This window comes from Rhinolophus sinicus, linkage group LG06 (assembly GCF_036562045.2).
Source record: "Rhinolophus sinicus isolate RSC01 linkage group LG06, ASM3656204v1, whole genome shotgun sequence".
NCBI lineage: Eukaryota > Metazoa > Chordata > Mammalia > Chiroptera > Rhinolophidae > Rhinolophus > Rhinolophus sinicus.
Window position 1 is genome coordinate 152,402,530 of NC_133756.1, and position 139,933 is coordinate 152,542,462.

General features: G+C 48.9%; 2 long non-coding RNA genes across 8 annotated transcripts; one reads left to right on the top strand and one right to left on the bottom strand.

The window, feature by feature from the left end:
* Positions 1-2,912: 2,912 nt before the first annotated feature.
* On the bottom strand, positions 2,913-5,564 carry LOC109455114 (uncharacterized). 2 transcript variants are annotated; one of them, XR_002138568.2, is made up of 3 exons: positions 5,269-5,564; positions 4,117-4,255; positions 2,913-3,796 (listed from the first exon to the last, which is right to left on the bottom strand). It is a non-coding gene; the product is annotated as an uncharacterized LOC109455114 (long non-coding RNA). The 2 variants fall into 2 exon arrangements; XR_012497581.1 differs by having other exon boundaries at positions 2,914-3,796; positions 5,309-5,560.
* Positions 5,565-5,624: 60 nt separating this feature from the next.
* Positions 5,625-74,997, top strand: LOC109455113 (uncharacterized). 6 transcript variants are annotated; one of them, XR_012497577.1, is made up of 6 exons: positions 5,625-5,775; positions 6,557-6,724; positions 8,131-8,231; positions 9,693-10,837; positions 51,723-51,810; positions 55,134-56,443. It is a non-coding gene; the product is annotated as an uncharacterized LOC109455113 (long non-coding RNA). The 6 variants fall into 6 exon arrangements; XR_012497580.1 differs by lacking the exons at positions 9,693-10,837; positions 55,134-56,443 and adding exons at positions 68,391-68,699; positions 74,414-74,997 and having other exon boundaries at positions 5,626-5,775; XR_012497576.1 differs by lacking the exons at positions 9,693-10,837; positions 55,134-56,443 and adding an exon at positions 68,391-74,997 and having other exon boundaries at positions 5,627-5,775.
* Positions 74,998-139,933: the final 64,936 nt, after the last annotated feature.

Below are 139,933 nucleotides of genomic sequence, written 5' to 3' on the forward strand. Positions count from 1 at the left end.
CACAGATGTTAGCTAGTGTTATTAAGGGACAGGGCCATATTGGAACCTAGGTCATTTGCCTCCAGAGCTCATTGTCAACCTCTCAACCTGTGCCTGTCCACTATGGTAGCCACCAGAGTGACGTGGCTGCTAAGCACTTGTCACATGGCGAGGGGGACTAACATTTAAATTGAAAAACTAAAACAAGGAAAATTTTAAAATATCGAAAGGGTCTGGGTTCTAGAATATACTGGATTAAATAAAATATACCACCAAAACGAAGTTAATTTCACTTGGATTGAATTACTTTTTTGTTTTATTTTGTTATGTTTTACTTTTCTTAACTGTGACTACTAGCAAAACTTAAATGCCCCTTGTGACTTGCATTATATGTTTATTGAACAATGCTGTTCTGAACATTGTAGTACTTTCTAGCAACACACAGGCCTCTCCTGCATGCCCCAGGTCCGCACAGAGCAGCTAAGCAGAATAAACAAGGCATCGATGCATCTTAATTTCAGTGAGACGGCCCAAATGCTTACCTTAAAAAATGTAACGGTAGCACCAACCACCAAGAAAAAAATTGGATTTTATTTCAATTATTTTGTTCATTAAAAGGCACAGTTAAGAGAGTGAAAGGCAAAATGACAGATTTGGAGAAGACACTTGCAATTCATATACCTGACAAAGGAATATTATTATATTGTTATATACCCAGAATGTATAACAAATCCCTGCTGATAAATCAAAAAGAAATAGAAATACAGCTCCCTAAAAAAAAAAAAAAGAAAAAAAAATGTGTAAAAGATTCGAACAGGCATTTTAAAAAGAGGATCTCCAAAGGACCAATAAACACGTGAAATGCAAATTTAAGAATAATGGCTACCGTGAATGTGACAAAATACCAAATGCGTCCAAAGATGTAGCCCTGAAATGCTCACATACTGCTGATGCGGTACAATTGGGTACAACCGCATTGGAGGATTTTTTTATTCTAATCTGTATTTTCTAATGTTCCTACCAAGAGCAAGTATGCTTCCCTCTCTCACCAGAAAAGCAGTAAAATTGACCTTTAACTTAAAAAGCCAGCATTTCAAAATATACAAAATAATGAGGCAGAGAGAAAAGGGCCCGGGGCCCTGCCACGCTGAAAAGAATTGTCAGCGGTTAATTGAGCAACAGGGAGACTGAAAGTACGGTGAGCTTCACAACTGACAAAACACAGGGCTGATCTGTTTAAAGTAGACCCCGCGGGCTCCTGGAAAACTGCAGGATGTTCTTTGAGGCCGGGAACCAGAGGGCCCCTGCCAGGGGCGTTGGTGAAAGCCGCGGGTAGTCTGCTGGGGACTTACTTTTACCTGAAGTCATGAAATAATTTTCTTTGGAAAGGAAAATGTGTCTGTAACAAATGCCGCACAGATTTCTGACAAATGAAAATTTGCAAAACTTTGCTCAGGCCTTTGATATCATGCTCTGCCCTAAATCTAAGAGTTAAAGGTTATTTTTGTCAGCATCTGTTTTTGAAGTTCCTCTGTACGTAGCCGTGCATGAGGCCCCACTGTAGCTCCTGATCAGGAAAACGGAAAGACGTATTCCTTTAACATAAAATTTGGGGTCCCAAGATCAGCTGTCTGTCCGCCTGTAAACCCACCAAGAACATCCTAAACCCAGTTGCTTCCAACATCCTCCACTCCATGGTTCTGCTCTCTGGGGAAATGCAAGTCCAGGGACTTTTATCCTGGGGTCCACAGAGCCCTAACACGTCCATGAGGAAATTCAGGGGGTCTGTGAACTTGCGGGGAAAAAATAAATTTATGTTCACTAACTTCTAACTGAAATTTAGCACTTCAGTTTGGAAAGTAGAACAAACCATAGTACTATTACCAGGCCTTGTTGTCATCAATATAAATCAGATATTTTTATATCATATTGTAGTTATTGCTGACATGTTGAAATAAAGTCTATGCTCATGCTCATTCAAAATTGGTTATTAAACCCACTGCTAGAACTTGTTATGTAAGGCATTAATAAAGAAGCATACATGACTCTCACAATTTCAAAAAATATTTTGATAAAAGTATTTCAATATAATTGTAATCTTATGTATTACAACCATTTAAAAGTATTATTCCGAGGTGCCCAGAGGCTTTGTCAGACTGCCCAAGGGCTCCCTGGCATGACACAGGTTAAGAATCCCTATCAGGGGTTTGCCTGGTGGCTCAGATGGTTGGAGCTCTGTGCTCCTAGCGCCGAGGGCTGCCGGTTCGATTCCCACATGGGCCAGTGGGCTCTCAACCACAAGGTTGCCGGTTCATCTCCTCGACTCCTGCAAGGGATGGTGGGCTGCGCCCCCTGCAACTAACAACTGGCAACTGGACCTAGAGCTGAGCTGCGCCCTCCATAACTAAGATTGAAGGGGCAACAATTTAACTTGGAAAAGTCCTGGAAGTATACACTGTTCCCCAATAAAGTCTTGTTCCCCTTCCCCAATAAAATCTTAAAAAAAAAAAAAAAAAAAGAATCCCTATCAGGACAAGGAGAGAAAGGGTTGTTTAGGACAGAAGAACCAAGTCAAAGGAGAAAGGCATGGCACAGGGGCTGGGTTTTGGTTCTGGCATAGGTATAGTTGGAGGTGGCAAGAAGCCCAACCCAAGTCAAGCCAGAGAGGTCCAGAAGAGCAAATAGCCTGGAAGGGTGCTGTTCACAGCAGCACCAGAAGACACAACCAAAGGAGCCCCATGCGGGAAAGCTCCCTGCCCTTGAAAGGAACTGGCTCACTTTTTGAAGCTTTGATTTTGACTTAGGTCACACCTGGTTCAATCCTGGCTTCGTCACTCATCTTGGGCAACTTAGCTAATCATGGTGAGCCTCAGTTTCTCCATCTGTAAAATGGTAATAATACTTGCCCCAACATTTTGTTAAAATTAAATAATTTATTCATAAATATGTTAAACAAAGAAAGCAAGTTACAGAATGATACTCTATTTATGAAAAATGTTAAGTACACAAAATAAGGTTACATGATTTTATAGATAACAACTTAGTAAAATAAAATCACGTCTGAGAACATCGAGTTCAATTTCCTAGTACTTACATCTCGGAAATGGAGGGAAAAAGGTTTGGAAAAATCCACAACAAATACATATGGCAAAAGTTAAGAGTGGATGAGGCTTAACAGTGGGTTCTTTTTAAAGCTTTATTTAAGTAAACTATAATAAACTGAACATTTAGAAATGTACAACTTGATACGTTTTGACATATGTATGTATATACTCATGAAACCATTATGACCCTCAAGATAATGAATACATCCATCACCCGCAAAAGATTCTTCCTGCCCCCTTTATAGTCTCTCCATCCTGTCTTTTCCCACCTCCATTCCTTGGTGATTGCTGATCTGATGTCTGTCACTTGATTAGTTTGAGTTTTCCAGAATTTTATATAATGGGAATCATACAGTGCACTCTGATTTTTGGAGGGGGGCGTCTATATCCCTTAGCATTTCTGGGTCACCAGCTTCTTCATGTCCAAGTCTGGGATATATGATGAAAAAAAATCCCAGGCAGCTTGTCACCGTGCTGCTCCTGGGGTCCCCATATTCCTAGTCATTGTGTCTCCTCTCCACTTCTCAGTCTTCTTACGTTTCTTTTTCACATAATGTCCAAGCTTTTTAGTTGTACTTTGTGGGAGAAGAAGGGGAAAGCACATGTACTCCATCTTCCTGGTGGCAGAATTCCTGATGTATTTTAAAAGCTGCCTCTGATTCCACTTTCACAAAGCACATTTCCTTATGAAATAGGGGCAGCATCCCAGTGTTCTTCAAAACAAATGGAAAACAAGTTTGTAGTGGGAGACAAAATGATCAGTAAGCTTTAGATCACCCCACTCCGCCTGCGAAAACATTACACCAGAGGCAAAAAGCTACCTCTTTTTACTAGAAATGCTTCAATAAAATGAGGTAATGTGAACACTGGTGATTTCACCCATTGCCCATACAGACCTCACATGTCTGGTTTCTACATGGCTAAAATCTGCTTGTTCTTCTTTGCCTTCCCCCCAACTACAACAATTATGCACACCTTCTCCATTGTCCACAAGTCTCTCAGAGACTCCATTCCCTTCCTTCAATTAACTCACCTCCTTTTTCCAAGCAGAATACACACCATGAGACAGGCAAGACCTCAACTTCCAGCACTCAAATTCCACTCATGTCTGCTATGGCCACTTTGTGTGAATAAGAAAGAAACACCCTTCCTTCGAGGCTCTTTACTATCATCTGCCAGGAAATAATCATGATTACTATTCAAAATTAAGATGACACTGCAGTCAGTAGTGCCCCCTGGATTTGTGAAATGCACAATCTGCTCAACAGCACAGATCCCACAAATCTACCTGTGCCTGCCCCCACCCCACCTTCCTTTCCCAGAGTTACTACCCGAGGTAAGCCCCTCCACCTGTGCTCTGCATACCCTCTCTCCTCCTGTCCTGCTTTCTTAAGAATCGTTCTCATAAACTACTCTTGGGCCACAGGTCAATTTGGTCACAGGCTGTTGAATATGCCAAATCCCTGGCTCCTACTCCTCAATAGTGAACAAGTTTATGCCTCTCCAATCTTAAAAAAAAATAATAATTAAGAAACGTCAACATCTTCCTTCCAGTATTCTTCTCATTTCTTCATAGGCAACTTCTTGAAAGGCCTATATTTGCTCATTTGTCCCCATTTTGTAACCATCACCCTCACATTTTCTTACATCACCCCAAGCTGCCTCCTCCCACCATCCCAAGGAACCTGTTCTAGCTAAATGCAATATTTGTTTAGACATGACATTTCTGTCTTCATCTCACTACTTTCTCAGGATTACTTGCCCAGTTGACTACCCTTACTTGAAGCACCTTCCCTTGCCTCCTGAAATACTATAGTCACCTGGTTTTCCTCCTAAGGCTACCTGCTCTTTTTCTTTTTCATGCTTCTGCTCTATTCCCACCCCCATGCACAAACCTAAGACACACACTTCTAGCTCTGGCCTCTGACCTAAGAGATCCCACCTGGCACATCCTGCTGAGCTTCTCCACTAGAGGGTCCCAAAGACTCAGCATGTCTAAAACCAAACTTCATACAAACCTGTTCTTCCTCCTTTCAGGATGTGTTCCCTTTCAGTACCTGGTACCCCAACAGTCACCCAGCTATCAGCCCAGGCCTGGCAGTCACACAGCTCTGCACACTTCACACACTCAGCCCACCACCGCCTACTTCCTTACTATCTCTTGAACCCTCCCTCTGCCGTTTACCATGCCACTCTCTAGCCCAAGTAACCCAAGTCCAACGAGCCTTGGAAGATGTCCTGAAACCAAATGGGCCCAGCTGCTTCGTGGGCCTCATGCTTCAAACTGCAGCAAACACGCCTTTAGGGTCCATGGCTAGGAAGTTTGAATGTCAGGAGAGAAAGCGCTCTGTGCAACGGGTTCTGGCACACAGCACAGTGCCTGGCACCTAGTGAGGTCAATAAATATTCATTAGAAACAGAGAGAGGAAAGGAGGGAGGGAGGTGCAGCTGGAGCTCAGTCTCAGGGCTGCAATATCAACCTGCCACACACAACATGGCGGCGACCTGGACCCACGCCCCATTTCCGTTTCCGGTTATGAGCTAGGTCACTTCCGCTCCGGTTGAGTTGGGGTCCCTTGGAAGTTAAGAACGTGGGTAGTCTCTGCTCCTTTCTTCTTTCGTATTCTTGTCTCTGCTCCAGCGCAACCTGGCAGCGTGGCTCCGAGGCTCCACCCGCAGCAGCGGCTTGTCGGTGAGAAGGGGACCGAGGGGAAGGGCCATCCGGGGTCTGAGGGGAGGGAGGAGAGGTGAGGGGCGAAGGCGGGAGGTGCCTGGGAAGCAGGTCAAATAAGTCTGTGCTGAAAACCCAGCCCAGAACGGGTTCTTATTGGGCTGTTGGAAGTGGCAGATACAATGTGTGGACAGAGAGTGATCTTAGTAGCCAGGACTTCATCGCCATAAAATGTACACGGGCCTCCGCAGCCCGAAAACCGTTTTCTTTCCCTTTAAGGTTTATTCATTAAATGTGCTTGGCCACCACCTGCGTGGACCGTCAGATAACCTATCCTTCTGTTTTGAGGCCATGTCCAGCATGAGAAGGAGTCTTTATTGGTTTTCATTGATAACAGGCACCAGTCTCCACTCCTCACCCTTTTATTGACGAGGCAGTGAAAACCCAAGTGGAGAAAGCACTGTTAAAAGGGCTGAAAAGGCTACAGGAGGCCAGAGTCATTGAGTTTGGTCTTTTAAATGAAGATCTCTTATACTGAAGGAACTTGAAAGATTTGGGCATCCTGAGAGCTGCTGTGGGACTTGAAAGCAGTAGAACCTTTGCCATAGATGATATGAAAGACGGTCACCGAATGAATACCCCTGGTTTGCAAAGCTAGTGAGCAACCACTTTGGCATTGGAACCAGCTGAAAACTTCTCCCTTCCTCAAACCAATTCTCACAGCCCCACGTCACTTTTGCTTAGTTGTTTTAAGTGATTTCTGGCCTGATTTCTTTCTTTCTTTCTTTTTTTATTCTTGCAGGTGCCGCAGAAGCACCCAGGGGTAGCTGAGAAAATCATGGGATCTTCTTATTGGTACAACTTTCATTATTGTTTGTGTTATAGTGCGAGGCAAGGGCGAACAGACATTTCTCAAATGCCCTACAACTTGACTTCTGGAAGTTAAAAGAGAAACAGGTTTGAACAATTGGTGAGTGTAACGGAAAAAGAACATTTCATTTGATCACAGGAACATAGCTTTTGTGCTAATAAAATGCTTTAAAAATTAGAGTGTGGTTTTTAGTAATTAGCATAATTTTTGTTATCAAGTGGTTCATAACCAACAGACTAATTAGGTACCCTACTCAGTCATTTATCTAAATGGAAAGTTCTGCTACATTGTGGGCATTGATTAAAGCTAATGGGGAAATGAGATTAAGATGAAAATCATAGAATTAAATTTTTAATTAGTTTGCCCCCTGAACAATTGCTTAGTGCTACTTATGCCTGTCCAGAAAGGCTGTGGCTCTACTACCAAACCTCTGAACATAAAATGTTTTACGAAAGACTGAATGTTGTATTCAGTTATCGTTCTCTTTATTTCTACTTAAAAAAGAATTGAAAAGGAAGGCAATGTTTGGGATCTCATCATCCTTTGCTGATACATATAAAGTATGAGCTGGGGGTTTTCATCAGGTCATTAATAAATATCTCAAACTTACCCCATCTGAAATAGAACTCTCCGTTTCCCACCTCCAACTTCTCCCAGCGTTCCTTATTTCAATCAGTGACATCACCACACGTCAGTGGGCTCAAGGCAGAAACCCAGGAGCAATCTTGAGTCCCTTTGGCTCATTCCCCACAGCTTGTCCATTAAGAATATCTATTAGCTTTTTCCAGACTCCACCTGCTATTCTCATCTCTCCCACCCTAACCCAGGCACCATCATCCCTTAGCTAGTTGACTGCAGCCCTCCTTAATCTGTTCTCCCTGCTTCTAATCTCATTATCAATTTCCACCCCCCCCAGTCCATTCTTCACACAACAGCCAAAATATTGTTTTAAAGCATAAGTTAGATTCTATATCCTTTCTATCTAGCACCACTAGTTTTCTTTCCATACCAATTACTGAGCGCTACAAGACCCTACGTGATCTGGATTCATCTGGGCCACTCTCTACTCCTCCACTCACTATAATCTGCCTGTCTTCAATCTGCCAAGTTTGGACCTGCTTAGGGCCCTTATACAAGTTATTCCCTTTGCCTGGAACCCTCTTCCCTTAGGTGTTTGCAGAGTTGGATCTCTTGTTTAGATCTAGATCTCTTGTTTACCTCCTCAGACAGGCCTTTCCTTCACTGTCCAAACTGAAGTAGCCTCCTGTTACACCCTGTCACATCTTCTTGATTCAGTTTTATCACAATCTTCCTCATTATTACTATTTTCTTGTATCTTTCTTCCTTTGTTTTTTGACTGTCTCCCCCCTATGACTATGTAAACTCCACAAAAGGAAAAATCGTATCTTTCTTGTGGGTTACTGGATGGTCTCCAATGCATGAGTGAATAAATACATGAATGAATGGCTTCCTTTGGCACCAAGGCTGTTACCCTCTTGTCTCAGGTACACCAAAACAGGAAGGCTGGGAAAGGTCAGGGGACCAATTACCATATAGAGTGGACCCTAAAACATGAGATGTGGTCAAGAACACAGAATGGAAAGAGGTAAGAGGAACATTGGGGAGAGTGGGCAAGGGGACAATGGAAGAAAATGGAAGTGAGATAGTATTAATCTCTACAGATACATTCTGGAAATCCTAAAACTTGCACAAGCATGTCCCAGCCTGAAAGATAGTGGCTCTCAACATTTGCTCTGTGTCTGAGTCTTACAGCACGTTTTCCTGGTAGAGATGCTTAGACTTTAGTGTCAAAAGAGTCTGATCCAGGGGTGGCCAGTTGGCTCAGTGGGTTAAAGCGTGCTGCGTATTTTTGTCTAAAAAGCACTTTGCCATATTATACCATCTAGTATTTCTATTGGTAACTCAGGAAAATGTCAAAAGCAAATTATGCTGCGGTGGGACAATGCCGAAGTGACTCCGCTTTCTTCTCTTACTCTAAGTGGGATTCGAGGGCATAGGGACTAAGGAGAGAAAGTGTATCATTGGTGCTCAGGTTTTAAACACAATGGAGCTTAGACTTGAACCCTTTCCTAAATCTTTCTCACCTCCATTTGGTCAGTCACATTCCTGGGGTTAAGCTTCTCTCTTCCATGTGTCCCTCAATTGGACCTTTGGTCAATCCTTTTCCCCTTGGAGGTGTCCCTTGACACTAAAAAAAACAAAACAAAACTGAATGACAAACTTTATTCAGATCCAGTCCCGTGTCCCCCATTGCATTTAATTTTCATGTCTCTTTAGACTCCAATCTGTGCCAGGCGCTCGTTATTTCCTTTTCTTCTATGACCTTGATACTTTCGAAGAATACTGGTCAGTTATTTTGTAGACCATCCCTTGATTTGGATTTGTCTGATGTTTTTTTCATGATTAGACTGGGGTTTTGAAGTTTCTGAAAGAAAACCATGGAAGTGATGTGTCCTCCTCAGCATACCATATTAAGGGGTCCGTAATGCCAATCTGTGTATCACTGGTGATGTTGACCTTCATCCCTTAGTGAAGGTGATGTCTGTCAGGGTGTTTTGCTGGGAAGTGGCAAATTCCATCTGTAATTACTATATTTTGGGAGGAGAGGCTGTGAGACTCCCTCAGCACTATTCGCAATTAGATTTTCCTTCTTTGTGAATGTTGGGATCGAGAGGGGGGTGGGCAGTGTGTTGCGTTCCTTTTCTATCCCAAGAACAGACAAGAGTTGGCTATGCTTGTGCTGCACGAAGTCAGAGCTGGCAGAAACGTTTGCCATTATAAAAAAGAACTCTGGCTACATATTAATATCCATACAGGAAAATGTGACATGGTACGTTTCTATTGTGGAGGTGGCAGGCGGTGTGAACATTGTGAATTGAACGGAGTTCTTTTTATCCATGAGTTCACGCAGCAAATGTTTCTCAGTAAGGGCTAACTTTATTCGCGTGTCTACAATTTGTCAGGCACTCTATTAGGGTCTACATCTTTTATTATCTCAGTTCATATGCGTAACATTTTGTAGTAGATTTTATTACTCATTTTACAGACAAGGATCCTGAGGCTTAAGGACGTCAAGGCAAGTGGCAGAACTGGGACTTGAAGCCAGGCCTGTCTAACTCAAAAGTGTGCGATTTCCACAGCACCAATCTTGTTCCCCTCCTGTGTGCCTCGCCCTGTGACCAGTGCTGAGGACATGGAAGTGGAAGACTCGTGAGCTCGTGCTACCATACGGGAGGCCTTAGGAAGGGGCACTGGGGCCTGGGGAAGAAGTTCTACTCAGGAGGGTCCTCTTTTATTTCTGAGGGGCAACGCCCCTCCCTTGAGAATCACTGAGATGGTTTTTCTTAGGGCTTGACTGCGTCAGGGTGGATTTGCCAGGTTGCCTTCAGCTACAAATAGTTAACCAGAGAAGGAAACTAATATCGATGGCATGCTTGCTCTGCTTGTTGGTCTGCCTTCATCCCAGGCACCCTAGGACGTGGGCATATTCTCTCTGCTTAGCTCATAAGGGGACTAAGGCTGAAAGAGGCGAAATAACCCCCCAATGTCACCGGTTAGTCAGTGGCTCACCAGGAGTGGAATCCCAGGTCCGACTGATTCTGAAGCCCCGTTTTCAGTACATCTTGATACGCCAGGGGGACAGACTCCACATCCTCACCACTCACAGGACTGTGTGCTGTTGTTATCTGCTTGTTTGCAGAAAGGGCGATTGTATTTGCATTCTGCCTGATGGACGCTGACAGCAGTTCATTTTAGCAAGCATATTTTGCTCAAACCAAAGGATCTTTGTGCAGCTTTTGCTTTTTAACTCCCGCCCCCACAGTCGATCCATGTCAACAGAAGGAAAGTGGACAGTGATGATTCTGAATCATTTGTGACATGTAAAATGCTACTGGATAAACAAGCACGCTTCCCGAAGTGATACGGCATATGGCAAGTCGGGTCCCTGCCCCCTGGCTTTTGATGACAGAGTTTAGTTCCTCCTAGAGTCAATGCTTAATAAATAGCATTTGATGTTGCTGCTAATAGTCTTTGGCCTTAATGTCACAGGGCATTTGCTGAACTGTCCACTGAAGGAGGGGACAGAAACGGTCCATCATGCTCCTGACTCTTCCGTTTGGACATCTCCCTAGACGCTCTTAGATCATGGTTCTTTCTGTGCTGTGTTCCTTTTGAAAATGCGACAGCAAGGTGAGTTAGCTGCATGCAGTGGTAGGGAAAGAAAAGGCAAACTGACTATTAGCAGGCCGAGGGCTCAGGATGGGGAGATCCGCTGTCACTCTGGTGTCTTCCAATTAGTCCATTTTGTCCCGACCATATGTGACGGAGGTTCAGTGATGACCTTGACCCTGCTACTGTTATTCTGGTGGAGGAGTGAGAAAGACTGATCAGGGAAGACTCTCGGAGTGAAGAGGAATGGGGCATAAGGAATCGGAAGATAGTACTGTTTTTCCCGTTTTAGTTTGGACTCCCCCAGACCCAGAGCCAAGGATTCAAGTGTAGGTCGTTTATGTGGAAGGTGCAGGAACCGTTGGTGGGGAATTGGGGAGCATGAGCTGGGCAGGGCAGAAGGCCAATGAAGGCCATGTTATCAAGCTGGCTGCTACTGTGGGGACTGGAACTTCATCCCACTGGTGAACCCTGGGAAATGGTATGGAGCACATATGTCCCCCCTGCCACCCGGAGGGGGGACCTGGGGTTTTTATACACCCACTTCTGAGCGTCAGTGATTGAGGACAGCTCCCAGGCTCCCAGGAGGGGTGCTGAGCACACAGAGTGGTTTCTGCAGCTTGGGAGAAAGCGCCCAGGCCAAGTGATGCAAATGTTGGCAGGTAGAGTCAACCAGTGTGCGCTGATGTGGTAAGGCCTGATGGGTGTGGGCTGGGTACCACCACCATCCACTACGCCGCTTAAAGCAAAACAAAACGAAATACCCGCTCTTCCCCCAGTGGCCCCCATATCATTATGTAGCACCAGCATTTACTCAGTTTCTTAAGCCAGAGACCTTGGAATTTTCCTTGACGCTTTTTTGCTCCTGCCTTACATTTAATCTATCTCCAAATCCTGTGACCTCTATCTGCAAAATATGTCTTGAATTCTACTTCTCACCATCTCCACCATCACCTTCCATTGGGTTCCTGCGCCAGCTTCCTAGCCCAAATTCTTATTTATATTCTTACCCTCCCCTTAGCCGTGTAGCCAGACTAATCATTTTAGATTACTTTACTCCCCATCTCAAAACCATCCAGAGGCTCCTTATTACTCTTAAAATAAAACCTGAAGTCCTTACCGTGTCTAAAAAGCCCTGCATGATCTAGCTGCTGGCTGCAGCCCTGACCTCAGTTTCCACCCACTCTCCTTGCTCACAGTGCTCTAGCCATTTTGGTTTTCTGGCTGTACTTCCTGCCTCAGGGCCTTTGCACTTGTTCTTTCAACATAGAACACTACTCTAGATAGTCATGCGGTGTAATCAGTTTTTTCAGGTCTCTGCTCCAATGTCACTTCCTTAGAGAGGACTTTTCTTAATTATCTAGGAAAGAACCTTCTGTCACTGTAGTCCCTTAGTCTGCTTTATTTATTTTTTCCATAGCAGAGATCATGACCTGGTTGATACTAGTTTGTTTTTATTTGTTGCTTATTCCTGCACTAGAATGTAAGTGCCATTGGTGGGAGGACTTTGATTCACTGCATTATCCCGGCTTCTTGAATAGCACCAACACATAGTAGGTATTCGGTAAATATTTGTTCAATGAGTGGATTAGTAACTTTACTGGTCCTGCTGAGAACACCCATCGGTCAAGAACTTTTAGACCAGACCAGAGAAATTGCAAGCCTTAGTTTGATAACTGCCTGGCTGCATTTTTTTCCCCTCAGAACTGCCCCTAGTGAAGAATACACCTTTAGCAGCATCAGTGGAAGGTCCTGGGGCTACTTCCAATATGTTCTTGACATCTATTGCAAATCTTAACTTGTTCATATTTCTTTTTGTTTGCCTTTCTGAGAACAGTAGAGGGAAATCAAGGTAATCAGTGTGTTGCAAGTTGTACCGTGGATGAACGCAAAGTGTAGTCTTGTTTTTAATAACTAGGATGCAAGGTTGGTCATTTCCCCAAGAGTGTGGCACCCAGTAGATGCATTCTAAATGTTGAGTGAATTGACAATGTCATCTATTTGATGTTACTAAGTTTTTCTTGTGTGCTTGTTGTTCTGCAGAAGGTATAGCATCATATGACCCACACTCTTAAAGACACCAAGAGTGAGGGATTTTCCCCATCACTCCCCCCAACCCAGAAAATCCCTCGCCTTATCTCCGGCCGTCTCTTCTCATGCATACCAATCCATCATCCTAAACATAGTCGAGTCAGTTCTATCTTTTGTGTGTCGTTTAAGACTATTTAATTTACTCCATTCTAAAAATCAATACAGGCTCATTTTAGAAAATTTATAAATTACAGCAAAATAGAAGAGTAAGAAAAGTAACACATGGTTCTACTACCCAGAAATAACCACTGTTAATATGTTGGTGTATTTCCTTCCAGTATTTTCTATGAATCTTTTTACATAGTTTTAATATACAATTTTATATCTTTCTTTTTAACTTAACATTGCACTATAAGCATTTATTCTTAATACTCAACATTTTGCTAATATTTTTTTAATAGCCGTGTACTATTACATGTCCCTGTTGTAGACCATTTAGCTTGTTTTCTGTTTTTCAAAATTATAAGTTATGCTGGGATAAACATTCTTTTATGTGTATTTTTGCTGGCTTTGCTGATTATTTCTTTAGGATAGAATCCTAGAAATAAAATAACTAATTCTAAAGGATACAAGTTCTTAATACATTTTTGTGAGATTTCATTTTGATTTCTAAAAGTGGGGATGTGACTTCCATACAAGCTCTAGAAAAGCAGATTGCCTCAAAGAATTGACTTCCAGTTTTGAAACGGTTCAGACTCAGAGTGTTTTAGCATTCTGTTCAAATGAGCACAGAAACGTCTGTAGCCTATCTCCTTCAGGTCTCATCCCTCTCTGATAAAATGCAGCAACAGCGTTATAAAAATCTTGCTTTGGTAAACAATGTCTTTTTGTGTTCTCAAGGATTACTTTCTTAAGTCTTTCTGGCAGGTATTGGGTTCATGCCTAGAATTATGTGTAAGATTTTTGCATGCCCGTTTGTTACGTCTTCAGGGTTTAGTTATGCTTGATGTTTTTTTCACTGCCAATCTGGACTTCTCCCGATTTCATGGCAGTGAAACCTGCTTTTCAAGTCGTTCTGCATCTTGCCTGACAGGTCAGAACTATCTTGTCAGGGACTGCTCTTGGGGACATCATATAAGTAAGGAGTTCTCTCCCCAAGCTGGACCAGCCTGGAAAGGACCGAGCCAATGATATTATATTAACCCCTTATACATGGAGGGAAACCTTGGCTTTCATAGATATGAGGGTCAGGCATGATATGATATGATATGATATCCAGAAGAGTCAAGGGACATAGGTTGGGTTTGGAGAGATATGGTGCAGTCATACTATGTGATCTCATGCCTGCCACGTTGTTGAACAGAATGAGTCCAACCTCTCTGTACTGACCTGAAACAATGTCCATGCTTTTGTGTTAATTCTAAATAGCAAGTTGTAGAGAAACATGAATGGTTTGATCCCATATGTGTAACAAAGGCAAAAATTGGGTTTAGGGGAATCTTTAATGTCGACACGAACCAAAAGAAATATGTGAAAGGACGCACATCAGACTGTTGGCAACTCTGGCTCACTCAGGAATGTGGGATTGGATTAGAGAAGAATGAGGAAACCTTTGCTTTCTACAACTCTGTTTATTGGATGACAAATTACAATGAGCACGTGTTACTTTTGTAACTGAAAAAAAGGAGGAAAGCTAATGAAAGAAAAAGTACTAGAGAGGAATGGAAGGAAGAGTGAGGTTTAGGAGCTAGTTTATAGGTAGGTCCTGGGCAGGGTTGGGTTCTCTCTCTCGGCAAGGCTGGTACTTTCTCCGTGGGAAGTACCAGCTTCCTAGAAGAGTGGGGCTGGGCTGGGCATGTCCTTCCCCTGGAAGCTGTTAGAAAAATCTAATGGGTTGGCATTCAGCTGTAATATCAACTTGGAAAGGCTTCCGGAAAAAATAAGCGGAATGATCCTGACGGAGTCAGGAGTTGCTGTCCTTCCTCTGAGGGCTTGAGAGAGGGTGTCCAGGAGCGGAGAGAAGAATGGACTTGGAAAGCTCCCGGATGGAAAAGATTGGTTCAGCCTCAGCGTCAGACTGCACTGCACCTTCTCATCTGGGGGACAGGTCCCAAGCCCTGAACTGGAGACAGTGCCCAAGGCTTTTATTAATCTTCTTCCCTTGGGAGCGAATGCTGAGGTGTGTGTCATTGAAGAGGGATGGCTCGGAAGCTACGCGACTTTCAAACACAGTTTGTTTTCTATTTGTGAATGAGGGTGTGTTTACACTGGAAGAATGATTTCGACAATAATGAGTGCTGCTAGAAATATAGAGGGATGATTGAATCTCAAAGTCTGTTAAAGACCGTTGACTTGGATCTTGCGGGATGACATTTTATTACAGACGCCACCTTGGCTCTTGGATTCAGTTTCTTCTCTTCCTTTCCTCCCTTTCTTCATGATCTTTCAAAAATTAGATGTTTTCCATTCCCCCAATCAGAAGTTGCAGAAAAGCCCCCGAGGAGAGTCAGGAGGCCTGAGAGGGGTACCTGGCGGGGGGGGCATCACATGGCAGTTCAGCACGGGCTCTGGAAGGCAGCCACTAACCGTGTGACCTCCAGCAAGTATCCTACCTCCTCCAAGCGTCAATCCCTTTACCTGCAAAGCCTCTAATGTTTACTTCTTAGTTGTTAGGGAGATGATGTAAGATACTGCCTAGCACAGTCCTAGCACTTTGTGGTAAGTGCCCAGTTCATTGTCATTGTCATCAACGAACTTTCGTCGTTCCCAGTTCTGCCACCAACTTGCTCTGTTTCCTCAGGCACATCAGTCCATTTCTGTGATCCCCTTGCTCCTCACATGCCAACAGAACGCTTGACAGTTAATAACACCAGCGAATCCCCAAAAAGGAACAAAAGTAATTGAACAGCAGTGACAGTAATCAAAATAACCCACCCCAATTCCTCTGTAGAAGATAACGTCGTCACACTGGGGCCCGCTGTCCCCAATAAGGGGACCTTTTCTTCAAAGAGGCTGGAATCTGCTCCACTGGGGCTGCTAAAATTGGCCTCGTTCTATAGTCTGATCTGCTAGCTACCTGTGTCCACACGCTCCTGAAACTGGCCAGCGGCCCTGGCAGTCACACCCTATAGGCCGCCAAATGGAAAGGCTTTTTCTTTTGAGCAAATAGCATCACACGTGTTGCCAATTGAAAAAATGGAAGCATTCACAGTGGCACGGCATCCAGCTTCTCTGGGGCCTTTAGAAACAATTTTGTGACCAGAGAATGGCAGGAGACAAAGGTCTTTCTATCTGATCTGCTCACCAGGCTGGCGTTGGATCATGGGGGGCCTGTGTATCCTTCTTTCCATGGTACCACATGGATAGTTATCGCTGTGTTTGTCTCCTCTCTTTGAATAGGACAAGGCAGGCGGGCAGGCAGGCAGAGGGATATATTTCAGCTGCCCTTGACTCTGTTTATAATCACAAACATGAAAGGAAGGGAAAGAGATTGAGTTTATAGGACTGGCTCTTTGTGTCGCCTAATTTATCTCTCTCAGGCAGCAGTGGGCTGAGCGGGTTTCCTTTTTTGTTTCCGATGTGGGAAACTGAAATATGAATGTATGTTGATGAGAGAATAAAGGAATTGAAAGAGGCATAAATCTTATCTTCTCACAACCCTAGAAGATCAGCTTCTTGTGAAGAAGGGGATTATACTTCTGTAATTAACTGCTTTGCAGCTCCTGGTGACAGCTCGGAGCTGAGTAATAGCACCCAGCAAAGGTGGATGAAAGGCGGGCGGGGGGTGCAATGGCTGATCCCGAACAATGGTCTCAGGGCTTGACACCCTTTCCGGTGCCCAGCTCTCAGGGAGTCAAGCCAGGAGATATCTGTCCCCTGTTTATCAACAGTCACAGCAGAGAAAATGGAATTCTGGAACAAATACCTCAAAGAGACCTGTTCCTCTGTAGGCTGGTCACTGCCATCGGGTCCCTTGAAGGTCCAAGCCAGGTTTTACACCCTTTGTGTTGCCTCCAGTGTCCGGTACCTGTTAGGTGCTATTGGAGATGACTGCCGATTACCAGCTGTGAGGTCTTGGGAAAGTTGCCTAATTGCTCTGACTTTCAGTGTTACGGTCTACTAAATGCAGCGGGGTCTTGTAGAATTCTTAAGAGGAAGAAATCAGATCATGAATATAAACAGATTGCTTATCCCAGCACATGGCAGGTGACTGATAAATGGTAGCTGTCACATCGTGGAATAGAAATGCATTGCAAATTCATAGCCACTTTATTAGTCAATGTTTCTGAGGCTAATCCTGCGTAGGCACCGTAGGTACCCACGGAAGTGCAGGAAACCTCTGAACACCCATGCCAGGCAGGCAGGAGTCTCCCCCCCATTGCACTGATGGTGAAACCGGCTCAGAGTGGACCAGTGACCTGCTCAAGGTAAGGGCTGTCGTGGAACCCGGAATCCAGGTCTTCTCTCCCTGTCCCTCCCCGTGTCCCTTTCCCCTCAGTACCAGGCTCCCGGGCGCTCAGCCTGCTTCTCTACATCTGCCCATGACTCTCTAGACGTGACGACCATGGGATCCAACCTTTGGGCCATCTTTGCTTCACTGTTCCCTCCTTGATACTATGTGCTGGCATTACTGAGTCCTAGAGATTCTTCTTCTGAGACGTTTCCAGAACTTCTCCCTTCTCAATCCTGCTGCCACTCACACTGGCCCAGAACCTCATCTCATGACAAGCAGGCTTCCTGCAGCAAGCTAGCTCCTGAGGGGTGTCTCGGGCTAGGTTCTCTTTCCATCACTCCCCACACCAGTGCCAGGTGAGCGGCCCCCACCCTCACTTTTCTGTCCTGTCCCACGAGGGAGCAGTAGCTACTCCCCACTGTGTAGCAAATCCGCTCCCCTTGCCTGACATTCCTGGGTCCCTTCAGCTGACCCACCCAAATCTGTCTCTTACTCCCACTCAGAACCCCTTCCTCCAGCTGAGCCTGCCTCAGTGTCTCTCAGGCAGGCACCCACAGCCACTCTGAGGCCTCCGTGGATTAGATCCTTGAGAAAGATGCAAATGCGTGATACAGGATCTACTCACCCACTCTACAGATGGAACCTGAGTGACTTCGCCAAGTCACACAGTGAATTGCTTTCAGCACCAAGCCTCAAACCCGGTCTTGTAGCTGAGAATTCAGTGCTCTTCCATGAGACAGAGACCACATGCCCTCAGTAACCACTGGCTGGGGAGTGGGGGTGGAGTTCATTTAGAACGCTTGGGTCCTGGACCTGTGCAGTGCACCAAAGGGGCAGTGTGAAAGCCTGCGGGGGGCCGAAGACTGAGTGAGGTGCTGGGGGCAGGGTGTGGTGGTGTTGGGTGTTGGAGATTGAGATTTAGGGGACTGTCATGGAAATCAGCAACTATAAGGCAGAGAAAAACATGGGGCTGAACACCAGTCCCAGCCACGTGCTGTGGGAACATAGTGGTTAACTTCTCTATTCTGATGGGAGATCAGATTCAGGAGGGCTTTGGGCAAGAAGGGGCCTGTGGCTTGGGTCTGAGGAACCAGAAGGATTATGCTCAGTGGCAGTCGGGGGCAAGGCATTCTGCATTGAGGGAGCAGCATGGACAGCGGTCGGGAGGTCAGACAGCCTGGGGTCTGTGGGGAGCAGCTCGGCTGGAAGCAAGGGAGCCTGGAAAAAGCACAGAAACCCAGATTTAAGTTCTGACTCTGCATCTCGTCTGACCAGCTTGGGTTTGGGGCAAGTTGCTTGATCTTACTGGATCTTAGTTTCCTTAGATGTGACACAGACATAATGATGATATTGCCTGTGTGCTGATGTTATTGTGAGGATGAACCAAAACAAAACAGTAAGGCACCAAATATAGGGCCTGGCACATAGTAGGTGCTCAACGAAATGGCCATCGTGTGCCCAACAAATGGGCAGTTTCTATTCCACAATGTAACGAGGTACCGTTGGATTACAGGGCAAGCAGGGGTCTGGGTGATGCTGGATGTTTTCTTTCGCCTTCCAATGGGCCCTTTCTCCTCCCAGGAGCTCACCAGCTGGCTGGGAGAGCTACTTGTCCACTCGTGGTTGCCAGAATGTTTGGAAATGACCAGAAAGATCTTGTGGTCCTGTCATCCTTGAGCCCTTTCCAGCCTGAACACAATTGGGGCCAGTGTTCCAGGTCTGGTACCATTTTCTGGCAGAGCCTGTGTTTGGGAGTGAGAGCTGTGTTAAGGTAGAAACACACACTGGAAACAGCTGCTGGCTTCTCTGCCTGGTAAACACTCAATAAATCCTGCCACTTTGGCCCTTGTGAGGGGACAGGGAGCCTAAGGCAGACCCTGCTCACTGCAGCCTGTGTGGGGCAGGGAGGGACCATTTTTTCAGGGAGTGTGCCGGCTTCCTCATGCTGGGCTGGAGGGGGGCGGGGAGGTAGAGGTCCCCCTTCTCTCTGGGCTTCTAGGTGTTTGAGGACTCAGCAGGTTCTTCCTGCCATTTACTGTCTGTGGGGCTTTGGGTCAGTTCCTCAGCCTCTTTGGATGGGCCCGATTCCAGCACGTCTCAGTGCGCCGTTCCTCCTGAGTGAGTTGTTGCCAAATTTATCACTGCACCAGAATCATTTGACTGGCGCTGATTAAAAATTCAGGTTCCTGGGCCCTGCCCCAGACTCACTGAGTGAGAACCTCTGAGGGCAGGGCCCCAGAAACTGCATTTTAATGAACTCTCCAGGTGATTCTGGTGTAGGAAGCCCAGGAACCATCACTTGAGAACCACTGTCTGAGTTCCAACAGGTTCCCTGGGAAACCAGGAGACAGAGTCAGTCAGAAGGTGGGCGCTGACCGGTGATGCCAACATACTTCTCCTCTTCATATGCGCATCTGCAGTTATGCTTTTTGACTTTGGCTTCAAAGCAGATGCTCTTGTATGTGTGTTTCCTTTATACCCTAGAATGTAAAGGCTGTAAAGAGTGATCTAAAGAATGATACCCCACCCCCCAGACTTAACCTCATTTCTGATCCATCCATCCATCCATCCATCCATCCATCCATCCATCCATCCGTCATCCATCCATGCATCATCCATCATTTTCTGAGTACCTGCCTGCTCTGTGCCTGGCTCTGGCTGAGTTTTGGAGACACAGGGAAGAATAGGTCCGGTCCGCGGCCAGAATTCACCATCTATTCAATTAGACACACAAATCGTCCTACTGTAGGAGCATCCGTTCGATGGTCGATGTCTCAAGTAGCCACAATGGTGATGCAAGGCAGATATGATGGACTCCACTGGCCTGGAGAAAGGGTCAGAGAGGACGTCCCACAGCGATTTGTGAGTGCAATGAAGAGTGAGTCGGAGTTTGCCAGATGGAGTGGGTGAGTGTGAGGGTGTGTAGGAAGGTAGGGAGCCCTGTGAACAAATCCCTTCACACCTGCTATGGGAGCACAGCCCTCTCCTCAGGCTCCCCGGAGCCCACGTTCTGATGCTCATTTGCAACTGAAACCTCTAAACTCGGCCTCATCTCCTGGCGTTTCTGAGTGAAAAGGAACCACTCCTTAGTATGTCTGCCAGCTCATCTCTCACACAGTAAAGTTATTAGGGAATTTACAGGTGACCAGCCATCCAACTCACAAGGCATGGATGCTTCAAGATCCTGGTCCTAGCTCTGCCTGCAACGCACTGTGCAAACGTGGACAGGTCTCTGAGCCTCAGTTTCCCCACCTCTAAGATGGAGGATAGGCTTCCATCTCTGCCAGTTTCTACCTGGAGCACGGCACTGATATCCTGGCTGCAATACACTTGTTAGCAACGATCCTTCTTTCCACCCCACGCTCGTCTGTCGAGCACATCAGCATACAACATCTCTCAGGTTCGGTGGATTTGCTTTGAGGTCCCAGTATTACTACCTGCCGCCCGGCAAGGGCGTTTTGCAAAGGAAAATGCAAGATGGAAGTTAGCCTGAAGGTGGCGCTGTGGTTCCAATTGCGGAGCTGCTTTCTGGAGCAGGTCTGTGTTTTCAGTGTCTGGAAACTGGGCAGAGTGGGTAGCAGGTTCTATTTCTTCTGGGGCTCTCACAATCCAGCAGTCCCTGCTCTTTTGCAGGAAGTAGCCAGGCCAGCCCACTCAGGCCTCCCTACCTCCTGGGCCCCTTCACACATCTTCAGAGCTCTTTGTTTCCCTTTGCAGCCTCCCTTCAGGAGAGGAGGAGGGAGAAAGCCTGCTGGGAATGGCACGTCGGGGAGCAGGAGTCTGTGCCCAGGTTTCCCCGGGGCCTTGTTTTCTGGTACTCATTGCAGGCAGGGGGGCACTGGGCATGGAGCTGCCAGGGAGTCTGACATAATATGTTGTGTTTGGGTCACAGCCTCCTTGAACCCCCACTCCCCACTGTGGACTCTGCACCGTGGTGATTCACTTGATATTTTGAAAGCACTCCATAGTCTTCCCGCTGCCTTCTTTCCATCCGTGTGGGATCAGTGTTCAGCTGAGCCATCTAATAAAGAAGCCAGGGGGAGAGGATGACAGGGGGCATGAAGAAGGAAAGAGGAAAGTGCTAACATTTATTAAATGCCCGCTGGGTCCCAAGCACTCCCACAATAACTAGCACAGCTAGCCTTAGACTTTGTTTTCAGCTGCAGAACCCCTCCCTCCATCCAAAATCACAGGCCAAACCCTGCCCCCAGGGCAGCTGGTGGGGACAGGTGGGGCCCTGTCCTCACTGCCCACACCTCATGCCCTTCCCAGCAGCCCCTTTGGTGCTTCCACACAACCTGGGTCTAGAGTACTGTACTCATCAATCCGTAGATCACTCTTAGAGAAAATATTATCCCCATTTTTCAAATACAAAAGCTGAAGCCCAGAGAGATTGGGGCGACTGGCCAGGATCACAGATTGATGAAGGGTAGAGAGCCAGGCTGTGGGCCAGGCATGATGGACACCAAAGCCCCCAGCTCTCCCTGGAAGACAGTGCGTGCTCTACTTTCTCAGGAGAGCAGGAAGGGACTGGGACAGATACACACGGACACCGCTGGTGCTGGATATCCGGTAAACTTCCTGCCAAGAAGGAACCCAGAGAGGACCGAACTGTGGAAGATAGGAAACACATGGAGAGTGGGTTCCGTGCCGCCCAGGAAATCCTTCGGCCTCCAGCTTGGCTGACTTCAGAAGACACCCACCAACCACGTGCTAGCAATTCAGACATGAGCTTTCCCAGCCATGATTAGACTTTGTTTTGTTCCAGGACAGCTGGGATTTCCGGCTGTAAAATATGAACTGGATCTCGGTTCCTACTTTGCAGGTAGAGGGGAGATGATTGAATAGCAGCTCCTGAAAGGCAAGGTGCTGAAAAAGTACCAAAAAAGGAAGTCATTTGTTTGCTTGGAATCTTGTGTCAGCATAGATTTGGAGTCAGAAATACTTGGGTTCAATGGTCATCTCTACTGGTTCGACCTGACTTCTCTGAGTCTCAGGTGCCGCCACTGTAAACTGGTGTCACAAACAGTCCCTATGTGACCGGGGACTGTAAGGATTAAGCAAGCTCTTGTGTGGGAACATCAAGCCTCGGGTGTGCAAAGGGAAAATGGCTGTCTCTCTGCTCTCCCAACTTTCCTCAAAGCCCGTTGAGTTTACGGCATGTGCTAAATGGGTGTGCTTCCAAGGGACACTCAGTGCATGAGTTATCACTTTCATGTGATCAACTGGCTGCAACTCTTTCTCATCTTATTCTGGGAGATGTGACATGTGGAGCCTCAGGATGGTGAACTGAGAGTCTCTGGGAGCTCAGGACAGTTGACTCCAAGGCCTTCATTTCAGAGATTGGCAAAGGGACTTGCCTCAGGTCCCCCACTGGGCTAGTGGCAGAGCTGGGAGTGGAACACATATCTGTTGACTCCCAGCTCACTGCTCTGTCATCCCAGGTTTAAAGGAAGGACCACAGGATGCTGTTTTGGTCCCTCTGCTCCAGACCTACATCTGAGGAGGACAGAGTGAGAGTTTCACCTAGCATGTCCTACTCTGTTCCAGGAACCCAGTCACATGGAGGTCATATATGGGAGTGGACGGGCCTCCATGATAGGACTGAGATCTCAGGAGCCAGGACCAGTCCTGTCATCACCCAGAGTCAGAGGTGGAGCAGGCTCCTTCCACAGGCATCAACGTATAAGGGGACAGTCCAACTTGGAGTTGGTCCTGTCCCTGCCTCTTCCTAGCTGGGTGGGGAATCGCTCTCTCTGAGCCTTTTTCCTTATCTGAGAACCGAAGAGAATAAAAGTACACATCTCAGGGGTTATTGTGAAAACTAACTAAGTTAGTGTAATAATAACCAGCACTTAATGAACATGTACTATATGCCAGGTTGAGTTCTAAACTGTATGTATTTGCTCTTTGAATCTTCATAACAACTTGTATTTTACTGCTGAGGAAACAGGCTCAGAATGGTTCAGCAGAGCCCAGGGACAGAGAATCGGAGAGGACAGTGCCAGAAAACGAGCCCAGGGCGACTGGCTCTGGAATCCCACGCTTAACCACTCTGCCCTGTGGCCTCTCAATTGAGGCAAAAGTCAGTGCTTAGCCCGTAGGTGCTCAAAAAGTGTCTGTCCCTCCCTCCCTCTCCTTTTCCTACTTTGTTAACTCATCCCCTTCTTGCCCCTCAAGAGTGGGTTCCAGAAACAGTGTGCTGTGGTTTCTCAGACACCGGAAGTGCCCCCAACTTGACCATTTTGCCTTAATTCATTTTTCTTCTCTGTTTTGTTTTAATGTTTTGTCCCTTAATCGAAGGCACGACTGAAGTGCCAATAAGGCACATCTCTCGCTCCTGTGCTCACGGGCATGAGGTGGGCACAGGGTCCGCCTCCGTGCCCAGCGCAGCTCCCAGCGCCAGTCAGCCAAGGGGCACGATTGTCGATTGCCTGGCTTCTAATTGCACATGTATATGCTAAGTCCCCAGCCCACGGGCCAGCTTTCTGACTGACCAATTTGGGACCAATTTGGGAGAAAATACGCCTTCTAGTTTGTGGGTTTCTGGCGACACTTGTTCAAGTTCCTGGTTGCTATAGAGATCTTGTCAACATATCCCAAATACTCTACTTCGCACCGAAACTTGTCTTCTCACCAGTCTCTGCACAGCCCCTTCTCAGGAAGCAGCAGGAAAGCCTAAGCCGCTGAGTCTTCCTGAGCCCTGACTCCCCTGAGGCCCTGGTTTCCTTCCAGCTACTTGCAGGCCTTGGGTCCACAGAGAATAAAAGGAAAAAGAGAAGAGCAGCTGTTTGAGTGGGACCTCGCTGCATGACGAATAAAAGCAAATCAGAACAATGGCCAAGCTATTTAGAATGTCCAGATTTATTTCTTTTTCCACTGGCCCCGAGGAAAGACAGTCTGCCCTGGGGACCTGGATCCCCTACTCTCATGATGGGAAGGGCAAGACCAGAGTCCCCAGTGGATTGGATGCTAAGGTCGGATCTCAGGTCTGCTTCTGAGCCTGCAATGCCAGCGTCTCTAGTGTGTTTATACAAATGGTTGGCAGAGCCCCCAAACTGCCCCCTGTCCTCCCCATCTCTGTTCGTTGAAACACTACCCATGCTTTAGGACCCCTCTCCAATGCCACCACTTCCTGAAAGACTTAGACTCAATCCCCTCTCTCTCGTAGCTCTCATTATAATATCGTCTCACTACCTTCTACCTGGCATTATGGCTGCTTATCTACCTGCTTTCATTCCAGAGATACTCATCGAGCTGTAATTACATGGCAGGCCCAGAGCTAGTCACTGGCAATGAGAAAGATACAGTTTCTGTTCTTAAAGAGCTCACATGCTCACAGTCTAGCAGAGATGGACAAGTCAGCACATAATGAAAACAGCATGGAGGAATGTGCAGACTGCCTTTGGTGCCAAGAGGTTGTGGCATCTGCCTGGGGTAGGGGGGTGAGGGGAGATCCAGTAAGACGTCCCAGAGGCAATGATGCCTACCTTATGTCTTAAAGGATGAGTTCTGCAGAAGGGCAAGGCGATAAGGAAGATGCAGTGTTTTAGGATAGTGGCAGGCACAGCATGTGCAAATCCAGTGAAGTGTGGGAAAGCAGTTCTCAGGGAGGGGTCCCCAAGGACCTTAGCTGGCTGGAGTGGGGGATGGTGGCGGGAGGTGGGATCTGGCAGGCCGGCACCTGTCAGATCACAGAGGGCCTGGTCAGCGCTGTCTAGCAGTTTGGGGTTTCCTTCGGAAGGCAAGGGAGGGCCGTGGACAGGTATTTAGGAGGCCTGGGACCTGATCAGATTTGTAATTTAACAAGACGACTTGGAAAGAGAACTAACTCTGGGTGGTGAACACACACTGTGATTGATAGATAGATGATGTGCTCGTCGTACACCTGGAACCTGTGTAGCTTTGCTAACCATTGTCACCCCAATACACTTAAGAAAGGAAGGAAGGAAGGAAGGAAGGAAGGAAGGAAGGAAGGAAGGAAGGAAGGAAGGAAGGAAGGAAGGAAGGAAGGAAGGAAGGAAGGAAGGGGGAACTGCTGAGGGAAAAGTGGATGATCGTGAAGCAGGGGACCAGGTGGGAGGCACTAGTGTGGGTCCAGGTGAGAGATGATGGCTTGGACTTGGTGGGGGCAGTGAGGGCGGAGAAGTGGGAGGATGTGAGACCTGCTGAGGAGGGAGGATGGGCAGGACACGGTTGACGGGGCAGGTGAGGGGGAGGGCAAGTCGGGGGTTTTCAGCACCGTTGGCCAAGAAGGGGTTCAGGTCTGGGGGGAAGGTTGAGGAAATGCTAGGTGCCTGTCTGAGGAGCGTGGGGGACACCCAGGTGCATCTAGCAGCTCTTCCCTCCTCTCCCCTGCTTCCCAGGCCTGCCTTCTCTGTGCGTCTTCCTCAGACCCACTGCCTACAACCTATGCCAAGGGCCTCGCCTGAAGTTGGGCCAATTATTTTTCACTCCCAGGTGCCAGAGACATTTGAAAACAGTCACCGGATCGATGTACCCCTGAATGTGTTCGAGTTGGACCCCAATGTGCCATGCCTCCCTGGGGTCTGTACTTCAAGGAGAAATCCAGGAGGAAAAGAACATAAAAGGTGGAATGCCAGGATTGGTAGGGGGTAGATTGAGCAAGAGTCCTTCTCTAGGGCCTGCGGGCACCCTTGCTGGGGCTGGTGGGCCACCAAGGCCTGGGGCCCTTCCTCCTGTGTCCTTTTCTGTTTGCCCCTAGTCCAGCTCTTCAGCCCTCAGGAGTGGACCATGCGCTCAACTGACCACTTTCGTGTTGAGTCAGCACTGCCAGTAACCAGACCCGAGGAAAGAGCTTTGTCCTTGCTGGGCCTGCTTCCATCAAATGGCAGGATTACACTCTTTCCCATCACCTGCACCCCCTGTCTTCCTCCTTCCATGCTGGTTAAGAACAAGGGCTTTGCAATCAGGCAGACCTGGGTGTGAATTTCAGTCCCGCCACTTTCTACCTGTATAAGTTACTTTAATGGTACCTTAGTTTCCTCATCTGTAACGTGGGCATAGCAATAGTGCCTACAGCGTGTTGTTATTATTATCGTCCATATGCAGTGAGGGGATGCCTGGGGTGCTCTTAGCTCAGTGCCTGGCACCCAGTAGATGCTCCAAAGCCTCTAAGGTTATGGCCATCGTGTCATCAGATGACCCTCCTTCCTCAGTTCTTCCCTGTCTTCCTCCTTCCCTCCCTGATAGTCTTTGCAAATACTCCCGATAGAAGCATCACTCTGTCTGGGCTGCCAGCTGTCCAGCCTGGAGGCAGAGGACTAGACTGAACGACCGCCTGGGTCTCTTTGGTCCAGGAGTCTGGGCTCTCAAAGGTTTGAGAACATTCTCCGTGAACCTTCCTCACCTTGATTCTCGTGGTGATTTGGGAGCTGGCATCCGTGCGTCTCTATCGCTATTTAGTTTTTCCGAGTTCTCTGGAGGCTCCCTTCCTCCACCCCCCCCACACCCCCACTTTCTGTATCTCCTCCTGTGTCCAGACAGGTTAAGGCCTGCACTGGCAATCAGCTGTCACAGCCCACCCGCTGGTTTCCCAATTGCCGAGTGTCTGGTTTGGTTCATTCTGCGTTTCCCGAGAATGTTCTGAGGAACTGGATGTACATCTCTCTGCCTGTCAGCACTCTGCGTTTCTGAAGCCGACTTCAGAGCAGAGGGAAATGGCTTTCGGCAGGATGAGCTTTTGTATTCTCTGTACCTCCTTTATGCCTCGTGGTTCCTGGTGCCCAGAGAGCTTGACTTCGTGTGATGCTTCTATTGATCACCTTGGTCCATCTTCCTTTGTATTGGTCGTGCTTCTCCAGAGAGACAGAACCAACTGTGTGTGTGTGTGTGTGTGTGTGTGTGTGTGTGTGTGTGTGTTTGTGTGTGTAATAGATTTATTTAAAAGAATTGGCTCACACATCCATGGAAGCTGACAAGTCCACAATCTGCAGGATGGACCAATAGGCTAGAGAGACCCAGAAAAAAGCCACGGCTGTAGTTCAAGTCCGAAGGATATCTGCTGCAGAATTCCCTCTTGCTTGTTGTGGGAGGTCAGTTTTTGGTTCTACGCAGGCCTTCAACTGATTGGATGAGGCCCACCCATGGTATGTAGAGCATTCTGCCCGAAGTCCACCAATTTAAATGTTAATATATTCTGAAAATACCTTCACAGAAACACCCAGAATGTTTGACCACATATCTGGGCACCATGGCCCAGCCAAGTTGACACGTGAAATTACCCATCACACCTATTATTGGCAAACATATCAGACCAATCTCCCAGGCCTCGGGGATGCTTCTCCCCACCCTGTATTCCAGGCCGGATGATATCAAGACTTGGTTCCCGTGTCCCCAGAGGATCATGATGGAATGGGACCCACCACCAGGCATAACCTCTGCCTCCGCATGTCAAGGCCTCCTGACTTGCAGCAGTTCGGGCCTGGCTCTGGGGCTGAGGGGTGAAGTGGAGGCATTGAGCATCTCTATAACAGGGATGGGGGAAGGGGTTGATGGGTGTTGCTGCCTCCCATGACCTCATAGATTTTCAAACATGGTTGTATATCAGAATCAACTTAAAATGTAGATTTTTTTTTCAGACCCCATTATCAAGGGAAATTCCTAACCCAAAAGATCAGGGCATCCGAATCTTTAGCAAGTAATTAATGTATTGGCCATAGAAAATTTCAGAATGAGAGTGGAGCTGAGAGCATTTCCTGAGGCCAGACTTTTTCCTCATCTCTCCAGGGTGAGGCACCTGGTCCAAGCCATAATGCCACACTGCCTCGCCTTTTTATCATCTCACTTGAATGACTCCTGTGATGAAGGCCTCACTCCCTCTGAGGGAGCCCCTTGTGTTTTAAGAGGAAAGATGCCTTCCTGTACCTTCCAGCTGCGGGTCCTTGCTCCAGCTCTTAGCATAAAAATGAATCTGTGGAGATTCCACATCCAATGGAGAGCCCTTGAGGTATTCATGACAGTTCTCATTTCCTACTGGGTGTTCTCTGGGCTAAAAATCCCCAGCCCCCTCACCAGGCAATGTCTCTCTCAGTGTCAGATCCCAGGAGTGGACTCTACTCAGACTATAGTTTGGACCCTGTAAGACCTAGCAGAGTAATCACCTCCCTCCTTCTGGACACTCCACCCCTATTAATGTGGCCGTTGGCCTCTTGTGTTAGCCCCATCACACTGTGGATAGAATCCTCTAAGTCTGAGCCCCAGCCTGGATTCTTATTCTCCTTCCTCTTGCCATAACTGCTCCACCGGGAAGAGGAGCTTCTTCAAGGGCCTGGGAACTCCAGAGCTTTCTCTTCCATGTTGAAAAACACAAAGTGTAGGATGTTCTCCAGGCACCTGGGAAAACATAAGAGTTTGCTGCCCTTTTGGATTGGCCACCTCTGAGGTCAAGACTGGACCCAGATTCTGCTGCCCTTCATGGAGAAGCCACCATAATGTAATAGGAAGTTCATAGCCTTCGGGTCAGGCGGGCTTGGGTTCAAATCCCAGCTCTACCAGCTGCACCTCAGTTCCTTCGTCTGTAAATAATACCCACCTCCTGGGTTGTGCTGAGGATTCCAGATAAAGTGTCAAGCAGCTCACCCAGGGCCTGGCACATAGTAGGTGCACTGTAAGTCTAATTTCTTCTCGTCTTGTCCCGAGGAACTTGGTGCTTTTCTCCCTCCTTTTTTCCCCCATCAAATCTCAATTCTAACCCCTAATGCTGAAGAGCCTTATTAAGTAAACAGTCCCGAGGCTGTAGTCAAATCTTGGGGCTGGAGTGGAGGAGGGAAAGAAATGTGCCCCCATGTGGCTTGTGTGACCTGGGACAAGCCCGTCTTGGGTCCCTCGTCTCAGACCTGCGAATGGCAGACCAGGAAGCTGCGCGAAAGCCCCTTGCAGCTCTGCCCATCGGGTTTCCCCACAAGCCACCTAGTCCTTTGTGACCCTGGGTCCTGGAAGGGCATCAGACAGATGTAGAAATCATCTAACAAGCTAAGGGTGGACCATTCATCCTTGCCACTCAGCCGGGATGCGTCCCCTCCTTCATCCCTCGGGCATCCAGCAGCCCTTCCTCTGTTGGAAAACTCCAGAACATGGATATGAGAAATAAAGGGTCTTTCACCTCAAAACACTAACAGGCCAGCAGGGTGGACAGACGAGTAAACAAGTAACTGTACTCCAGGCAGATAGGAGCTGTGCTAGAAATGAGATACACAGAAAGTGCGGGCTGCCCAGAGCCGGAAACTGACCGTACTGCCGGGAAGGATGGGCGGCAGTTCAGAAAAGCTAGTGAAAAGTGAACACTGGAGCTCAGGCTTGAAGGACGGGTGGGTGTTTGCCTGGTGGACAAGGGTGGAGGGGCTCCCAGGCCAAGAGCACAGCTTAGGCAAAGAGACCGGAAAGTCGAATTAGTTGAGGATGACCTAAGAGTTCAGCAAAGCTTGAGGAAGTGGCTGGAAATCAAGAGTGGAGGCGGGGAGACCAGTTGGGAGTCTACTGCGGTGATCCAGACTGGAGGCCATAGGGACAGACACTAAACAGCACCTCAGTGCCTGCTAGGCAATTTGGGGACACCGAGACTAGCCACATGTGGGTCCTCCTCTCCAGGGACTGACCATCCGGCCGGCCATTCACTCATCAATAAATATTTACTGAGCGCCTATACGGTACCAGACACTGTGTTAAGCAGGAAACTTCTCCTGGAAGGAGAAAAGGCCTGTTGCCCAATATACTCATTTCCTAGAACTATTGTAAGAAAATACCGTGAACTGAGTGGATTAAAACAACAGAAATTTACTTTCTCATAATCCTGGAAGTCTGAAATCAAGGTGTCAGTGGGGCCGTGCTCCCTCTGAGACGTGGGTAGAGCCCACCTTGCATCGTCCCAGCTTCTGGTGGCGCCGTTAATCCCGGGCATTTGTTGGCTTGCAGCTGCGTCACTCCAGTCTCTGTCTCTTGTCACGTGGTGTTCTCCATGTGTGTCCATCTCTGTGTCTCCCCTCTTATAAAGACACCAGTCATATTGGATCAGGGCCCACCCTAACTGAGTATGACTTCCTTTTAACTTATTACATCTGCAAAAACCCAATTTCCAAATAAGGTCACGTTTACAGGAAACGGGGGTTAGGACCGCCACATCTTTTGGAGAAGGGACACAGTTCAACCCACAACACCAAGTAACCACAATGCACTGTGGCAACCGCCTTAGAGGCGCTGAGGACACGCTGTGGGAATTCAGACTAAAGAGAGCCCTTGCCGGAGGGGGACTCCAGAGTGGTTTCCTGGAGGAGAAGGCCTGTCGGCCATACAGTGGTAGGTAGGTAGGTAGGTAGGTAGACATGCAGCTATGAAGCGGCACCCCAGGCCCAGAATGGTGCAATGTGAAAGCACAGGGGAGGGAACTGCAGGGCGGGAATTGTGTGACTCCAGTTATAAGCAGTACCCAGTAAGTCCTCTCTCTCACCCTCTGCCTGCCTGCCCCTCACATCTTGTGCAGCCCAAACTCACCCCAGTTCCTTCCTTGCTCTTGGGGTTGGTGGGGTTTGGAGGAAAACTGCTGCCTGGGTCATCAGGACACCCCTAGTCGTGTCTAAACCTGGATTTGTTTTTCGTGAGCTGCAGTTAGAAGAAAAAACAACTCTGTATTTATCAAGCAGCAAACCAGTAGGAAATTATAACCTTTTAAAATAAATATGTATCTAATTATAGGAAAGCACAGTTTACTTTTGCAGCACGGTCAGGATTTCCCCTCCCTGTTGGCTGAGTCTACAGATAATGTTCCACCACCCTCCCCCCAAATTTCATTGGGCATTAACCTCAAAAATACCATCTCTGCTGGCCTCTCAGCAGGGAGCCAGGCTGTTCTGAAATGCCCCAGCAGCTTGAGAGGAGCCTGCATCGCTGGGTTTTCCCTTCAGAGCCAGAGGCCCGGCATTTGGTTAGCTCCCAACCACGAAGCCACCGCCCCCTCCCCCACCCCCAATGTCTGGCCTGCCCACAGGTCTCTGCCCAGCATGATTTTCTATGGTTGGCAGTTTTCTCCCTTGCCAAAATGTCAGAAGTCCCAGAGCAGAACTGAGCCATCTTGGGGGAGGCACTAATGTGGGGACTCATCTCAGGCCCGGTGATCCCTCCATGCCGGCATTCCTTTAAGGCCACAGTTACTGAGCACAGAATGTCATGTCCACCTGCACCATAAAGGAGTAAATGTGAGTGACGTCCACAAAACGCCAAGTGGAGCCTGGGCATATTTCAGTGCTAATGCGTGGTAACTTACTGCTTATGGACAGCATGCAATTACTACCTAGGAGGTAATTCTTCAGCACATTTTTATTAAGCACCTATTATGTGCCAGGTACTGCTATTCGCCTGGCTCACTTCCTCACCTGCTTCAGTCTTTGCTAGAATTTCACCTTCTTACGGGGGCCTCCGCTGCCTACCCTATTTAATACCTGTCCTCTCTTCCCCTACTCTGGGCTTGCCCACCCTCCTTCACTCTGCTTGCACTTAACACCTTCTAATATACTAGGTGACTTACCTTTTGTCTATTGTTTTTGTTCCCCAACTAGAAGGTAAGATCCATGACCAAGGGGTGAGGGTGGGGTTCTTTGTTTTGTTTACTGCTGTGGCCCCTCTAGGTCAAAGCCAAACTCATAGTAAGTGCTCAGTTAGTATTTGTTGACTTGCACTAAGGTCATTGTTTTTGGATACAAACAATCCAGGTAAAATTCCCACTCCTCACTATCTGTGTGACATTAGGCTTGTGACATAACCTCGCTGCACCTCACTCCCTGCTTCTGTAAAGTAGTGTTCATGGGCTCCAAGGAGTGTGAGGCCCGTGGAGCCCAGAACAGTGGCTGGCACAAACACGCCTCTCAGTCGCTGGTGGGCAGGCTGCTGAGGAGCAGGTCTGCAGTGGGAATTCCATGGTTCGTGGAGGCCTCGAGGGTCAGGGAGGCCTGGGTTTGACTGCTGGGGCTGCCACTTCCTTGCTCCGTGACCGTAAGCAAATCACTTAACCTCTCTGAGCCTCAGTTTCCTGCTGGTAAAATGGGGCTCAGACAGCACATCTGTCACCTCAGAGTCATTGCGACATGGTATGAGGCACAGTGCCTGGCCCAGAGTCGGCATCTGGGACTTACTGGCTCCTCTTTTCTCTCCTTCCAGAGGACCTGCCAAGACCCAGAGGCCTGGGGCAGGGGGAGGGGCAGGGCCAGGGAACCCTGTCAGGCGGAAGGGCCTTTGGCCTCCTCCCCACTCGCACTCCAATCTGGGCCTGTAGGATGTGCTGGGATATTCCCACCTCCCCAAATCAGCCCCCACAGCAACCCCACAGCCTCATCTCCCCTGAGACACCATCTCTCTGCTCACTTTGGCACTAATGGGCCCTGCACGCCTCCGACATGAGATGATGGCTCCCCCCAGGGCCCACAGCAAGTGCCGGAGGAAGTCTCCTGGGAAATGGATGGCTCTCCCAGGATTGGGGGTGGGGGTGTTGCCTTCCAGGGTTCTGTGGATGCCTTTCTGCCTGTGAGCAGAGGAGGATGGGAGGGGCTGCTGCTTGGAGCTGCAGCTGCCCATCAAGGACGTGGGGGGGCTGTGCTGGGTGGGAATCAGAACTGGGAGGTAGCCATGGCAACCACTCCTGACACTTCAAAACAGGAGATGCCCCTCTACCTTCTGTGTCTAGATGAGGCTCAGAGAGGGCCAGGGAGGCCAAGCTCAGCCACTGCCCTGCCTTTCTTACCTAAAGGGGCTGTCTCTCTTGAGAACAGTCCTGCATTGCCATCTCCGCCGCCATCACTAGCACAGAGTCAGGTTCTTCAGCAATGTGGGGAGCGGGAGGGGAGGTGATGCCACTGCACATGCTGTGTGATAGCTGAAAACTTACAATCCTAAAGGGGCCGGGACGTGCCAGTCGCCCCATGGGCCTATGTCTGGCTTCCCCATCACCGCGGCTTGGTGGGTACTGACTTGAACATGTCCCAGAGCAAGCCCACTCTGGAGACGGTGTATTTCGGAGTTCCAGGGCCCTCTTAGTCTGGGCGATGTCAGGAAATAACAGAGGCCAGGACGGTAGGTACACACGGGCCACGTCTGGTGGGGGACACACAGGCTTCACACCTGCCTGTCACACTGGGCAGCCAGGGCCGGACACCAAAGCACCAGGTTCACCCTTGGGGTTGCAGCAGTTGCCATATGTTGAGCTCCTCAGCTGGGCCTTCTGCCTGCACTGTCTCACCCAAGACCCAGGACAGCCTGTGCGGAAGGGACTATTGGGAGCCCCATTCCCCAGCCAGTAAAAGGAGGCTGTGTGAGGTCGGGTCACTTTCCAAGGACACACCCAAGCCGCAGAGCACTTTTAAAAGCCAACACAGGCTTCCTCCAAAGCCTGTTTCGCAGATGAAGAAACCAAGGCCCCCCAGCTAGTAAATATCAGAACTGACAGTCAGTCTCTGAGGCCAAGATCCTTTAGCTGGAGTCTGTGAACTTGGGTGGGAGAGAAATACAACCTTATGTTCACTCACCTCTAACCAAAATTGAACATTTCCTTCAAGTGTGAATGTAAGCAACACGCCACAGTTATATTAGCAGCACCCATGACTTTTCACCAATCGGAATCACAGATATTTTCATGTCACACGACAGTTGTGGCAGATATCTTGAAATACCATTTGTGCTCATCACTCCTTTGAAATTACAGCAGTTATTAGACCCGACTTGAGGTCTTGTAATTTAATGCATTACATAGTAAGAAGAACATACATACATCGCTATAGCCCAGTGTAAGATGTTTTGTCAGAGGCGTAGCAGACGTACTGGGACTATCACTGCCACTCAGGGTGGCATGTGGAGTCTCTGCTCCCGCTCCCCACATAAGAATGCAGGACATGGTGAGGCCAGAAAGGAACACCCATGGAGCCATGGATAGGGGAGTCATACCACTATAGTCTCGCTGGCGGCTGGGTTGGAGACACAGGAAGCAGGAGCCACACAATCCGCAATCTGCTGTCTGCTTCTCTGTGCCAACGAACCTCACGTGCTAACTGCAATCCGCTCTTGCCAGCCCAGCCACCATCTTCTTGCTAGCCCCCCATTTTCTGCTAGCGTAGCCACGGCAGTTATATTAGTGGCCAATGGCTCACTGGTTACAGCTGACGGCCAACTAGCCAGAGCTGATGGCCAGCCAATCACAGTTGATGGCCATTTACTACCTGAGCCAGCACCTTTCCACGTGAGGCCGAGAGCCTGGAAACTGCACTCCTGGCTCTGTCCCCACAATCACTTTGTGAGGTCTATAAATGTCTAATCACTATGTTGTTTTGTACACCTGAAACTAATAAAAACAAGATGTTTGGATAACTTTTTAAAAATATAATTTGCTTGTTTTATAATCTTGCATATTTTATGCATTTGAAAACATTGGTCTGAAAAGAGTCCACAATCTTTAACAAATCGTCATGGGGGGTCATGGCCTGGGAAAGGTTAAGATGCCCTGCCCGGAAGCCTGAGTTCCTCACCTGCTGGCTCACCTGCCTCTCAGGTGCTCAGCCGTGTGGGCCACCTTTCCTCCTCACGAGGAAGCAGAATGAGAACCTAGGACTAGCCTGGGGGGCTTGGCACATTTGGGTGGGGTGTGCCCCTCTTCCTATCTCCCGATCAGATTCTCACACACCTTTTCCCATCCCTCGGCCCTATAAGAGTTAAAATGCCAAATTCTCTGGAGAGCCCAATCTTCCCTTTTATAACCAAGTCAGGTTTGTGCAGATTTCTAGGCACCAATTATGGGCCAGCTCTTTTGGACCAATTAAAATGTGCAGGTGCAATAATGTCGGCATCAACACTCTGGGGTTATCTCAGCAGATATTTTTCATGAAATATTTATAAGAGACTCTGGAAATTTAACTCCTTCCATGGCAACGTCTCCACTCTCTGGCAGGGTGCGTCACCAGTACAGTCAGAGCCAGAAAAGGGGGAGGGTGGAGAGGTACACAGAATCCTGCAGTGAGGTGGGGGCTGGGGGCTGAGAAAGCTCAGGAGTGGGTTGAGGGGAACAGGACTTCTCTGAAGGTCTTTAAAAAAAACAAAGAATCTGTAGAATTAGACTAATCAAGAGCTGGTGTTCTAGAAAGAGCCCAGTGGGTTTCAGGGGACCCAGGTTTTAGTCTGGACTCTGCCATGCAGTTGCTGTGTGTGTGACCGCAGGCAAACGTTTGGTTGGCCTCTCAGTGTCGGCATTTAAAATGGGGAGAAATGCCTCCACCCTGCCCACCTCCCACAGGAATAAAATGGCAAAGTGAATGGGAGAGGCTTTGGAACAGGTTCAGTGCTGCCCACGGAGAGGGCTCTTCCATGACCAGGAGTGGGGTGTTGACCAGCCCTACCGCCCCCGTGCCTTGCGCTGTGCTTGGCGCCCAATGAGCGCGGAGTACATGTTTGTGGAATGAATGAGTGACCAGACTTGACCATTTTCTAGCTTTGTGACTAGCTGTGAATGTCTGTCAGCTTCAGTCTCTTCATCTGTGACAGAGGCTCCTGGTCCCAACCTCTCAGGGTTGTCCTGAGGATGAATGAAGACACTGTCTCTTTGTAAAGCAGAAAGACGCCCCCTGCTTACAGGGGCATTGTCTGTGGGGCTGGGTGAGCCCCTCGGGACCCTCCGAGCCTCCCTTGGAGGGTGTCCTAGAGCCAGCAGATACAGAGTCTGTCAGTGGGCTTGTGGTGGCTAATGGTAATAACCCCCCCCCCCAGCTTTTCATGCCCCCCTTTATCCTTGCCTTTGAGTGGTATCCTGCCACCGACTCTGGCTTGGCTCTGTCACTTGCTTTGGGCAGTGGAACAGCAGCAAACTTGATGCAAGCGGAGCTTGAAAAGGCACTTGTCTATTTGCTTGTCGCTCTTGCTCCTCTGCCTTTGTCATAAGAATGTGTCCACGCTGGCTTGCTGAAAGCATTCGAGAGACCTGTGGAGAAGAGGCAAGGTGTCCCAGACCAGCCCCCAGCCAAGGTCAGCAGAGCCATCTCCCTGCGCCTCACCACAGAGAATAGAAGAATCACCCCACCACACTGTAGATTGTGAGCAATGAATAACAAATGGCTATTGTTTTAAGCCACTCATTGTGGGGGTGGTTTGTTATGCAGCAATAGCTAACTGATACAGTGAGTATATCTCTGTATATACTCTCCTTGGAGAGATATAGCAGTAGAGATGTCCTCTTCACTGTGGGTCACGAGGCAGGGCTGCTGCCAAAACAGAAGCAATTTGTCTTCTCTGCCAATCGCTGGTGGATGGTGTGACCTCCACAGCCAGCAGTCCTGGGATCCCATCTCAGCTGTGTGACCTGCAGCTAGTTACGTAATCACTCTGTGCCTCAGTGTCCCCATCTACAAAAGCATAGTTCCTTTGCTGTTGGGTTGTAGTGAGGATTAGAAAAGATTTTGGATGTAAAGTGCATGGCACAGAAGGAGTGTTCGAAATGACATTTAAAGCTGTCGTTTATTTGTGGTGGTTGATGATCAATCCTTCCCCCCAAAAGCCTCTGTTTCTCTCCATCAGCCCAGATTGCCGGTAGCCTTTGCCAGGACACCTCCCCAGCAGAGGGAGACAAGCTAGAATCCAGAGCCACGTGCCATTGCACAAACACTGCGATTTTTGGCAAGCAGAGCCTGCCGGTCACGTAGGAACAAATGACACAGGTTTTAACCACCGCCAAAGCACTTTCACATCCACGCTTTATTCAGCCTCACAAGGATCCTGGGAGATGGTCAGGTGAGGGACTAGCAGCCCCATTTTACAGATGAGGACATTGAGGCTTAGAGCAGTTCCCTGACATGCAGGAGCTATGATTTGGTCCCTGGTTGTCTGCTCACGGAGGAGACCTGCCTGCTGTCCTGGGCCATTCAACCTCTCCTCCAGGGTCGAGTCTCAGCCTCGGAGATGCTAGAGCAAGTTTTGGGGCCCTTGAGTAAGGGGCTACACCCTTCCCTTCCAGAGTCCTGAAGGTACCCTCTGTGGGAATATGATTTTATTCCCTGAGTGGAGAGGTGTCACTTTCTCTCCCTGAGCCACTGGAATAGCTTAGGAATTATAGTGGGAGATTCCTGTAGTATTTAGCAGGATTTTTAAAATAAAAAGCAATTAGGCAGGGCCCTGCCTTTACACAGACTGTCCCCCTGACACAGGTGAGCCACCAATTACGAGGCTGGCCCGGTGGAGGTCTCTGCACTATGCTTGCCACCTGCTTCTCCAACCACACCCACAGCCTGGTTAGAGATGTAGCTGCCATCTCCCTGACTCTCCCCTCGCCTCCAGCTCACTGGGTGCAAACAGGATATGGCGCAGTTCTCACCAGTTTACGTATTTATTCACTTGTTTACTGGTTGCTTCTCTACTGAAATCCAACTCGGCCTCCTTTTCACCTCTTCTTCTCAAAAAGTTACGCCAGCAGAGGAGGCTGGACAGTTGTTATGGCTTCAGGAAGGTCCAAAACACAATTTAAACACAAAAGGAAAAACACAGTGCAACAATAATATTGAAGAACACTGTGGGAAAGAACTGCCCGTAAAACAGCTTTTATGGTGGCCAGTTCCCTTCCAGGGTGGGCAGACTATTAAATAGGTGTCGCCAGAGTGAATGTACCATTTTGCCGTCTGCTCTGTTCCCTCATTGTCCTATCGTAAGCATTTTCCTTGTTGCAACACGGTAAATTATGGTGTCTCTACCAGTAGACTTCTTGACAGTCAAGAAAAAGTGATTGTTACAAAGACCAGATATTTCCTGGAATGCAGTGATGAGGCAGCACCCTTTCTCATTCTGTGGTTTGTAAACATTGCAAACTGGCTCCCAGGACACAGCCAGGGTTTCTCAGGGCACCACCAGTACTCCTGGGCACAGCCAGACTTCCTGGACTTCTTAGGGTACCACCTGTCTTCCCGGACACAGCCAGGGTTTCTCAGGGCACCACCAGTACTCCTGGGCACAGCCAGACTTCCTGGACTTCTTAGGGTACCACTAGTTTCCCCGGGCACAGCTAGGGTTTCTCAGGGCACTGCCACTTTCTCTGGGAACAGCCACACTTCCTGGACACAGCCAGGGCTTCTCAGGGCACCACCACTCTCTGTGGGCACAGCCACACTTCCTGGACACAGCCAGGGCTCTCAGGGCACCACCACTCTCTCTGGGAACAGCCCGACTTCCTGGGCACAGCCAGGGTACCTTCAGGGCTCTACTACTCTCTCTGGGAACAGCCCGACTTCCTGGGCACAGCCAGGGTATCTTCAGGGCTCAGCCAGACCTCTCAGTGCACTGCCACTCTCTCTGTGCCTCTCAGGGTACCCTGCTGGAACAACAGCGACTCACAATCAAGGTGCTTACATATTCTCAATGGCGGCCAGTCAAGAGACAAAAGCAAATATCCCCCAGTTCCACTAACAACAGTTCCCAAACAAACAGTCAAGCGGTCCATTAAATTAGGGATGGAAGGCAATTCCCCATAGTCCATAGTCATTCACCAGGGCTGTCCTGGGGGTGAGGGATGACCTTGACCTCACCCTCATCTCCCACGGAGGACTCAGCAAGCGTTACCTCCTGGGACTATAAGTCCTGCATCCGGGCTGCCTGAGCAGGAACTTCCCCGGCCCACAGGGCTGCAACGACCTTCGCTTTCTCCGGCCTGTGCTGGTTGGGGAACCGTCCACATCTTTCCACCTCCCCACGGGACTCCACCACTCCGGCAGCTGCATGGCTTTTCCTGTGCTGGTGGGAGAACCGTCCACGTCCTCCCACCCCTCCACGGGGGTCCAGCTCTCCGGCAGCTGCTCCTCCTGGTCTTCCTGAGATTGAGTGTTCATGCACACAAACTGCTCCACCGTCCTTTGGAGAGCTTTGGCCGGCACCATACCCTGCTCGCTGCGCCATTTGTCGTGCGGGAGATCCTGCCGACTACGCCATGTGTCATGCGGGAGACCCTGCTCGCTGCGCCATTTGTCATGCGGGGAAGCCTGCGGGGCGGCCTGCGGGGTCTCTGGTCCCGCTCCCCATACAAGAACGCAGGATATGGTGAGGCCAAAAAGGAACACCCACGGAGCCATAGGTAGGGGAGTCATACCACTTTATTCTCTCTGGCGGCACTATACTCTCACTGGAGGCTGGATACACACTGTCCGCAAACCGCCATCCACGCTTGCCAGCCCAGCCGCCATCTTCTTGCTAGCCCCATCCTTCTTCTCTTTCTCTTCCTCCCTCCTCGTAGCCACAGCAGTTATATTGTGGCCAATGGCTCACTGGTTACAGCTGACGGCCAACTAGCCACAGCTGATGGCCATGCAATCACAGTTGGCCATTTACTACCTGAGCCAGCACCTGTCTATGTGAGGCCGAGAGCCTGGAAACTACTCTCTGGGGCTCCGCCCCCACATACATCATCATATCTGATCCCCATAACTGCCTGGAGATGATGGAATCATCATCATCATCATTTTGTGTCTGAAGATGAAGTAACTGAGGCTCAGGTTAGCTAAGTAGCTGCTTCAAATATGATACAGTGAGTGAGAATCAGAGAAACCTGCTTCTGAATCCCGCCGCTACCACCTGCTGTCTGACCTTGGCAACCTCTCTGAGGGTCCATGTCCTCACAGGCCCTGCAAATGCTGATAGATTCCAACCACTCATCCCCCTCCCCTCCCCGTGCGGTGAGCAAATAAGTGCTTCGCGAAGCAGCTGTTCAGACTCTGGGCAGGGAGCACTCTGCTGGCCTGAGTCACTGGGAGCACCTTGTCTGAGGTGGGCCCACCCTGGTGGTCAGCGTGGGCCTCTGATGGCTCCTCCCTCACCCTCCACTTCCGTTCCTCCTCCAATCCAGCCGCACCATCGCTGTGAAGAACAAGCCCACCTTCCTGCCTCCCTCCCTCCTCTGGCCACTGTCCTCGCAGCTTCAGCAGACACCCGCCCACATCGCATTGCCCTCCACACATCTCAGCTGTGGATCTCAGCTGACGGTCTGCCCTCAGCCCTTCATTGCTGAGAGAGCCGTCCCGGAGGCCGCCATACCTGAGGCCTCGACAGGAAGGTCCCCAGGAAAAAGAGGATGGAGCCAAGATACCGTGTATCCCTGAAAATAAGACCGAGCCGGACCTTATATTAATTTTTGCTCCAAAAGACACTTTAGAGCTGATGGTCCGGCTCGGTCTTATTTTCAGGGAAACACGGTAGGTGGGGGTAATGGCAGCGTGAGGGAGAGGAGGGGCAGATGGAGGGTGATTAAGACACAGAATTCCCGGGGCTTCACAGAAGATTGGGGGCAGGCAATGAGGGTGAGAGAGGAGCCTGTGAGGATCCCCCAAAGCTCGGTCTTGAGCCCCCAGAGGACTAGGGTTGGGTGAAGATGCTGAATTTGATTTCAGACACATTGCAGAAAGGAACAGAAGGGGCAGGTACCTAATTACCAAAGCTCGAGAAAGGTCTGGACTGAAGAGAGAGCCTGAGCCCCCTCTGCTAAGTGATGCCCGGAAGTGGGGGAGTGGGGAGGAAGTGGAGTTGGGGTGGAAGGAGGGGAGGAGACTCGCCTCATCTGGAAAACACTCTTGGGTCCTTTGTTCTCCTCTTTGGCCCCTCAGGTCACTGCAGCTCCCTCCTGCTGGCATAGATGGGACAGTAGGGTCCTTAATGACCATCCAGTCGGGGCTCCTCACCTCAGGACCTTCTTCGGTCAGAGAGCTCCTTAGCCTGTTTACCCATCAAAGGCAAACGATTTGGTTTTTGGCAACTGCCCATGTGCTTTTCTGCTTGCCAAGGCAGCCAGAGCTTTGAGAGGCCTGTCCAGATGTGAGCCCGAAGCCGCCCTTCCCCAAAGTCCAGGCTGAGCCTCTGTGAAGGGAGGCAGCGGCTCCTGGGGCCTGAGACGCAGGCGAGGTCTGCTTCTCCTGTCAGGAGGCAGGAGGCAGGAAGCTTGGGGACTCCTAACCCTGCTGGCAGACCTGGGGGTGGGAGCATCGGCCCCAGGAAGGTGACTTTTCTTCAGGCAAGAAAGGGGAACTTGGGGAGGGTGGGGGTGGGAAGAAGCAGAGAAGCCCTGGAAAAATGCTCACCTGAGCTGGCTCTCTGAGTTGCCTGAGCGCCTTGTCAAACCTCGGCCCCTGACCCTTCAGGACATCAGTTTGCTGCTCTGCAGAATTCACATATTAAATATTCTTTGAGTGACTTCCAGCTGACAGGCATACCTTAGCTGTTGGGCACATCCCAGGTAAGAGAACCCTGCCCTCTTAGCGCTTAGAGTCCAGTGAAAACAGGCATACGACTGCTTGCCCTGCTCGCTGGAATCCCCTGCGATCTTGTCCTGCTGCCTCATTGTACAGAGACGCAAACCTGGAGGGAAGTGGACTGGCCCAGGCTCACATAGCAAGTCCCTGAAGCCAGGCATCCTGGGTGCTCCCCTGCAGGGCTCCCGTTACCCCAGGCTGCTCATCGCAGTTAGAGGAGACGGAAACGCCTCTGTATCGGGCTTGTTAACCTTGTAAATGGAGGGAAAAGGTATGTTTGAAAGTCCTGGCAGGAGCCTGGCAAGGGGCTGTTGGCCTCTCGTCTAGGGTCCCTGCCCCTTCCCATCTCTGACAGTGTGGGTCAGGTCAGGCCTGGAGGTGATGGAGGCACGGTAGGTGGGGGGATGGGGTACTGCCTTCCAGCTCTGAGGGCCTCTGCTAGGAGCTGTAAAGGGAGGCTCAGACACCCCGGGCTGCGTCCCGGGGTTGGGGCTGAGCCCGGGTGTCTTTCAGGCCCTAGAGGGAACCTCACAGGCCAGGTCCTGGGAAACCTGTGACAGCGCTGAGAGCCGATCTCATAGGTTCTGTTATTAGTGAGACCATTAGCAGCACTTTTTTCCTACGATTGCATTTTTACAGCCCACAGGTCGTCTGGATAGACTTTTCCCTATTAAATCCGATGTTTTGGGAAAAAAGAGAGGGAGAGAAAGGAAAAAAAAAAAGGACTCATAATCATAACCATAAATCCTAAGTCACGTTCCTGTAAGCGGATGGCTTCCTGGCTCGCTGTTCGGAGGCAATGTGTGGGAAAGCTTGCTATAATGAGGTGACAGGGGAGGCTAGGTCTTCCCAGGGGGTGTCCTCCAGCAGCCTGATATTTCACACAGCCTTGCTTCTGGAGGACTTCCGCCTCCGGGAGGGGCAGAGCATTTATTGGCAGGCCAGGGGAGGCAGGGAAGGCCCACCAGGCAAAAGCAAAGCAGGAGAGAAGAGTGATGTTCATTGCCCCAAACCGCTCATGACTCCATGTAGAGGTGCAGCACGGTCCAGCACCCCCCAAGCCGAGGTTCTGCAGGGTTCTCACCCTTGTCCTGTGGATACCGAGGAAGCCTGGTGTTCCCATGGCCCATCACGCCTGCTTACGAGCCAGCATCCTTTATGGATGAGAGAACTTACATGGGCATGCGTGGGGGCTTCCAGGCTCTGCCAGCGGCACGTCTGTGATGCAACCAGCTCTCCTCTGAGCGTAAATAAATCGACTGCAGAAGGACTTAGGGAAACTCAAAAAGGAGAATTTGAAAGAAGGCTCTGGATAAACATAAAATATAAAGTGCTTTAGCACTTGAAAGAGGGAAGGGAGGAGAGGGATACTTAAATGTTTATGAGCAAGTGGCAGCTCCTACTACACAGACTTAAGGGAAAGGAAATGAGCACAGAGAGGTTCAGGGTCTTGCCCCAGGCCACACAGCAGCCCCACCTCCAAAGGCTCCTCTTCAAGCAGTCAGGGCTCATTCATCCTAGCAGCTTATTGGCAAGTTGTACTGAGCACTGCTGGGGACCAGGCCTTGACCTCGGGCCCGGCAACATAGAGGAAGAAGATAGACCCCTGCCCTCAGAAGTTCGTGGGACAGCGAGGGAGAAAGGCACAATAGCAATTTTGATGCCAGGTAAAGAGAAAGCCATGGTTTATTTTAGGAAACCCAAGTAATGGAAAGATGCCAGGAAAGAACCAGCAGATACCGGTTCTAATATCAACGCCTCCGTTACCAGCTGTGCAACTTTAAACACGTCACTTTTCCTCTCTGAGCTTCTGGGCTGCAGTTTCCTTCTCTGAAAATGGGACAACCTGGGGCTGACTTGAGGATTGCAAACTATGTATTTGTTTCAGGTGGGTCCCCGTAGGAAAGAGCTCACTCAAATTGGGTAACTTGAGGAGAGCTTGATACAGAGACTTTACAGAGATCTGGGTGGGATGTAAGGAAACCTCAAGGGACAGTGCCATGCCCTAGGTGACAGGGATCCCAGTTACCAGCCCCAGGCCTGTGTGGGAAGGGCCACCTGGCAGGAGCTGAGACCCTCAGTGCAGGGACGCAGTGGCCTCCCTTTACCATCCCAATGTTGGTCCCAGGCCTTCAGCATCCTGCTGCCCAGAAGACTGTGTGTCTCCCCTCCAGTGGGAGAGAAGCAGTGGCAGCCCAGGCCAACAATCAGCCTATGGGGGAGTCAGCATAGCTTCACGCTCTTGACCGCAGCCTCCCAGAAGGCAAGCTGCCGATGCAAAACCAAACACCCCAAGCTCTCACCACCAAGACCTGAAATTATCTTTTTCTATGCTGCATCTCTCTACCCCCTTTCTCTTCTTTCTGCTGTCTCTTTACCTCCCTTTCCACCTCCCGCCTCCTCCTTTCTCTCTTCTTTCTCTATCCTCTCCCCGTTCCCCCACTTCTGACCTTCCTTCACAGAACCAGTCTCCAGTCAGCATCGTCCTCACTTTGGACTTAATATTTGTGGCTTTGGCCCAAGGGAGGAGGGTTTGCGGTTAGTTGTTTAGGTTTTAGAGCCCCAGTCGCCCTGGGGGTGGGGTCACACAGAGGCTCTCAAGGGCTCCCTGGGTGGAGAGGCTTAGCGTTCTCTTTGCACCCAGAGTGATTGGCCAGCATCAGAGTCTGCCTGCCTGACAGCCTGGCCATCCAGGGATGATGGTCAGCTCTGGAAATGGAGCGGCTATTCCGTGTGTGCTGGGAAAGTGGGAGGCCTAGAGCAGAGGCACTATTTTAGGTGACCAATGATGAAGGACAAAGAAGGATGGAACCAACTCAGTGGAACCTAGCGTGTGCTGGCACGGGGCATGGGCTTTCACATATTTTATCTAATTCTCAAGTTGGCCCTACATGGTGCTCCCCATTTTATAACTATTCTCCCCCTTGGACAGATGAGGAGAGCACTAGGGAGGGCTGGCTAAGGGCTCATGTCTGTAACAGGTCCTGTGAGGAAGAGGGAACAGGTATAATACAAGTCAACAATTTTATGAGTCGGGCATCGACCGTGTGCCAGGCCCCGGGCTGTGATGAGACGGGCTGGTCTTGTCTCATACAATTCCAGAGAAGACAGCTGGAGGTCAGATCCCTGGGATGTCTGGGACTGGAGATGACTTAGGCACCTTCCGGAAGCTCAACCCCCCACACCCCCGCACAGATGGGCAACTGAGGCCCAGAGGGAAGAAGTGGCTTCCTCAAGCCCCACGAGTCTTCTTACTCTGCCTCGCGACATTGCATCTCCAGGATGTTTGTTCCGCTTCCAGGCTCCCCTGTTTTGAAGTTGATTTTTATTCCCTCGCTTAAACAATTAAGCTTTAATATGCCAAAAACAGATCATTATCCTCCTAAGGTTTAAAAAGTAAGATTACTATTTGTAACATAAGCAATTAGCTGCCTTCTGGTGTGTCCTTACTTCCCTCTTCCCCAAAGGACTGAGCTTTGGGGTGGGGGAGCAGCAGAAGGCCCAGCAGTTAGGAGTGCTGGGTGGAAGCTGTTGCTTCAGAGCAGGCAATGGGGTTGCTGGAATCTTGGGAGCTGCAAATGCTCCAGGAAGGGAGGGCAGGAGGCTGAGGTTGGTTGTGGGGGGTCATGCAGATGTGGAAAATTCCTAGTCAGGGATGCTGGCATGGTTCTGACAGACCTGGAACATTCCTCTCCACACTGCTCCCTGAGCCATCTCACTGCCCTGGTGAAATAAAAATGACCACCCACCTCCAGGGATGGTGAGTGTGTGGGTCAGCTGCAGCAACCTAGGAGCTCTTCCTACAGAGGACCTCTAAGGGGTCCACGTGCGCTCTGCATTTGAATGGGGGCGTTTGGATTTTTTTCATTGTTCTGGAAGGAGGGTCCATAGATTTCATCAGATTATTTTTTAATGGCAGAAAGAAGGAAGACTGATTTGTTTTTTGTTTCTTTTGTTATGACATATACCTACATAAGATGTATATTTATATACATAAATACATATATAAAGTGTATGTGTATAATGTAAAGAATAATGGAACAAATGCTTGAGTACCAATCCTCCCAATTGAGAAACAGGACCCTGGTTGCCTTCCCTGATTGTTTCTCCCTCCTCCCCCAAGGTTTTCAAATCCCGATTTTTAAAAAATGACTATTCACTTTCTTCATAGTTTTCCCACCGATGAACCAATTCCTAAACAACGTATTATTTAGTTGCGCTTGTTTTTGAACGTTTAATGGACTGGTACTGTTTAAGTATTCGGACTTGGATCCCAAGCACCATAGGACATTGTTTTGAGATCCATCCCTGTCGACTGTGAATCTGAGGTTTGTTCCTTTCCTCTGCTCTGCAGTCTTGCTTTACACAGCTCAACCACAGCTCACTGGTTCCGGACATCGGGGCTGTTTCCAGGGTTTGACTTTTATGCACAATATTCTGTGGACCTTCTTTTATCCATGTGGAAGAGTTTCTATGAGGAAAATAACTGGGAGGGAGATTGTTGGGTGATGGCGTGTGTGTACATTCAGCTGTACCGGACAGTGCCAAACCATTTTCCAGTGTGTTTCTACCAATTTACACTCCCATCGGCAGTGGATGACATTTCCAGTGTCACCACAGCTCACCAGTGTGGATATTTTCAGGCGTTCCCACTTCTGCCAGTCTGGTGTGGGTGTGGATTGGTGCTGTTACTAAATTTGCATTTCTTTGATGATTAGCAAGATTGAGCATTTTTTAATGTTTATTGGCCATTAGGGCTTCCTTTCTGTAAAGTGCAGTTCAAGTCTAATAGCCATTCTTCTATTGAATTGTATATTATTTTATTGGTTGATTCACATAGGGTCTTTGTTTGTTTTGTTTTAATATATTCTAGACAGCAATTCTTTGTAGTTATATGAGTTGCAAATATCTTTTCTTTGAACTTGGATTTATCGCGGTTTCAAAGGGTCCACGACCCCAGGAATAATTGGCAACCGCTTACATTAGAGGTTCCATAAACAGGAAGCCCAAGAGCCAGAAAACCCCAAACTTCTGTTAAGCGCAATGATATTGCAGCAAATGGAACCAGAAATCAAGAATGTCACATTAAAAGTCAAGATTCGTCGCTTCTTTTGAAATACCAGACTGTCTGTCCCTGAAGCTCCTGCATCGTGGGGCTGCCAGCTGGAGACACGGCGGGCGCTCGCCTTCACCCCAGGCCCTGCTGCTTCCCAGACACCGAGGGTCCCTTGCCACTTACCATCCTTGGACTGCGCTGATGTTTCCTTCCACTCACCTGTTTTGTTGTGTGTGTCACCTCTAGGCATTTGCGTGTTGTTAGCACCCCATCCCTCTGCACCCCATCATGTATGCAGAGCGCTGTCTACTCCCGTGCTTGTCATAATTTCTGTTGTCACATGGATGCTTCTGGTAGGGCTACCACTAAGAGCTGGTCTCAGTCACTAAGTCCTAAGCCAGAGGAAATTTCACCAGCTTTTCTGAGTGGGTTAGATCAAGGCCTGTGAGGACCTGACTCCTGAAGGTGCACAGAATTGAGCCCCTGAAAGCACCTCTTCCGTGGCAAGTGCTCAGAGAGGCCATCGTTTGTTTGGCAGCACCGGTGGTGACCAGTCAAGCTTTGAGGCATCTTCAGAAAGAGCTCGTCATCCCTTTTGATCTCCAGAAGGAGAGGAGAGAGCTAGAGTCAGAGATATTTGGTTTCCTGTTTATCTGGGAATACTTCAATTTGCATCTCATTTACATCCATTAGTGTGCTGAATCTTAAGGTCCAAACTCTGGGTGTCTGAGATTAAAAAAAAAAAAAAAAGATACAACCTGCTACAACTGGATTCACACCTGACACGTGAGGTTTGACAGGCCTGAAGCCAAGAGGCTCTTTTAGGCAGCTCATTTCTTGAGCACTTACTATGTACCAGCTGCTATGGTAGGAACTCCATGTATAGTGTCTTATTTTAGCATTTAACACCATTCCACGTGGCGTAGCGACTCATTCTGCATTTTCAGATGCAGAAATGGGAACTTGCCCAGGTTACCTAGCATGGAAAGGTAACATAGTGGTTACCCACTCAGGCACTGGAGTTGGACAGGTCTGCCTGAGGATCCCAGCGCTGACCCTTGTCATCTGGGGGGACCTGGACAAATTATTAGGTTGGTGCAAAAGTAATTGCGATTTCAAAGGTTAGAAATAATTGCAAAAACCGCAACTACTTTTTTACCAAGGTAATACTTGCAGTTTCAGAGCTTCAGCCTTCCCATTGATAAAATGGGAATAATAGCAGGGTAATCTGTTAAAGTTTGTGTAAGGATACACCAAACCTTGTGGTAAAACACTTAGCGCCAGGCTCCCACAGAACTGAGATGAGAGGGAGTGAGGGTTAAAAGTCAGTCTCATCCTTGCTTCCCTGGGGCCAACCATGCGTCCCACTACTGCTCTCTTTCCCCATTAGCCACAAGCACAAAATATCAGCTTCCTGCCCTAACCTGCCAGGTGCCAACCCCTTCTCCTCACCCCCCCCCCCCATCAGAGTCCCATTGCCCTAACAGGGACACGCAGATGGCTGTGGGCTGGGCGGGCTGGTGTGTTTTCATCGCACGGGGATGCCACTTGTGGGAGGCCTTGTGGTGGAGGTATTTTCCCCTGCTGTTAGTCACTGCCTGTCCTCATGGGAGAAAAGCTGGGCAGAGTCAGCGTTCCAGCTTCTCCCAGTATTTTCTGGTATTTTTTCCTTCCTCTCTTTCCGAGCTGTTGTGCCATCAGCCTGAGGCCATTAGTGAGGAGGTGGCTGAGGTGCCCATATTCCTATAAATAGAGTGGATAGGACCTGCTGGATGGGGCTGTGAGGATGCAGAACTTCCTGAGTTGTTCCAGATGAATCTAGAAACTGGTCACAGTAAAGCCTTTTCCTGTCTTTCTCCTCTGCTTCCTGGCAGGCTGGGTTGCTTTCAGTTCCCTGAACCGCCTCTCCCAGGAGAGAGTGGAGATGAACAGGGCCTTTGGGAATCAGGCCTCCTGGGTCTCAGCCCTTGTTCTGTCATTCACTAGCTGTGTGTCCTTGGAGAAGTGATTGAACTTCTCTGTGCTTATTCTTATCCATGAAATGCACATCACAGGAATAAATAGCAGGTGGTTGTGTGCATTTAATGGATCCATGGGTAACACTTAGAACAGGGTCCTGAGTGGAGTGAGCCCTTGTTGGCTGAGACCGTTGTAGAGTGCAGTGTTGTGCAAGAAGCATGGGCTGTAACCTGGGTTCAAATCCCAGTCCCTCCACTGAGTCACCTTGTGACCTTTGGTGACCCTCTGAGCCTCATTGGAGCCTCGTCTGGGTTGCCTACCCTGAAGGGTGGTTACAGAAACTGCTTCATGGCTGTGTGACCTGTGCAGTCCCACAGGGCCCCATGCTCAGAAGGGTCCCGACGCTCTCCTGTGGCCATCTTAAAATCTCTGTACTTTTGGAACCAACACTAATACCTTCCTCGTCATTTAGCACTGGGTCCTGCGATCATGTTGCGTGTTTCTCTCTCCCATCTTGTACCTCTGCCTGTGTACAGACCCGTTATTGGCTCATTAGGAGCCACCCATGTGCAGAATTTGGGGGGCTCCTTCTGGCTCTCCCTCCCCAGCAGTGGCTGGATCCTCCCTGGGTTTACCAGGCTCTGGGACCCCAGGGCACAGGGCGGATTGCCCGCCATGGGTAGCCCCTGTCGCTGTTCTCAGGAGAAACTTTTTGGCTTGGAATTCTGACCTTGGAGTGGGTTGATTTAGGCTATTTGCTGCTGTGGAACTGACCATACATTTTTCTGTATATTAGGTGATTTCAAGGGAAAAGAACGACAATTTTAATAGCAACAATTAAAACCATAAAATCCCGTAACTGGTGCCTTAGTCCTGCTTTACACCTGGGTTTATAGGACAGTCAGGGGTCACCCAGCTCACTGCTGCCTCCCCAGCACTGGGTTAGAGGAGCTGTGTAGAGGGGAAGGGGGAGCGGAGAGACTGGGTAGGGGAGCTCATCAGAGTGTGTCCTCCCTACAGCAGCTCTTCAGATCTACACATTTTGCATAATAGCTGGTCTTCATCTTTACACTGGAATATAGTCTTTAATGATAATTATTAATTGTTTCGTAGCCAGTTCATTCTCATGGTTGAAAATCCAAAAGGCACAAAGGGATATAGAGTGAAAAGACTCCCTCTATGCTTGTTCTCCCTCCTGGAGGCAACCAATGTTCTCAGTTTTCCCTGTGCTTCCCAGGGATAGTTTCTTCACATTCCAGAAGAAATTGTGATTAGATTATATATTTGTATATTTCCCCCCTTCTGATACAAATGGCCGCATACAATGCCCACTGGCTGTGCCTGGCTTTTTCACGGTGTGTCTTGGAGACAGACCCTTATCCAACCATATTGAGTTTCTTTGTTCCTTTACACGGCTGCACAGTAGTCTGTTTAGAGAGGCCCCCTAATGTATTTAACCAGCCCCCTATTGATGCGTGCGCAGGTTGTTTTCCGTTCTTTAGAGGCGCGAGTCTAACACATTCTATTCTCCCTCACCCTGCTGTTGAAGTGCTTACTTAAAGGGACAGCGATGCCAGTTCCCTTGCAAGCTCTGCCTAGTCATTCCGCTTTCCTTACCCACCATCAGTCACAGCTCCACGTGATTTCCAGATACGCTTCTTGAAGACACAGGCCCTCTTCTCTTCCCCATTCTTCTCTTGTACCCTCCCTTCCCTTCTTCCAGAAGCCTCCAGGAATCCCCTTTGACTCCTCCCTCAACTCCCACATCCAGAACACATCTTACTCCCACAGCCCACCCCTGCCCACCTCTCTCCCTCCTCACTTCCGCCTTCTTAAGCTGACGCTCCACCCTGTTGGGCGGGGACCATGGGAGTACCTCCCCTCCTGTTGATGGACACCCCATCAAGCCCCTCCTCTCCCTACAGCCCTTCCATGGCCACCTGGTGCTCAGTCGATAGAACCCCAGATCCTCACCCTGCCCAGCCCCATCTCCTGCCATCCACCCCCCCACTTATTATTCTATAACCACTCATGGAGCTCCTTCCTGTATCTGAGCATTTGCATACACTGTGCCTTCTGCCTTGAGCTCCGTCCCCACCCCAGACACCCTCTTTCACCCACTTAATGCAAGTCTCGGCTTAAATGGCACTTCCTTGGGAGGCCTGCCCTGACCTCCCATCGGAAAGCAGCCGTCCACCCATGGCTCTAGCACCTGCCTCGTTCGTTTCCTTACATCATTCATTACTATGTGTGATTACGTATTTACTTATGTGTGTGTTTGTTTAACGTCTGTTTTTCCCACTAGATTATAAGCTGCCTGAGGGAAAGGTGTATATCTTCTTTGCTACCATGTCTCTTGGTCTTAGTATGGGGCCTGATCAGCCTTTGTCAAATGAATGAATGTTTTTGAGCCCTTGTTCGTAGCCGGGCGTTGTGCTCAGTGCTGGGCATGCAAAGTACGATAGGCCCTCCCGAAGGGCCCAAATGGATGCCGGAGGGATGTGCACCTTCCTGGTAATATGACCCAACGAGAAAGAGCTAACTTGGCCACAGGAAGTCTAAAAGGATGAGGGGCATTTCGCCAGAGAGGAAGATGGGTAAGGCAATTGCAGGAGGAATGAGCAAAGGCCTAGAGACATTAGTGTCACAGCCTGTTTAGGGAAAGGGTGTAAACCCAGTGAAACTGAAACACAGGCGTGTGGTGAGACAGGAAGCGATGAGCTGGGACATTTCACTGAGGTCCTACTGTGATGGGTCAGAGTGTTGGAATATTTTTGCTGTTTTCTATTTCTTTGTATCCCTAACCCTTTTCTCACGCTGGGCATAGGGAGGAAGGTCAGTGAAAAATACTCGATGTAAACTATGACACTAGATGTTACCTCTGTTTTACAGAAGTAAAACCAGTGGTCCTAGATTCATAGGCGACTTCCACCTTCTTATTCACTTCTGTGATATGTATTGGAAGTTCCTCGTATTCGTGGGGGAAGCTAAGCTGCTGTAATAAAGAGGACCCCCCCCCTCCTCAAATCCAGTACCATAAAGAACAAAGAAAGTTCTTTCTCTTTTTTGTAATAATTCTGGTAAGTAAATCTCCTCACTCAGTCATCTGGAGACTCAGATTCCTTCCATCTCATTTCCACCATTCTCTAGGATGTTGCGGACATCTTCATGGGGAAAGCTGGATCTCATCTATGTCCTGGTCGTAGACAGGAGCGGAGGGGAAGAGAGCAAGGAAGAGGTAAGCCCATTGTCTCAACGGCTCTGTCTTGAAGGACACATCACTTCTGGGGATATCCTATTGGCAAGAATTTGACCTAATTGTCCAGAAGGGCAGAAAGTGTAGTTTAACTGGGCCGGCTAGGTGCCCACCTACAATTCCACTACGCGGAGGAAAACAAGAATAGAGTCTGGCGGACGAGTGACAGAGGAACCTACTGCAGCAGGCTCCAGGTCAGCAGCAGCAGGTAGCTGGAGGCTTAGCTGGTGGGTGACTCCAGGTGCCTTGGGCTTTCAGCACCACGAGCTTTGTCCCTGCTCCACGCTGCCAGGATGAGGCTGTTGGAATTCCCCAGACCTCCGTCTGCCCCTTTCTCTGAAAGATGCTCTCAGTGGTTGGGCCCCTCCTCAGCCCCTCTCCCGCCTTTCCTTCCTGGCTGGTGATGACTCTGAGCCAGACCTGCATCTTGGCCCTGCTGCTCAGTAAAACGTCTTGCTCAGCAAATAAGCATTGGGGTCCGTATCCTAACAGCCCGTCGGGACTATGTAATAGGAGAAACTCTTTTAAGTACTTGAGAAGTACCTTTAAGATATAGAAATGAGTCGCTAATTGTAAATCATTATTATCCAGTGATTAATACAGGCCCCTGCTATGGATTGATTGTTTGTGTCCCCCCAAATTCATATGTTGAGTCCTAACCCTGTGGTGATGGCATTCGGAGGTGGGGGGCTGTGGGAGGTGATTGGGCCATGAGGGCAAAGCCCTCATAAACGGGGCTAGAGCCCTTATCAATGAGGCCTGAGATCCCTTGCCCCTTCTCCCATGGGACGTTGGAGCTAGAAGGCACAGCCTAGGAACCAGGAAAGGGACTTCACTAGACACTGAATCTGCCAGCACCTTGCCCCTGGGCCCCACAGTCCCAGAACTGTGAGAGATAAACTTCCGTCGTTTATCAGCTATCCAGGCTGAGGTGTTCAGTTACACCTAGCTGCCAGATCAGACTTAAAAAAAACAGCCCCCAAAGACTCTTCCTGCCAATATTGCAATAGCCCAATAGGGGTCGCTATATGCACCTGACAGTAATATTAATCAAACCACATTTTCAAGTTCTGTAATAGAAATCCAAATTGTACTTTTATTACAAATAGTACATAACCCCATTCATATTAAAATTACTCGTAGCTAGTATTTATTGAGCACTTACTATGTCAGGCACAATATAGCACTTTATACAGTGCAGCCTCTCACTTAATCCTTACCACTCCCGAGTGGAATGCTATCATTAGCCCCATTTTCAGATGCAGAGGCTGAGGCTTAGAGGTATCAGGTGACTTGACGAAGGCCACACAGTTAGTATAGAGCAAAGCTAGGGTTTGATCCCAACCCTACCTGACTCCAGAACCTTAGAGGCTCCTCACCTAAGCCCCGTGGACATAACTTTGCCTGAGGACCTTCTTGGTCCTCACAGCACTGCTGGTTTGTCTCTACCCCATTTCAGTTGAAGAGATAGAGGCACAGAGGTCAAGTACACACAGCTCAGGACTCCTGCTCCTGCAGAAAACAGGGGCCATTCCCGCCCTTGGGGAAAGGCTCTCATGTGGGTGAGCAGGCTTCTCAGACCCTTGGAACACCCTACCTTGCCAGGGAGGGAGCCACTGGCCACTCTCCTCCCTGAAGAAAGCCAGCAGGGCCCTGCCACCCCACAGAGATGCCAGCAAATGCTTCTCCCCTCCCGCTCTCTCCACATCCACAGCCTCCTGCTTTGTCATTCTCACCTCCTCTTGCCGGTCCAGGGCTGAGGACCTCTTCCTCATCCCCTGCCCCTTCCACTCCTCGCCTTTCTCTTCCTCTCCATCCTTTTAAAGCGGCACCCCACCCCATCCCCGATCTTTCTGAAATGTTAGCAAACCTGATAATGTCACTTTCTGCCCAGAAACCTTTCATGTTCTCATTACCTGCTGAGAAAAGCTGCGACCTGGCACCTGAGGCTCTGCATAGCCTGGCTTTGCCTCCCTTCCAGGCTTTTGCCAATCACCTCCTCTGCCACCCCTATTCCCCAGCACAACGGGTGCTGCCCCAGCTGCAAATAAAAAGGGATGGGGTACAAGGACAGCCTGCCGTTAAATAAACTTGGAAGATCCTGTATTCTCTGAGCTGTCCCAGAAATTAAGCCAATCTGCCTCGTTTTTGTTTGACCTGGAGCATCCTGCAGACCATCCCCTTTGAACAAGCCCCTATAGCCAGTGGGGCCCACGGCCTACCCTGCTCTTGCCCACCTCACACCCTTGCTGCTGCTGTCCCTCCCCACCTCACCCCCAGCCCACACACCCTCTCTAACCCCCTCTCCCTGCTGAAACATTTCAAGGCCCAATTCAAAAGCCATGTTCCCTGTGAAACCTTCCTGATTTCACCCCCACTAAAGTGCGTCCTCAACTCTCACCATTAGACAGGGTCTCTCCCTGCCCTTGAACTGTAAAGCCAGCCAGGATGTGAGGTCCCATGTAATCTGTTCTTATCTCCACCCTGAACTGTGGGTTTCTCAAGGCAAGGAAAGGAATCTTAGCCTCCTCTTTATAACTCATGTAGGACCTGGCACATTATAGGTATTCTGCAAACATTCCTTAAACAAGAGCTGAAAAAGGAGATGCAACCCATACAGGGCTAAGCCCCAGCTTCTTCAGACCAGCCCCGGCTCTGGTTCTCACGGCAACCACCGCTGAGGGCCAGCCTGGCTGTGAATCCCTCTGGGTGTGATGGATAAGCCAACAGGCTTCCCGAGCCCCTCGGAAGCAGGCAATGGGGACTCCATTTGCCACCGTGACAGGATCTGTACATACAGTCTTGGTGTCCCTTGGAGAAATATGTCATCTGTCATCTGTACACAGCGACAGACAAACCCAGGATAAGTCTTCCTCAATTATAGCAGGCTGCCTCCATCCTTTCCTGAGCTGGGAACTTTCTGAGTTTTTGTCAAGCACCAGAAGGAAGGTGCCATGGGGGCCACAGGCATGTGCCAGACCCGGGTCCCAAACCCTGGGGTTTGCGGGCCAGGCAGGCAGTGGGAATGAGAGAAATAGGGAGCGCAGAGTGCAGAGTTCACGGTCTGCTGGCAGAGCCCTTCCCTGCCTGGAGGGGGCGCCCTGCTCAGCGCCAGCCGGTGAAGCCCCGTAGGAAGTGGGAAAGCCAGACCTTCTGATTTATATATAAATCTCCTGGTTTGGGGGGGGGGGGCGACGGGGACGGTTCAAAAACTTTTTAACATAGGTGAAAGCCACATATCAGTCATGGGTTAAATAAATAACGTCGGATATCAGGAGCACATATCCCCGTTTTGTTCTTACGAGCAGGTCCGAGTTGGGCGCAGGTGGCTCACGTTGGAGGTGAATGTTAGGTGTATACATCAGCCGCGGTGAGTTCTATGGAAGGGGCTCATATTAAAGCCACATGGTGGGTACTGTTATGTTACATGAATATCTCAGGGTCATATGTCAGCTCACAGTTCATGTGTTGGTACAAGTATGCCCCTCTGACTCGTCTGGTGCCAGCCCTTCCTCTGGCACCGTGCTCCCCTCTCACAGGGATGGCACTCTCTGCCTCTCAGGGCCTGTCCAGGTGGCACCATGGAAGATCCCACCTTCAACCTCTAGGCTGTAAGGATGGGGCCAAAACACATCCTCCTACAGGGTGTCAGGGTGACCCGCCTCTCAGTCAGGGGCCAGAGCACAGACTCCTGGGTCCCCGCCCACTGCAGGCCCCTCCCACACTCAGCAACCCCCACTGTCCATTCAGCCCGCTGGCCACAGCCGTGCTCAGCCTCAGTCACAGTCCCTAGAGAAGATGCTTGACGTCTGCTCAGCGAGCCGGCGGGGAGGGGGTCGAGACAGGCCAGCTGCTATTACTAATGACACTTCACCAAGCTGGTAGGGTGCTGGGAAGGAGGTGGCTTGGGCGACCGCATGGGCTGGCTCTATCATTCCTCACTGCCTCTCCCTGGGGCAGGGGCCTGGCTCAGCCTCCCCTGCTCCCAACCAGCCTTGGGGCTGAGTGGACTGGGTGATGTGTCCCCTAACCGGATCACCCCACGCCCAGCTCCACTCTTGGGAGAGTGGAGGAGAGAGCGTGCACCAAGCCTGCAAAATGAACCCCGTGGCGGGGGAGGGCCCTGGCTCATCCACTTAGGAGCTGTGTGATCCTGAGCAAATTGCTTAAATGCTCTGTGCCTCAGTTTACCTCTCCATAAAATAGGGATGGTGTTGTGATGGGGAGAAACACACAGGCCTATAGTAGGCTCAATAAATGTTCTCTTCTGTCCTTTCAGGGTTCCAACAGGCCAACACCACAGGCAGGGGAGGGGGCTGGAGTAAGTCGGGAAACTGCTTCTCTCTCCCTGTCTCTCTGTCTGTCTGTCCTTCCCTCCTCCCCCTCCCTTTTCTCAGAGCAACACAATGTTTCCACCTCTCAAATGGACAGGGCACAGGTGAGCTGCATTGCTGACCTGCCTCTAAAAGGCAAACTCCCTTTGGCAATTCCCTTCCACAGGTGCGTACACCACTCCCCTCCCTCCTCCCTCCCTCATCACCTTTGGGCTCAGACCTGAGCCTTTTTCTTAAGGACACGCAGGTGATCAGGACCTTTACCCTGAACCTACCACAGGCCAGGCCAGTGCTGGTTTTTATTAAAGGCAGAAGGGAAATAACCTGATTTTATAACAGCAAAGCACCTTCTTATAAGCCAAGGGTTCCATGGGACATCTAACTGCCTGAGATAATATTTTAAAACATGCACATACACACAATAGCCCCCAACCCTTTCCCAGCCGCTGGTGGGAATGTCAAACCTGCATGGGTTTCTTTTCTTTTCTTTTCCTGGCTAAATGTTTCTAGGTCACTTCCATCCTCCCCCACTGAGAGCTCCCATGCAGGAAACGCCATGAATTCCATTCCAGCCCCTGAGCCTCCACAATTAATGGGATCATTGGTAACCAACCAGGAAGGCTGCTGGGGGAGAGGGGTCTTATCTCTCTGTTCTCCAGGCAGAGAAGCTTCCAGCAGATGAGAAGCTGAGCTCATCCAGGTCCTGAGGCTGCTTCTGCTGTGGACACTGACCCTGGCTCCCTGTAAGCCCTGCTGAGCTGGCGGTCCTGGGGCCTCTTTCTCTCTCTACCCCACCCCCCTCTGGAGCTGTCTCTTTGTATAATTCTCTTCTCCTCGAGTCTATTAGTGTTCTCCAGCAGGCTCTGCCAAGTTCAGCTGCCTCTCCTTGTCTAGTTTATATTAGAATAGAAAGCTCTGGCATGTTTTCCCCTCACCTGAGGAAAGAGATGCTTCTCTTTTTCAAGACAGCCATAATCTTTGATGAAGACCAAGAAAGACTTCAATTATAATGAAATGCAGTCATTCGAGATGATATTGCCCAAGGGGGCCTCCAACTGCCTTGTGCAAACGGCTTGGCTTACCAGCAGAAAGGCAGCTGGCCACAGGGGCCCGCCCTCTATGCCTTTTGTTGGCCTGTTTGCAGCTTGACTCCTGCCTGTCCCGTCTTCCCTGCCTGGACTATTACAGTAGTTAATCGGTACAGGAGCCTCTTAGCTGGTCTCCCTACTGCCTGTTTTCCACCCCCTTCCGATTTGATTCCTCCTGCTCTGGTCACATCCCTTTCCTCCTCTCAGGCCTCAGTGGCTTCTAAATTCCCAGTTCAAATGCCCCTCCCTTCCTACACAAAGCCCTCCCAGCACCTTCCAGGTGGGATGGACTGTACCATCTATTTGACCCTCTATGACTATGTCTGTAGCCCAGTAAAAAACCCATTTCACCTGGGACTATCATTACTGGTATTCTTAACAGAAGAGGAACAAAACAGCCCCTGTGAATAAAGGCCCAGGTACAGATGCAAAGCTACCTTGAAGTCACATAGACCTGAGTTCAAGCCCTTGTGTGGGGACTATGGACTGTGGGGACAGAGCCAGGAGTGCAGTTTCCAGGCTCTCGGCCTCACGTGGAAAGGTGCTGGCTCAGGTAGTAAACGGCCATCAACTGTGATTGGATGGCCATCAGCTGTGGCTAGTTGGCCGTCAGCTGTAACCAGTGAGCCATTGGCCACTAATATAACGGCCGTGGCTACGCTAGCAGCAAATGGGGGCTAGCAAGAAGATGGTGGCTGAGCTAGCAAGCGCGGATTGCAGTTAGCAAGTGAAGTTTGTTGGCAGAGAAGCGGACGGCAGGTTGTGGATCGTGTGGCTCTTGCTTCCTGTGTCTCCAACCCAGCCACCGGCGAGAAATAGTGGTGTGACTCCCCTACCTATGGCTCTGTGGGTGTTCCTTTTTGGCCTCACCATGTCCTGCGTTCTTATGTGGGGAGCGGGACCAGAGACCCAGCATGACACCCTGCATGACAAATGGCACAGTGAGCAGGGTACGGTGCCGGCCAAAGCTCCCTGAAGCTCAGTGGAGCACTCAGTCTCAGGAAGACCAGGAGGAGCAGCTGCCTGAGAGCTGGACCCCCCATGGAGGGGTGGGAAGATGTGGACGGTTCCCCAACCAGCACAGGCCCGGAGAAAGCGAAGGTAGTTGCATCACTGTGGGCTGGGAAGTGCTTGCTGAGGCCCTCACCCCCAGGTTGGAGAGGGCACACATTGTGAGGCTAACGCACAGCCCTGGCGAATGACTGTGGACTATGGGGAGTGGGTTCCATCCCTGATTTGATGGACCACTTAACTGTTTGCTTGGGAACGTACCACCATGTAGTGGAACTGGCGGAATGTTTGCTTTTGTGTCTCGACCGGCTGCTGTCGAGAATATGTGAGAACCCTGGCTGTGCCCTGAAAGCCTGGCTGTGCCCAGGAAGACTGGCTGTGCCCAGAAGGACTAGTGGTGCCCTGAGAAACCCTGGCTGTGTCCGGGAAGACTGGTGTTACCCTAAGAAGCCCAGGAAGTCTGGCTGTGCCCAGAAGGACTAGTGGTACCCTGAGAAACCCTGGCTGTGTCCGGGGAGACTGGTGGTACCCTAAAAAGCCCAGGAAGCCTGGCTGTTCCCAGAAGGACTAATGGTGCCCTGAGAAACCCTGGCTGTGTCCGGGGAGACTGGTGGTACCCTAAAAAGCCCAGGAAGCCTGGCTGTTCCCAGAAGGACTAGTGGTGCCCTGAGAAACCCTGGCTGTGTCCGGGGAGTCTGGTGGTACCCTAAGAAGTCTGGCCGTGCCCAGAAGGACTAGTGGTGCCCTGAGAAACCCTGGCTGTGTCCGGGGAGACTGGTGGTACCCTAAGAAGCCTGGCTGTGCCCAGAAGGACTAGTGGTGCCCTGAGAAACCCTGGCTGTGTCTGGGGAGACTGGTGGTACCCTAAGAAGCCTGGCTGTGCCCAGAAGGACTGGTGGTGCCCTGAGAAACCCTGGCTGTGTCCGGGGAGACTGGTGGTCCCTAAGAAGTCTGGCTGTGCCCAGAAGGACTAGTGGTGCCCTGAGAAACCCTGGCTGTGTCCGGGGAGACTGGTGATACCCTAAGAAGTCTGGCTGTGCCCAGAAGGACTGGTGGTGTCCTGAGAAACCCTGGCTGTGTCCGGGGAGACTGGTGGTACCCTAAGAAGCCTGGCTGTGCCCAGAAAGACTGGTGGTGCCCTGGGAAACCCTGGCTGTGTCCGGGGAGACTGGTGGTACCCTAAGAAGTCTGGCTGTGCCCAGAAGGACTGGTGATGCCCTGAGAAACCCTGGCTGTGTCCGGGGAGACTGGTGGTACCCTAAGAAGTCTGGCTGTGCCCAGAAGGACTGGTGGTGCCCTGAGAAACCCTGGCTGTGTCCGGGGAGACTGGTGGTACCCTAAGAAGTCTGGCTGTGCCCAGAAGGACTGGTGGTGCCCTGAGAAACCCTGGCTGTGTCCGGGGAGACTGGTGGTACCCTAAGAAGCCTGGCTGTGCCCAGAAGGACTGGTGGTGCCCTGAGAAACCCTGGCTGTGTCCGGGGAGACTGGTGGTACCCTAAGAAGTCTGGCTGTGCCCAGAAGGACTGGTGGTGCCCTGAGAAACCCTGGCTGTGTCCGGGGAGACTGGTGATACCCTAAGAAGTCTGGCCGTGCCCAGAAGGACTGGTGGTGCCCTGAGAAACCCTGGCTGTGTCCGGGGAGATTGGTGATACCCTAAGAAGTCTGGCCGTGCCCAGAAGGACTAGTGGTGCCCTGAGAAACCCTGGCTGTGTCCAGGGAGACTGGTGGTCCCTAAGAAGTCTGGCTGTGCCCAGAAGGACTAGTGGTGCCCTGAGAAACCCTGGCTGTGTCCGGGGAGACTGGTGGTCCCTAAGAAGTCTGGCTGTGCCCAGAAGTACTGGTGGTGCCCTGAGAAACCCTGGCTGTGTCCGGGGAGACTGGTGGTCCCTAAGAAGTCTGGCTGTGCCCAGAAGTACTGGTGGTGCCCTGAGAAACCCTGGCTGTGCCCCGAGAGCCTGGCTGTGTCCAGGATATTGCATTCACCTCCAGGCTCCTCGCACAGGGCCCCTCGCGGAAGATGCTTGTCGCGTAGATTGTGAGGCGAGAGCCTGTAGGGATGGAGTGTGGGGACAGAGCCCCAGAAAGCAGTTTCCAGGCTCTCGGCCTCACATAGACAGGTGCTGGCTCAGGTAGTAAATGGCCATCAACTGTGATTGGATGGCCATCAGCTGTGGCTAGTTGGCCGTTGTCAGCTGTAACCAGTGAGCCATTGGCCACTAGTATAATGGCCGTGGCTACGCTAGCAGAAAATGGGGACTAGCAAGAAGATGGTGGTTGGGCTGGCAAGCGCGGATTGCAGTTAGCAAGTGAGGTTGGTTGGCAGAGAAGCGGACAGCGGGTTGCAGATAGTGTGGCTCCTGCTTCCTGTGTCTCCTACCCAGCCGCCAGCGAGACTGTAGTGGTCTGACTCCCCTACCTATGGCTCTGTGGGTGTTCCTTTTTGGCCTCACCATGTCCTGCGTTCTTACGTGGGGAGCGGGACCAGCGATCCCGCATGACACCCTGCATGATAATTCAGGACCTCATCTTTCTGTTGTCTCCGGCACACCCAGCGCAGGGAGTACCCATTGGGTCTGAGAGGGTCTGAGAGGGTGGGAAGGCATCAGGGAAAGCCAGGCTCTCTTACTTGCCCACACACAGGCTGGCAACCTCAGCACCAGCCTTCTAGTCAGGGTAGAGGAGCTCAAGAAAAGTGGGAGCTAATTGAGATTGTCAGGAACACAGGCTCGCTTTCCACTGTTGAGAACAGAAGGTAAAACACCCTGGAGTTAATTAACTTCCTGCAATATGGCTGATGCCACGGGTGTTACAGCTGCTTGGGGTCTCACTCTATCTTCTGGGAGAAGGAGATTGTGGTGGCCGAGAGAAAAACATTCTCAGACCGTCAGAACAACCCCTTCCTTCACTAGTCACACGCTCGTTCATTCATTCAGTCGTCAACAAACGTGTGATAAGTTCTAGGCTCCATGCTAAGAACAGCATAGCGGTGACCGAGAGGGCTTGCTGCCCCCATGGAGCTCAGAATCCTTCATTTGTTCCCTTAGCCTTTCAACCAGCACGGAGCAAGCAGCTCTCAAGTGAGCCCTTTCTGCTGCGTCCAGTCGCATTGTTTATCTTCCCCAGCACGTGCCCTCTCCCTCTCCCAGACCTGCCGTCTCCTCTTGCCACAGAACTCCAGCACTTCCTGCCCCACCCCACCCGCAGCTGAGGGCCTTACTTTGGTTTACTTAGACTATTGAAGCAGTTGGATGAAACCTTCCAGAGCTCCTGCCTGCCCATGTCCCCACTTTCCAGGACGTGTGCCCGAGTCCCCTGCCTTCCCTCCTGTAACGGGATTGACTGTCCCTGAGTCTAGGGCCACCCAGCTCTGTGTTCCGGGTCCCAGCCACTCTGGCTCCCTGCAGCACGTCTTCCAGAGATTTCCTGTCTTGGATCGTTCCATCAGCACACAAACACGCTGTTATCTCTCCCTTCCTAGAAAATTCTAGAACATCTCTGGAACCCACTGTGATCTCCAGTACGACTGCATTTCCCTCTGCCCAGCTAGAGCAAAGCACCTATTAAAGTTCTCCGTGGGGGTCCCCAGGTCCTCTCCCCCCACTTCTTTACATCCCGCTCCAGTCAGCTTGCGTCCCCACCACTCCAGTGAAACTGCTGTCCCCAGAGACGCTCAGTCACTCCTCTGCCCATCTTCCTTGTCCCAGCAGCAGCATTTGATATAATTGATCACTTGCCATGTGGTTCCCAAGGCGCCTCGCTTCCCTGGCTTTCTTCCCACCTCACTGGTCACGCCTCCCGGCCTCCTGTGTTGGTTCCCCTCTTCAATCTCTTAATGTTGGGGTGTCCTCTGCAAAAGTCATTCCTTGGGCCTCTTTATAGTCATTCCACACATGATTTTAAATCGTGTCTCTATGCTGACAACTCCCGCATTTTTATCTCCAGCTCAGACCTTGCCCCAAACCCGACTCAAACATCAAACGACCCAACCAGCCTGTCTTTTTAATTGACACCTCACACCCAACATGTCCAAAACTCAATTCCTAATCTTTCCCATAATTCTACCCCACCTGCAGCCTTCTCCAACTCGGTTACTGACAACTCCATCCTTCCCGTTGCTCAGACCCAAACACCTTGCTGTTATCCGGGACTCCTCTCTGCACATTTCACATCCGTCAGGATATCCTGTTGACCCTACCTCCAAAGTGTACCCAGAATCCCACCAACCCTCTCCACTTCTGCTGCTGCCACCTGGCCCAAGCCAGCACCTCTCGCTTAGATTTTTGCATTTGCCTCCTCAGTGGTTTCCGCACAGCAGCCAGCGTTCCTCTGTCATACCAGCCTCTCTGCTCAAAACCTTCCAGCGGCCCCCATCTCACTTGCAGTAGCCCTGATCCACCAGGCTTCCTCTGATCCGGGTCTCACTACTGCTTGGCCTTCCTACCTCCTTCTCTTCTCCGTGCTTGATTCTTTCCAGGCGTGCTCCCTCCTTGGGGCTCTTTAAACTTGCTCTTCTCTCTCCCTGGAATACTTTTCATGCAGATACCTACATGGGTTTTTCTGTCACTGCCCTCCCCTTTGCTTACCTTCACAGGGAGGCCTTTGCTGAGCATCCCCTTTAGAATTGCAACGCCCGCTCCTTCCTACTCCCTCTTTCCTCTCTCCCTTTCCCCCTTGGCCATAGCACTTACTACCATCTGACATGCTGTATGTTTATTTGTTCTTCATTTCTCCCCCACTAACATGTGGGTCGTGTAATAGGTTGAATTGTGTCCCCGAAAAAGATATGTCCAAGTCCTGACCCCCTGTGGCTGTGATTTGACCTTATCTGGAAATAGTCTTCACAGATATAATTAAGGATCTCAAGACAAGATCATCCTGGATTTTGGGCCCTAAGTCCAATGGATGGTGCCACATAAGAGAAAAGAGAGTCTGAGGCACAGACATGGGTCATGTGAAGATGGCCCATGGAACACGAGGGGCCACCAGAAGCTGGATGAAGCAAAGTGGGGTCCTCCCCTACGGCCTTCAGAGGAGCGAGGCCCTCCCAACACCCCGATTTCAGACTGCTGACCTCCAGAGCTATGAGACAATAAATCTCTCTTGTTATAAGCTGCCAAACTTATGGTAAAGCGTTATATCAGTCCTAGGAAACTAAGGCAGGATCTTGGTTATTTTCCCCACTGCCTCCCAAGTTCTAGTACCATGTCAGGCAAAGTGGGCACTCGGCACCCAGGTGTTGAATGGCTGAATGAATGTCCTTCCACATAACATGCGACAGCACTGAGGGAGACAAAGGACAGGCATAGTGTGTCCCTACCCTCAGCTCTGGGAAGCAGCACAGAACCAATATCCCTGGAGACCCAGGTTCGAGTCCCAGCCCTGTGAATGAGCAGCTGGAACCTGCATTCCCCCCATCTCTTCCTTTGCAAGGTGAAGGCAAAAGTCTGCCTCTCAGCGTAGGTGTAAGAATTAAACGTAGTAGATGCTGCATGAATGTTAGCTTCCTTCCCCCACCCCTCACTGTTCTCGTCTCTAAAATAGGGAAAACATCGGTGCTTGTCTGCCTTGGAGAACCATTCTTTACAGTTTTATATCAAGCACTATTTAATGATATGGGAAATGTCCATTCTATATTGTTAAGTGGGGAAAAAGCTGGTTACAAAATTGCATGTGCATTAGCTATGCTTGTCACAAGTGGGCATGAAAGTACAGCCCATTACCAGAAAGAAATCTTACTCAAGTGCCCAGAGCCCAGACTCCAAATTGCTCTTTGCTTTTTCCATTGACTTTCATCTCAGTCCATACAGAGTCTCCCTGGCGTAGGCACCGGGGGACCCTCTTGCCTTCTAGAAGCTCCCTCCTTCTCATTTCCCATCACCCCTCAGTCTGCCCAGTTCTTTTATTTCCTTCTGTAATGCTTTATAAATTTCTCCATTAAAAAAAAAGATCAGGCACCTCTTTTGCTAGGTTTATTCCTAGGTACCCTTCAGGTTGACCTGCTGTTTTGAAAGGAGTCTTTTTTTTTTCTATTTTGTTTGTTATTTGTTTGTTTTAGAGGGGCGTCCTTTGGGCCATAACCTCAATGTTAGCTCCTCCTGGGAACAGTCTCTGACACCCCACACCCTCCCGGCACCATGAATGTCTCCTTCACAGCTCTCACAGTTTTTATTTTTGTTCATTTCATTTCTTTATTTGTGCACACTTGACTCATGCAAATTCCTCATTCATGGCTGTCTTTTCTAGAGGATGGTGAGGTTTAGGAGAACAGGGACAGGGTCTGTCTTAATCACAACTGTAAACCCCAGGATTTAGCATAATGCCTGACACCCAGCGGGTGCGCATAAGTGGGTGTTGAATGAGTCTTGTGCATGTACACGTGAATGGAGGGATGCAAAATCCCGGCGCTGCTGCTCCTGGTTAGAGGAACCGAGTTCCGTCGCCTCACTGCTTTGTGCTTTGGCATCTTCAGTGACAAAGGACATGGCTTCTGGATTCTCTTCCATTGCTAAAAGCTGATTCTATGAGGAGAAGGCTAGGAAGGGCAAGGAACCAAGGTATAATTTAGGCCTCACGACAAGCTTAAAAGGAAATACTATTATTATTTCCACTTTACAGATAAGAAAACTGAGGCCTGGAGGAAATGATTTATTTGCCCAAGATCACACACCCAGGATTCAACCCAAGACATCTAACTCCAGAGCCCACATGCCTAACCACTGTGCTACATCGCTTTCCAAATGCTTACCCACACCATCAATCCACCCCCCCAACAGTCTTTTTACCCACTTTCTACCCACCCCCCATCTATCCTCCCACTCTATCCACCCAACCTCCATGCATCCCCCACTTATCCTCTATCCTCTCGTCCATCTTCATTCCCACCCAGTTACCCATTTCCAGGTACTTACAAATCCATTCATCCACTTACCCACTCTTTTTTGCCCTACCCATCCATCCATCCATCCATCCATCCATCCATCCATCCACCCATCCATCCATCCATCCATCCAACAACTATTTACTGAGCACCTTCGATACTAAGTGCTGATGCTTAGAGATGAATGATACCTAGTCTCCAACATCAAAGGGAAGGGAGGGAAACTGAGAGATGAACCAGGAAATAACCCAATGTTTTAAGTGTTAAGGAGGAGTGAGCACAGGATGCTATAGATACGTGGGGAAAGGACCCTTGACCTAGCCTGGCGAGGTCCAGGAAGAATCCCTGAGGATTCAGATTCTGACTTGGATGGGTCCGAATGATCCAAGTGGAAAAGATGAGAAATGGCCTTCCAGGCAGAGGGACCCTCTTATGCATGCAAAGCCCCAGTTATTTCCTAACTCGAATGGGACAGGATGGGGGGTGATCCCCTTCTCTCTGATAGATTGCGGAGGCTATACTGGCCAAATCATAGCCAGCCCTCTCCGAGTTCCTCAGTGGGAATGGGGACAGGTCCAGTCGGGTTGGCCAGAACAGGGCTTTTAACCAGTATCTGAACTGAGACTCAGGGAGACTCTCTGGAAAAGAAATCCCACGTCTAGGGTTCCTTTAAAACCCACTCGCTGTTTGGCTCCCCCCCATTGCCACCCTGCATTTACTATTCTGGGCACTTTCCCTGTATTTGCAAGTTCTGATTGAACAAACACTGGCTGGGGCACAGTGAACCCAAATAATTGTGTGCTGTCAACGGTACATGTTAATTGGAGAGTTGTCGAGTCCGCAGGACGGGTCACAAAGGAGGCGCCAATTACTCCATGTACCTATTTGAAAGGCGCCCGTTCCTAGAATCCTGCCATTAGAACGTTCTGTATTGGTCCATGTTATTGATTTTCCTCCCACCTCAGTTGATGGGCTCGTTAATTGACAATTACCTCTTTCCCTGTGTTGGGAGAATTGACAACAACGACCTGAAGTGTTCGAGTTTCTTTTGAGCTGAGCTAAGCCTGTACCTGTTTAACCTATAACAAGTCCCAACAGGCAACTCTGGGCAGCCAGGGCCTCCAAGAAGAAACCAGGGATGCTGGGGGTGAACTTGGGTCCTCATGGATGCAGACTTGGGCATGGAGAGTGCTGGGGCCTTGGCATCAAGGGCCAAAGGACAGAGGGTGGAGCTGAGTGGAGCTAGGTAGAGACTTGGCTTATCCGAAAAAGCTCCCAATGAGACCAGTCCACGTTTGGCTGCAGTGGGCCGGGCAGGGGGGAATGACCGTTTACTGAGCACCTACTATGTTTCAAGCACTTCTTTCTTAATTGCATCCCCCATAAACTTTTAATATTACAGATATGCTATATATCTATAGTATGCTTTATACATTAAAAAGTAAGATTTTTTTGCCACCTCCCCCCAAAAAATCAGTTGTTGCCCCCTTTGGGGACGATATTGCCCCCACTGAGAACATGATATAGAGAAACTAAGGCAGGAGCCCAGGCATAGCGATGGGGTGGGGTGGGGTCCCACTTACTCCAGACACACTGGCTCTGGACAGTGGAGCTTGGTCAAGGGTAAAGGCTTGGGTAGCAGACTTGGATTCAAGTCTCTGCTCTGCTACTTACCATTTGAATTACCCTCTCTGAACCTCAGTCTCCTCATCTATTAAATGGAGCTAGAAACAAGACTCACCTTGCATCGGATGGTAGTGACAATTCAATGAGATAGTGCACGTAGAGTACTTAGCCCTCAATAAATTATAGTGGCAACTGCCATAGTCATTACTCCCAGAAACCACTGGCTGGTGGGGCAGAGGTTCCTGGCACGTCCCCTGCTCCCTAGGGGCACAGACCATGTCTTATTCAGCCCGGTGATCCTGGCTCTGGCTCCCGCTGCTGTATGAACTGCCAACTCCTGGGCAGGTTTGCTCTGGCTCTAAGCAGACACAGCAGCAGGAAAGTGTCAGGGATGACAGAGGCTACCCACCAGCACCTGGGGGCCACGTGTAGCACCTGGGGGCCACATGTTCCTCTGGGAACACCATGTCCAACCACCAAAAGGAAATTGCTGTTTTAGCCTCTGCAGCTATCTGAGCGAATGAGAGGCTTCCCCCAAATTCCACCTCTCTCTTAAGTTGCCTTGCCAGAGTATCTCCCTGAGGCCCCCCTGAGGTACCCAAGAAGTCGGGCATGTTTTGCTAGATGACCGAAAACCCCGTTACCCAATGCCTGAGGGACAGGGCTCAGAGGTGGGGTGCTGGCCGGTGCCAGTCCCTGCGTCAGCCCAGCCTAGAGGTCGGGGACACTGGCATGGGATCAGGAGCTAACCTGCCTGGAAGGCCACGCCCTGGAGCCCAAATCTTACCAAACCTTCCCCAGAGCTTTGTCTTGGGAGGTGGCTGCCTGAGTCTTGCTAATATCAAGGGGACTGTTGCCCATTTTTGAATAGCTAAAGATTTTAAATTCAAATTCAGCAAAGAGGCATTATCCCCAAGGCCCTTGTGCTGGCATTCTCCTCGGCCGTGCAGCCTCTGTTTGATTTGTAAGCTTCGTGGCTACACTGTCACACAGAAAGCCACCCCATCACAAACCCATCCAGAAGGCACAAGCTGCAGACTGACTTGGTTTGGTGCACTGGTTTCTAATTATTTTTAAGCTGTTTATCCCTTTCTTCAAATGAAATCTTATGTGGAAACTCAATTGATATAGAAGAGGAACAAATATCTCTAATGTGTAACAGGAACAGAAATTAACCCATGTGTGAATATCCCCAATCTCCTCCCATCCCATGCTTCTTGCTTTCTAGACAGCCCTTCAAGTGCTCTGCTCTGTGTGTGCAGTTGCTGTAGCCGGTGACAGAAAGAAAAATAGAAGAAACCCAAAAACCTGCTTGCTCGTCATCCCTACAACTCCCCACCCCTTCGTCCAGAACCCCAGAACACAATGGGAAAGTTTCTAGTTGGTGGTGAGGTGGGTTCAAATCCCAGCCTAGCGCTCGCTAGCTGGGTGATCAGGTCAAGTTTCTTCACCTCTCTGAGCTTCCATTTAGTCACCTATAAAACAAGAAAAAGAATCATGTTCGCCTATCTCTCTGCATTGCCAGGGGGACAGACCGGATTTGTGAATGTGAAAACAAACACTGAAGGGCTGTCCTGTCCTGGGAATCAGAAAAACACCTTGTTGAGTTTTGTGTCTTTTTTCCAGGGTTACAAGTGGCAGAAGCAGATCCTCCATTAACGGTTGATGTGGTCAAGTCCTGGACAATCCAAACTGGTTATGTTGTTTTGCTTGGGAGAAAAAAGAGTCCAGCATTTTCTTTCTCTGCTCTGTGGAGCAGACCTGCTTTGTGTTCTGCTCCGAACATTTGGTTCTCTGAGTCTAAAACCACCCTGAGTTTTCAAACTGTTCCTGTTCTGATTTTGTCTGTGAAACCTGTCTCTGCAGACAAGCAATTTTAGCCACTGGGGCTGCAGCTTGGAGGCCCCTCAGGGGCTTTGCTGGGATTCAAAACAGGTTAGGGGGCACCCGACCACCACCAGCCACACTTTTAGGTTCTGCCCAAGTGTCCCCCTCCCCTGGATGCCCTTCCATGATGCCACCCTTTCCAGGCGAGGTGACAGACAGCAAGGAGGCAAAGGGCCCTCACTGTGCAGAGGGGGCTTGTGGAGAAATTGGTGTCCTGGGACCCCTGTAACGGGCCTGGCTTAGTTCTCATCCCACTCACAGCGAAGGGGGCTGGGAGAGGGGTCCCACAGAATGGACCTGGAGCCCTATACTGCCTAAAACCTGGGTGAGGGACACCGGTGGAGCCAAATGAAAGCCATGTGCTTTGACAGTTTGGAAGGGAAAACCCCCACAGGGAATCAGTGACTGCCAGAGTCTCCTGCCACCAGCCCCTATACAAGTCTCCTTCTACATGGCAGCTCGTTATATCTTCAACTGACTCTGTAAGGCAAGGGCGATCGTCCCCTTCAATCGATGGGGAAACTGAGGCTCTGAGGAGTTCCTAAGACCCACAGATGTGGCAGAGCCGGGATGCCTGGAAGAGCCTATTGTTTAGTGAAGTGGGGGAGACATGGGGCAGGGGGGTTCCCAGGAGCCATGTGTCTCACAGAGGTCAAGGTGAACGGCACCAGTTGGCTCAGTGGACTAGCAGGGAGCACCATCCATGCAGCCAGCCATGGCGTTGAGGACCTACTGGGCGTGCGCTGTGGGCTGACATGGGGGCAGAGATGAGGAAGAGCAGGCTCCGTCCTCAGGAAGAGCACCACCCACAGGATAGCACAGGCCATGGGAGGAAGCGTCAGGCAGTGTGGACAGCACGTTTCCAGAGAAGTGTGAGGAGGGCTGTGGGCAAGAGGAGCTGCCAGGGCATCGGCAAGGCCATTGGAGCCCAGGCGTGAGAAGCACGGGAAGGAGGAGGGCTGGGGCTGGGCAGCAAAGCTCGAGCCCACAGAAAGACTGGGTGCACCGTGCGTTGTTACTGAGCTCCCCACTTGTCTTGCTAGATGGGAGGTTTCACGTTGCTTCTTTCTTCCTTCAGGTGTGACCTCGGTCAGGGCACGGTCTTCCCGTTCATGCCACCACCATCACTCTAGGTGCCCAGGGCCCCCTCCTTCTGGCTGGGGGAAGGTTTACAAGTGTCCTAGTTGGACGCAAAGGTGCCCATCAGGGTGGGTTGGAAGAGGGCTTGGCAATCCCTGGGCACTAGTGGATGCCACTCCACATGGAATGCTTGGTCAGCGACCTCTGACCCCGTCTCGGTGGGGGTCCACACAGATAATCATGGGAAGGGAACTCAGTGTTCTTGTGGCTTCTTTGAGGCCCCTGACACTGGTGGCAAGCCTCTCTGCTCCAGGGTGACTCACAGCATCTCCTCAGTAGCTCTTTCACCTTCCTGTTTATTCTCATCTGTAGGGTGGAGCCTCACTCTACAAGGATATATCCCAAAGCAGTTAAGAGCCAGGACTGCTGGCTTCGAGTCCCAGCTCTGAACTGGCTATTCAACGTTAGGCAAGTGACTTAACCTCTGCCCCAGTTTCCTCATCTGTATAGTAATAGGACCTGCCTTATAGGCTTGCTATGAGGATTAGGTGCTAAAGCACAGGCTTTTTCTGGAACCCCACACTGTCCTCTGGGTGATAAAAGTCATAGATACTGGACTCAGGGAATTCTCGGTGTAGGTGGGACGCAGATGAAGTAAAGGGTCAGAGAGGAGAGCAGTCCTGTTGGAGCTTTAAAACCTAAAGTCTAGGATGGAGAAGATGCGAAAGGAGGAAAAAGTGATAGGTCCAGCGCCTAACCCAGCACCGGGGCAAACAACAGGACTGGGCAGGAGGGAGGAGCTGGAAAGGTCCAGGAGGAGAGTACTGGGCAGGCAAAAGCCGGGAGGCAGGAAGCATGAGCTGGCACACGGCAGAGCACAGACTGGGTAGATATTGAGGGTGGGTCCATGCAGGGGCCAACACGTGTGGCTACCTGTGCCAGGGCCCACGTCGGGGACTCACATGGAAGACCTTGTGCACCCCTCACCCTGTGAGTCCTATGATTCTCTGCATTTTATAGATGAGGAAACAAAGCCAGCTGAGGAGGGACTCCTTGCTCAAGATCACTCAGTAAGGGGTGCCTCTGCGTGTGAAGTCATCTGTCTGCAGAGTGGGCTGTCTTCCCCATCCCCCACACTGTCACCCAGGCAATGGGAGAAGAGTCATGGAGAGTGAAGGGGAAGCTGGTTCAGGGCCAGGGGGAGGGCTTGGAGAGCTCCAGAAGGGCGTTTCAGCTGCTCCATTCTTCTTTTTTTTTCACTGGGGAATATTGTGGAACAGTGTATTTTTCCAGGACCCACCCGCTCCAAGTCAAGTCGTTGTCTTTCAATCTAGTTGTGGAGGGCGCAACTCAGCTCCAAGTCCAGTCGCCATTTTCAATCTAGTTGCGGGGGTTGCAGCTCAATGGCCCATGCGGGAATTGAACCGGCAACCCTGTTATTAAGAGCTGGCACTCTAACCAAAGGAGCCATCTGGCCACCCCCAGCTCCATCTTTCTTGGGGAAGGCCAGCCACCAACAGGGACCTCACACATTTGGAGTGTCCACAAATCATCACCAACATGGAAACCCAGATTCTTAGCCCTAGGTTTTTAAATCCTGGTTTTATGCTCTAAGACTTTGTCAGGGGTTGAAGTCTACATGGTTGCTCTATTCAGCTATCTGGGCTCTTGCCTCCCAGGAGGGAAATTTCTCATGCACCCGTTTTCTCATCTGTACAGCTCACTGCCAGCACGTCAGGTGCCATCCTGTTGATTCCAGTATAATCAAGGCTTGACCATATTCCAAACGTCCACTCTCTCTTCCTTGTTGGGCCCACAGTTTTTTACAGCAGCAATTCTCAACACTGGGTGCCAATGAAAATTAACCAGGGAGCTTTAAAACTTCCTGGTGCCCTGGCCTTTTCTGGTCTGTGTGAAGGGCTCGGGGGGGAGGCATTTTCAAAGCTCCCCAAGGTTGAGAAGCACTGATTTAGAGGAACCTGCTAGAATAGTCATGGACTGTCTCAGCACAGCCTGGGTTGAGGGGTTTTTTTGTTTTGTTTTTTTCCACTCACATAAGCATAATCCACCCTATTAAAGTCCACAAAACACAAATCAAATGGTTCCTGCTGGCCAGAGAAGGGGGCTTTGGAAAACAGAGCCGAGCCTCATGGATTCGTGTCCTGCCGGGAGCTCTAGCAGTGTCTGTGCCAGGTCAGCCATTGTGACTTCAGAGTCACCCTGTACTGGCATTATTCCTACACGCCATCTCACCCATGATATCCAGAGCCCCACTGAGGCTTTTATTGTCTGTTTTATATTGTCGAACAGGAGCCTTAGATGCTTGTGGTCATAATTTTGAAATATTAAATTACGCTGAGCATTAAGGGCTATGTTTTCTGTTAGAAGACAGGTTAATTGCAGCTCTTCATCTTTAATTTTGAAATTTAAGCTGGTTTCCCATTTAACTCTAATTGGTAGTGTTCCGACAGCCCTCCCTGACCTCAGAAGCCTTTGATATGGTTTAGAAATCCTTTTATGGAAGCCCCTTTTTCTTTTCACCCTGCGCATTTAATAGATTTGTATTTCCTCAGTCATCTTTCCTTCTTTGGAGATATTTCAAAATCGTGCCATGTGTCTGTGGGGGGAAAAATACCTCCTCTCCAGCAAATGTTTTTTTTTACGGGGATCGGCAAAAGAAGATTAATTGGCCCCATTCACACACACCTCTTACTCAGTGTTTTCCATTTTCATAGGGAGATTTTTAATCCTTTCTTCTGCAGCCAGGTTGGATTTGTCTATAAATGCTCGTGCTCTTAAAGTGATGTTTCTAGAATGGACCTTAAGAGAGCATCTACTCCAATTACTCTACTGTACAGATAATAATATCACCATAATAATGCTTTATGTGTCAGGGGAGAGCACTCATTGTGAGGAGAAGGGTGGGGGTGGTAATGAGCCCCTCATCCCCAGAGGTGTTCAAGCACAGTTTGGAAGCAGCTTGTCAAGGATATTTTAGAGGCAAATACAGCATAAGAGCTAAGAGGTTTTAGAGGTAGAAAGTCTTGGGTTTAAATTCCTGCCACTTACCAGTCCTGTGGCTTTGGGTGGCTTATGAACCATTTTTAGCCTCTGTTTCCTAGTCTATAAGATGGAGTTAATAACAATAACATAATAACATAAACTTACAGTAGAACTGAGTGAAATAACACCTGGCCCTTCACAATTGCTTAATAAATGAGTTACTAGTAGTAAATTTATAGATGGCAGCCGGGCTTCAGAAGGGGGGGGAGGGGGGGAATAGGGAATAAATCAACATAAAGCCCTGTCAGTTATCTTCAATCCCCAGACCTCGAGCGCCCATTAGAGTGGACAAAGTGCTTTCACACCTGCTGTCCTCACAGCAGCTCTTCAATACAACAATCCTACTGTCACAACCGTCCTTTACCAGGAAGAAATAACAGTGTGGGGACATGGAGGCTCAGAAAGGTGAAGCGACTACTCTGAGGTCACACAGCACAGAACTAGAGCCACTGGGCTCCAAATTCATACACACCCCTCTCTTTCTGCTGCTTCCATGAAACCGTTTCGGTTCCATTGTCCTCCTGCTTTATCATAAGGATATTTCTTAATATTCCAGGACTTTCCTTAGCTGGATGGCTGTGCTCCTGGTCTGCCCAGATTCTGTGTAGGGCTGGTGCTTGCCAGTTCAAATCCACGATTTGGAGCCCTTTCTTTTGTTCCCAAGTATGTAGGGCAATCAAGCAGTCCGATAATAATATATAAAGCTGGATACTCATAATACTCTTGTTTTATTGTGTCCCTCTTACAATTTTAATTTGATGCAAGGAGCATTGTCACCCTGCACTCATTACATGGCATGTTAACCTCTTTTAAAAACCCCTTTTCCAGCAACAATAGAAGACGCTTTACCACTAGCAAAGTTATTTGGGGAAGAAGATCTGCTCAATGGGTTTTCCTAGCATCATTAGGGCCTGAGCTGACCCCACCGTCTTCTCTCCCAATCTAGTCTCCTCTGTCGTGGTTTAACAATAGAAAGTACAGGAGGTCATTTATACGTGGCCATGGACGCACCTGTGTGAGGGGCTGCCACCTGTTCTCATCATTGCTCAGCTCCCAAGAGAGACCTCTTGGCAGACGGGCCCTGTGTCGTCAGGCTTTTGCACCAGTGTTATGCCAGCAGGAATCTTTAAGGTTTATAATCCTAAGAGATTCAATCAGAGGAAAGAAGGGAACAGATCAGGTATGGGGGTGGGTGGAGGACGAGCAGCAGAAATCCCCTCTCCTTAGAGAATCATACACTCCAAGAGCTGGGCAGGGGAAGCTTGAACACGTGTCAGACCAGGTTACTATTGGGAGCAGGACCCCATCTAAAGACACGGAAATCCGCTGACTCTCTCCTCCGCCCCCGCCTCCCCATGCACCTTTTATTTTCCCTCCTCACACCAAAGAGGACAAGTCTATCGGTCTGATCTGGTGCTAACCTGTGTCTAACCAGCCCTTCCAGCTCCCTAAGGCAGGGCTCCAAGAGCTCCTCGGGGTGAGGGGTGAGGGTGAGGAGTTCCACTTGTCTCTAAGCTGGGCAGCCCTACTTTTCTTTTTCAAATAGATTCCATGCGTACTTTCAAGTGAAGGGGTGCTGAGCCCTGCGTCCTGATGCTGTCCTCCCTCTTGTTTTGCAGGTCAGGAAAGCAAGGTCCAGAGAAGGACAGGGTCTTGTTCCAGGCGTGTGGCTGCGTCGGAACCAGAATCCATCTGTAATGTCACTGCAGCACGCTGTCTCAGTTGCAGTCGCCCTGTGACACCACCACCATCATGCAAACATCCTTCCACTGAGACTGTGTTTCCTGTGTTCTCACAACGTACCAGAAACTTGTGCTACACGGTACACATGCTCTCGTGTAATCCGAACAACAATCCCCATAGGTGGCCATTACTGTCCCCATTCTACGGATGAGGCCACTGGGCTTGGAGAGGAGAGGCTCTTGCACAAGGTCAGCCGGGGATGGCGGGGATGGAGCAGGGGTTGAACCCAGGCCACCGCTGTGCTCCACCGCCTCTGCCCTTTGACCTTATGCTTTACTGCCGGGAACCAATCACCTGCAGCCTCCGTTTACTTCTCTCCAAAACTAAATGCTTATTCTTCTCCACACTCATTTACACTTCAGGTTCAAGATAAAGGAATCTAAACGTTCTTGGAAACATCAAAGGTGATATAAAAAGGCACAACTCCGTACTAATGCCATTATAAAATGTAGACCAATTATTGGGTGTGTGGCCTTTTCTTTTTTCTTTTTTTCTTAAATGTTATAAAAATTCTGCCAGAAAAAAAGGATCTTTGCACTGACAATGTATAAGGCATTATGGATTGGAAGACACTGTTCATTCAAAAACTTTTTTTTCTTGCAAGCTTTTTTGGGCTGAGCACTGTGTCATGTACTAGGGATTCAGAGAGAAATAAAACCAGTGCGAGCCCTCAAGGTGCTGGAGTCTTTCAGGGAAAACCAAGAGACAAAACATCAATTATATTCCACTGAAGAAAGTACTAGACAGAGGAATGGTCTGGAGGCCCTTGTAAGGGGGGTCATAAGGGGTCAAAGAGTCCTGACCCAGTGTGCCAGCCGAGAAGGCAGGCTCTGGTCTCGATTGTCTTGGATTCAAATCTTGGCTCTTCACTTACACACTTACTGTGTGTCCTTAGGCAGGTTTCTTGACCTCTCTGTGCCTGAGTTCCCCCCACTGTAAAATGGGAATTATACAAAACAATAATAGGGTCCAACCTCAAAGGATTGCTATAAATATTTCATGAGCCAGGGAATCTTTGGAAATCTGATGAAGCCTGTAGACTTCTGGGAATATCATGTTCCAATGCATATAATAAAAATATATAGGATTACAGAGTATACTAATTACATTAAAAATAGTATCAAAATATTAAAAACACAAATTGATAATTTAGCAATACATGTGCTTCTTTATTAAGGCATTAAATACTGAGATCTGGTGGCAGGTCTAATAAGCACCATAACTTGGAAGTGGTGATAAACGTAAATGGTCTTTCGAGGCTTCTGCAACTACATGATGTGATAGGAATTTAGCGGTTATTTCTATCAGTGACATACAACTAAAGGAAATGCCCAATTTCAGTTAAGATCAGTGAACACAAAGATGTCATTTTCCCCTTTCAAGTTCTCTGAACCCCTGAATTCTATCCAGAGGACACACTGGGGGGGCCCAGTGAACCCAGGAGGCTACATCCTGCCCCAGAGACACCCTCTGATGAAGGGAGGAGGGCATGATGCTGAGGGGTTGGCAGGAGGAGCTGTGGGGTGCGCCTGGGGGGCCGGGGAGAGCTGCGAGATCTGAGCAGCTGCGCTGCATGGTGCCCTGGAATCCAGTTATGCTGATTGAAGATTAATTGACATCCCAGGACTCAGCTTGGGCAGTTTCTAAAACTCATGCACTATCTTCCCCTTGTAATAAACCTGTGTGATGGTTAAGAGAGGGCTGTGCTGAAATTCGAATCTCAACTCCACCATCCACTCTGTGTATGGAAGAGGTTCTTGCCTTCACGGTATCTCAGTTTCCTCCTCTATAAGATGGGAATAATAGCCTCCTAAGACTGTTACAATTCAAAGAGAGGTGCAGCAAGGTGTGTTTCTACAGCATAGTTCGCGGTGTAAATGCCATCAGGTTGGAAAACTGGAATGAGCCATTTCTGGGCAGTGTAGCCTCAAGGTTCAGAGTACAGGCTGTGGCACAAAACCACTCGAGTTTGTATCCCAGTCCTGCCACTAGCCGGCTGTATATACATGTTGCTTAACCTCTCTGGGCCTCAGCATCTTCCTCTGTAGAACGGGGCAAATAATAACATCAACCTCACAGTGTTGTTGCCAAGACTAAATGAATGAATGTATGTAACGCACTTAGAACAGTCGCTGGCGTGTGTTAAACGCTCATCTGTTAGTCTCACTATCGTTAGATTGATAGTTATTGCCCAGTGAGTGAACCCAGCACCCACACTTTATTTCCCAAACTCCAATAATCTTCATCAAGAGTCCAGGAAGGGACTTAACACAGTTGTTTATTTTATGAAATAATTTACCTGCTGGAGCAATTGTCACGGATCTGAGACTGGGCTGCATACTCACGATGTGTTTGGAGCAGGGGAAGGACCAGATACACAGTGCCTGTTACATGCCATTACATTATTTCATCCTTGCAGTGGTCTTCCCAGAGAGGTACCGTTATCCCCTTTCACTGATGAGCAAATGGGTGCTCACAGAGGCAAGATTGGCCCAAGTTTGCAGGCCCACTAAGCGACAGAGCTAGGACTTAAACCTAAGTCTGTCCGACCCCCAGGAGCCTCAGTCACAAGGAATATATCCTGCTGAACCAGAGGGTGGGGTCTGCCGCTCTGAGGCCAGCCTTCTTCATCCCTACATCTCTGTCCAACCAGACCGATGGGAGCCAAGGCGTCTACTCTGTGCAAATGAGGAATGTGTGTTTACCTCTTGGGTACTGAGCTAGGCTTCCTGCTTGATGCCTCAATTTTTAATGCATAATGACCCTGCTGGAAAAGCAGGCCTATCCTTCCTCTCGGGCTGTGCAGTCCTCATTAGTTAAGGACATCAGACAGGAGTGCAGCAGCTGCTGGTAATTTTACCCCAGAGCAGCCATCATGGCACTGGCTCACGTGTCCACACGCTGCATCACTGGGACAAAAGCCTGATCCCGGGTTTGCCTCCGCTCCTCTTCTGGGGCAACTGGGAGTGAGAGAGAAGGGTCCTAGAAAAATGCAGGGTGTCCCTGAGCTTTGGGAAAGTCAGGCATTGACTCATTCATTCACCACTGCGTGCTGGGCACTGGAGATACAAAGATGAATGAGATGCAATTGCTTTATGCAAGAACTTCCACTTGGGGGGAGACACATATGTATATGTCTCTGTGATCTGGGACATAATTGAGGGGTTGCAAAAGGCTATGGGAGCTTCAATGAGGAAGTGACAAGTTCTCCTTGGGGTGAGGGGTGGAGAGATCCAGGGAAAACTTTCCAAAGAATGTACAGAAAGAAAAACAAGTAAGTGTTCCCCAGAGACTGGGAGCAGTCGAGGATGGAGGGGGAAGAGGACCAATACTTAGCTGTCACCTTCCTGTTGTAGGTAGGTTCTATGTCAGGAGCTTGACTTGCCGTGTCTCCCTTCACCTTCACAGCCATCCAATGGAGGCAGGCCTTAACATCCTCATTAACGGTGGAGGAACTGAGACTCAGTAAAGCTGAGAGACTTGTCCAAGGTCACACAGCTGGGAGTGAGTGGTGGGGCCAGGTTGCCACCCAAGCTGGCAGACTCCAGAGCTTGTGTGCTATTCACACTGAGCCCTGGCAAAGGAAACCCAGCAGCAAAGACCCAGAGGAGGGCAGGGGACTGGGGTGGTCAGAGAAGGAAATGGGTATAGAAGTTCACCAGGAGCCAGAGGACAAAGGCCTTGAATGCAAACCCAAGAGAATGTTCTGCGTTGCTGTGGTAGATTGTTATAGCAACAGCCCCTGATGGATCACCTCTCCCTATATCCACATCCATGCAGTGTGGATTGTCACACCTTTGTTTAAGAGATGGAGTCCATATCCCCACCCCTTGAATCTGGATTGACCTGTGATGGCTTGGATCCTGCGAGAGTCGCAGGTCTCAGCCCTTAAGAGATGTGCAGTCTCCCATTGCAATCTCCCCCTAACCTGAGACTCCCTGTAAGGAAGCTGGGCCAGGCTGCTTGAGGAGAGAGGGACACCCCTTCCTCTGGCCGTCTCAACCCATTCAACTGAAGCACCAGACACGTACCTGAGCCCGTCATGGATCTTTGTCCCAAACTGCCATTTGTATGTAGCCAAACCAGAGTGACTCAAAATGACCCCTTGTGGAGCAGCTGTGCTCAGCCCAGATTGCAGACTCCTGAGCCAACAAATGGCTGTCATTTTTTTAAGTCACCAAGTTTTTGGGTGGCTTCTCACACAGCAGTCGTTACTGAAACAGTTGCCATTTGGAGTAAGTCTGTTACTGAATTCAATGCAATGACCTGAACCGCTCCCAGCCCAGTTATTCTGGAAACATCCCTTTCGGTGGAGGGCAAGCATGTGTGGGCCGGACCTGAATTCCGGGACCAATCACATCGCAATCACTGGGACAGCTGGGTTCTCCTTTGGAAGCTGGAACCAAACAGCCTCCCTCCTTAGTTGGTCCATTTGTCTTGCTGCCATTTCTCTTCCCTTTCTCCTTCCATCACTGACGGTGGACGCAGCTGCCAAAATAAACTAGGGCAGGCCACACAGCCAGAAAACACCAACTGCCTGGATGTCTTTGTCTCTTTGCTTCTCTTCGGGTGACATACTTTTCTTTTTATTCGTGTGGCATCTTCCCACTGGGGACCTGGGTCACTGGGGAATGGAGACTGTCTCAAAGACACCAGCTGAGCCCTTCATGCATCCCAGGCAGTGTGTATTTTATTGTGATTATGCAGTGATCATTACTGACGGATTCTGAACTGTATGCCTGAGACGTTTACATCCATTTCCTTTAATCCGTACAACGCTGCTACAGAATGGGTGCCATGACCCCATTTCACACAGGGGAATTCTGAGGCCCAGAAGGGCTACGTGACTTGTTCGTAGGTGGCAAAGCCAGACTTTGGACCCAGCTCCAGAGCGGGAGCTGTTTTCATGCTACATGCCGTTTCCTTCCCAAGCAAAGAAAAATCTGGCAACCAGGAGTCCAGGTGATAGGGGTGTCACCTAGGACGGGTGGGACATGCAATAAGGGCTCTGTATTGCCAAAGATGATTCTTTTCACCAAATTGGTAACCAAAGGGTCCCACACTTAACTCTGCGGTGTTGAGCTGCAGCAGAGAATTTGGTGCAGCCTGGCTTGCTCCACTCTTCTCACCACCAATCCCCACTCTCACACAAGCATTTCAGGAGGAGTTCCTTGCACTGCTGTCTGTCTTTAGGGACTACCCCTGGTAGGAAGGATGTGGAAGGAGTATGAGCAAGGGGCATCCTGCCTGGGGCAGACCTCAGCAGACACCCCGCTTCCCAGGTCTGAGAGAGGAACCCAGAGCTCTCGAAATAGCTGTGGCTGCAGGGACCACCTCTCATGGGGAGGCACTGGGGGCCAGGCTCTCCACCTGCCTGGGGCTGAATCACCCAACAGGCAAATGAAATCCAGGCTTTGGGTACCAGCAAAAGATGAGGACACCTGCAAAATACTTTTTTTTATATTTAAAAACAGAAAAAAGATGGAAATAGACCTCAAAAGGGAACATGAGAACTTAGTTTAACATTTTCATACCTACTTACAGACCTGTTCGTACTGTCGTTATTGGAATTACGAGAAAGGAGGCAGCGTTATCATCTCAGCATGGGGCCGTTAAACTGGACCTCAGTTTCCCCACCCACACAGCAAAACAGTTGTACTCATTTGTGTTTCCGAATCTGGCTGGGTATCAGGCCCACCTGGGCAACTGGGGTCCCAATTTGGGGACCAGTGCCTTGGTAATTCTGAGTGAGGGAGCTGGGCCCAGGCACCCACCTGTATTTTAACAAATGCCTCATGGTGATTCTTCTGACAAGGGCCGATCTATAAAACATGGATTTGAGAATGACTATCACACAGCCCTGGTTTCCTCAGGGCTGAGAGGTTTCTCAGAATGTGAGACTTTCTGTGTTAAAAACAGGAAAGTGCCAGATCAATCAGGATGAGATGGTCATCTTAACTGGACGAGCTGACCACTCTCTAGCTTGAATTTGCTATGAATCTGCAATGACAATCATACACGATAAAGCCTTGTCCCTGAGAGCCGCTGAAGTTGCAATGTCTTGTTTCTAAGGACTCTAAAGTGAGATAAGAAGCGTCCCTAATTCGAGGCAGTGTGAGGTCTCTTGAGTAGTATCTCCACTGAAGTCCACAGACTGAAACCCTTAAGGTCAGAAATCTTCGATTCCAACACACCGTCTTCTATCCATGCTCCCACATCTCCTCCAGCACTGTCTCCTGAGATGTATTGAGTTTTCACTGACATCTCCATGCGCAAGGGGTCACGGGGATAGATAACAAACTTTGTGGACCCCCTTTATCTCTCTTTGATTTTTAATTTTGCCTTCTGAGAAAGTGTGAAGGTACATTATCTCATTTAATCCTCACAACAACGCTGGGAATGGGATATATTTTTATCTTATAAATAACAAATCTAAGACCGAAATCCCTCCCCTAGGTAGTCACAAAATTAGATCGGGATCCACAGCTTCGCCGCCGAGTAACACAATAAACCTCCCCTTGCCAAGCTCCAGGGAGAGGCAATGGTTGTAAGGACACGTGTGAAATAAGAGGAAGGCTTTCGAATCCAAGAACGGGAACTATAAAATGATGGGGCCACACAGAACCACTTGCTGCTGACGTTATTTAAGTCTTCTAGGTCAGCACTATTGAATAGAAATATAACGCATGCAACGGAAGTAATTTTACGTTGTCTGGTGGCCATATTTTTAAAAACTCAAACCAAGCATGTGAAATTGACTTGATAGCATATTTTATTCACCCCAATATATCCCAAAATATTATCATTTGAGAAAACAATCAATATGAAACTAATGAGGTATTTTTCATTCTATACTTTTTGTACAGAGTCTTGGGAATCTAGCATTCATGTTACTCTTAAGATATAAAAGTTAAGGTCTGAGTTAAGAACTAGGAGTTAAGATATGAGTAACTCAACTTGCCTCCTTGCAAGTGCTCAATAGCTTCAAAGGTGAGTGGCTTTTGCGATGGACGACAGCACTCTAAGCCTTTAGTTCTTTCTCATCTACTGGATCTGTCCAATTCTGAAAAGGCTGTATTAAAAATCTTCAACTTATATTGTATTTGGGGGGGCAATTCTCCTTTCATCTCTAATACTTTTTGCCCTTTCGTTGCTATGTTGTTTGCTACATACATGTTTATGACTATAATAGTCTCTATACACTAGGTCCTATATCATTATATGACGTAACTTAACCTCTTTGTACTGATTCATGCTTTTAGTCTTCAATTCTACTTTGTCTACAAGGCACATTGTCTCACCTTCTTGCTTGCTTGTTTTTGTTTGCTTGGTTTTGCACTTGCCTGCTCTCGTGTACCTTCCTTCTGAGGCTCTTCCATTCACATGATTCAGCTACTCTCAGTCTGCTTCTTTTTATGGATCTGTTTCTCCTTTCATGATGAACTGGCATTTTCACCTTGTCCTCTCTTTTTTCTACCTTGAGGTAGTTGCTTACTTATGGGTTCTGCTGCCTTATAACTTTGGCTCTGAAAACTCAGATCCCCCTCCTGGCTCTGCCTCTGCATTATTTGCATCATACCCTTGTCTGGGGCAAATGTTAAAGACACTGGTTCCCCGGTTCCCTGGCCCCTTTCCTTGGAGCTTCTGTTCTCATGGGCAGGGCTCAGGAATCTATATTTTAGCAACCATCCTAAGTGATTCTTGTGACCCAGCAATTGGGGCCTGTGCGTCCCCCAAGTCACTTTCCTTCCACCTGATAGAAAAGTCTGCCTGGCATCAAATCAGACTGGCTGAGGATCTGAGTAACACTAAGGGGCAAAGAAGGGTGATCCTACTATGTTAGATGGTTTCAATTAGTTCCACTGCTCAGTGACTTAGAACCAAAGGTGACAGATGTGTGTTTCCTAATAAAATCCCTACATGTACAAATGTCCTTTAACCCAGGGCCCACCCATCTCTGCTTAAGAGTTGTTTTGTTTTTAAAATTTCAATATTGGCTTTTTTTCTTTTAGAAGTGGGAGGCAATAAGGTTCTGTTTGCTAAAGAAATGGAGGAGAATGTTTCTAGTTCTCTTTAATTGAAATGATCTTATATGCAATCAACAAAAAATTAAACCTCAAATGCGCCTCTGCAGAATTGAGGCTTAAGATAGAAGGCGATGATCCGTTTCATTGTCTAAAGCTGTAAGCATCTGTCATGTGTGGAAGGTTCAATACAGGAGCTACCAGGGTGGAGAGAGGGGCTCGCTTCCCTCAGTTCTTTCTTCCCTCCTTCCTTCTGCTTGTGCTCTATTTCCTCTCACTTGTGATAGAGGGGAGAAGCCAAAGGTGAGTAGAATGGAGGCAGTGAGGTGTGTACCAAGAATGGCCAGAACTAGTATACAAGCCACCACTTTAGTTCTTTGGGTCTTAAGAAATTCTTGCAGGTCCCAGGTCCTCGCCTCCCATTCCTCTGGGCATGGCCTACTCAGCAGCTCTACTTCCAGGCTGAGTGTGTGTGACATGAAGAGAAGGCACTGTGGCCCCTCACATCTGGTGGAGATGCTGGATAGCATAGAACTATCCATATGACTCCATATGAGCTGAGGGAGACAGTGTGAGGTGAGGATGTGGGTGGTTGCCTTTTCAAGGATTTGCTCTAATAGGTGCCATCAGCATCAACAATTCCTCTCTCTCATCTAGACCAGGGTTGACAAACTTACAGAAATAAAGTTTTATTGGAACACAGTTATGCCCATTTGGTTTTGCATTGTCTATGGCTCATATGTCAGGCATTTGGGGGCCTACATTTTAAGTTCTTAGGTACTTTGGAAAGCAGACAAAGATCCCTGTAGTGGAATATTTTTCTTACAGCAGAACTTCTACCTCCAAAGTGTGGACACGAGCTTAGTTGTGTCACCAGAGACCACATGATTCTCAAGCACAAATATTTACTTCCAAGGTCCCAGAAAACCCAGTGAGGAACTAAGTACCTCCATTCGCTGACAGATACAGGTGTCCAAGTAGAGTCATTACACTGGCCCCTGTGTCTCAGGGTCTTGGGGTCCAGGGGATATAAAGTCCTCTCCAGCTTCAGACAAAGGGGTACCACGGTAGGGGAAGGGGCTCCAACATGCCTTTTCTCAGCCCCCCGGAGCCTGGAGGGGCCTGTGGTGCCCAGGAGTGTGGGTCTACCATGGGGTAGAGGGCTGGCCTCTCTCCTTCTGTAATCCTCTTGTGTTAGTTTCCCAGGGCTGCCTTCACAAATTACATAACTTGGGTGGCTTTAAACAACAAGAATTTATTCTTTCACAGATCTGTAGGCTAACAGTGCAAAATTGGGTGTAGGAAGGATTGGTTCCTTCCAGAGACTCTGAGGGGATTCCATCCCATGTCTCTGTGCTAGCTTCCGGTAGTTCCCAGCAATCCGTGACTTTCCTTAGCTTGTAGACGCAACACTCCAATCTCTGCCCGCATCTTCACACGGTGTCCCCCTGTGTGTGTGTCTCCACTTCACTTCTGATAAGGACACCAGTTAGATTGGATTAGTATGACCTCATCTTAACAAATTACATCTGCAAACACCTTATTTCCAAAGGTCACATTCTGAGGTTCTGGGGTGGCATGAATTTTGGGGGGGACACTATTCAATCCGATACACCTGTATTGGCAGTTTGGGGGGGCAATTTAGCCCCAGGGCAAATGGAGAGCAATTCTTCACTTTCAACAGCTCCATTTATTCTGCTCCATCCCATCCTGGCTTGGGAACCAGCTGGCATTTTAAAATGCAGCCCACGCTGTAGTGTGGCCCGAGGAGACTGAAAACCAGTTGGAGACTGTATCTGCAATACTTCTGTCTTTGGATGTCTGTGATTTTTTTTTTTTTTTTAAATCACGTTAGTAATCCAGCTCCAATTAATAACATTTGCAAAAATGGTCATTTAAGAAAAAGCCACAGGAAAGCCTTGGTAGATCCTATACCCATATGTCAATGGTAGACTCTTCCAACTGGAGCCAGAATGAGCATCAAGGGCCTCAGGGAAACCCACTTGCCTTCTGCCCACTGATCCCAGGCTGTCACCAAGGAGGGAGTGGAACAAACAGGATGTTTCCAATGGAATGTGCAGACTGCAAAACTGGGCCTGGAGTTTTAGAAAACTTTTCACTCCTGGAGGTAAATGCCTTCAGGGGTGGGAAGGGGCACTTAAGATTCCGCCTCTTCTTGCCCCATCTAGCAGAGATGGTAGGCACGCTGCCCAGATCCTCTGGGGTGATTTACCCCGTTTATGTGAGGGGAGAGGAGCTGGAAGGGAACGCTGTGCTTCAGTGTGCTTTACTTTCCAATAGCCAGTCCTGTGACACTTTTTCCAGAGGGCCATCCTGCCCTCCACGTTTCTAGAGCCGCTGTGCTGCAAGGGCCAGGAATTTACATCTTCCAGCCCCTCCCTTAACTGCATAGTAACTAGTGACTCTGGGTCAGGGGTAAGAAAGCTCCAGCATCCTTACCTCAGGGCATAACTTAAAGCCCAGGGCTCACCTGTGATGCCAGCTGAGCCGCCCTCCATGGGAAAACAGGACCACATCCTTGCTTGCCTGTTCGTCTGGGAGCACTTTCTTGATGAAACCCTTGCACAGGAATCCTCGAGTTGGGTCTGCATCTGGGGGCCCTGGCTTAAGACACCTCCTTCTGGAATATCATTTGAGCGCCACCCGCAGGCAGACCTTTTGTATCAGTAACACTGGCAGCCAAGGACTGAGAACCCCGTAATCTCTTCCTCATTGCCTCTGCTGTGCCCCAAATCCCACCATTTGAGATTTGTTCCCTTGGAATGTATCCCGCAATCCCCTTAAGATGGAGTTGCGCCTAGGGGATCAGCTTTATCACTGGCATTAATCCTGCTCCTGGGAATGGGGTTTCCCAGGAAATCAGAAGCCTTTTCCTGCTGCAGCTGCTAGCGCACCAGTCGGCTGGGCTCATTCTGCTGGAGTGAGGCCTGGACAAAATGAGGAAGGCAGAAAGCGGAGCCTTTCCCATAGCCTGCCTCACACCACAGTCCCCGCTCCTTTCTCCTTCCTCCACCCCATCCGGAGGGCTTATCTCAGCTGCATGAAGGCAAATCCACTCAAGGTTTAAAATAATGGTGATGCTCATAATGGAAATGATGATAAGGTGTTATTATTTTTAAGGTATTATTGTTCCAGAGGAGGTTTCATTTTAAATGGGATTTTTGGAACATCAGAAATGACCATGGGACCCAAGGGAAAGCTTGAATGGTGGAATGCAGGCACTGTGACCCCCGGATGAGATGAGTTTAGAATCCTGCCCTGTCCCCTTCCAATTATAGCCAGGGCACACAATGCTGCACTTTGGCACAAATTAGGAAAAGATGTTCCCCCTCTGGGTGGGTAAATTAGAAAATGCCACCTCCTGAGGGCAGATACAGCTTCAAGGGTACACAGATTGGCAGGTGAGTGCAGGCTGGATTTCAGCCTCACTTATTCCTGCCAAGTACCTTTGTGCAATCCACAGACTGCCCAGCCATACAAGGCAGCCCCTAGGACCCTGGCTGGTACTAATAGTAATGGCCAGCGTTTAGTTTACTCTATGCCATCTCTGTGCTAAATAGGTTGCTTTCTCTATCTTATTTAGCCTCCCATCAATTCTATGAGGTAAATACAATCGGCATCATGCCCATTTTACAGATGAAAAAGCTGAGGCTCAAAGAACTTCAGTAATCACCTCAAGTCACACAGCAACTAGTGCAAGGTCCGGGGCTTGAGCTCCTATAATCAGGTGCCACAAGAACACCTCCCACTCTGGATACTTTGGAAAGGAGAGGTGGCAAAGGGCAATGAATCCTTGTCAGCAAATTAAATTAGCAAATTGGGGAAAGCATCTTGGCTTCTGGGGGACTGTGCCATGAGGCAGGGTGGGCCAGTGGGCAGAGCATTGGCCTGTGGGCCAAGAAACCCAGGTTAGACTTTTAAGTCTGCCATTAGTACTAGCTGCGTCTCCCTGGCAAGTCACTCAACAGTCTGGCCTCAACAGCCTCGTTTATGAAAATAAGGGTGGAGGAGGCAAGTCTACAAAAATCCTCTTAGGCTCTCCCTGATTGCCATTCCCTCCACCACCACTGGTAGTGACTGCAGAGGGGCAATGAGGCAGTTGGGCCTCTTGGTCCCCAGGGTGCTGAATGCGAGAAGGGCAGGGCCCCTACGTCCTCAGCCCAGGCTGGAATCTATGCTCCCAGCCTTCCTCACGGCCATTTCCATCCTGACTTGGGTCTACAGCTGCAGTCCTGAGCAGATCCAACAGAGCCATTTATCAAACACATACAATTAAGGCCACGGTTGCCAGGATCTATTCCAGGAGTGGAGCAGAGCCTGGGGGCTAGGAGGGGAGGGCGAGCTCTGAGCTGAGCTGAGCATGATTAAGGAGGGGCTTGAAGAGAAGCCCTGCGAGCAGCTCATGGAGCACTAACCGTGCAGGTGGTCCTACGTGCATTAGCACTGCAGACCCCATGAGCTCGTTACCCCGTTCTACAGATGGGGCGAGTGATGCACAGAGAGCTCACATGTGTACAACCCGACCGAGGCCACATTGAGGGTGGAGCTAGCATTTAAGCCCAGGTGGTCTAGTTTAGGGGATATGCCCTAAACCATGCTGGGGTAACAGGATACCAAAATAGACATCCTGAGTGAGCACCGGCCTGGGAGACACTAGAGTGAGGCCAGTCTCCATGGGAAGATCTTACAAAAGGCAAATTGTGAGAACTGGTTGCATGATTCTTGGGCTCCTGAGACAGACCAGGGGTATAAAAATGGGAGTGGAGAAATGGAAGTTTATGGAGATTTCTTAGGAGAGTCAGTGAGACTGTTGAAGACGGAACCTCCCACACTTCCTGGGCCACCATCCGGGGCTGCAGACCACTCCCTCCCACCCACCCCTGGTCAGGGAGGTGCCTTCCCTCTAAGGCCCCTCTCTTTGCCTTCTCCCCTCACTGGTGTGTGTGTCCCAGGAACAGGCATGCATGAGGCTGGAAAGGAGAAATGTAGACAGCCGTGTATGTGCATGTGTGTGTCCCCAGGGTGCATATTGGATGCTGGGGGGTTGCCCAGATCCCCCTTCCAGGACCCCAGCTCATCCCCCAGTTACCAGGAAGGTTGGCTATAGAGAAAGCCACCTCACCCAAATAGTCCCCCGCTCCCTGCACTCAGTGACTGGTCCACACAGGGATACGAAGGCCCAGCCCCCCCCCACCAATTCCAGCCATTTCTGAAGGGCCACCCCAGCTTCCGAGCTCCCTGGGGGATTAGCTGAGGACTCAGTTGTGATTGCATCACAGCTCGACTCCTTCTGCTTCGTCCTCTCCCTTTGCAGGGGCTGCTCCCAAAAGCTCTTCCCAGTAACTCTTCTGCATGCAAGTTGCCATCTCAGACTCTATTTCCCAGGAATCTGACCCAAGATAGGGGCGTGTGTGTGAGGTGGGAACACATGCGGTTGTGTATGAATGTGAGTGTGTGAGCATATGGATGAGGGCTAATATTTGAACACATGAGAGGAGTATTGTGTGTGTGTGTGTGTGTGCCCGCACGCACGTGTGCACGCATATGGTGAGTGTATTCCTGCACCTCTGTAGTCTTGGGGGAGATGACATTTGGGGCTGCAAAAGGTCCAGCTGCCTGGTTCCCCAGGTGCTGTTTTCCTCTTACTAATTGACCTGTGTGACACTGAGAGGAAATGATCTTGTCTGCCTCAGTGAATGTCCACAGAGCCCTGCAAAGTGGCCCAGGGAGATTCTGCCCCCTCCTCCTGCTCCTCTCTCATCCCCCCCTTGCCCGACCAAGAATCATCCATTACCGTGGAGAAAGTCCCCATGGAAACCAGAGGCTGTATCTGGACAGAAGAGGGGAGACACTCTGGGCTCCTGTGGTCCAGTCTCCCACTTGGACCAGGCTACTCCAACTGGCCTCTGCTCGTTCACCCCAGTGATATGCAGCCCATGTTGTCCAGTTACCCACAGACAAGCCCACCTGTGAGAACACCCCTCCCCTGACTAACCCCAAATCGGCTGCCCTGTTACTTCTACCTACTGGTCTCAGCTCCTCCTGTTGTCCCAGGTCAATCCCTAGACGTCGTTCCAAGGCAGCCAAGTTGTCTCTGCTCAGCCTTCTCTCCTGTCCCACATTTCATCATTCCTCACATGGTGACACTAGGTCCTGGTGCTCCATCTGGGCCTCCCTTCTGGACACTCTGTGCCTATAAAGTGTGGGGTCCAGATGTGAACCCCCAGCACCAGATGTGGCTGGCCAGGGCAGGCAGCAGATGGGAAGGTAGTCCCTCACACCCGCTGGGCCCCCATTACGTACGGAACCTTCACCTGAGCCCAGTGTTTTAGTAGCCACATCGTGTTGTTTGTGCTTCCATAGAGCTGAGGGAGCAGATAAAAATGGCCAGATTATTTCAGGTGGAGTTCTGCCAAGCTGGCCCCATCCACCCACCCTGGGCTTGTTCCTGGGTTATTGATTTTTTTTTTTTATCTGAAATTGCCTGGCTTTATATTGATTACTGTTAAATTTCTTCTTGTTGATTTTGGCCCCACATCCCACTTGGGAAGAGAACTTTGGCTTATAAATCACCTGTATCAAAATAACTTGTGCTTTCGAGGTTTGGATGAACACATCTTCCGTGTCTTCATCCTAGTCTCTGGCAAAACTGTTGGACAGGTTGGAGGTGGGGCACTGCAAGTAAGTCCCCTCTCCCAATTCATTCCCCTCCACACCAATTTGCAGGGCAGGGGCTGTTCAAACCACCACAAACCTGCCCTGCAACCTCGGATCTACTAATCTAGCCATCCTATGAAAAGGAGGGAAATGTTTAATTAGGGGAAACTTGACTTTGATGAGCCCAGTCTGGCATTGGACCATGCCACATTCTTTTCCAGATGCTCCAGACTATCCATAGCATCTTTCCTGTATAGAATAACCAAACAATTTTCAGCTAGTCTGTGCTGTTTCTTTTGTGATCAGAATCCATCTTCCACATTCCCTGCTTTTGGTAAACCAAGGAGGCTTTGCCCCTCACCCATCTCCTTGCCGTTTTCTCATTCACCCTGACTCTTAGACATCCCACAGCATCTTAGGAATCTTTCCTGTATAGAATAACCAAATAATTTTTCAACAAAAGGAGGAAAGTTTGAGAGTGTATTAGTTATCAGTTGCTGTGCAACAAATTGCCCTAAAACTTAGCAGCTTGTTTGTTCTTTGTTAAACAACAAACATTGATTATCTCCATTTCTGTGGGTGAGGCATTTGGGAATGGCTTACCTGGGAGGTTCTGGATTAGGGTCTCTCATGAAGTTGCACATAGGATGTTGACCAGGCCGCCGTCATCTAAAGACTTGCCTGGCTGGAGGAGCCATTTTCAAGATGGCTGACATGGCTGTTGGCAGGAGGCCCACACTATATAGGCTTGTCTGTAGGGCTACTTGACTTTCTTCATGATGTGGCAGCAGGCTTTTCACGTGAGTGATCCAAGAAAGAGCAAGGAGGAGGCCACAGTACCTTCAATTACATAGTCCTAAAAGTGGCACACTGCCACTTCTGCCATATTGTATTCATTAGAAGCAAGTCACTAAGTGAAACCCACACTCAAGAGGAGGAGAACTGGGCCCCACCTTTTGAAGGAAAAAGTGTCAAAAAATGCATTGGCAGATTTTAAAGTCATCATAGGGAGTGAAAGAGGTGCTGTCTAATTACACGGATTTGAACCAGGACTGTCCTGTGCCAAGTCCATTGGGTCCTCCAACTCTTTTACAGTCTCTCAAACATTTGCACCAGGAGCTACGGTTAAAAATCAGCCAAGACCTTCTTCACATATACATGTATAACTGAAACAGAATTTCACAAAACGACATTTGACCTTACCATATGCATTTGTAGGGGAGGAAAAAGTTTTCTTAGACCTTCTTAGGGTCCCTGGCTGGGTCTGAAAATTAAGCTGACCAAAACAGATTAATAGGAGGAAAGCATACAAATTTATTTAATATAAATGTTATGTGACATGGGAGCCTTCATAAGGAAATGGAGACTCAGAGAAAGTTAGACATGTGTATTTTTGTGCGAGGTGTGATGAAAAGTGGACAGTAGTGAGGGCTATTATGGGTTAAGGAGTGGGACGTAATTGTAGTAAACTGGGGGACACTTAGCAAGTTCTGTTTGTTGGATTCTTCTTGGTTCCCCTTTGTCTTTGGAGATAAAGACGTTTCTTTCCTCTGGGTATATGGACGGGCACCTCTCACGTGAGGGTTTTATGAGCTGCCTCAGGGAAGAAGGGGGTCGGGGCTCGGAGTGACTTTCCTACTTGTGCCATTTTCTTAAACTCTTTCAGCTAAAAATATGCAATATGCCACCGTGCCATACTTTGGGGAGTGTGTCTTGAAACCCATCACATTGAAATCTAAAATACTAAAAATTCAATTTTATCCTATTTTATTCCGTTCTACTCTGTGAATTCTTAAAATATTGCTTGTAGCCAACTGAATTTATTTCACAATTCAGTAATGGTTAGGGACTCGGTGTGAAAAAACAAACCACTATTGTAGAGTGTGTTCTCTGTGGGCACTGAAGCTGCTTCCATTCTCCATCTGTTTTGGAGCTCTCCATAGGTCTGATCCAAGTTTCTTATCCCACTATTTTTTTTTTTTTAAATCTTTTAGACCCCTCCTCCCTCAACACACGCACACTTTTAATCTTTAGCTCTCTGGAGTTATTGAATCATGAAATGTCAGAGTATGAAAGATGCTCTGGACCAGGAATGACACATCTCTTTGACAATGCCCATGACAGACATTACTAATCAATCACAGCACTATCCCATTAACCTCAGTGTCTACTCAGAATTTTTCCCAACCCAGTATGCCAGGTTTCCATTTTTTGTGTGTGTATGAGAGACAAAATCTATTTTACAAGCACTTTATTTGAAGCTAAAAAGCAAGCTCTGAATCCCAAAGACATGAAGTGGCTTTTCCAAGGTCACACCATCAGTCGGTGGTGGGTCAGAAATTGACAGCCTGCTGCCCTACCCAGGCCACTGTTCTATCTGCTGAGCCCAGAGATTTCCTTGACTTTCCCCATTTATTCACTGTCTTCTCCTGACCAGGATCCAGCAATCGCTTACCAACTCATTCCTTGCTCACCACCCACAGACCCTTTCCAGAGAGAACCTCACCTGGCACTGACCTGCACGTGGTTACAGCCAAGCCAAACCCAGCTTTGTTTGGGATGCACCCCACATCAGTAAAGAACCTGCTCATGTTCTGGTCCAGCTCAGCCCCTACCAACTGGATCCAAGGGACTGGAGTCCCCGTGGCTCCCCATTACCTCCATGAGGGCCCAGGTTGGGGCTCCATGTTGTTTCATGGGACCGCTCATCCTACTGTGAGAAGTTTTGTGCCACTTGCTTCCTACTCACCCTCTGGTACCAGCCAGGCGTCAGCTTAGCAAAGAAGAAATCAACAAGACTATAGGGAATCACTTCCAGTCACCACGCTGCCTAAAGAGTGCACTGAGGTAGCCCCAAGAGATAGCATTTAACACAGAGGAGGGGACACCTGATAAGCCTTTGTAGAATGGAAATTTTACTCTGTAGGGAACAGTAGAAAGAAAGGCACAGTCATAAGGCAACAGTGGGTTTGAGGGAAGTGCAGCTATTTCATATTCTTAGAGAGCATGCTGTGAGGCTAGAGGAGACAGCAGCTGGTGAAGCTGCTACCCAGAAGGAGCTCCATTCCATGAACAGAGAGACAGCTAAAGAAAATGAACATTTACCAGGTAGTGATAGGAGCAAAGGAAAAATAAAGCAAGGGACAAAGCTGGGACACCATTTTCAGATGGGTGGTCAGGGAAGACCTCTCTGAGGAAGGGACATTTGAGCAGGACCTGAGATGTGCAGGAGCGAATCTGCGGATAACAGGAGGACAAGCGCTCTAAGCCAAGGGAACAGCCAGCAGAGATGCCCAGAGGTGGTCTCATGCTTGCTGTTGAGAGACCACTCTTCACACACTGTGTGCTTTCTCATCTGACCGCATCTGGTCTGCATGGTCACCTGGAAGGAAAGCCACAGACCAACCCACTTTTACCAGACAAGGGCACCACGGACCCAGGGGTTAAGTGGCTGATCCCGAGTCACTGAATGAGTCTGAGGCAGAGCAGGGCTCCAGACACCCAGTCTAGCGGTCTTTTGTGGCTCGGAGTGGCCTCCGCTGTCAATTGTGGGCTTGGGCCCAGCAGAGCTCACATCAGGACAACTACCCAGCCTTACCAGGGAGCAGGCCTGCTGGCTCTTCGGGAGGAGCTGGAAGTGTCCCCTGTGCTTGGTTCTGGCCCTTCCCCAGACCAAAGTATTGCAGCCAAAACAGGTCTGTTTTGGGGGCCCTCATCAGAGGCTGAGGGGAGGACCATGGGATTGAGGGGAGCCAGGCTGGTTAAGAGCTGGACCTCTCAGAAGCAGGCCTGCACCCCGACCATGGTCAGTCTCTGGGGACCCAGCTGAACCCAAATGGTCCTCTCTGGGGTTGGGTGGGGTGGTACCTGTGGGTGGCATCAGAATTCAGCATTGATCAGGCATGTGAGTCCTCAGCCTGGACGGTTCATAGTGGAATGTTTTTTCTCCTTCCTTTTCTCGCTGGCTTCTTTGAAAATATCAGGACTGGGGTAGGGAGCACTTGGTGCGGTTGGATGATGGTTTCTGGGGCCCCTGGGTAGCTGCCCCTTTGTGTCCTGCCAAGCTAAATGCAATTTAAAGTCTCCATCACCCCCAAACATATCAAGTGACAAGGCAAGGAAGAGGTTACGAACTTGGGCTCTGACATCAGACAAACTTGGGTTCAGTCCCGTTCTCTCTTATTCGCTGCTTGATCTTGAGCAAGGAAGCCACAGCTTTTGCGCCTGTAAAAGGAGGAATGGAGCATCTTTCCAATGGATCATGAGAGAGCATGCAAAGCCCTTAGCACAGAGCTTGGCCCATGGAGCGAGGACCTAAGGAACACTAGTGTTAATCTATCTTGATAGGGCCCCCCACTTAGCCAAACTGTCTAAGTGAAGATCAAATGTCAGCTAACCTCCCTTGATAGACAACAAGAAGAGTCATGAAATTCACTCTTCAAATCCTGTTTGCGCTTTCCGCCAAGGTGAAGCTCCAGTTTGCTCTGGGTGAGAAGTATCAGTATTTGTTAGTCCGTCAGACGTCTTTCAGTCGGGCCTGGTTGATTGAGACTTTCGAGATTTTTGCCAGGCTGCTGTGCCCCACCTAGATCCCTTTTTGGGCCTATGCTCTGCCCCATTTCTCAGTTACTGTGAGCCTAGGCTGCTAATGGTTCACAGATTTTTCCCTGGTCTAGACAATTGTCCTTGACCCAAGAGGAACCAATGGCTGAGGGATGTGTGAACACAAGGGGCCAACCCTTTGCCTCAAGGTGGGATCAACACTGTGGTTTCGTTTCCTGCTGCAGAACTCCCCGTGGGATTAGGCTGAGACTTGCCCTGCCCTAGGCCTCTCCCCTTGCTCCCCTTTTCCTTTCCCAACGGATCATGTGCACTGAATCCCCACCTCAGGCTCTGCTTCCAGGCAACCAGATCAAAGATACAGTCTTGCCATGCTTCTAGTCTCAGAGACGCCCACCATTTCAGAATTTCAGGAAAAGGAGTTTCTCTGTCCTGCCCCTTACCTATAGAGTGGTTTCCATCCCTTCCCCACCTCCCCCTCCTCCAGAAAACCCTGCCTCACCAACCTTCCCCTCCTGCTACCTTCACCTCTGCTTGATCAACCCCGTCCACTCCCCACCCAGTTCCCATGGCAACAAGTCATTTCCCTCCAGGTAACTCGCTAATCCATATGGCTGCCATATTTGCCCTCTCTCCAGCGCAACCCTTCTATCCCAGATGCCTGTTAAATGTCTGCGAATGGCTGTCTGGCACCTGAAAACACTGTCACTCTACAACAGCACTCACTGACTTCCCACAGACCCAATTTTAGCGAACAGTTGCTAAGAACTTGCTACATGCAAGACACTTTGTGTTTATGAGCTCAATTACTCATCAAAATGACCCTTTGGTGAATTATTATCATCACCATCCCCAGTTGATAGATGAGGGATTTGAAGCATTAAAAGGTGAAATAATTCACCCAAAGCCCTACGGCTAAAAACTCGTTGTTTTGTTCTGATTTCCCCAGAAACCAACCCCCACTAAGGGATTCAACAACAAGAAGTATATTTGGGCAGGGAGTCCAGGAAACTCTGGTAGTAGAGTAAGGAAGTGAGACAGGGAAGGGGAGGGAGTCAGTAAAGAGTGTGTTATTTATCAGGCAGGTTACCAGTGTGGGAACTGGAGCTCGAGCCGTCCGGGGAGCACCGGGAAACGCTATTTGATACTCCACCTTCTTTTAGTCCACAGCTGAGGACTATTAGGTTGGTGCAAAAGTCATTGCAATTTAAAAGGTTAAAAATAATTGCAAAAACTACAATGACTTTTGCACCATCCTAATATTACTGAGGGCATTTGTCGCTGGCATTCCTGGCGCAGGTGGAGTGGGCTCCAGCAGCCCGAGAACGCCCTAACGCCAAGCAATGCTGGTGCTGGGAGTTGGGAGTCAGACCAGTGCAATCAAATGTAGGACCAAGGGGCCGGGGCGGGGCACTGATAGAGCCTGGAACCAAAACAAAACAGTGTGACTCCCAACAGCGTGACTCCCTCCCAAAGGGTCCCTCGCTTTAACCACGTGCTCTGCCAGCTCCGACATGGTGGCCTGCCTCTCTCAAGCCTATATCACACCTTTCTTCCCACTAATTTTACCCATCGTCACCAACTTATTCTCCTGCCCTAAATTTGAGTCAATGCTCTCCTCCAACCTCTTCAGTGGCCGTCATTGCCAACTGGCCGGAATCTCATGGTTTTCCTACAGTCAAGTTCACCCCAGAATGGTGCTCACCTCCGTTACGAACCTGTCTCCCTCTCCTCCCTGCAGCACACTGAACCTTGGCTCGCTCAGCCTCTGCACGATTGCTGATGCTGTGCCTCTTCTTGGAATGGCCTCTCCATCACGGCTGTGGAGGTTCTATCTAACTGTGCGGCCTCTGGGTCCTCACAGCCTTTCCTGAGCCCTCTCTCCTCTGAATGCAGTGGCTCCCGCTAGCTCTTAGCTAAGAGCACGCACCTCTATGCTTTGTGCCACAGCTGTGCTGGCATGGCTCAGCCCCTTGCCCCAGCTGTCAGACTGTTAGATGCTGAATCACTGAATCCCCACTCTGCACCTGCTATGTGACCCTCAGCAAGTGATTTGATAGCTCCAGGCCTCAGTTTACTCATCCACAAAACAAGGAAATAATAATATTTACATTCAAGAGTTGCTATGGGGATTAAATGAGATAACCCATGTAATGGGCTGGCACATAACGTGTTCCCATTAAATGGTAACCATGATTTTTGGGCACGAACCTCCCCCTGGCCACACACTTTATGAGGAGGAGACCCCCACCTCTTAGTTACACCTCTATCCTCCATGGCACTTGGCACAGCCCTTCCACCCAGCTGCTGATGGATCATTAAAATGTAAATTTTATGCCTGGTTGGATTTAGCATACCCCTCTCCAAGCCTTCCCCTTCATTTGCCTGGCCCTTCCTTCTCTTTCTTCTTTTTTAAAAACCAATTAATTTTCTTCCCTAATATTTGTCACTTACAGACATTACATTTGTTTCCTTCTTTGCTTATTGGTTATCTCCCCTGACAGAATTTAAACTGCCTGATGACAGAGATTCAGGATGTTTTGTTTACTGCTATATGTCTGGTGTCTAGAACCTGACTAGGTTTTCACAGTAAGCCCTGGAAAAATATTGCTTGAATTAATGAATAGATGAACGAATGAATGAATGAATGAATGAATGAAGCAAATGCTCAATAATGTTCATTGCCACGAGGGATCTCTCCACGAGGGATCTCTCCAGAGAGCCTGTTATTTTCCACCCAGCCAAGGGTGCAGACAGTTAAGGGTTAGGTCTATTTCCTCACGCATCTGACCTGCTATGAAGACATTCAGCCGTGGGGGTTTCTTCTTGGTGCTAGCCCTCCTTCCATGCATTCTGGCAAAAGAGGCTCTATCTTTGTTCCTAGAGCCCAGGCCTGGTCCCTAAGGGGACAGTAAGAGAGAAGCATGGATTAGTCAATAGATCAGGCCTCTGGGGACTCAGAGTGAGCCACATTCACAACTGTCACCCCTTCTGCAAGCCCCTGCTCCCCACTCCAGCCCCGCTTCAGTTTCTTTCAGCAAATTGGTACTGGACTCAGAATCCCAAAGGATTTAACCTCCTGGGTACAACATGCTGTGATGATTCCACCCGCTACCAAATTAGGGCCATCGTTCCCCACCCTCGGGTACCAGAGGTGGGAAGAGTGGGACTCAGTTTGGGGCCCCCAGCAGAAGTAGCAGCTGTTTGAGTGACTCAGCAAAGAGCAAGTTGGGGGTGCTGAGAAATGGTGTGGGCTAGGATGGGAGTTGAGCAAGTGGGAATCAGGGACTGGTAACGCACCTCATTCTACACATAGGCAGCAACCAAGTGAACTCTGGCTTGGAAATAAACATCTAGGGACCGCACATGTGACAAGCTCCATCCACAGCTCCCTGTGTGCCTACTGCCTTCTCCAAAACAAAACCCAGCCTCCTTCAGCATCCTCCGAGATTTGGCCCCATCCTCCTCCGTCTGCCTCTCATCCTGCAGCTCCTCTGAGCTCTGTTCCAGCCCTATGGGACCATTTGAGTTACGAGAAAACTCCATCCTCTTCTTTGCTATGAAGCCTCTGCCTGAGCTGTGCCCTTTGCTTAGAAGGCCCACTGCCTCCCCCATCCAGCCGATGCAACTCCAATACCAACCTCTGCCGACACTAGATGCCAGGTGTGAGTTACGTGCCCCACGGCCCACCTTGGGCTTCCCTTCACTCTCATGGCCTGTTTTAAAATGTAGGTTGTATTATTATTCAGATGTGGTGAGGCCCACAGACAAGTAGATGACAGGAAGGGGCAGGTCAGGCCACGGGGAAGCCACACAGGGAAGCACCCGGGTCAGCCAGGAGACAGAGGAAGCAAGAGAAAAACTTGGGCAGGAGCCTTTATGGTAGTTTCTGTGGGAAGACGTGGGCAAAGCCGAGTAAGCAGGCTAGTTTGAATAATGTCAGTGGTCTCTGGGGGCGGGTGGCTGTTCCGTTCCTAGTCGTCAGGTACCTGACCCTGGGGTGATTGGGACAGGTGGATAGTGGCGCAGAGTGAGGCAGCCCCACAGGGACAAAGGAGGTTGGGGGGGTAGAGTCTCTGGTTGGTTGGTTTGCCTATGAAATGCTGTTCCCAGGCAAATTGTTGGCTCTCTTAGGGAGCAGTCTCTACAGGCTCAACAAGGCCCCAGATGTCAAAGCATCAGCAGCACGTGGTTAATCCACATCTGTTACCCCATTTGTCAAGCTCTCCTGAGAGCAGCAAGCAGACCAGGGTGGAGCCCCAGAACTGGCCTGACACCTGGGGGTTCTTGGCAAATGTTGGATGGGGGAGGAGCCACCATGGACCAGGCCTAGCAGCAAGCACTTGGGAACACAGCAGTTGACAGAAAGGCAAGACCCCTCCTCTCAAGGAATTTCCTTCCTGGTGGACCACAAACCAGCAAAACAAAGAAATAAAGACGGGAACTCCAGTTACTGGAAAGTGTGGTGACAGAAATAAAACACAAAGATGTAATAGCATCAGGATGGGACGGAGAGGGAAGGACTCCATTAGAAAGGATGGTCAGGGCAGCCTCTCTGAGGAGGTGACCTGTGGGCCAAGACGTTAATATTGAGGACTCAGCCGTGCAGAGATTTCAGGGCAGAGTATTCCAGCCGATGAACAAATGACGGAGCAAACAAATGAAAAACAAATCAATCCTTTGGTGTGAAATTCCCATCTCTTTACTGCCGGCTGTTGTGCATTTTGAAGCTTGAATGACATCAGTGCCAGAGTCTCGTATATTAAAATAACTTCTATCATGGTCTTCTGTCATTAACAGGAACATTCCCCAGGGCATGTGAGCAGGGAGTTCGGGCCTCAGGGCAGGACGTCATTTTAACCAGCTTTGCTCTTTGACCCCTCATCCCATTCACAGTGGGGCCAGCAACCTTCTGGCCAAACTCGTCCCTGATGAGAATTAAAGTGGTTGATTTATAGCTCTGACCCGTGATGCCTCTCTCAGAGGAGGGTAAAGGGCAGTCTTGCTCCATTACTGAGGTGCTGCCCTGTCACTGGACACTCAGGCCAATGCCAAGCCCAAGCCACAGTGCTCCAGGCAAATCCCCAGTTGCAGACTCCTGGGCTGTCCAGAACTTTCCAGCAAAGTGTCCTTTAGCAAAGCAGCCCCTCAGGGGAACAGCGGCAGTGGGTCTCTTGGGGGTTCCTTGTAAATCCCCAGGCTTTACAAGGGGAGCACCATGCTGTCCAGCCAAGTGACCGGGACCCTCTCTTTGAGGGTCCACATGCAAATGTGGTTGACAAATAAAAGCCAATGGCCAGCACTGTGGTTATGCTGTCAGGCAGGCAGGCGGGATATAAGTAATTATAACAGGCCCCTCCCTGTGCTGGGTCCTGGAGAAAATATCTTGAGGTGTTCATCACGCTGGCCTCAAGGGTAGTTTCCGCAGCTGTCTGGGCTTCCCTCAGCCTGCCAGCCTCCCCCCGGGCATCAGTCTTAGTCCTGTGGTTATTTGCTCCCCACTGGAAGTCCCTGGCTGCCTGTCTGGGTTCTGCAGGGGAACCCAGAGCTGCCTCATTCACCAACAGGACCAGGAAAATAGAGCGTGTCAAAAGACGAAGTGTTAAGACAGGTTGGGAAGAATGGGAAGGGAGCATTCCCTGAACAACTGCTCCAAGGTCAAAAGAGTTGCACTTGAACCCAAGTCTTTCTTGCTTTTAACCACTATTGCATATTGCTATAGCCATCTTCTTTTCATGCATTCATGCATGCATGCATTCATTCATTCCTTGGTCCATTTTTCAAATATTGCTTGAACCCCACATGGGGTGGGGAAAGCCCAGGTTTCAGAGCCCACATACCCCTGGTTCAGAGCCCACATACCCCTGGTTCAGAGCCTGCTCCTCCATGTCCGCACCAGGCGGCCTACGGTAAATTGCTTCACCTCCGTTTCCTTATTAGTAAAAAAGGATAACGTCGCCCACATTTGTGAGGGTCATTTAAGCATCAGCACAGATACACATGGATCATAGGACCTCGCCCATGTCCGGCACTGGCTTAGAGATGGCAGAGAGCCAGACATGGGTGTCCCAAGACTTGCCTTCAAAATGCTCAGAGACTGATGAAGGACAGAGAAGCCACAACAACTTCTGCTAGTGGGCAGAACGGAATCAGGGTCACATGGAAGCATACAAAGCATGCTGTGGGCAGTTACATTGGGATATGATGAGGGGAGATGTCACAGAAGATGGGGCGTTTGAGTCCCACCAGGGCGATAGAAGAAGGAACATTCAGGAGGAGAGGGCAGTGTTGACAAAGGCTTGGAAACTAAAGGCTGTTTGGGAACAGAGGGAACGGTAGATCGATGTTGGCCTGGGCAAGGAAACCAAGGCAGAGTCTGCTCAGGGGTATTAAGACTGGACATGGATTGGCTTTAGTTGTTACACTAAAGTATTGGAACTTTATTCTCTGGGCACAGGGGATCCATTAATGGTTTTCGGAGAAGGCTGTGACATAATTCGGCCAGAGTCTTAGGGAGAGCATTCTGGGGGCAATGTGGTAGATAAATTAGGGGGGCTGAGACTGGAGGCAGAAACCAGCTCAGAGGTTCTGCAAGTCCATCCAAGAGGTAAAAGATCTGGATAAAAATGAGATCAATTTATTGAGCACGTACTATGTGTCAAGAACTGTCTGTACATTTTCTCGTTCACTCCTCAACAGCACTTTGAGTCAGGTTCCCATTTTACAGGTGAGGACACTGAGGTACAAGGAGGTGAAGTAACTTGCTCAAGGTCACATAGCCAGTGAGGTGTAGAGTGAGGTGTCAGCTCCTGGTCTGTCTAAATTCAAAGCCTGGAGACTTCCCAAACCCTGATGCTCACAGGCAGAGAAGGCCCAAAGGTAGACAGAGTGATGGGGCAGCAAGCTTAGCTTATCTTGATGACTTCTTTCTTCCTCAGCATCCCCGAGCTGAGTTTGCACCTCCAGACCCCCTTTCCACCCCTCTGCCTGCCCCTGCAGGGGTGGCAGTCACATGCTCTCTGGTCTTGGCCCATTAAATTCTGGCTGGGGTCCATGCAGGCAGGAGAACAGAGGAACGGAGAAGAGTGAGCAGGGTACTTACTCCCCCTCTCTATTGCCAGCCACAGCCCCTTTAGGTGGCCTCTTCTGTACAGCTCTCTCAGGTTCTGGCCGGTTCTGCTCCCTCTCTTGCCCTTTCTAGCCTGGGTTGGTGAAAACACCCTGTTGTTGTTGTTTTTATGGGACTGTCTAAGGGTCTGGACCTCAGGGGAGAGGGCAGCAGGGATCAGCTTAAAACACTTCTCCCTGACGTCACAAGGGTGGATGGGTTTGTCTAGGGAGCCTACAGAGGATGACGCTCAGGGACCAAGCTTAGGGGGATGCTGACATTTAAGTGTCCCCAACAAAGCGGCTGAGGCTAGATGGGTTTGGAGCTTCTTTTTCCCCGTCCCCTTTGTCAGAAGGCAGGGAGGACTGTGAAATGAGGTCTGCCTGTCTCCTGAGACAGCTCTCGCCTTGTCTTGGAGGTGAACTCACCAGCAGTTCTGCCATATCCCCCTGCCTCCTAGGGTTTCCCCAGCCCAGCAGTCAGCAGCCCAGCTTTGTGCTTTCAGAGAGCCTTTGAGGGCACGTGGGGCTTCCTCCAGGGTTATCAGGGGAGACTGTCTGGGAACAGAGTGACCTTCTTTTTGAAAAGCTTGTTCCGTCTCCAGTGCCCTGGTTGGCTGAGCCCTCTGGAACCAGCCCCCATAATGGGTGCCTTTTGGGAAATCAGGACCCCACGTGCCTCTGCCTATGGCCTGTCAAGCTCCAGGAAAACACTGCCAGGCCAAACAGCCAGCTACCCACAGAGAAAGCAGGCCTGGCAGCGGGGGGAAGAGGAGTGATGGTTTCAGCAGAATATGTCTAGGGTCAGAGAAGGGGAGGGAAGAATGGGGCCTGGGAATTGGATTTGTACATTGGAGCTACAAAAATCCGTCTTTGAATGAAGGGAGATCCATTTAGAGCCATAGGGCTTGAGAGCTAGAAAGAGCCTTTCAGAGCCCCACCCTCATTTCACAGATGAGGAAACAAGAGAGGGGACCTCACTTTTGGCCTCAAAGACCAGCCTGGCCCATCCTCTGAATGCACAGGTCTTCACCCTGCTTTTCTGCAGCAGCTCTCACCCACCAGACTCCTCATCCAGGGAGAAGAGGGATGGTTTCACACGAGTCAGTACCCACAGTATCCACGTGCCTGCAGCTGGTCCTCATCCGAATTTCTACCCACCTTTGTCCCCACCATGGAAGCAGCTGGCTGCCCCACAGCGGGGGCTGCCTGGGTGCGAGACAACCATTTTTTACAGGGTGGAAATTAGATCTGCTTCTCTTCTCAGGGAGAGGTGTTTGTGAGCTGAAATGCCAGCCAGTTGGGCCCAGCTTGGGGCCTTGTCAGTCTATGTTCCACAGACTCCAGCCATGGGGGGTGGGAGGGTGTAGGGGGGAGGACAGAGAGGAAGGACTGGGGACTGGCAGAGCCCTTAGAAAGGGTCTTGGAGAATGTGCAGGTGGAGAACAGAGGTGCCACGAGGACAGGCGCTCACCCAGGGACAAGGGCTCACTTTTCGGCAGCCCCCTTGCCCAGCCCAGGCTGCCTCTTCACTCCTCACTTGAACCCTGAAAGGCAAAGGGGCCCTGTGCCAGCAGTGGCCAAAATGGGCTTCTCCCTGATGGTAAATTTAAATCGAGGTCTTCCAACCATTATAGGTCGGATTATTATTCAGCAAGTATCTATCACCCCCTACCCCCCCCTACCATGCACAAGACACACTTCCTGCGTATTGAAGTTGAGCTGGGCCATGTAACTTGCTTGGAGCAAGAGATATTAGCAGACATGGCAGAGCAGAGGCTTGAAACATGCTTACGTGGACTGATCTGTTCCCTTACACTTTGGTGGTGCCTATAAAAAGAGGTTTCCCTGGGAGGCTGCTGCCCTTCAGCTGGAGTCATAAAACAAACATATTTGAACCTGAATGAACTTGAACCCAACCTGCCATCTGGAGCAGAGCACCCCTCTGAGCCCATCCTAAGTCAGGAGAACTGTGTCAACCTTCAGACCCGCCAATGTGAGGATAAATGCTTATTGTTGGAAACCACTGAGTTTTGGAGATGGTTTGTTTTGCAGTGTTATCATGGCAATAGCTGACTGCTACATAGGCCCAGAGCTGGCACCAGAGAAGGAGCCAAGAGCTGGGACTTGGAAGATCCAGGCTTTCTATGTTCCTTCCCCCTGCCATCGCCTTGTGGGAGGGGGCCTGATGGAGAGGACTCTGTGGGTGCCCTCAGTTAACTCTCGGGGCCATAGAAATGTGGGGAGGGCCTCATGCTTCTGTTGATATTCATTACCTCTCTGTGAGGAAACTGAAACTCCTCAAGGAGACCTCCCCATGGTTCAGAGCTAGAAAATGGAAGAGCTGAGACTAAAAACAGGTCTCTTGGCCCCATTTTCTAATCCACCAACCAGCCCAATTCTGAGCCAGTTGAGCAGTAGACCCAGGAGAATTGGAACCACCCATTCCTTGAACTACTCTGTGGCTCAAGCCAGGCCAAGAGGAGGTGTCCTGTCATGTTAAGGCCATAAAGAGTGACCAGGAAGCCTGAAGTTCCGATCCCCATGGACCTGTGCGTGACCTAAGTCAATTCCCCTCTCCAGTCCTGGATTCCTGCCTCTTTCAAGAGAGGGATCCTGGGCCAGATGACTTGTGGGGCCCCTCCTCCCTGGGAGAGTCCTGGAAATGGCTCTCACTCATGGGGTTCACTAGGCCTGTGTCAGGCCACTCTGGCCACAGACCATGCCAGGGACCCACAATGACCAGGCTTCGTGCCGTTTTCCATGAAGACCCTGATTTAGATGTTTTTAAAATAAACAATGAGGTGAATAGTTGGGGACATCAGCAAACTTAGGCCCACAGTTTTTTGTTATTTTTTCCCTGATCCCAGAGTCTTCTTCCTGAACAATATTTAGAGAGCATCACCTTGGTTTCAGCCTGTTCAGCCCTTATCTTGCAGAGAAGGGCAAGCAGATCTAGCATAACTGGCCTCACAGTCATGGTGTGTCTATTTCATTCCCAAGAGATAAGATAATCATCATTAATTATATGGTGAATAGTTGGGGGTGATTATAGAGAAAAGCAGCTCCTCTCTCCCCCAGGCTCTCACGTTCTGGCAGGGAGAAGGGCTGCGAGAGGCAGCTGCGGGAATGCCATGGCGAAGGCCACAGGCTCTGAAGCCAGACTGCCTGAGTTCAAATCCCGCTTAACCCTGGGCAAGTCTCTTAACCTCCCTGTGCCTCAGTTTGCTCATCTATAAAGAGGGGATGATCAAAATAATCCCTCTCTATCTTGGAGGAAGTTGTGAGCATTAAATGGAACAAGGTAAAGTGCTTGCATGCAATATATGCCCCATGAATGTTCATTAAATAAGCGCCAAGTAGGTCCCCCAACGTCAGCCCTCCAAGGCATGGCTGAGGGGTCCTAAGAAAAGATGCAGGGTGTCCAAAGCCATTGCTCTTGTGGCATTATGGCCTATGCTAACCAGGAGAGCTGAGAACAGCTCATTTTTACTTCATGGAAAACTCACTCTGAATCAGACACTGTCCCATATATGTTTTGTGTATATTAACCACGTTGATCTCACAATAATCCTAGAAGATACGTACGTACTGTACATCACTCTCATTTTACAAATGGAGAAACTGAGGCCCGTGGCAGATTCCTAACGAGCTGTGAGCATCACACCCTCGTGCTACAGCTGGGCAGAAAGCACGGGTACAGAGGTCTCCTGTCCCAGCCCTCTTAGCTCTGACCAGCTGTGTGGCTTGGGGCAAGGGACTAGCCTCTCTGTTTTCTCAACTGTGAAATATGCAAAGTAGCACCTACCCCGCAGGGCTGTTGTGAAGATTAAAGGAGTTAATGGGGGTGGCATGCCTAGCATGGTTGCTGATGTATGACAGGGCTCAGGAAACGGAACAAGTTGTCGTTAACATAAGGGAAAGGGGGACTGGGAAGACGTCCTAACCCCAGGATAGCCCTAGGGCAGCCAGCACCCTGAGAGCCACTTTTAGCCCCCCTAAAATATTTGAGGGGGAAAGAAACCCTCCCCCTTCCCACCCGAGTTCCAGGCTCTCTCCTGCTGCCAGAGCTTAAAAGCCGGGAAACAGGCTGTATTCTGACTTCCTGGGCTGAGCTGAGAGGTCCCTGGCTATTTGTGAAACTTGCCCAACCAAGCCTGGGGTTCCAGAGAGGCTGACACCGTTCCCTGCCAGCTTCTACCTGACAGTCATCCCAGGACACCGGCCAATAAGCGGGGGCCGGGGCAGCCAGACCTTGCTGTCTCCACTTGCTTCCCAGCTTGGAGGTGAACGTGACCTCCACTCGGCCAGTTCCTTTTCCCCAGAGCATCTTCTTCCTGTTGCTCCAGTTTGTGTCTCCTTGGGTCCAGGACAAATCAGTCCCTTCACTCTGCTTGCCAAGGGAATCGGCCACCACAGGAAATCCTTTTGCCCCAAGCAGCTCCCTGTGCAGATTCCTGCAGCTCCAGGGGAAGGCTGGCCCTGCCTAAAGTCATCTGTCCTGGCGAAAAGGACTGTTGGGATCAGCTTGTTTCACCTCCCCCTTTTCACAGACCAGGAAATGGAGACACAGACGTGGACAGGGCTCTGTCCAAATACACTGGAGCTCAAAATGGGGTCAGGACAAACCATGAAAACAGTCCCCACTGAAGAGCCTTAGGACACATGCTGGTTGCTTGCCTTTCATCCAAAACTCAGTCTGCCCTGCAAGGGGGGTGTCATTGTTCCATTTTACAGCTGAAGAAACTGAGGCACAGAGGGGTTAAGTTGGTTACCTAAGGTCACACAGAAAGTGGTGGTCTAGGGATGTAAGCCAACGTCTGTCCTGACTCCTCCTGTGCTCTTTTCTCTTTGTCACACCATCAGTGATCACATTTTGAGTCTATGGGCTCAGGGCCACCTACCAACATGGCTGGATTCTCTTGCCAGTGCCACCACCCAGAAAACCATCAATCTGGGCTTCCTCTCCAGAGCGCCATCCCTCACCCTATCTTTTTCCAGAAGTGCTCTCAACCATTTCAAGCTGCCAGTGATATGGAGAGACAGGTGCTCTCCATGACCCCAGCCTCCTTCCTGTTTTCTCCTTTTTCTCCCTTACTCTTCCTACAGTGGGGCCATACTGGCCCCTCACTATCCACCCACACCCCTCATCATGTCTCCCCTCTAGATGCATCCTCTCCCTATCCCCATCCATCAGAATCCTGCCTATTTGCAGGTAGATGGAAGTTCAAATCCCTCCATACCTTATATGAGCTGTGTGACCTTGAGCAAGTCACGTATATTTACTGGGCCTTAATTTCCTCCTTTGCAAATAGGGTAATAATAGTAGCTTTGGAGGGATATTTGGACGGTTGGTGAGCTATTGCATGTTAAACAGTCCAGTGCCACATTATGGTAGCATCGATGGCACAGGGAGGAGGTGATTACTAATGAACCTGAGGGTAGGCTGAGGCCCTGGGCAGAGTAGAATTAGGAGGGTGTGGCTTGGATGCTAGAGACAGGACTCCCAATGGTGACCAGGACCGTGTCAAGGGAGGACAAACAGCAGGGCATTCAGCCTGTGGCAGCAGCTGGTGTCCCAGAGGAAGTGGCCGAGTGCCTTGCTGGGTGGATGAGGGCCAGCCAGGGGTACCCAGCAGGTGGGCAGTGGGCATCACGTCGGGCCTGGTCACCAAGCTAAGGTTTTGGGGAAAAGACTCACAACAGCCCTCTGAATATTTGTATCCCTACTTTACAGATGAGGAAAGCAAGGCACGGAAAGTATAGGTAACTTTCCCACGATCACCCAAGAAAGCAGCAAAACTAGAATTAGAATCCAAGTGGTCTATTAACAAAATGCTCTCCGTGCCAGCTTACCACGGGTTTAAACTGAAGACTATAATGTCATAATTTGTCCTGTCCCGCACCCCAACTGAGCCAGGATGTGGATAGATTCCCAAGGGAAGCAGGAAAACTAGGCCAATGGCCAGCCTGCCAGCCCTCTTCTACCCCAGGCAGCCAAATTCTTCCTCCCTCTCACCCGCCCTGGGTCCACCCAAAAGAGTCCTGGCTCCAAAGACAATTTCTAACAATTAAAACTGAACAAGAGGAAACAATTAGATGAGAGCAAGAGGGGGCCCTGGGCCCTTGAACTTGCGGGGGTGGGGCTGGCAGCAGGCCCCAATCGCCTCCATTCTCAAGCTCCCTTATTAAAATAGACTGTTGTGGTGGGCGCTGGGCAGCCTATAAAGGGATTTGGAGCCAAATTGGCACCATCAGCCAGGAATGTGCCACAGGAGGTCGGAGAGCCCTGCCCAGGTCGGTGACACTAGACGTAATGACCTTGTTTTTGCTGACAAGAGCAGCCCTGCCGTGGAGGGGAAGAAGGAGGGCCACCCCAGACCCCAGAGACTACTGAGAGCTGGCTGGCCTCTTTCTCCTCCTGTTTTATGTATGACAGGCCGTGGCCTTTCTCTAGGCTGGTCAGTGGCTCTCTTCACCTTCCCTTCACCCCGAGAGACCACCCATGCCTTTTCCCAAGATGGCTGGCAAGCCCCTTCCTCTGAATTACTCTTAGAGGGCCCTGTTCCAGGTTCCCTTTTCAAGAGGAACAGCCCTCTTGCCTCCAAAGTGGGGCCTGAAGACCTGGGGTGAGCAAACCCCATAGAGGGGCTGCTTCCTCACTACCGTGTGCGGTCACCATCCCTTCTCCTCCCTCCTCACACATCATGTAATTCATATCCTACACAATGGGAATGCTGCCCCCTGGAGTTGTGTGATGCAATAGTCCTTTAGGGCAGCAACTCCCCTGGGAGGTAGAGGTCATCCAAACGAGGATGGGAGGCTGCAGGGGTTAAGAGAGGGAGAAGGTACACAGGGACAGTCAGCTGTTCATTTGCCACCCGCCACACTTATGCAGCCCTTGCCTGCTGATTTGGGGCTGAGCGGGCCTCTTGTGACTTTGAGCAGGGGGAGGGTAGAGGGTTGTGGGGAAGGAAAAATTTTTCTTTGCCCTTCGAGGTTCTTTCAGCTGGTCCTATAATTAAATCAACTTGAGACAGATTAACAAGAATATAACCAAATTTAATTACATACATGTGTAGGGAGCTCCACATACATGAGCGGTTCAGAGACAGAAAACAAAAATGGGGTATATATGACATCCCGAGCCCAGGATGAGGTAAGATGCCTTGGGGTTTCAGAAGGGAGGAGGGTAATTCACAGGACAATAAGAAGAGCAGATGTTCAGTCCTTAGAAGTTTGCCCTGTCCCATAGCTAGGTCATTAAAAGTTATCTCTGATAACAACTCTTGTTATGGACAAGGCTCCCAATTTAAATTCTTCTAAAAAGAAGTAAATGTTGCTCTTGAACCTGCAGGGTCTCCATTGCCTTCAGCTCAAAATAATCCGCATGCCAAAGGAGCACATCTTAAGGAGGCCTGTTCTGAATCTCTTCAGGGTACCATCTCCCCCTCCTCCCTGCAGGCCACCTGGCCCACAGGTCCTGGGTCTTGTCAATGACACCAAGCAGTCTCGCTTCCGTAATCCTTTCCCCACCAGGCTCCTCCAGTGGCAACGTGACCCCCCCACCCCTACCCCTCAGGGGAGGCCTTGGGACGCCTGGAGAGGACTTAGTGTCAGAGCTGGGCTCAAGTCCTTGTTGCCTTGGGCAAGGGGCTTGCCCCACTGGGCCTCAGTTTGCCCATCTGTAAAAGGAGGTGAGAATCAAGTTGAAATTGTGAACCGGAAAGTGCTCTCTACCAGCAATAAGAACAAAAGCTAACGTTTAATGGGTGCCTTCTAAGGCCATCACTTTATGTGTATTATGTCATCGCATTGTCACATACACCTAAGAGGTGGGAGGCTATGAGTTTCTCCACGCAACAGATGGGGAAGCTGAGGCAGGAAGCAGAGCCAGGATTTAAGAATGAACAGTCTAACCCTATCCCATACGTTTTACCTCTCTGGTTAAAGCCAGTTGGAGAGGGGGTTGAATTAACACAGTTTCCATCTCCCCACACCCACATAGAAGCCATCAGTCGCTGTCTGTGGCCCAGCCTAACACTTGGGGAACAGGGAAGCCTGGCCAGTGAGGTCTTGTTCCCTTACCCACCCATCCAGTGAAGACTCTTTGGGTGGAAAACGGAGGGGACAATCCACGCCCTTGGCCTCTACCTCCTACTGCCCCTCAACGCCCCCATCCCAAAGGAAGCCCTGTCTGCTCCCCTCTGCTTCCCTTTCAGCCCTTTTCCTGCCCCTCCCACAGAGAATTTATGGTTTTAATAATGCAGACTTTCTCCTCTAGCCTCCCTTGCTGTTTAGTCTCCTCTAAAGATCCTTAAAATTAAAACACTAATCAGGAATTTATTTTCTCATCAATCCTGCCCTTCAGGTTATGAGGCCCGGGTGCTTTCACAGCCCACTGGCTGGTCACGGGGTGGGGTGGGGGATGCTCCAGAGGAGATGACACAGGGAACAAGGGCTTGGGCTCTGGTCTGAGAGAGGCAGAGATATTCCGACCAGAGAGAAAGGGAGGAAAAGCTTCCTGGAGAGACTGTAGAGAGACAAACAGGATCAACACGCTGGGAGGGGTGGGAAGAGAGAAAGGGAGAGAGAGAGGGATGGAGACTGAGCCTAAGACAGAGAGACATGCAAACAGCAGGAGATGGAGACAAGGAGGTAGAAACCCAGGGAGATGGAGAGACAGAGCAATGAAGATGGAGGGAGGGAAAGGGCCAGGGAGTGGAGACATAGAAGACAGAGGCAAAAAATAGAGAGAAAGAAAGCAGACTGGGGAAGACAGACAACAGAGCAGGAATGAGGAAACAGCAATAACAGAAAAGCTAGGAGCTGGAGACACCCCACACCTCTTCTGGGTGGAGCCTGCACTCCTGCAATTTTACATTTTAATTATTGCTAGGGGTGCTGTGGCATGTTTGTCACCCCCCCACTCCCCCATCCCCCCATAAGACCACAGTTCCATGCAGGCAGGGCCCCTAGATTTTTATCCTTTGGTGTCTACAGAAATGAACTAGATACGCTGATTTCTGGCTTCCGGCTCTGGGCAGCTTCTGGCTCTGAGACCCTGCAAGATGTTTAGTGAAGCCCTCAGGAACCCTTCCCTTTTCTCTCCCTCTGAGCTGCAGAAAAGTCTGCTGGATCCCAGGCAGCTCTGCGAAGGCTTCACCTCTCTCCCAGCGCCCTGCCCACCCAAAGGGGCTGTTTATAAAGCATGTTTCTCCTGGCCCAGCAGTACTGTTCCCTACATGGGAAGCCTTTGAGATCAATCAGATCACCCTGAGCACTAAACAAGGAGCCTGCTGCCTGCTCTGCTTTTGACTGGCTGTGTGATGGTGGACAAATCACGGGCCCTCTCTGAACCTCGGTGTCTTCCTCTGTAGAATGAGGAATTTAGATGATCTCTACAGCCACTTCTTGCTCTAATGGCTATAGTCTTTGATATGATCATTTCAGGAATCCCAAAACTAAGTAAAAACATGGAAAATCTGTACTTTGTTCACGTGTTCACGTAACAAAAAGAATCGAGGGCCTGCTAATGTGAAAGGTGCTATGCCAGGCACTGGAGAAGTCACCCTAATGAGCCCCGGACCTGACCTTGGTTCACAGTGAACCCACAACCTCCCACAACCTTAATTTGTTCATCTATAAAATGAGAAGATGTGGCACCCATCCTGCCTCAGAGCCTCACTGTTCAAGAAAGGCCTTTGTCAACAGACATCAGGCATCAGAAAGGGTCACCCAGCATGACTGCATGTGGAAACCCCATCCAGAATTCCTTCTGCCAGCTCTGTGATCTCCCAGGCCCCGCATGAGTGTTCAATCTGTCTCAGGTTGTCCTGGGGCCAGGCCAGGCCTTCATGGCACAGACAGTCCCGTCCTGGGAGGCCTGCAGAATGGGGAGCCTATGGTGGAGCCATGAGACCTGAGTTTGAGTCTCTGCTGCAGCACTTGCAAGGTCCCTTCCCCTCCAGGGTCCCTTTCAAGACTCCTCTTTCAAGGACATAAACAGGCCTGCCTTACCTGGGGTGAGCAGTGAGGACTGAGAGAGGCAACTCAGGTGGAAGAACCAGCCCCACAGCAAGTGTTCGGAAAACGCTTGCTCAGCGCATGGGTTAAGCTCAAACCATTAATAACACCACAGGCAAGAGTACCGGGTGTCATGTTACCCACTCAAGGGCGACCTGGGATTGTGGCACAGCCCACCACAGAGAGGCTGGGGGCTCCCGCCTCCCAGCCAAAAGAGGCCCTTTGTGGGCCAACGTTAGCATTTTCTAAGATGACTCAGCAAAACCAGGGGGCTTAGCCAGGCCTCCCCTTTCTGCTGAGAGCTTGTTCATGCCACAGCCCAGCTTGTCTGCCTGATAGGAAATCAATGTGTTTATGATCCGAGGCCTCTTGCAAAAAAAGGAGGCAATAATTGCTCTTCTGAGGTCTGAATAGGAGCGTGCCCAATACGCTGATTTACCTCACTGAGCACCTTCCCAACCCAGAATCTCCCCTTCTTCAAGTTGAAGCAACTAAGAAATGTAGAACCCAGGGTTGTCATCCAAGGACCTGTAATACCCCCATGGTAGACAAGCCCTCATGGGAGATCCCTGTCATTGGAAACGAGTATCTGTCAAATCACGTAACCTTGGTATTTGGCTGTGTCCCCAAGAGGTTTTGAATCCTGATATAATAGACGCATGGCCTCTAACTTATACTCTTACCAGAAATAATATATGGCATCTAGGAAAGGGTAGATTTTGTTGAGAGGGACAAAATCATTATGGTGTAATTGTACCTTGTGTATACTGTAACCACATGTCTGGGTAGCACATGAGACTGCTGTCTGGTACAATACAGGTTCATAAGTAAAATTAATATGGTAGAAGCTAATAGAAGTTACTCTAATACCGATACTTGTGATCAAATGTATTGGGACAGTAGATCAAACAATCCTTCAGGACATTATGGCCCATGGAGGAAAACTGGCCAGAAGAGAATTTAGATTTGATTAATGATAGGTGGATGACAGTTCTTAATCACTCAACAAATGTATACATTAAGTGCCAATGCCTGTGGACCACGGAGGTAAAAAAAAAAAGGGAAAATCAGTACAAAAATAGGAGAACGTTGCTGCTGGTATTATTGGATAATCTAGCTGTCTGTTTAAATCTGGACTAATCCCTCACTGGTTATTACAAACGTTTGAAATCTGTGTAAACATTTGAATGACTGTCAACGTAAGGATCATTGTTGTGTCATAAAAAGTCCAGGCCCATGGGACAGTGGTGTGGACTGTGCTGTGAGCTGTTTTGCGAGAGCCCCTGCATGGCACTGACCGTGGTCAGGGCATGCAATATGGTGGACGATAGCATCACTCTGTCACCAGGGGAGGAGGAGCCTGTCAGCATTGTTTGTGGGTAACAGTGAGAATGATGATCTGTACTTGGTCTTGGGGAGACCCCTGAAGGTCTGCTGTTGAGGCTGGTTATGTAGAAGGAAATGCTTACATGGCCAGCAAAATACAAAAGTCCCTAAGCTGAGACTCCTTCCCAGTTTGGAGGGGTTCCGTGCACATGCCCCTTACAGGAGAAGGATACTAAAAGCTTTTAGACCCTGGCTGTGAAGTACAGCATCCTGGTGTTAATACAGGCTCTATGTCGTATTCTATTCCTATAATAAACTGTGGATTTGTAAGTATTGCCGTTTGGGATCCTGTGAATCTTTTTAGCAATTGAATTCAGCTTAACTGCCACTATTAAAGGTTTAAAATCTATCTTTCATATTTTATAGATGGAGCAACTGAAACCCAGAGAGAGGAACTGACTTATCCACAGTCACGCAGCAGATTTGTGGTAGAGCCCAGATTGGCTTCAAAGGCTCAACTCTCAGTCCAGAAGTATTAGTCTGTTATTTTCCTCTTACCTTGCTACTTGCTGGTGAGTGGTGACGTCTCAGGAGGCCTACAGGAGCCAGAGAAGAGCCTTGACCAGTAGCCAGGATGATGTGGGGTTGGAAACCAGGAAACATGGTAAACTCGAGGCTCAGGACTGAGTCTGTGAAGGGAGCATGTATCAGTCAGTATAGAATAACCGCTGTAACAAACAACTCCCAGTCTCAGACACTTAATGCAAGAAGAGTTTGTTTATTACTCATGTCATAAGTCCAAAGCAGGTCAGTGAAAGAGAGGGAGCGCTGCTCCAGGCAATCATTCATGGACCCAGGCTCCCTCCACCTTCTAGCTCTGCTCCTCTCAAGGTCTTCAGAGTCCTCACCATCCAGAGGGAAGCTGGGGAAAGAGAGAACACTGATGTTGTTGTTGTTGTTAAGAGGCCAGCCCAGGGTTTATCTGTTTTATGAACATCCTTGTCTGAATGTCAGCTAAAGGGGTCAGGACGGAGTGGCTGACTTTCTTTCTTGCTGTCGGGCTGTGGAGAAGTGGCCTGAGCCAGCGCAGTTCCACATTTCCGTGTCCTCAGGGGCTCTCCTGACATCTTGATGTCAACACAGTGCCACTTCTACATAAGGTGAGCCAAATCCCAAACATTCAGCCAATCCTGAGATGTCATCTAATAAGACACTTGGAGGAGCATTTCAGTGGTCATGTAGACCACTCACCAGCTCTCACAACCTTGGAGTAAATCACAGTAGGGTGTGAATTGTGAATTGTCCTTCCCCAGGATGGGCTGTTCTACTTACAAACACTTGTATTCATGGCAAAGACCCTGCTGGAAGTTGATTCCAGTAACTTAAAAACTGCAAGAAGTGGCCATTTGTGTATAACCCCAGATAGAAGCTGTTCTGGAATTTTCCATCAAGGCTGGCAGTAGGAATCTGTAAGGCACAGGGTGGGGACTGAAGCAGAGCCTGGCTCAGAGTCAGGCTAGGGAAAGGCTCCTGGACGTGATACCCCTGGCCACTGAGGGTGAGGTCTGAGAGGAGCACAGCCTTGGCGTCTATGAGACAGCTCTGGCTTCTACTCCATGTAACAAAGCTTGTGACTTTGGATTAGTCAGCTCACCTTTCTGGGCCTTGCTTATTCATCTGCAGAATGGGTCGAATCATAGTACCTTTCTCACAGGGATGCTATGAGGTTCAATGAGGTAATGCACTAAAGCACAATACTTGGCACGAGGAGGTTTTCCATAACTGAGCTTTTACCAGCCCGCCACCCCTCCTGAACGCTTTGTGATAAGGGGAGCCCAGAGCCTATTTAGGTAAGCCTTTAGATCATTAGTCCTGTGGGAACATGCTCTTTTGGTGGGAGCTGAGGATATTATCTGGCTACACTAAGGTGGAAGGTGAAGCTTTGATGCCTGGTTCTGTGACACAGGCCAGGAAGTGAGCAGGAGCTGGAAGGCCGGTTCTGCAGTAAGCGCCTCCATTTCTGAGCTCTTTTTTCACCTGGCTTGGGAGAGCCTGGGCTTGTAAAATGCGCTTATTAGTCAAAATGATCTACATCTAATCTGATTCTCCCATGGAAACAACGTTACGATGTTCTTCACTAAAGACCTGATGTTGGACATTTTATAAAATGACCGCAAACATCTTTGTTAATTACATTTAAACGGCATACCTGTGCTCTGGGCAGTGGTAAGCTTTCAGAAGTGCTTCTAAATCAATTAAACAGGGCGACATGGTAAGCACTCACATAAAATATCATTTAATATGAAACAGAGTCGTAGTGAAAGGTACCAAAGGTCCTCATCAAACTTCTTGTTAATTTTCACCTCGTTTTCTCTGCAGTGAATCATACATAACAGCTAACATTTATTGGGTGCTTGCAATGTGCCAGACGCTGTTCCACGCTCTTTACAGATACCATGTCACTAAGCCTGAATCAAGGAGAGAAAAGAAGCCTGGGGCCCAGAGTCATTAGGGTCCTTCTTACAGTCACACAGGTAGGAAGTGACAGAGCCAGGCTCTGAACCCAAGTGATGAGATTCTGGAACCAACTCTCATAACCAAGTCAGGAATTGGCCAGTTTTGGCAGATGACTTGAGGAGATATTTGGTGGGTGACTAGGGCTCCCTCTGGTTGGCTTTGAAAACTATCAGCCAAAATCGTGTCTGTTTAGTGCCTTTCTGTTCCATGTTCTGTTCAATTCTGCAACATCTAATCAGCCCCATCCTAAGTTCCAAGAGCGGTGGTAAGCATGCGAGATATCAGGGCATTTGAGAACTGGTCCCTTCCCTCCTGGGGAAGCAAATGAATAAATGGCCCACACCAAACCAAGACACAAAGCACGCTAGAAATACACCGTATGTTTGACATGGCTTGGGGGAGGAAATAGTATGAGGGGACAAAAGCAGTTACTGGGAAGGATTCTGGAAAACAAAGAGGAGTTTTCCAGGCACACAAGAGGAAAATGCATCCTAGACGGAGGCATTCATGGAGACACAAAGGTTGGGTGGAATGAGCGTGGGCTCCACAAGTGGTTTGGTGTGGCTGAAGCAGGACGCCTGCATTGTCAGCGGTGGGGAGGGGGAGTATGGAGCAGCGGTGTGAGTCCTGCAGGGCTTTTGTTTCCCCTTTGTCTTATTCATTTAATGATTTATATTTAAATATTTTTTAAATTTTTTGATTATAGTTGCCGTACAATAAATACAGTATGGGGGATATAATCAATAATGTTGTAGAGATTATGTAGGGTGTCAGATGGGTACTGGACTTACTGAGGGGATCATTTCATAGAATATATAAATGCCTAACCACTGCGCTATACACCTAAAACTGTATATATTCCCTGTGAATATATATATATTCATATGTATATAAAATTCACAGGGTATATATATATATATATATATATATATATATATATATATACCCTGTGAATTTTATTCCATGAACTATATTCCATGTGAATATATATATATATATATATATATATTCACATGGAATATAGTTAATGGTATTGTAAGAGCTATGTATGGTGTCAGAGGGATAGTAGACTTGGGGGGTCATCACTTTGTGAGGGGTGTAAATGTCTAACCATTATGTTGTTCTGTACACCTGAAACTAATAACCATAAAAATTATAGTTGCCATACAATGTTATATTAGTTTCAGGTGTGCAACATAGTGATTTATACAACTTATGAAGTGATCACCCCATCTGACACCATGCATAGGTATTACACTGTTACTGACTATATTCCCTATGCTGTACTTTACCTCCCATGACTGCTTTTATAACTGGCGATATGCACCTCTTAATCTCTTCCCCTTTTTCTCCTTTCCCCCCAAACACCTCCCATCTGGCAACCATCAAAATGTTCTCTGTATTTATGAGTTTGTTTCTGGTTTTTTTGTTCACTTATTTTCTTTTTTGATTCCACATATAAGTGAAATCATATGGTATTTGTCTTACTCTCTCTGGCTCATTTCACTTAGCCTAATACCCTCTAGGTTCATTCATGTTTTCACAAATAGCAAGATTTCATTCTTTTCTATAGCTGGGTAATATTCCATTGTATAAATGTACCACATCTTCTTTATCCATTTGTCTATCGATAGACACTTAGGCTGCTTCCCCACCTTGGCTACTGTAAATAATGCTTCAATTAACATAAGGATGCACATATCTTTTTGAAACAGCATTTTGGGTTTCTTCAGATAAATGCCCAGAGAGAATCTTAAAAACAGCAAGAGAAAAGCAGTTAGTTACATACAAGGGAGCTCCCATAAGACTTTCAGCTGATTTCTCAACAGAAACTTTGTAGGCCAGAAGGGAGTGGCACAAAATATTTAAAGAGTCCTGAAGAACTTCTCAGGCCATTCTTAGAAGCTTGAAACATCTCTTCCAGAAGAGGGAAATTGTATTAGTCAGCACTCTTAGAGTTACAAATGACGGAAACCTCATTCAAATGGTCTTTGATTTGAAATGTTTTGACTCACGAAACTCATTGCTGGGTTCCAGCAATGTTTACTGCATTCAGGTGTGGCTGGATCCAGATGCTGAAATGATGTCATCTGAAGCCCTCCCTCTTAGTTGTGTTTCCTCTTGTTTAATCCTCAGGCGACTCTGTCCAATTGGTGACAAAGATGAGCTCCAGTTGCTCTAGGGTTACATCTTACAAACTGACCAAATGATGGGGGAAGGAAAGTACCTTGTTCCTAATAATTCTGGTGAAAATCCTGGGACAGATGTTACCCGGCTCTAACTGCCTGCTTGAATGGCCTGTGCTGTCATTGAAGAATGAACCCCAGATGTCAAGAGCCCCTGCAGCCCAATTCCAGCCCTGACACTTAACCAAGTGGCTTTGGGTGAGTCCCTCTACTCTCTTGTTCTCCTCATCTGGGGTAGGATAGACTTGAGGTCTCTAAGACCCCTTCAGAGTCTTACCTTCCAGCCTATTTGCAGCCTGCCTGCTCTAGGTGCTGTTCAAGTGGCATGACATTGTCTGCAGTCTGCAAACTCATAGCTTCCCACCGTGGAGATGAGCTCTCCCTACACCCTCCACACCTCCCCACTTTCTCTCTCTTCATAACCCAGTAGCAGGAGGTGATGGGAGAGGGGCTTGACTGATGAATGGGGGTCAAGCCAGCATAGCCACTCCTTCCCCAAGGACCTGAGAGAATGGGCTTAGAGACCAGTGGCACCAAGTGTCAAGCCACTGTGCAACCAGTGGCCAGCTGGGGCACCTTCAGGTGAGTTATCCTGCTCACAAGGAGGGTGATTTAATGATCGCAGGAAGATGGCTTCTCCAGAAAGCATGACTGCTTAATCCTCAAATTGAATTTTCTTTCCTTTGAATTCTCACAGTACTTAATTCCAGGGCTAATCTGGGAATCTGACTCTAATTTGTGATCCGGGTCACAGTTGTGTCTTATCAGGCAGTGGTTAGGCTGCTCTCACAGGGCTTTGTGGCCGTGGGGAACCATCCTCTACCCTGTGAGGTGCCTCCTTCCTGTCCCCTGCTCTCTAGGGCTCCTGTCTTCCTTGAGCTCTAATCTTTCTTGTCTTTGATTCAGCCTGTGGTCAGGCCCAACCTCTGGTGCTCGTTTCCATGATCCTGCTCATCCCAGTGCCCTTGACGTCCAGGGGTGCTGGTTCTAATTTGTCGTCATTGTTCTGGGGGCTGGGGAGGGGAGAGACGTTCTCAGGAGGAGAACAACTGCTAATGACAGGTTCACTCCCATGCTGCCTCTGGAGGGCAGAGCGGGCTGTCTGTCCCTTCCTTGTTCCCGCTCTCCCCCGCCCCCACACATACCCTGGGTTGGGGATAAGATGCTTTGTTGGGTTTCAAGTGCAGCCTGGCAACATGGCAAGAGCTAGAAGCACTGGGCACTTTTCTCTCATGTTTTCTTCCCTCCCTTCCTTCTTTCTTTTCTCTTGTTCTCTTTTCCTCCCTTCGTTCCTTGCATTCACTCAAATGCTTATTAAGCACCTACTATGTGGCAAGCTTTGTTCCAGGTGCTGGGGATAGCAGGAGCAAGACAGATGCAGTCTCTGCCCTCCTGAGTGTGGAAAGTCGTAGGCACAGGCAGAGGGACCAGCATGTGCAAAGGCTCGGAGGCTTGGGGCTTTATGAGGAAATTCCAGTCGTTCATTCTGGGCTGCCGTGGCCCACAAGATAAACAGCTTTTTGAGCTTTTCTATTAGAGGACAGTGAGGCTGGGGGTGAGGGGTGGGGTAAGAGGGGAAAAGGGGAAATGTTGGGAGACGGGCTGGAGATGGGGGTGGGACACTAGTTCTGAGCTACTGAGAGCAGAGGAAATTGCACCAGGAGCTGCCCACTTGGTCCTAACCCTGAGGACATGCTCTGGGCTCATGTGACCAGGGTGCAGAACCCTGAATCAGAGACATACACACACAGTCCTGCTCTGAGCCCTCACCCATAGCATGGAGGATGGGACATAGGACGCCAGATTCAAGCTGGGTCCTGCCATGGCTGCTTACTGGTTGAATGACCTTAGACGTGCTACATAGCCCTGTTGTGCCTCAGTTTCTCCATATGAACAAAAAAGAGAGATACCTACCTCAAAGGACTATTGAATTTTTGAGCTAATCCATGTAAAGTGCTCAGCTTGGCACACACTCCGTAGAAATTATCATCAATAGGCCAGCAGGTAAATAAGGTTAATAAGGCAACTCTGAGGCTAAGAACACAGCAACCTGTGCTATAATGGGTGAGATGGGGAGGTGAACAGAGTGGCAAAGGACAGGAGTGGGATCAAAGGTCAAGGAAGGCTTCTCGGAGGAAGTGGTATGGGGGAGGACCTTGAAGGCTGAGCACAATTTCATCTACAGAAGGGGAGTGTTCTGCGGCCTGAAGAAACAGCAGTGATGTGTTTGTAGAAGAGCGACTGACCCAATAGTATGGCCAGGACAGACCGCAAAGGAAGCTCAGACAGGGTGAGGCAGGAAAGGTGGGCTGAGGCCCCACCGTGCAGGCCCAGAATGTCATCCCAAGGAGGCTGAGTTTATCCTGAGACTGAGAAAAATGTTCTTTCTTCTCAAAGCTGGGAAGTGAATGACATAATGAGATCAGACCTGAGTTTTCAATATTCTCTTCTGGCAGCGGCGTTGTGGGGGTGGGAGCTCGGGGAGGAGGCTGCCACTGCCTCCCGACATCAAAGAAGGGAGCCCTGAAATCCACATGTGCCCAGGGCAGCAAATACTTCTCTGGGAGGGAACAGCCCAGGTTCTAGTCTTGGCTCTGTGGTCAACTTTCTGGGAGACCTTGCACAGGTCAACTTCCCTCTCTGGGTCTCCGTATTCTCAGCAAAATGAATGCACTGGACTAAGTCCCTACCAGGCTGTCCAGCAGGACGGAGCTCTCACACGCAGGCGCCCCAGGGAACAAGCAGGAAATATAATAAGGGAAGAGGCAGAGGAGCATCAGAAAGAGGTGGGAATTCTGGGAAACTGGAAAAAACTTGCTTTGTCCAGAGAGGGGGCTGCTGCTCTGCCCTGACAGCTGTTGCCATGGGAACGTGTGTGTGTGTGTGTGTGTGTGTGTGTGTAGAGGGAGTTGCCCGCAAGTCTTCAGATTTTTTTAAAGAGGAGCTAGAAATCCAATTTAATTTTAAATAAGAAATCATTTGACTTTTAAATGTTGGCTCAATTCTTTAAAAAAATATCGCTATTTGGATCATCCCATCTCATCTACCAGCCAAAACAGATTTACATCCCACCAGTTTGAGACCCCCTATTGTAGGTTTTTTGGAAAGGGGAGACTGAGCCGATAGAAAAAAGGAAACTGACAGAAGGGGGCTTGCGGGGAGGAGCCTTGGGCCCCCCAGATTCGGGACAGCCTGGTGCCTCCTTGCAGCAAACCATCCTGCCTGCTATCACATGAGTACCTCTTCTGAGCTCACTGGGGAACCAGAAGTCTGTTTTCATTAGAAGCCAAAAGCAGAATAGGCCCCGGAGGCATGTAAACCAGCTCCCCGGGTTCGGGAGGCTTTTAAATCTATCTTGTAAACTTGCTTTTCAGACCTGACAAACCCCAGCCTTGTCAGGAGAGAGACTGGTGAGCAGAAGTCCGCAGTGCTGCTCTTATCAATCAGGCCAGGGGTGGTGGGGGGGGTGCGGAAGGGGGGTGTGGACGGGGAGGACTCCAGGAGGCAGGGATTCCGCAGCCTTGGGACCATGTCAAGGGCAGAGACCTGAGTTCATAGCACTTCTCTGCCTATGTCACTCTGAGCAAGTCACTGAACCTTCTGAACCTGTGCTTCTTTCACTGAAGTGCAGGGACAACATCACCTTGCAGTGCTGGTTACACAGCCACCTGGAGTTGGGTACTACCATTATTTTCATTTTCTATAACAAGGAACTGGCATTTTGAAACTTGCCTGGGGTCATACATCTAGTAAAGTCCACGGTGAGATTTGAACCCAGATGGTCTGGACCCGAAGCCCACACATTCTGGGTGATCTCACACGACTCAGAGATTAGTGAGAAGGGCATTTGGACCAAGAGCCAAAGCTGCCCCTGCCGCCTTCCAGCTCACTGAGTGGTCTTGGAAAGCCCCTTCCCCTCTCTGGGCTTCAACATGGGGATGGCTGTTTGACCTCCAGGAACTTCTAGCTCTGACATCCATCTATTCAGCAAGTACTCTCTTAGCACCTGTGCTGTGTCAAAGCCTTGGGTCGAGAACAAAGAACAAGACAGACAGACAAGGTTCTGAGTTCTTGGAATTTACATCTGGATATGGGGAAAGACAGGACAAAGTGAACAGATGGAAAGACAGGTGCTTAAGACAAGGGATGCGTCTCCGAGAGTGACATGTTGGAAGCAGACAAAGCAGGCAGGCGTGATGGAGGTGGGCATGGCAGAGCAGGCACCTTTAGATCAGGTGCTCACGGGGAGCTGCTTCAGGGGAGCTTAAGCTTAAGCCCATATGTGGGTCGTGAGAAGGAATCAGCCACATAAAGACCTACAGGGCAATCATTCTGGGTAGGGGGACAGCAGAAGCAGAGGCCACTAGGAGTATTTTCAAGGGCCAGAGAGAACCTTGCGGGATCTCAGAGTCTGCAAGCCTTTCCTGCCCTCCTCTGCCTCCAGCTCTGGAGGCCAAGGGGCAGGCAGCCAGAGGGAGAGAACGAAAGATGGTGCCAGCCTTGAGAACTCAAAAACCCGGAGGACTGGCCCTTTAATAATCCCAGATGGGCACTCAATGCAATTGCAATTTGAAGATCCCAGCCTGCTTAGTACAAGTGGAAAATTACCTTAGCATCTATTCTGTATTGCTTTTTGATTCCAATTTCATCATTCAGATGTACACCAGTGCATTTTCAGTGGGTACAATTTAATTAGGCTCAATTTGTATAACTACGTTATTAAAGACTCATTTGGAAAGAGCTTCATGTCCAAGGTTCATTGGACTCCACCATGGGCTCAAAAATATATTTGAAAGCGGGCCTGCTGATGACCCTGGATTCCAGAGTGCTCTCCTCTGCCTCCTGCTCACCGGCCTGGCTTGTCATTTAATTTCCATCTCATTTAATAGAACGTCTTTGGACATCTCTGGGTCTTGGAGCCTCTGACAGGTGTCTCCTGTAATTATAGAGATTCCTCATCTGCTTCTTCAGTCCGTCGTCAAACATTCACGGAGAATATTATGGTAGTGAGGTCCTAAGCAGGGGAACTGGATGGAAATGCAAAGGTCAGGTCCTGCAGACACACACCTTATAGCCCAGAGGAGGTGGGGAGAGAAAATTCATGATCCCATTTTTCTCCTCACAACAGTCCTGTGGGGTGGACGGTAAGGGACCGTTAGCACACGTGGCAGATGGCAAGGCTCAGAGTCTCTCAGTCAGTGGCAGGGTCAGGGCTTGAACCCAGGACTCTGGACTAGTTCTGCTTCTCCATTATCTTTTTTCCCATGTGGGTAAGGTGCTAAGATAGTAGCCAATGCAGAGGTGAAGGCAATGGAAGGATCCTGTTGGGCCAGGGGCCCTAAGAAAGCCACCTCAGGACAGACTCCTTGCAGATATTGAACCTGGGGGACCAGTAGCCTGCGAGTCACTGAACTTAAGTGTGCAGAGGGAAGGTGCATTAGTCATGGTTCCCCAGAGAAACAGAACCAACAGGCTGGATACATACATATAGAAAGAGGTTTATTATAAGGAATGGTTCACAAAATGATGGAGGCTGAGAAGCCCGAAGATCTGAGTCGGCAAGCTGGAGACCCAGAAGAGCCAGTGAAATAAGTTCTAGTCTGAAAGCCAGTAGGACTGACACCTAAGAAGCGTTGATGTTTCAGTTCTAGTCTCAAGGCAGGGAAAGACCATTTTCTCAGCTCAAGGCAGCCAGGCAGGAGGAGCTCCCTGTCCCTCAGAACTTGATGTTCTATTCAGGCCTTCAACTGATTGGATAAGGCCCACCACACTAGGAAGGGCAATCTGCTTTAGTCACTCTACCCATCCAAATGTTGATCTCATCCAGAAACACCCTCACAGACCCACCCAGAATGTTTGACCAAATGTCTGGGCATCCCTTGTCCCAGTCAAGTTGACACATAAAATGAACCATCACAGAGGGAGAGAGAAAGGCAGAAAGAATGTGGGGGCAAGGGAAGATAGACAGAATGGTGGCAGGGGAGTGAAGGAAGCTCACGTCTCATTTTATCCTCACAGCTACACTGTGGGACAGGAATCACTATCCTCACTGTAGAGATGAGGAGACTGAGGGTAACTGATTTCCCCAAGGACACACAGATAGAGACTGCATGCCACCTTTTCCCTTGATTATATTTGCATCCATGGAGAAAGGGTGAAGATACTACCTGCAGACCTATCTCCTAGGTTCTGCCTCTTGTTTTCTGTTGCCTCTTCTGCTCTCCTAGTGTGCTCAGAATCTGGCCCAGTTGCTGAACTGCCTGTCTCTACCTACTGCAAATACTCAGAGAAGGCGGCATCACTGTTGGCACCATGGTCCATGGAGTTGTCAGGGTCTCCCATGATCCTCTGCTTCAAAGATACTTACAGCCATCGAGCAGGGCACAGGACCCCTGCTCTGCCTCTGAGTCGCTGTGCGGACTTGGATGCGTCCCCTCCCCTCTCTGGTCTCAGCTACTCATCAATAGAACAACAAGGAAGGAATGGAGGCTGTCTAAGATCTAGCAGAACCTTCTGAAGGCTTCTGTGGCTCCAAGCTGGGTCTGTCCTTTGCTGGAGTCCCCTCAGCCTCTGGGATCCCCAAGTCCTATAGGGGCTGCTCTGGCAAGGCCCCCAACCTGGGCCCTGCACACTCCTCACTGAAGGAAATTGACACTGGGGACTCTGGTCCACGCCAGCGCCACAAGCAGGGCCCTGGGCATGGAGGCCTTGACTCAGAAACTGGTGAGGACGTGGTCTCACACACATGCCTGGTTCCACTTCCCCTGTCGTCTTCAGCCTGAGGAAAGTGCATGGCCATGAGCAGCACGTGTCTAAGAACAGTTTTCTCCTCTCTTGCCTTTTCCCTGAAGAACGTTCCTGCATAGAGAAAACCACACTCTTCCTGTGTGTCTCCTTTACTACCACCCCACTATCACGCTCACAACACTTCTGACGCCAGATGAGGGTTGTTGCCTTTTCCCCCACACCAAGCAATTCTGTGACACCTGCTGGGAGTCCTACAATTTACCTCAATTCTGACATTCTCTACCCAGAGATAGCGTCCGATCCCACAAGGAAGGGCCCAGTCCCAGGAGACTGCCCCCTACTTCAGACGCCAACCCATCACAAGTAGCAGGTCCCCACGGTAGCCACAATTTCTGTCCAACTTGGCTACATGACCTCCTCCCCTTAGATTTATTTTCTTGCTAGAACAGCTCACAGAACTCAGGGAAACACTTACGTTTACCAGTTTGTCATATAATAAAAGACATGGTAAAGGATATGGATGAGCAACCAGATGAAGAGATACACGGGGTGAGGTCTGGCAGGGTCCCAAGCAGAGGAGCTTCTGTCCCCATGGAGTTGGAGCAGATCACCCTCCTGGTACAGGGGTGTGTTCACCAACCTCCGAACCCCATACCATTAGGATTTTATAGAGGCTTCATTACATAGGCACCATCAACCAGTGACTCCATTTCCAGCCCCTCTCCCGTCTCTGGAGAATGGGGGGTGGTGAGGCTGAAAATCTCAAACTTCTAATCACGGCTTGTTGGTCTTTCCAGTGGCCAGTCCCATCCAGGAGCTCACCCAGAGTCACCTCATTAGGACACAAAACACTCCTATCACCAGGAAATTCCAAGGGTTAAGCGCTCATGACAGGAACCAGACTTAAAGACCAAATATTAGAACAAAAGATGCTTCTAGTGTTCTTATCACTTAGGAAATTACAAGGGCTCTAGAAGCTCTGCACTGGGAACTGGGTTACAGACTAAAGGTTAGAACAAAAGATTTTCCTAACACTCTGTTTACAAGGGTTTTAGGAGCCCTGTGTCAGGGACCAGGGCCGGAGACCAATATACAGATTTCTTCTTCTTTTTTTTTTTTTTTAATTTTGTGGAAGGGGAACAGGACTTTATTGGGGAACAGTGTGTACTTCCAGGACTTTTTCCAAGTCAAGTTGTTGTCCTTTCAATCTTAGTTGTGAAGGGTGCCGTTCAGCTTCAAGTTGTTGTCCTTTCAATCTTAGTTGTGGAGGGCACAGCTCAGCTCCAGGTCCAGTTGCTGTTGCTAGTTGCAGGAGGTACAGCCCATGCGGGAGCCGAACAGGCAACCTTGTGGTTGAGAGGATGCGCTCCAACCAACTGAGCCATCCGGGAGCTCAGCGGCAGCTCAGCCCAAGGTGCCGTGTTCAATCTTAGTTGCAGGGGGCGGAGCCCACCATCCCTTGTGGGAGCCGAGGAGTCAAACCGGCAACCCCCGTGGCTAAGAGCCCCTGCTCCAACCAACTGAGCCATCTGGCACTGGCCCATGTGGGAATTGAACTGGCAGCCTTCGGTGTTAGGAGCATGGAGCTCCAACCGCCTGAGCCACCGGGCTGGCCTATAGACTTCTTCTTATTTCACAATTCCTCAGTGACCCACTCCAAATCAGTGAATCTAGGTTTGGGGGTGGAGGGTGGGGATTGTGGGCAGAGACGTCAAGAAGATCACCTGTGGTCCAAGAAAGAAATTGGGAGAAGGCCTAAGGGGAACCAGTGAAAAAGAGCTAGGCTGGGAATGGGCACTCAGGATCCAATCCCAGTCCTACTCGTAATTCCCCATGTGTTCTTGGGCAAGTCACTTACACTCAGGTTTTTCATCTATAAAATTGGGAAGGGGGTAGGTCAAGGTGATCTTTAAAATCTCCGCAAGTTTGCCTTCTTGCCACAGGGCCTTTGCACATGCTATTTCTCTCTCCAGGAGCCTTCATATTTCACCTCACACCTCAGTTCCTGCTTACACTTCCAATCTCAATTTAAATACCATCTCTACCAGAAGCCTTCTTGGAATCCAGACTAGATTAGGTTTCTTATAATATCCTCCCACTGCTCCCTAAATTTCTTCTTCATAGCTCTTGTCTTGGTTATAGTTAGAAACACACATGTCAGCATGTTTGTTTGACACTAGAATATCAATAGGAGCAGGAGTCACATCTGACCCGTTCATATCTGTGTCCCCAGTACATAGCACAGGACTAGACACTTAGTAGATGCTCAATAAATGTTTGCTGGCTGATGCTTGAATGCCTTAATGGTGTGAGTTCTGAGGGATAAAGAAGAATAAGTAATGCAGAAACCACCCACAGATCACATAGCAAAAGCATCCAATCCCACTACTGTAAAAAGGAAGAAGACGTGGGGCTGCTGTGTACGAGACACACACCTTTCTCACCTTTGCTGGCTCCCTCTCACCTGGTTCCTGCTGTGGGAGAAGCTGGAGAAACGAGTCACACTAAGAAGGACTCCTGCTGTGATTCACCCACCTGAACCCCTCCAGCCTGCTCTGCCACCCCCTGTAGTATCATCGATAGGAGACGAGGCTTTCATTTCAGGTGGGTTATCAGCCCTGGGAATGGACTTGGAGACACAGCGTCTGGGTTGTTCCCATGTAAATACTCTTGGTGTAGAGAACAGAAAAAAAGACAGTCAGTCTGGGCTATCAGGAAATCCACATAAGCTGCTTCATTCTAGAAGGGAATCTTCTTTCCCCCCCAAGATCTTCCCTGGCTGTGACACATCTCACATGCAGCAGGGAGCTGTCAGCTTCATGGAGCGACTGGAGGAATTAAAAATAAAGATTGACTTTTGGAGGACAAAATCAGACCTGACAATGTAAGTCACTCAAACCAGCCATGGTTAGCAGGTTACAAATGTGTTTCTCAAAAAGGGGGTGGCAGGGACTGGCTGAAATATCATGTGTAAGGGAGAGGGAATGGCACGAGGTGAGATCACGTGGCTTGCCTTGGTCAGTGAAATGTTAATGGGCGTCATGAAAGCAGTGGCTTTAAATGAGCTTGTGAAGTTTCGCTTGGCCAAGCCCATCATCAACAGAACAAGGAAATGAATGCCCTATGTCTATTCTAATGGGAGGAACCGAAAATTCATATTGCAAAGAGTATATAAGTCTTGTGGGAGGAAATGGAAGATTAGGAACAATAATTCAGTTTACCAAGAGCAAGATCATTCTGGCTATTGTATGGAGGATAGATGGAAGGGGATGGGTGAGAGTGGAGGCGGAGAGACTGGTCTAGGTGAGAGAGGATGGTGGCTTGAATTCAGGTGATAGCACTAGAGGTTGAGCGAATGGACAGATCTGGGAGGCATGTTAGAGGTATACCCCACAGAAGCTGCTGCTGGATTAGACAGGGAATAACCACTATTGCACTCTCTTTGCTCACTTCATTCCAGCCACACTGTTCTTACTGCTCCTCAAACATTCCAGGCACACTATGATTCCAAGTTCTCTGCAATTGCTCTTCCCTCTGCTTAGAACACTGTTCCCTTGACACTGGCTTGGCCCACTTCAATTAATTCAGGCCCTGCTCAAATGTCAGCTCCTGGGTGAGACCACCTTTGGTCACCTTATTAGAAACAATAGTACCCCCACCCTTACCCTGATCTAGTTTTTCCCATAGCTCTTATTGCCAACTGACAAATGTTGGTTTCTCTCTCTCTCTCTCTCTCTCTCTCTCTCTCTCTCTCTCTCTCTCTCTCCATGCATGCAGGAACTTTTGTATGTTCTGTTCACTGCTGTATAGTCAGCATCTTGAGTACTGCCTGGCATATAGTAGGCACTCAGTATATCTTCGCTGAATTAAAAAATCCCCACAAGCCAGCCCAATGGGGCAGGCATATGACAACTCCTGGAAACCATTCACCCTTGATCTGGCCTCCAGATTTCAGAGACTGGCCCAGCTCTCGTTAGGAAGACCCTCTTTCTCCTCAGGCAACTGACACACAGGGCTTAGGAGCTGTTTGATACCTGGACCACAGTGAGGCCTTTCCCCCTGTTATGAGTCCTTGGGAACCCCACCTGGGGCACCTCAGGAAAATCGGTTTGCATGGCTCCGATGAGCATCTGACCCACAGAAACTGGTCGTGCACTTTCTCTCCCCACTGCTGCTACGGCAGAATGGGAACTCCAGAGGCTGGGTTCACAGCCCTCCCAAGCCCCAAGCCCCTGGAGCAAGGAGCAGGATGAGAGTGAAGGCCTCTGAGGCCTCTCACAGCCCCAGGAGTCAGCTCTGGAAACAGAGGCTGGCATCTGGGGGCAGATCTGAGAGAAGGAGAGAGAAAAAGACTCCCCGGATATTTGTTGGTGGTGATGAACAAAACGCGGCACCGGTTGCTTTTCCAAAAGAATAAATAGCTTCTGATTGAAATGGGCAACGATGTGATTTTACACACTGACTTTTCATCACTCGACATCTTCCATGAAGGGCGTTGGTAGGGAACACTGTAGCCTACATGTGTCATGGAAAGGGGGTGGAGACAGCTGGTGATACAAGAGGAGGACAGCTCTGGTATGCTCGCCGGGGAAGCAGCCCAGGGTACGTGTGGCCAAGAAGGCTGTGTTCCCAGGGGGACAATAGCCAAGAGCTGTGCTGGAGGCCTCTCTAAGGGACACGTGCACAGGAGGGTCCTCTAGAGCTCACACATGGCAGTGCAGTTGCCAGAAATTCTCTAGCCTACCCATGTGCAGTGGGGAGGAAGCCCTGGGATGGGAGCAGCTATAACCCCTACCCCAGGGGAGGGATAGCAGTTGGGTATATGAGAAAACCACTCTCACCACTGAACAGCACCCGCCCAGATGAGACCACCAGGTACTCAGGCAGACCTGCCTCGCAGCCTTGCACTGCATGGGGACATTTGGCTGACAGGCTATGAGTGGGGGTGGAATCTGCTCCCCAGCCTGTGTGTTCTGGCACCATTCGCTGATTCGTCCATCCACAGGGCACCTCTTTTCCTAATTGGTCAACCCAAAGGAGGTACCTTTTTTCTGGCTGGTCCACCCAGAAGGATGCCTTTTTCTAATTTGTACAAACGTGCCAGAGTGCTAACAGCAGCCCAGTGTTCTGGGCCCTCTCTCCCCTCCCCCCGTGACCAGCCTTGTCACCCAGTCCCCTCCCACATGTCCCACTCCCCTGTGTTCTAACCAAACATGGGCTGGTTTGGTTACACGCCCAGCTGGGACTTTCCTGACACCCCCGGGCCCTCCACATCCCCCGTCACTTTCAAACCATAATGACTATTAGACTAGATCACCTACAAGATCTCTTCCATATTTACCATCATAGGATTTTTAAAATTGGGGTCATCGAGCAAATAATAAAATTCACTAAATGTAAGTGTACAATTCAATGAGTTTTGACAAATGCAGTCACGTGACTCCTACCAGGACAGTCAAGATCTTTCCGTAACTTCCAAGTGGTCGCTCCTGTTCCTTTGCAGTCAGTCCCCTCCCCCATGCGAGCCCATGGCGACCACTGACCCAGCCCTACGGTTGTGCTTGTTCTGAATACCGTGTAAATGAAAGCATACAGCCTGTACCCTTCCGTGACTGGCTTCTTTCACTTAGCTTAACACTTTTGAGATTCACCTATGTTGTTGCCATGTCAGTAGTTCATGCCTTCTTATTGCTGGGTAGGATCCCATTTTGTGGCCTACCACAATTTATCTATTTATCTATTATTAAACGATATTTGGGTTGTTTCCAGTTTGGGGTTATAATACAATATAAATAAAGCTGTTACCGACATTCGTATACAAGCATTTCTATGCATACATATGTTTTCATTTCATTGGGTGCACACCTAGGAGTGGGATTGCTGGGTCATATGGTAAGGGTCTGTTAAACTTTATTTTAAAAATGCAAACTATTCCAAAGTGACTGAACCCTTCTTCATTCCCAGCGGCAATGAATGCGTATTCCAGTTCTTCCACATCCTCGCCAACACTAGTTATGGTTATTTCTGAAAACTTTTAAAAAATTAAACTTTTAATTTTGTGGTCATTGTAGAGTCACCTGCAGTTGTAAGACATAATACAGACGTCCATATGCCCTTTACTTAGGTTCTCCCACTGGTAACATCCTGCAAAACTCGAGCACATTTTACACCCTGGATAACAGTAACGATAGAGTCAAGATACAGAACGTTTCCATCACCACAAGGATGCCTCACATTTGCCCTTTTATAGCCACGTCCACTTCCCTCCCATTTTCCACCCCTTCCTTAACCCTTGATAACTACGAATGTGTTTCCCAATGCTACAATTTTGTTATTTCAAAAACGCTATCTACATGGAATCATACAATATGTAAATTTGGGGGATTGTTGCTTTTTTCCCCCACTCAGCATAATTCTCTGGAGATTCATCCAGGTTGTAGCATGTGTGAATAGTCTGTTCCTTTTTATTGCTGAATATATCCCATGGTATGACTGTACCATGGTTTGTTTAACCATACACCTGTTGAAGGACATTTGGGATGTTTCTTCGGATAAGTCCCACTTTTCATGATGCATTAGCTTTTTAATGTATTGCTGGATTCAATACGATAGAATTGTTTTGGCATCGAATTTCATGAGATGTATCATCCGTCTGAAGTTCCTATTTTTTGTAATGTCTTCACCTGGTTTTAGCACCAGGAAAATTTTGGCTTTGTGAAATGAATCGGAAGTCTTCCCTCCTATTCCGTTTTCTAGAAGAGTTTGTGTAAAATTGGCATCATTCCTTCCTTAAGTGTTTGGTAGAATTCATCAATGAATTCGCCAGGCCTGGAGATTTCTGTGTGAGAAAGTCTGTAACTGCAAATTCTGTTTTTAATAGATACAGGAATATTTGGGCGATGTATTCTTGAGTGAGCTTTGGTAATTTATGTCTTTCAAGGAATTTGTCCGTTTCATCTAAGTTTTCGAATATTGTTCATAATATCCCCTTATTGTCCTTTTAACTTATGTAAGACCTGTAGCAATGTCCTTTTTTCATTTCTAATATTGGTACATTTTGTCTTCTCTCTTTCGTCTTCTTTTCTTGAGCTGCCTGGCTAAAAGTTTGTCAATTTTATTGATCTTTTGGTTTCAATGATTTTTCTGCTATTTTTCTCAATTTCATTGATTTCTGCTCTCATTATTTTCTAACATCTGCCTATTTGTCCTTCATTTTCTCTTCTTTTTTCTCTAGTTTCTTAAATTGGAAGCTTAGATCTTTGATTTGAGACATTTGTTGTTTTGTAACGTAAGCATTTATTGCTATAAATTTCACTCTAAGCACTGCTTTAGTTAGTTGCATTCCACTAATACTGACATAAGATGTGTTTTCACTTCCATTTAGTTTGAAGTTTGAAATCTTTTGAAATTTTGCTTGTGATTTCTTCTTTGAGCCATGAAGTATTTAGAAATGTGTTTTTTAAATTCCCAAACATTTGAAGATTCTGCTTATATATTTCTCTTATTGATTTCTAATTTAAATCTGTTGTAGTTGTGATCAGGGAGAATACTTTGTATGATCTAAACCCTTTTAATTTTACCGCGACTTGTTCCATGGCCCAGCATCTGGTCAGTCTTGGTGAACATTCTCTGTTCAGTTGAAAAGAATGTGTGTGCTTCTGTGGTTGAATGGTGTATTCTATGAACATCAATTAAGCCAGTTTTCAATTTTGTGCACGTCTTCTATATCCTTGCTGATTTTGTGTCTGCCTGTCGTATCAATTACTGCGGGAGGAGTATTGAAATCTCCAGCTATAAGTGTAGATTTCATTGTTTCCCTTTTCAATTCTATCAGTTTGGCTTCATGTATTTTGAGGCTCTCTTATTACACGCACGTATAGGATTACTATATCCTCTTGATGAAATGGCCTGTTAACACCGTGTTTCCCAAAAATAAGACCTAGCTGGACCATCAGCTTTAATGCGTCTTTTGGAGCAAAAATTAATATAAGACTTGGTCTGATTTTAATATAAGACTGGGTATAATATAATATAATATAATATAATATAATATAATACTGGGTCTTATATTAATTTTTGCTCCAAAAGACGCGTTAGAGCAGATGGTCTGGCTAGGTCTTATTTTTGGGGAAACACGGTATTCTTTGTTCTGAATTCTACTTTTTCTAATATTGATGTCTCTGCTCCAGCTTTCCTTTGGTAAGTGCTTGTATAGTATATCTTTTTCATTCTTTTACTTTTAATATATATGAGTCTTTATATTCAAAATAAGCTTCTTGGCATGTAACCTAGTCTTGATTTTTTAGCCAAAGTGATCATCTCTCCATTTAATTGGGGCATTTAGCCCATTTACAGTTAATATAAATACCAATATGTTTGAATTTAAATCTACCATCTTGCTATTTGATTTCTAGTTCCGCCTCTCTTCCCTCTCCTTCTGGGACTCTAATTACACAAAAGTTAGACCACTTGATAGTGTCTCTGTCTCGCTCTCTTTTTTAATCTGTTTAAAATCTGTGCTGTATTTTGGATAGCTTGCATTGCTTTGTCTTTGCGTTCACTAATTTTTTCTTCTGCACTTTCCAATCAGCTCTTTATTCCATCCGGCGTATTTTTCAATTCATACACTGTATTTTTCATCTTTGGAAGTTTTATTTGGGCCTTTTTGTATTTTGCATTTCTCTCCCTGTCATATTCATGTTTTTCTCTCCCTTCTCGACTATATGGAGCATGTTTGTAATACTTGTTTTAAAACCATCACCTTCTAATTCTATTATCTCTGTCATTTTCAGATCTGTTTCAATCAATTAATCTTTCCCTTGGTCTATGGATCATACTGAATGTTGAACACGATCAATTTTATGTTTTGAGGTGTTGAATTTTGTTGTATTCCTTTAAAAACTGTTGAGGTATATTGTTAAGTCATTTGAGATCAGTTTGGATCTTGCTTTTTAAGCTTTGTTGGGGCAGGTCCAAAGTAGCCTTTAGTCTAAGGCTAATTTAGTTCTATTACTAAGGATTTCTGAGGACTCTATCTGATACCCCATGTATTTTGAGGTCTAGCCACTCTGAATAGAGGGAACATATTCCCAGCCTTCTGTGGACTCTGGGAATTCCTCTGCAACCTGGTTTCCAAGGGTACTTATCCTAACCTCATAGAGTTTCACCTCCACACACTCTCAAGCCAGTATTCAGCCAAATATTTGAGAACATCCCCCTGCAGGTAGCTAGATCTCTCTCTCTCTCTCTCTCTCTCTCTCTCTCTCTCTCTCTCTCTCTCTCTCTCTCTCTCTCTCTCCCTCCTTCTCTCTCCATCTCTTTCTTTTCTGTGTTATGTCCTGCAAGTTCTAGCTGCCTCCGCCTCCACAAACTGCAATCTCTATCTCTTCAAATCAGCAAGACTGCGGGACTCTGTTTGGGTTTCCTCTCCCTGCTCCGCCGCCTGGAAACTGCCTCCATGCAGTTAGCTAAGCCAATCATAGGCTCACCTCATTTGTTTCCCTTCGCTCAGGGTTCAGTCTTGCATTGCCGGGTGTCCAAAGTTTAAAAAGCAGTTGTTTCATATATTTCTGTCCAGTTTTGTGACGTTTTCAGCCAGAGGATAATTCTAGACTCTCTTACTCTCTCTTGTCTAGAACTGGAAGTCTCCCTCCACCCTAGAATTTTAAAATTATAAACCAAATAAACCTAAGAAGGTCTGCCATTAGCACAAAGGCTATAGTTTTGGGAGAGATGGGAGGACACTGTCCTCTGCTTCCCTCTTCTGCAACCTTGCCCTGACATGAGAAAGCAAAAGCAGCATTGGTTAAATATGTGCAATTAGGGGTACTCAATAGTTTCAGGTACTCTGAGCAAGAAGATGCTTGAATGACAAGACATTTGAGGAGGACCACAGGCCTGCAGGGCTGGCCGTGGATTCAGCAGCACTCCTGGACTTTGGTCTGCTAGGATATGTCTCTGGGGGGGCGGGGGGCAGGGGAAGCAGCAACGAGAAAAGAAAAGAAAAAATATAAGTAAGGTAACAAAATGCTTTTCCAGCTGGGACTTGTGGAGGGTTTTTTTTTTTTTCCTCCCTACACAAGTGGCAGTGAAAACTTTATTACACCCAGCGCCTCCCAGACTCTTTTTTATGCTACATACTGTGTTTGCTAGTTGCTGGCCATTGCTGAGTCTCCCTGTGCTTTGTCCTGTGTGAAACCGCTGGTTTCTATGGCAACTAGACTGCCAGCTGAGGGAGCCAAATGGAGGGACAGGGGTTCTGTAGAGCACGTCTGGGGACCAGCCGAGTCTTGGGCTACAGGAAGGAGAGGGACATGGGGCAACTAGGCAAGGGTCTCTTCATGCGCCACTGCTGCTCTGGCCAGCTTTGTGCTCCTATGTGGCTGTCCGATGCGTCTGCAGGCTGCTGCTCCTGGGAGGTCCTTGCCCACTGTTGAGCCCCTTCAATCGTGGACATTACAGGCTCCTGGGAGATACGCCAGTCTCTGGACCAGGTGTGGGTCCCAGAGAAGAATAAGACTCCGTCTCTGCCCCAAAGAGCAAGCAGTCTGTCTAGAGACAGAAAAACGATGGTAAAGTTTGTTCAGAAGGAACATTTATTAAGTGCCGACTATATGCCACACACTGTTCTGGGAATTACATACCTTAAATTTTAATCTTCACAAAAACCCTCTAATTTAGTTATATCCAAGTTCAAACAACTAGTAAAAGGTAAAGTCAAGTATGTATCTAACTCTACCTACGGGCTCAAGCTCACCCATATAATCTCTCTACCTCTGTAAGTCTTTTTTGTCCAGGTGCCTCAGAGTTTAGAGAACTCTCTCAGAGATTCTCTCTCTCTCTCTCTCACTCTCTCTCTCTCTCTCTCTCTCTGTCCCCTCCCCACTCCTCCCTCCCCTTCTCCTCTCCTCTCTTCCCCAGACCTCACTCTTCTCTTGCCCTGTAGACGTCTCTGCCTCAAGTCTCTTCCCTCATACTGGAAATAAATGTATCATTAAACTAAACCCCCTGGGACATGAACTAAACATCTGAACAAATCCCAGTGTGGCCTCTGAACCCCATGCTGTGGGACGGTGGCATTCATGAAGAGTCACACAGCCACGTCTCCTCTTAATTCTCTGTAATTCCACCTGCTTTGTCCAGACCGCAGGAGGAAACAGTCAACATCAAAAACTGGAAGACCCTGGGGGAGAGAGAGGCTCTTTAAAAATAGCTACCATAGAGGGAGCGCTGCCCCAGGCAGAGCCTTCCCTGGGCTCCTGGGAGCCAACAAGAGCCACTCTTTCAACATGCTGGGCTCTGCCTGGATGGCCTCAGAGGCTATTCCCCGAGGGGCTTAGCCCAGGGAAACAAGCTTATAAAGCTAAACACTGAGTTGTCCCCAAGGTCAGGGTGGGCGAAGAAAGCCAGCTGAGGCTGAATTCAGCAGAATGCTCTGCCTCGGCCCAGAGTTTGCCCTTCAGAGAGGCACCGGCCTCCGCTCCGGCCCTCTAGGCAGGCCCCCACCTCCCTGTGCCCCTTCCCCTGTGCTGACCTTGCTGGGGGCCCATGGCATCAGAGGCCACAGGACCTTTGATCATGCCATCATCGGACCCCTTGTTTTATAAATGTGAATCCAAGGCTGAGAGAGGAGTAGTGATGACGAATAGGTCACTTATTGACTCAGAAGAAGGGCCAGTACTGGAACCTAGGTCTGAGCGCCAGCCCTGGGGCCCATGGGGCAGTCGTCTCCCTGGGCCAAGACACTAGCCATCATGTGGAGAAGAGCAACAGGTCCTGGGGGCCCTGGAGACTCTGGGTGAATAGCCTCTCTGCAGCGGATGGGGTGGGGGTGCAATGCCACCCCAGGGCCTGGGGAAGAACACGCAGCATCTGAGAGGTGTGGCCCAATGCAGACTGAGGCCCAAGGGGATGGGTGGTCTTCTGAGCACCCGGGTCCTCTAGAGCCCCGTTCCTGCCATGGGGATAATGAGCTGGCTGGCACCTAACCCTCGGTTACTTCTTCTGGTGGCAGCCACCTCTTGGCACAGCCATGAGTATACTATGCAATGAGATATTTAATGAAAAACAGCTTGCTGGGTCCTGGCACAGGGTACAGCCTTGATAAACAGCATGAATACATATGCTCCCTTCACATGCATCCCTGCAGGTGCCAGGACTCCTGTGGAAATTCTCTGGTTCACAGAGTTCCTAGCAGCACCCAGATAGCTGCTTTCTGCAGGCCAGCCCCTAGCAACCACTGTTCTATTCCCTGTTTCTATGAGTTTGACTTTTTTTTTTTTTTTTCAGATTCCACATGTAATATGTATCTTTCTCTGTCTGGCTTATTTCACTTAACATAATGTCCTCAGGGTGTTTCGATATTTTTGCAAAAGGCAGGATTTCCTTCTTTCTCGTGACTGAGTAATATTCCCTTGTATATATACACGAAACCTTCTTTATCCGTTTATCTGTTGACTGACACTTGGGTTGTCATGGCGATTGTGAATAATATTACAGTGAACATGGGAGTGCAGATATCTGTTCGATGTCCTGTTTTCATTTCCTTTGGATACTTACCCAGAAGTGGAATTGCTGAGTCATAGTTCTATGTTTTATTTTGGGGGGAAACTCCATTCTGTTTTCCACAGTGGCTGCACCAAGTTACATTCTTACCAGTAGTGCACAAGGGTTCCCTTTTCTCCATATCCACATTCTTATCAACACTTGTTATCGCTTGTCTTTTTGATACAGCCATCCTGACAGGTGTGAGATGATATCTCGTTGTGGTTTGGTTTTGCATTTCCCTGACGATTAGAGGAAGCAATCTACAGATTAAATGCAATCCCTGTCAAAGTTCTACGGTACTTTTTACAGGAATAGAAAAAACAATCCTAAAATTTGTGCAGAATCACAAAAGATCCTGAATAACTAAAGTCTGGGCAATGGTTATTTTTGGATTTGACATCAAAAGCAAAGGTAATCTAAGGAATGGGAGAAAATATTTGCAAATCATGTGTCTGATAAGGAGTGAATATCCAAAATATGTAAAGAACTCATATAACTCAATAGCAAAAAACAACAACAACAGCAAAAACCAACAAAAATTTTTTTAAATGGGCAGAGGAACTGAACACATTTTTTCCAAAGAAGACATGCAAATGGCCAACAGGTACATGAACAGGCTCTCAACATCACTCATCAGCAGGGAAAATGCACTCATTTTTTAATAGATTTATTGAGATATAATTTACATGCTACATTACACAATTCACCTATTTAAAGTGTACAAATCAGTGTTTTTTAGTATAGTCACATAGTTGTGCAAGCATCACCACAATCAATTTCAGAACATTTTATCACCCCCCAAAACCATACCCATTAGCAGTCACTGCCCATTTCTTCCAAAGCCCCACCCCTCACACCTAAACAACCACTAATATTTCTGCCTCCCTAGGTTTGCCTATTCTGGACATTTCGTATATGCAGAATCAGAAATTATGTAACCTTGTGTGTCTGGCTTCTTTCACCTCACATAATATGTCTAAGGTTCATCTGTGTTGTAGCATATATCAGTATTTCATCCTTTTTACTGCCAAATAGTATTCTGTTGTGTACATGTACTGCATTTTATTTATCCATTCATTCTTTGAGTTGTTTTCACATTTGGCTATTATGCATAATACTATTACAGATATGTATGCAGAAGTTTCTGTGTGGACATGTGTTTTAATTTCTTGGGATATATACCTAAGTATGGAATTGCTGAGTCAGATAGTAACTCCATGTTTAACCTTTGAGGAACTGCCAGACTGTTTTCCAGAGCAGATGTACCACTCCCCAGTCCCACTGGAAATGTATGAAGTTTCTAATTTCTCCACATCCTCACCAACACTTATTCTGATGGTCCTTTTTATTTATACCCATCCGAGTGGGTGTGAGGGAGTCTGTCATTGTGGTTTTAATTTGCATTACCCTAATAATTAATGATGTTGAACATCTTTTCATGTGCTTATTGGCCAGTTGTATATCTTTGGAGAAGATCCTTTGACCGTTTCTTAATTGGATTATTTGTCTTTTCATCATTAATTTGTAATGGTTCTTTACATCTGTGAAGCTCAGAGAGGGGCCTGTGCTCTTAAGAGGCAGAATTGAGACTCAGGTTAGTACTGTTTCTGCATCCTTGTGGTCACCTGAGCCCAGTTCTGACCCATTAGTGGATCAGGAAGGATTTACATGTCAGTCTATGAGTGTCCGTTGTCAGACCTGAAGACCTTCCTCCTGGCACTTGCATTACCGAGCTGACCTTGTCTGCTCCTTCTTCCCCTGTCATAGAGCATGATGCAGGAGGAGGGTTACAAGGTGAGTAGCCTCCATCCCAAAGGCCCCCCAACCTAGTCCACTTGTTTTTGTACCCGGCTAGTCTCTTTCTCCCTCTGACCACCAGACCTGCCTTTCCGCATGGGTCTCGCAGTGGCTGCCTCATGTTCTTGGCTAAGGTCCCTCAGCTGAAAGAGACGTGGGGCTCTCCCTCCCATGGCAGGTGACCCGTGCTCCTCCCCAGACTCTGACGTGCTGTTTCTCTTTATTTTCTTCCCAGCGGGTAGCATTTCTCCCTTCATCCCTCCTGGCCTCCTGCCTGGCTGCCTTCCCACTGTCCTTTTTGTAATTCTGCTGAAAAACAAAATCTCTAGATTATTTTTTCAAGTTCGGAGACCTGGGAAGGAACAAGCGAAACGACTTGCTCACTGATAGATATGTGTGTGTGGGGGATAGATATTTTCAGATTAAGCCTGAAAAGGAAGCATTGGGAAAGTTTCAGGAAAGTTCCAAAGGCTTCCAGAAGCAAGTGAAAATTGTCAGACCCTCTAGGAGACTTTCTGAGTTGCCAAAGGAAACAGATCCCCTTCCCACCCACCCCACCCCCCGATGTAGGAAATAAAACCACCTGGCAAGGTTAATGCTTGATCCTCTGATCCAACCTCTCTGCCTTAGTTCAGACACCAGACCATTTTGGGTTTAGATTTCACATGCTCTGGATAAATGTAAAGTCTCATCCTTCTATTCAAAGAGCCAGCTGTCCAAGTTTAGAAAATACTGGACTGTCTTACTCCACTAATTTTCATACCCAGCTAGTCTCTTTCTCCCTCAGACCACCAGAGGGATTCTGGATTCCCTCAAAGCAAAGCCCCAGACAAAGACGTGGGCAGGTAGTTTATCTGGAAAGTGGTCCAAATGATCCAAAAGACAAGACAGGAAGAGTGCCTGTCTTGTCACACAGGAGGAGATGCAGAAAGACAGGTTGGAATCCCATCTCCTTGGGAGGGAGGGAAATCTAGTTCAAGAAATTAATCTCATGTTGTCCAAGGAAGCATTTTCCATCAGCCCCCAACCCCATTGATCCAGGGCGTCTCCACAGGCATGAACTCCCCATACTTGGAGGTAATCATGTACCAGAGGTCTCCCACAGGCATCTCCAAAAGGAGCAAAAGAGAGGTCTTAGGACAGGAAGTGAGAGGCACTTGATGGCAATATTGTCTGATCAAACCTGCATAAACCTGCATAAAGCCTGCATGGAACTGGTCACTGCAGCAGTAGCTGGAGTAAGAGGTGAGGTCAAGGGAATTTTAAAGTCATGTCCAAGAAGTGACCAGGGATCGGAGGGAGGATGGATCTCAGCAGGAGAACACAAGTGAAAAAATCTCTGAGCCTTGGTAACCACACTCTCAAAATGAGTCAACAGTGTCATGCATTTGTCAAGCAAATTCAGCACAACCCACAGAACAGCGAGGGAATGGCCTGTACCCAGTGTAGTCACACCATCCTTGCAACTGTGCATTCAGTTCTGAGTGCAGGACTACAGGTGAGACGCGGGCAACACAGAGAGTGTTCAAACAGTTAAACTGACCCATGTCAGGGACAGTAGAGGGAATTAGAGCTGTTGGCTAAGAGAAGGGAAGACACAGGTCTGTGAGGTTATCTTTTCAAAGATTTGAAAGGCGCTTCTAAAGTAACATTTACAAAACTGATCCCATCACCCACCCCAACTCTAAGATATGGCTTTGTCCTTCTGTCCACCCCCTTCTCCATGCTCACACCATCCCCAAACCCCCTAGTTGCTGAAGCCAGAAATTTGAGCATCAACTTGTGTCCCCTTAGTCACCACTCTGTCCACTCCACCTCCTAAATTGTCTTGACTCTCTCACCATTCTCTGCACCCCTGCTGTTTCTACTTTGGTTTAGGCCA